Source organism: Tamandua tetradactyla, chromosome 2 (genome assembly GCF_023851605.1).
Source record: "Tamandua tetradactyla isolate mTamTet1 chromosome 2, mTamTet1.pri, whole genome shotgun sequence".
Classification (NCBI taxonomy): domain Eukaryota; kingdom Metazoa; phylum Chordata; class Mammalia; order Pilosa; family Myrmecophagidae; genus Tamandua; species Tamandua tetradactyla.
In genome coordinates, this window is record NC_135328.1 from 123365319 (window position 1) to 123509497 (window position 144179).

General features: G+C 39.3%; 2 protein-coding genes, 1 long non-coding RNA gene and 1 pseudogene across 7 annotated transcripts; 1 reads left to right on the top strand and 3 right to left on the bottom strand.

The window, feature by feature from the left end:
- Positions 1–8956: 8956 nt before the first annotated feature.
- Positions 8957–30936, top strand: LOC143673780 (uncharacterized). Its single transcript, XR_013170640.1, has 3 exons — positions 8957–9016; positions 14469–14601; positions 30851–30936. It is a non-coding gene; the product is annotated as an uncharacterized LOC143673780 (long non-coding RNA).
- Positions 22597–79995, bottom strand: SLC35D2 (solute carrier family 35 member D2). 4 transcript variants are annotated; one of them, XM_077148722.1, is made up of 12 exons: positions 79824–79995; positions 68352–68385; positions 65793–65879; positions 61175–61242; positions 54050–54121; positions 53073–53141; positions 47874–47976; positions 46497–46589; positions 40490–40557; positions 28521–28599; positions 27300–27382; positions 25418–25642 (listed from the first exon to the last, which is right to left on the bottom strand). In XM_077148722.1, exons 1-12 carry the CDS (start codon positions 79973–79975, stop codon positions 25540–25542), a joined length of 1011 nt encoding a protein of 336 aa, XP_077004837.1. In that variant the 5' UTR covers positions 79976–79995; the 3' UTR covers positions 25418–25539. The 4 variants fall into 4 exon arrangements, with proteins under 4 accessions (XP_077004836.1, XP_077004835.1, XP_077004838.1 ...); XM_077148721.1 differs by lacking the exon at positions 40490–40557 and having other exon boundaries at positions 22597–25642; positions 79830–79995; XM_077148720.1 differs by lacking the exon at positions 40490–40557 and having other exon boundaries at positions 22597–25642.
- Positions 28629–40477, bottom strand: LOC143673779 (DCN1-like protein 1; annotated as a pseudogene).
- A 5335-nt stretch (positions 79996–85330) lies between the features above and the next one.
- Positions 85331–105179, bottom strand: ZNF367 (zinc finger protein 367). 2 transcript variants are annotated; one of them, XM_077148725.1, is made up of 5 exons: positions 104317–105179; positions 96543–96696; positions 93714–93833; positions 92598–92736; positions 85331–87848 (listed from the first exon to the last, which is right to left on the bottom strand). In XM_077148725.1, the coding sequence occupies exons 1-5, from the start codon at positions 104710–104712 to the stop codon at positions 87623–87625; spliced, it is 1035 nt and encodes a 344-aa protein (XP_077004840.1). In that variant the 5' UTR covers positions 104713–105179; the 3' UTR covers positions 85331–87622. The 2 variants fall into 2 exon arrangements, with proteins under 2 accessions (XP_077004840.1, XP_077004841.1); XM_077148726.1 differs by having other exon boundaries at positions 96543–96693; positions 104317–105178.
- Between the last annotated feature and the right edge of the window lie 39000 nt (positions 105180–144179).

The following is a 144179-nucleotide window of genomic DNA, read 5'->3' on the forward strand; positions in this document are numbered from 1 at the left end:
CAGGAGCCAAATCCTCTTTGGGAAGAAGTTTGGACTTTAGGAGCAAAAGGAAGCCATTGAGAAGGTTTAGTCGATGGAGTAATGTAATTTAATTATGTTTTATAAAAGATGACTCTGGATGCTGAAAGAAGATACCATTTGAGGGTGAGTGGGCATGACAACCAAAACAGGGAGAGTTAAAATACTGTGACAGGGGAACATAGGTTGAAAGTGAAAGGCTGGGAAAAGATATTTCATGCAAACAACAATCAGAAAAGAGGAGTAGCTATACTAATATCTAACAAATTAGACTTCAATGTAAAACAATTGAAAGAGACAAAGAAGGACACCGCATATTAATAAAAGGAACAATCCAACAAGAAGACATAACAATCATAAATATTTATGCACCAAGCCAGAAGCTCCAAAATACATGAGGCAAACACTGAAACAGTGAGAAGAAAAATAACAGACACATCTACAATAATAGTTAAAGACTTCAATTCCCCACTCTCATCAATGGACAGAACATCTAGACAGAGGATCAATAAAGAAACAGAGAATTTGAATAATGCAATAAATGAGCTAGACTTTACAGACATTTATAGAACATTACACCCCACAACAGCAGGATACACCTTTTTCTCAAGTGCTCAAGGATAGACCATATGCTGGGTCACAAAGCAAGTCTCAACAAATTTAAAAAGATTGAAATCATACAAAACACTTTCTCAGATCATAAAGGAATGAAGTTGGAAATCAATAATAGGCAGAGGGCCAGAAAATTCACAAATATATGGAGACTCAACAACACACTCTTAAACAACAAGTGGGTCAAGGAAGAAATTACAAGAGAAATCAGTAAATATCTCAAGGCAAATGAAAATGAAAATACAACATATCAAAATTTATGGGATGCAGCAAAGGCAGTGCTAAGAGGGAAATTTATTGCCCTAAATGCCTATATCAAAAAAGAGAAAAGAACAGAAATGGAATAATTAACTGTCCACTTGGAACAACAAGAGAAAGAATAGCAAACTAACCCTAAAGCAAGCAAAAAGAAAGAAATAATGAAGATTAGAGCACAAATAAATGAAACTGAGAACATGAAAATCAACAAAACTAGAAGTTGGTTCTATGAGAAAATCAATAAGATTGATGGACTCTTAGCTAGGTTGACAAAGGAAGAAGAGAGAAGATGCAAATAAATAAAATCAGAAATGGAAAAGGAGACATAACCACTGACCCCACAAAAATAAAGGAAGTAAAGACAGAATATTATGAACAACTTTATGCTAATAAACTAGACAATTTAGATGAAATGGACAACTTCCTAGAAAGGCATGAGCAACCAACTTTGACTCAAGATGAAATAGATGACCTCAACAAACCAATCACAAGTAAAGAAATTGAATCAGTCATTAAAAAGCTTTCCAAAAAGAAAAGTCCAGGACCAGATGGCTTCACATGTGAATTCTACCAAACATTCCAGAAAGAATTAGTACCAATCCTGCTCAAAGTCTTCAAAAAAAGTGAAGAGGAGGTAAGGCTACCTAACTCATTCTATGATGCCAACATCACCCTCATACCAAAACCAGACAAAGATGTTACAAGAAAAGAAAACTACAGACCAATCTCTGTTATGAATATAGACACAAAAATTCTCAACAAAATTCTTGCAAATCGAATCCAGAAGCACATTAAAAGAATTATATACCATGGATAAGTAGGATTCATCCCAGATACGCAAGGATGGTTCAACATAAGAAAATAAATTAATGTAATGTACCAAATCAACAAATCAAAGCAGAAAAAACACACAATCATCTCGATTGATGCATAAAAGGAATCTAACAGAATTAAACATCCTTTCTTGCTGAAAACACTTCAAAGGATAGGAATAGAAGAGAACTTCTAAACTTCTAAATAGAAGGGAACATGATAAAAGGAGTATATGAAAAACCCACAGCTAGCATCATCCTCAATGGAAATAAACTGAAAATTTTCCCCCTAAGATCAAGAGCAAGACAAGGATGTCCACTATCACCACTGTTATTCAACATTGTGTTGGAAGGTCTAGCCAGAGCAATTAAACAAAAAAAAGAAACACAAGGTATCAAAATTGGAAAGGAAGAAGTAAAACTCTCACTGTTTGCAGATGATATGATAATATATTTGGAGAACCCTGAAAAATCCACAGTAAAACTACTAGACTTAATGAATGAGTACAGCAAAGTGGCAGGCTACAAGATCAACACTCAAAAATCTGTGGTGTTTCTATTCATTAGTAATGAACAATCTGAGGGTGAATCAAGAAAAAATCTATTTATAATTGTAGCCAAAAGAATAAAATATTTAGGAATAAATTTAACTAAGGATACAAAAGACCTGTACAAAGAAAACTACAAGAAAATGATTTAAAGAAAAATCACAGAAGACCTAAATAAATGGAAGGGCATGCCATGTTCATGATTGGAAGACTAAATATAGTTAAGATGTCAATTCTACCTAAATTGATTTACAAATTCAATGCAATACCAATTAAAATCCCAAAAACTTACTTTTCAGAAATAGAAAAACCAATAACCAAATTTATCTGGAAGGGTAGGGTGCCCTGAATAGCTAAAAAATATCCTGAGAAAGAAAAATGAAGTCAGAGTTTTCACACTACCTGAATTTAAGGCATATTATGAAGCTATGGTGGTCAAAACAGAATGAAACTGGCATAAAGATAGATATACTAACCAATGGAATCAAATAGATTGTTCAGATGTAGACCCTCTCATCTATGGACAATTGACCTTTGATAAGGCAGTCAAGTCAACTCATGTGGGACAGAACAGTCTCTTCAATAAATGGTGCTTAGAGAACCGGATATCCACATACAAAAGAATGAAAGAGGATCCATATCTCACACCCTATACAAATATTAACTCAAAATGATCAAAGACCTAAACATTAGATCTAAGACCATAAAAATTTTAGAAGAAAATGTAGGGAAATATCTTATCAATCTTATAATAGGAGGCAGTCTCCTAGATCTCACACCCAAAGCACGAGCATTGAAGAAAGAAAGAAAGAAATGAAACTCCTCAAAAATAAACACTTTTGTGCATGAAAGAACTTTGTCAAGAAAGTAAAAAGACAGCCTACACAATGGGAGACCATATATTTGAAAATAATATATCAGATAAAGGTCTAGTATCCACAATATAAAAAGAGATTTTTCAACTCAACAGCAACAACAACAAAAAACAACCCAATTACAAAATGGGCAAAAGGCATGAGCAGACACTTCTCAGAAGAGGAAATACAAATGGCCAAAAGGTACATGAAAAGATGCTCAACTTCCCTGGCTATTAGGGAAATGTAAATCAAAACCACAATGAGATATCATCTCACACCCACTAGAATGGCCATTATCAATAAAACAGAAAATGACAAGTGCTGGAGAGGATGTGGAGAAAGAGGCACACTTATCCACTGTTGGTGGGAATGTCAAATAGTACAACTGCTGTGGGAGGCAATTTGGTAGTTCCTCAGGAAGCTAAGTATAGAATTGCCATGTGATCCAGCAATCCCATTGCTAAGTATCTATTCAGAGGACATGAGGGCAAGGATACAAATGGACATTTGCACACCAGTGTTTATAACAGTATTATTTAAGATTACCAAGAGATGGAAACAACCCAAATGTTCATCAATGGATGAGTGGCTTAAAAAACTGTGGTATATACATATGATGGAATATTATGCAGCTGTAAGACAAAATATAGTCACGAAGCATGTAAAAATGTGGAACAACCTTGAGGACATTATGCTGAGTGAAATTAGCCAGAAACAAGAGGACAAATACTGTATGGTCTTAGTAATATGAACTAACATTAATAAATGAACTTGAGAATTGAAGTTTAGAGCACAGGTAAACATGAGATAGAAAATAGGATAGAGATTGGGCAACTGGTACTGAAGGAATAAAGATCATGCAACAGGACTGATAGTAAAAATTCAGAAATGGATAGCATCACACTATCTAATTGTAGCACAATAATATAAGTACACTGAATGAAGCTGAAGGTGAGTATGATAGAGGGAGAAGGCTTGGGGCACATATGAAACCAGAAGGAAAGTTAGAGGATAAAGACTGAGATGATATAATTTAAAAATGCTTAGAGTGGAAAATGATGGCTGTATTAGCTAGGGTTCTCTAGAGAAACAGAATCAGCAGAAGATACCTGTAAATATAAAATTTATTAAAGTTTCTCATGTAACCATGGGGATATAGAGTCCACAGTCTGTAAGGCAGATCACAAGCTGGCAGCTCCAATAAAGTTCCTCAGTAAACTCTCAGGAGAGGCTGGCTAACTGAATCAGAAAGAGTGATTGTCTCTTCTGAATCCTACTTAAAAGTCCTCCAGTGATTAGATAAAGCATCACTCATTGTGGAAGATATTCCCCTTAGCTGATGGCAAATGCAATCAGCTGTGGATCAGCGAACCTGGTCATGATTTACATTCCATGAAATGTCCTCACTGCAACAGACAGGTTGGCACTTGCCCACCAGACAACTGGGCACCACCTGGCCAAGTTGACACTTGAACCTGATCATAACAATGGTGATTAAACGTACAAATTAGAAAACATTTTTGTGTGAGGGAGAACAAAGGAATGTCAATATTGCAGGATGTTGAAAATAGATGTTATATGAGAAAAAGTACAATCAATGCAAGCTAGGACCTGTAGTAAACAGAAACGTTGTAATATTCTTCCACTGAATATCACAAAGGCATTATGCCAAAACTAAATGTCATTAGTTGGGGGTCATGGGAAAGGGGTATGGATTATTTGTGGAAGAAAAAGAAATGTCTTCAGATAGAGTATAATGATGAAGGCATATCTGTACACTTAGGTTGGATTGTATGATGCATGAATAAAATTGTTTAAAAATGAACAGAGAGAAACAAGTGCTAGAGAAAATGTGGAGAAACAGATATACCTATTCACAGACAGTATGGAAAATTTTCTCTTTGGAGGGCAGTGTGGTGGCTCCGCAGGAGATTAGGGGTGGGTTACCATATGATCCTGAAACCCCATTGCTCTGTATATACCTGGAGGAACTGAGTGTGGGGATATGAATGGACATTTACATACTGTTGTTTATGGCAGCAGTGTTCTGGATCCACAATGAGTGGAGATGGCCTAAGCATACTAAGGAATGGAAAGGGGAACTGTGGTGTATACATACAATGTGAGACATGCAACTAGGTGAATGAACCTTAAGGACTGTATGTTGACTCAAATGTCATGAACAAAAAGACAAATATTATCATGCCTCATATGCACCAATGGTGAACTAAAATTGAGGGCATGGATTATCAGCTTGGGGCCTATTGCAAAGGGTCCTAGATTGTTAGCTCTTACAGTGGTTGTAACCAGTACCCTGCAGGCTATGGTCCCAGCTGAGCCCTGATCCAGGTTTGATAGTCTGTAAAACAAAAGAATTTAGAGATAAGAGGGCCTCTCTAAGGTGTTAGAGAGGTTAATGTGGGCACGCCCAAGGGAGGGACATGAACTGAGTGGAGTGGGCCAGCTTGTTTTATAGGAAAGTTTTACTAATGGCAGGTTTCCATAGTAACCGTTGAATACTAGGTGTCTTCTTTGTTCTAGGAGAGACCTAGCCGAATTCACGGTTTGTTGTCACATACCTAAAATTTGTCTTTTTGGGCAAATGGTTAACAATCTTTATGAGCTATGCTTCCTATTATTAACTAAGAGCTTGCTTTGGGCCCAGAATTTTACAAGCTTTTGTGGTTTTGGGGAGGTTTCAATGGTTTGGAGAGGTTTGGGAGCTTTAGGGAAATTTTTGTCACAGGAAGTTTGAAGCTGAAGTTTGCAACTCTGTATTAGTTCCTCTGGAGCTAGATAAGAAAGAAGGGACTTGGAGTTGTCTGTTAACTCTTTCAGAGCTGAATAGGAAACCAGGGACTTACAGTTGCCTATTTTATCCTGATTCACAGTCACATATATTCAGTAGTTGTAACTGTTGTTAGGCATGGAGTCATTAAGGAATCCTTGCAGGGCAGTGAGTTCAAGTTTAACAGGTTTACTGAAGGGAAAGAAAGCAGGGAAAGAGCAGGCAGGCAGGAGCTGGAACAACCTGCTAATGAAAGGAAAGGAAAAATGGCTCCAGCTGTTTGTTCTGGGAACTGTGTTTTAAAGGGTAAGTGATGCCAGGAGAGGAGAGTGCCTTTCTGCTTCCTTCTTCACTGTGTCTGTTCTGACCTGTTTGCTCCTAATTTTTGCCTCGAGGAATGTTTGGCAAGGGGAGTCATGAGTTGCAGCAAGGAGGAAGAGGAGAGAAGGTCATGAGTTTGGGCCACTGCAGCAAGGGGTGGGGGGGGGGGCGATTCATGCATTTCATTCCTTGTGTCCTGTCATTCCTGCCTTTTGATTAATACATATATACTTGAGATGGTTAGGCTAGATTTAACAGAGGGAGACAGGGTGCTGTTTGTCCTTCTTGGCTACTTCCTGCTGGATGGGGGTGGTGTTAGGGGATTTTGGGGGTGGGAACGGGATTTCCAATGCAGCGGTGGTCAGGGGCCAAGTCATCCGGCTCTTGTCTTGCAAGTTTTGGGTAGCCTAGGGTGTTGTTTCTGACAGAGCTTAAGAGTAACATGTAATGAACCAAGGTAAGTGCACAGCATAGAAATTCATTTATGAGTTTGCAGAACTGACGTGCTAAGGTGAGAAGTGTTAACAAAATGATAAGAGGCCCTATAAGGGGAAGTAGGTAGAGGAGTCACGATGATATTTCAAGCCAGGGAGGGTTTGCAGCCAAGCAAATCTGAAAGCATTTGTGATGTGATGAGACTGCCAACTCTTTCCATACCCCTGTTACAGTGCCTAGAACGGCTAGAAGAAGTAGAAGGAAAACACTACATTTCAGTTCATGTTTAGGAGAATGGGAAAGGATTGGTTAATGGGGACTATTGAAATTTGGAGTGACAGGTAGGCCAGGATACAGATTCTGATCCAGTCAGTGGGTAGATGAGACTTTTATAACTTCTTATTAAAATAGACTAATACTCTAAGAAAATTTTGTTATTTTAACAGAAGGAAAACTAAATTTTAATTTTGTTTTAGTATAGTATTTGACACCAAATCTTTAAAGCTCTTTTAGATGGACCCATCAGATTTTCCCAAATTTGACCATAATTTTCTTTCCACAAACATTTTATGGCTTACTGTATCCATTCAGGTTTTGGTTTCTTTTTCCTCACTTTGTAACACTCATTTATTTCATCTCAAGACAAAACTATCCCTTTTTTCCCTTTTATCAAAATCACAACCTTTGTAGTTGAGTTTCTAAGCAAACATTTCTGTCACATACAATGACCATTAAACTCAAACCTGTCATAATAATGTCAAATATTTATAATGCATTAGTGAATCACTTTTGAAACAGTAATTTTGCCATTTTTTTATTAAGAATTTAAGATTGGGGTTGAGTGAAGATTGTGGCTGAGGGTAAGTAGCAGGACTGCAGGTGGCATGAGGCTTAGCTCTAAAAGTAAAGGAAGTGCGAGCACTGCATTTAGTTTAGCTAGAATGTCTCATCCTAAGAGGGGGACTGGGTATATAGGCACTACTAAGAATTAGTGGAAAAGGGAAGTGTTTTGAAGAGTGAAGACTATGGGGGAGGTTTATAGCGGGTGGGTGCTTGCTCCATTAAATCCAACTATAGACATGAGGGAAGATTTTAAGGGCTCCAAAAACTTAGGTAAGACTGAGAATGTGGCTCCTATGTCAACTACAAAAGAGATTGATTTCCCTGCCACAAGGATGGTTACCTGGGCTCAGTCATGGAGATGGGAAGAGTTTGGGCTGAGAAGCCAGGGCCCCATCAGTCTTCAGTGGCTAGGCTGAGGAGGTCTAAGACTTCAAATCCTGAGGAGTGGCTGCTTTTAAGGATGGCTGTCTATTCCCATGGTGTGAGGCAGAAGGACAGTCAGTTTTCCAGTGTCCTGTCTTATGGCAGAGAGGGCAAGACCCCAGAGGTGGCTTGGGATTAGGGCAAGCTTTTGCCCAATGTCCCTCCTGGCCACAGCAAAAACAGGGACCCAGGGGTGACTTAGCTCCTGGTTTTATTCCACCTCACCAGGCATGGGCAGATCCTCACAGGGCATTAGCCAATAATAAATAGCAAGCACTTTCATGCTCCTGTCTGAGTTGATTTTTTGGCTTCTCTGTACTCCTGTATATGGTTGAAAACCCAGATGAGATCATCCTGCCATGTTTGGGGTCCTTACTCTAGATTTTGGAGTTTTTTTACAAATGCCAGGGACTGACTATAAAATGAAGTGTGTGTGTGTAGAGAAAGGTGCCCTTCAGGTGAGGTTGGATTTAGATTAGTATATTTTTTATGGCTTTGAGTAGGGTCAGTAGAAAAAGATCCTAAACGCTGTTTGATCTGGGAAAGATCAGAGAGAGAAAAAGGAACACGAGCCCTGACAATGCCTTCACATCCTGCTACTTCTCTAAGGGGAAAAATACCAGCGGAGGGAGAAGCAGTTGAATGAGGAAGTTGGTGTTTCAGAATCCGAGGGAGGAGAGGGAGGCAGGGGCCAAGTATGTGAAGAAGCAGGGTTGGGGACTGGGCCCTGAGACCGAATACGGGGAGGGGAGAAGGGTGTGGAGGAGAGGGAAAGAGACTGGGGGTGGGGCAGAAGGTCAGGGATGGGGAAAGGGTTCTGGAGAGGGGGAGGGAGGTGGAGGCAGAGAGTTGGGGAGGCTATAAGGGGGAGGATGGTTAGCTGGGTCAAAGGAGTTGGTGGGAGGGGGAGAAGGGGAGAAGGAGTTGGAGGGTTTGATTTTTTTGAAGAGGGAGAAGGAGTGGGAGATTTTGGTTTCTTGTTGAGGAGATTTTGGCAAGCACTTAATGAAGAACAGAGTGAGGGCTTAGCACAGAGCATCCATGAGGCTTGGACATAGGGTACTTCATCCCATTTGCAGATCACCGCAGGATGTTAATAAGGTCAGTAAGAATTTTTAAATCAAAAGTACAGTTTCTGGCCTAAGGAAGGAGAGGCTGAGGAGGTAGGAAAGAGTGAGAATACTCTGTGGGAATATTCTTTGGGGTCACAGTTCAGGGGCGGAGACTGGCTCTCTGAGGGGCAGAGATGGGCTCCCCCACATCTGCATAGAGAGAGTGAGTCACCGAGTGGTTTCCAGGTGTCCCCAAAACCAGGGACTAGGAGTGGAGCAGCGATAGCTAATGAACCCTCCCAGCCACAGTGAAAACAGGGACTTGGCTCATCAGTTTCCAAGGGCTGGGCCGAGAAGGTATGAAATAGCTATGCTCAAAGAGAAGGTTCCTATCGAGTACTCAGATCTGAAAGAGAGAGCATGGGGCCTCTAGGGCTCAAAATAGAACCTCCATGTGTGCCTGAGTCCAAACCACCAGGGACCCCCCAGAAGTATCCCACCAAAGCACTCCCACGAAACCCACAAATATTCCTTATATCAAAGAGGACCAGTGTTGGGCAAATGGAGTGATGAAGTGAAAAGGGGCAGGGGAGGTGAGGGCTTGAGTTAGGGCCGAATTAGTTGTAGGTGTTTGAATGCCATAGATTTGAGCTGGTGTTGCATTGAGGTGGTCTGAGCCTGTAGCCTCAAGCTGTTAAGCACATGAAAACCTGATGCTGGTTCAGGGAACGGAGTGGTTGGGAGGTTTCTGTAGCCCCAAGGGGCTGGAAACTTAAGCCTCAGTCTAATCTCCATTCTCGGGTTTTGGTGCTATTGTATTAGGCATGGAGTCATTAAGGAATCCATTCAAGACAGTGAGTTAAAAGTTTAACAGGTTTATTGAAGGGAAAGAAAGCAGAGAGAAAGCAGGGAAAGAGCAGGCAGGTGGGAGCCAGCAAAACCTGCTAGCAAAAGTAAAGGAAAAATGGCTTCAGCTCTTTGTTTTGGGAGCGGTGCTTAAAAAGGTAAGTGATGCTGGGAGGGGAGGGTGCCTCTCTGCTTCCTTCTTTGCTGTGTCTGTTCTGACCTGTTTGCTCCTTATTTTTTGCCTCGAGGAATGTTTGGCAAGGGGAGTCATGAGTTGCAGCAAGGGGGAAGGGGAGGGAAGGTCACGAGTTTCGGCCATTGCAGCAAGGGGGGGTGTCACGAGTTTCATCCCTTGTGACCTTTCAACTGGTAATTCTAAATTCTAAGATCATGAGCTGTTTGTATATAACATGGTCGTTCCTAGAAACTTCAGGTATTCATATGACACCTGAGACTCAAAATTAGAGCTCTGAAGCTATGAAAGTCAGCAGCAACCCATACAGGAGCTGTTGAATAAGTGATCAGACTTTGAGTAAAGATATGAATGAAGCTAACCTGGATAAGACTAAGGTATATTAGAATAAAGTGTAAAGGATGATATCATCTACATTTCAAAACTTCAACTCTGTGTGAGACTAAAGGGAGTGATGTTTATTTGGTGCAAAATTTATATTTTGGGTAGTGCATTTCCTAATTTAATTTGTATGGTCAGTTTAGTTGAACACCATAAATGCATGGAATCTTGAATAGGTGTGAGATTTTTTTGGTTTGTCCTGGTTGGTTTGATGCCCTGATAAATCCCAGAATAATTTGGGCAGTGAATAAAGGGGTATTTGCAAAGTCCCCTTGATGGAATGGGGAGAAAGGGGGAAAAATCACCTTCCCCATTGGAGAATTCCTGATATTCTCACAAGCGGTGGGGACAACCAAATCAATAGGCTGAGCCCTTGATCTTGGGGTTCACCCCTATGAAACTTATTCTTGCAGAGGATAGGCTAAGCTTACTTAAACTTAGGTGTAAGCATCAACATGTATTGTTAAAATTACTGCACATCCCCCTTCGGATATCAAGTATACACTGTTCTTGTCCATGTGTGTGTGAGGAGGTATGTGTGTGTGTCCCAAATCTTGTTTTAAATTGTTTTTTCTGAATATGATCACGTTTTGGATGGCATCTGAGCAGGGTTGCCTTTTTTATTTATTACTATTATATATTATATTGTGTTGCATTGTATTGTATTACATTAATTATATATTTTTGCTTTCTTATAACTTTAGAGGAAAGCCAAATCTTGATATTATTAAAATTGTTCAAAAATGGAATTGATTATGCAGTTGAAAAATTACTGGCCTATCTTTAAAATAATATGGTTTTTCTTCCATTACTGTGCAATAACGTGCCAGCTGTCTATTCACCACAATGATTTTATATGTAGGATAGGGAAGCAGTGATGCTCTTAATGGAAAGATGTGCAGCATAGATTTATAAGGGGCCTCCGTGTATTTTATCTTCTTCAGCAATGGAACTGCAAGTTGGGGCCTTTGTGAATAAAATTTAGCTGTCTTGTATAATCCTTTGAAAAAGGCATACCTGATCTGTGAGAGAATTATGGTTTTCATTTTTTTAGAAGAAAAATTTGCAGAAGATCTTTCCAAAGATAATGTGCCACAGAACTTTTATTTGCTCTCTCTAATGAAGATTAATTGCTCTTTTTTAAAAAATGTAATGACTTGTTCATCTTCAAATTCTTTCCTTTTCACAAGAGGATTGACCTGTAAAAATAAATAAAAATTTAGAGGGGAAAAAAATTAGGCCTAAGAGTCACCCCCAGAGAACCTTTTTTGTTGCTCAGAGGTGGCCTCTCTCTCTCTAAGCCAACTCAGCAGGTGAACTCACTACCCTCCCCACCCCACCCCCCACATGGGATATGACTCCCAGGGTGTAAACATCTTGGAAACTTGGTATAGGAATCCCAGGAACTTGGTATAGCTGGGACCCAGCATCAAGGGATTGCGAAAGCCTTCCTGATCAAAAAAGGGAAGAGAAAAATGAGACAAAACAAAGATTCAGTGGCTGAGAGATTTCAGAGTCAGGAGGTTATCCTGGAGGTTATTCTTATGTGCGATATAGATATCCCTTTTAAGTTTATGGTATATTGTACTGTTGAGCTGTTTCTAGTAGCCTTGATTCTTGAAGACAATTGTATAAACATATAACGTTTGCAATGTGACTGTGTGACTGTGAAACCTTGTGTTTGATGCTCATTTTATCCAGGGTATGGACAGATGAGTAAAAAGAATATATGGATAAAATATAAATAAATAATAGGGGGGACAAGGTGTAAAATAAATTGGGCAGATGAAAATATGAGTCGTCAATGAGAGGAAGGGGTAAGGGGTATGGTATGTATGGGTTTTTTCTTTGTTCTGGAGTGATGCAAATGTTCAAAAATGATCATGGTGATGAATACACAACTATGTGATGATATTGCTAGCCATTGATTGTACACCATGTATGGGATGTATGTGTGTGAAGATTTCTCAAAAAAAAATTTTTTATTAAATGTGACAAGTCATCTAGGAAGAGTGCCCCAGTGTTCAGTCTTTGGTCCTCTTCTCTCTCCCATCTGCTCACATCTTTGGTAATATGATCCAATCTCTCAAATTTAAGGACTCTCTGCATGCTAATGATTCCAAAATGTATAACTTCAGCTGGTCGTTCAGATTTGTATATCCAACTTCCTACCTGACATCTCCATTTGAGTGCCTAATAGGCATCTTAAAATTAATATGGCCAAAAGTGGTTTCTGGTATTATCTCCAAAACGTGTTCCTCTTGCAAATCTTCTCTGTCTCAAGAAATGGAAACTCTTATCTTCTAATTGTTCAGGCTAAAAACTTTGGAGATACCATTGATTCCAATCTCCATGTCACATGTCACATCCAATTGGTCTCCTGTTGATGGACAATTGGATTTGTTTTCAGTTTCAGGTTAAACTGAACAATGCTGCTATGGATATTTTTTGTATGCACTTTGCCACATGTGTACAAGTCTATCAATCTATCTACCGATCTATCTGATTATTACTGCCTCATACATGTACAACTTTAATTTTACTGGTGTTTCAGTGAGGTGCACTCAGTAGATACAAACCATATAGTAATTTGAACAGGGAATATTCAAATATTCAATATAATGATTATTAACTATTTACAAATAATTAGCCACTAAGAGCATAAAGAAGACCTCAAAAGAATACCCAAAGACTGAGGGAAAGTACCCAACAAGTGAAATAACATGGAAGGGAGACCTCAGACCAAGGCTGGGGTTCAGAGCTCATTGGAGGAGTTATGTTTGCAGCTGACTAGATGGTGAAAAACTTCTCTGGGCTGCCCTGGGACAGAACTAGTTCTCAGCCAAGGGGTTGTGGCTGGTGAAAAGGGAACAACTGGCTGGGACTAGTAAGCAGAAAACTCTTACTGGGATGTTAGCAAAAGTGGCTGGGAAACTGCCTTTGGAGATATTGCTGCAAGTTGGTGGGGGCCCAGCCAAACACCATAGGAACAAGAAAGAAGAAAAGCACGCCAGAACCAGAAAGAGACCCTCTTCTTCTTGCAGTGTCCCTTCACTTCCCTCCAGCTGACAAAGGAGAAATGCTCATAGGGTCCATCTCCAGGATCATCAGCAGGGCAATGAAAGGTGGATTTGGGGTTGAGAGGTAATAGATTGATAACTGACACAACTAGATAATGCCAATGATGCTACAAAGTGGTTGAATTAACTCACAATTCCACAAGCATTATATGAGAATCTCTACTTTCCACATTTTCACAAACTCTTGGCATTGCCAAGCTGTGATGGCATGTGTCAACTTGGCCAGGTAGTGGTGCCCGGTTGTCTTGTCAGGCAAACACTGGCTGGTCTGTTACTGTGAGGACATTTCATGGACTTAAATCATGATCATGTTGGCTCCATCCACAGCTGATTGTATTTGCAATTTTAATCTAATCACTGGAAGGCCCTACAAGAAACGCTAAAAAGTGTTTTGCAGGTTGAAAGGAAAGGATACTAGACAATTGGCTGAAGCTACATGAAGATATAAAGTTATCCAGTGAGGGTACAACATGAGTAAAATAAATACCTGTACTACATATTTTGGTTTGTAATTCCAGTTTTTACTTCTTACAGGATCTAAAAGACAAATGCACAAAATGCACTGATACATCAGTGCTTTGGACTCATAATGTACAAACATGTAGTTTGTGACAAAAATTACACAAAGATGGGGAGATTGAGGAATATAGGGTCATGGTTAACTATCTATTGAAGCTAAGTTCATATCAAAGCAAACAAGATTGTTATCAATTTAGGATGTTAAATGTAGCCCAATGGTAACCTAAAAAGAAAATATCAGAGAATATGCAAACTCATAGAGATGGAAAGTAGAATACAGGTTACCATGACTGGAGGGTAGGGGAAGTGAGGAGTTCATGCAAAATGAGTGTAATTTCTGCTTGGAGTCAAGGGTAAATTCTAGTCATGGATATGGGAAGGATACTGCAACATTATGAATGTGGTTCCTTGCACTGAATAGTATGTTTGGGAAGGGTTGCGATGGGAAGATTTATGTTCTATATCTGTTTTCACAATTACAGATAAAAGGAAAAGGGAAAAACTAAAGAGACAATAACAGTTAAATGCAATACATGATAGAGTTGGATCTAAGAATGGAGGAGAAGAAGCTCAAAAGGACATTACTGAGATAAAAGGAAAAATGGAATATAGAATGTAAGCTTTATATCAACTTTAAATTTCTTGAACTTGACAATTGCACTTAAGCTGATTACATAAGTGAATATCCTTGTTCATAGGAAATGTACACGGAAGTCTTATGTGTTCAAGGGGTATAATGTGTGCAACCTGCTCTCAGGTCTTCAGATGATAGATGGATGGAGAGAGAGAGAGAATGAGAGCAATACAGCAAAGGTGGCTAGGTGTTGGAGTAGGTGGATCTATGTGTGTCTGGGGAGGTGAGCGTATGCTGGAGTTCTCTTAGTATCATCTCTGTCTGTCCCCACATGGGTGGGAAGATGTCAGAGATCATCCTAGCTATGGCGTGAAAAAGGATGGATATCAGCATCACAGTCTTTGGTTTACCTGTAGGTTCTTTCCTTTGGAAGAGTGAATATCCCAGAAACAATGGGGACTTGATACAATAGGTGAAAGAAGCAAACTGGTGAGTTGAAGGGAGACCAACCTGCCTTGACTGACAGATAATTGGACGGGAGGAACAAACATGTATTTCCTCTATATTCCATTCTCCTGTGGTCCTCCTGAGTAACTGTTTTTTTCATATTGTTTTTTCCAACTATCCTGTAAGCTTGAAATTATTTCAAATTTTTACATTTTAATAACGTGACCCATTAACCAAAAATGAAGAGGCATTTTTACAACCCTAAGTGTCATCCTTCCATTATGTCTGGCAGTGGAGGAAATGCTGTACAGGCTGAGCCCATCACCAGAAAGAGCCCCTCTGACTAGCAGTTACTCAGGAGGACCACAGGAGAATGGAATATAGAGGAAATACATGTTTGTTCCTCCCGTCCAATTATCTGTCAGTCAAGGCAGGTTGGTCTCCCTTCAACTCACCAGTTTGCTTCTTTCACCTATTGTATCAAGTCCCCATTGTTTCTGGGATATTCACTCTTCCAAAGGAAAGAACCTACAGGTAAACCAAAGACTGTGATGCTGATATCCATCCTTTTTCACGCCATAGCTAGGATGATCTCTGACATCTTCCCACCCATGCGGGGACAGACAGAGATGAGGGAGATGAGAACTTTCCTGAGTGATTCAAGCTTAGTTTCCCTCAAAGGAGAGACCATCATCCTCATGGATATTTCATGCAAGTGCCTTAAGAGAAATAGACTGTAGAAAGACAAATGAGGACATCGTACATCTTGCTCCTTAATTAGATGGTTCACATTCGTTCAACAAGTGCTTTTTGAGCACCTACCATGTACCAGGACTTCTGGCCAAGATAGATTTGTAGGGATGGCTTTATGGACATATGTTCCACTTTAGGAATCACAGGTTCTTTTTGTCCCAGGGTCAAGTTAGAAGCCAAATGGCAGCAAGCATTTTGTATTGCATGCCACTGCTGTTTCTCTTCCTCTTTCAGGCTAGCTCATTCTTATTCACTCTTATCTATGTAGAAAATGTTTATTAAGCTAAGGTTCATCACACAGAATACACTACGTACTTTGTTCCAGACAGGTAGCAGGAGGTAAAGAACTGTATCCTTTTAAAGCCGTTTTGGTGCCCCCAGAGCAGTGCTGTCCTGTGCAGTAGCCGCTAGCCATATAGTTATTTAAATTTAAGTGAATTAAGGGAGTGCAAGGGTAGTTCAGTGGTAGAATTCTCACCTGCCATTTAGGAGACCCAGGTTCCATTCCCGGCCCATACACTTCCCTAAAAAACAAACAAATGAAAAACCAAAACAAACAGAAACTCAACAAATGGTGCTGCAATAAAGGGACACTAACATGGAAAAAGAATGAAATGTGACGCCTGCCATACAGCATACAAAAAAAAATTTTTAAGTGAATTAAAATTAAACAAAATTAAAAACTGAGCTCCTCAATCCTGCTAGCCATATTTCAAATACTCCACAGCCATATGTGACTGGTGTTTGCCAAATTGGACCACACAGATATAATACATTTCCTTCAGTGAAGTTCTTTTTTAAAAAAAAAAAATTTTTTTTTGAGAAATCTTTACACAATACACTCCACCCATAGTGTACAATCAGTGGCTCACAGTATCATCACATAGTTGTGTATTCATCACCATGATCATTTTTAGAACATTTGCGTCACTCTAGAAAAATAAATAAAAAGAAAAAAACATACATTCCATACCCCTTACCCCTCCCTCTCATTGACCACTAGTATTTCCATTGACCCATTTTTTTACCCTTTATCCCTCCTATTATTTATTTATTTTTTATCCTTATTTCTTAACTCATCCGTCCATACCCTGGATAAAAGGAGCACCAGACACAAGGTTTAATGAAGTTCTTTTGAACAACACTGGCCCAGAGCATTGCAAGCCATTTTGTGTCCAAGAGTTTAGAGTTACCAGATCTTCTGAGACAAAATTCCTCATTATTAAAAGTGAAATACAAAATAGGAATATTAATATTTAGAGCATGGCTTCTAGGGCCTTATAGAGATCATTGAATTAATTAACAGGGTTTTCTCAGATACTGGAATGGAGAAGATGATGCAGAGTCTGGCTGTATATGCATTCATGCATGTGAACTCTCTTCCCCACTCTTCTGTATTAGTTCGTGATTGAAATATAGCAATGTTCCTAAGTATACATATGAAATCCTATAAGCTTAGCAGCATGCCTATAAAATGCTCCACTCCTTTTGATGGCCTTTCCTTTCAGTACTTTGACTATGTCATCCCCCTGCCTTTGGCCTTCAGAAGTTTGACAGCAGATGAGAAGTAAGCTGACAATCTTGATGGAGTCCCTTGCGTGTGATGAGGCATTTTTCTCTGGCTGCTGTCAAGATTTTCTCTTTTATTTGTCTTTCAGTCTATTTACTACTAAGTGACTGAGTATGGGTCTCTTTGCATTTATTCTACTTGGAATCAGATTAATGCTTTTCATCAAATTTGGGCAGTTTTCAACATTGTTTCTTTGACTATTTTTTCTGCTCTTATCGCTCTCTCCTCCCCTGGTACTCCTAGTATGTGTATGTTGGTATAGTTAAAGGTATCTCACATTTCTCTGAGGTTCTGCTAAAAATTTTTTCATTCTGTTTTTCCCTCTATTCTTCAGATTACATAATTTCTAATGATCTATCTTCAAGTTCATTGATTTTTTCTTTTGCCAATTCAAATCTACTGTTGAGTAACTCAAATAAATTTTTAATTTTAGTTATTGGACTTTTCAACTCCAGAATTTCCACTTGGTTATTTTTTATAATTCATTAATATTTTCTATATAATAAGACATTGTCTTCATACCTTCCTTTACTTCTTCACCGGTGATTCGCTTTAGTTCTTTGAACATATACATAATGGCTATTTTTAATTTGACATCTGGTTCCTCTCACAGTTTCTGTTGCCTGCTTTTTTCCCCTGTTAGTGGGCCAAATTTTTCTTTTTCTCTACATATCATAATTTTTTGTTGAAAACTGAACATTCTAGAGAATATATTGTAGCAATACTGAATATCCCCCTCCTGGGGCTGGTTTTTGTTGTTGGTTGCTTGCTTACTTCTTTTGCAGCTTTGGCTAGACTGTTGCAGTAACGTCTGTTCCCCCACAGCCTTGAATGTGTGTGTTGTCACCCTGTGATAGGAATTTTAGCAGAACTTTCTTTGACTGTCTCGTCCGTGATCTCTCTTTTGAAGTGTCTGCCTCATTTGATAGCAAACCCACCCTATTAGTCTCTACTAATTACTGACTGATTTCCTTATTGTTCCTGAAAATGCCCTGGGCATAAATTGCTCAGCAATCTGATTCAATTAAATTCTGGCAGGGGCGGTCATTGAAGCCAGTATTTAAGATTTGTTTTGATCACAAGAGAGTTTTTCTTAGCTGTCCCTATTTCTGGTTCTGTCTGGTGAACTAACTGGCTGGGCTTGTCACTCTTGTTTTCAGGAGAACTCTTATGCTTGAACTTTCCCATACTCTGTTTCAAATAGAGTCAATTATTTGGGGAAGTACTTTGGAGCTTTCTTTTCTTATGGACTGCCTCTTCTCCTAGCAAAATCTCTGAGCCACTACTGTCAGCATTGGGTGGTTCTCTAGTTTGCTAGCTGCCAGAATGCAATATACCAGAAACGGAATGGCTTTTAAAAGGGGGAATTTAATGAGTTGCTACTTTACAGTTCTAAGGCTGAGAAAATGTCCAATTAAAACAAGTCTATAGAAATGTCCAATCAAAGGTATCCAGGGAAAGATACCTTGGTTCAAGAAGGCTGATAATGTTCAGGGTTTCTCTATCATCTGGAAAGGTACATGGTGAACACAGTCACAGTTTCTCTCTTGGCTGGAAGGGCACATGGCGAGTGGGGCATCATCTGCTAAGTTTCTCTTCTGGCTTCTTTTTTCATGAAACTCCCCGGGAGGCGTTTTCCTTCTTCATCTCCAAAGGTCACTGGCTTGTGGGGTCTCTGCTTCTAACTTGTTATGTCGTTCTGCTCTGCTCTCTCTGAATCTCTCTCATTCTCCAAAATGTTTCCTCTTTTATAGGACTCCAGAAACTTATCAAGATCCACCCAAATGGGTGGAGACATGTCGTCACCTAATCCAGCCTAACAACCACTCTTGATTAAACTCATCTCCAGGGAGATGACCTAATTGCAGTTTCAAACATATAGTGCTGAATAGGGATTAGAAGAAGTGGCTGCCTTTACAAAATGGGATTAGGATTAAAACATGGCTTTTCTAGGGTACATACAGCATTTCAAACCAGCACAGGTGGTATGGCAGCTTCTGGTTTTCTTGGCTTGCCTGTCCATGAGGTGGAAGTTTTGCCCTATGGGTGCGCTGGGGGATGCGTGATCAGACACTCAGTGTCCCCAACCTGCCCCTCAGGGTAGAACTCTGTTTATGGGTGGAGCTGAATGCAGGAAGGGAGTCCCTGACCTCTCCACTACATTCAACAGGAATTTAATTTCTCTGTCTTGGAGGGGATGAGAAATGCTGACAGTCTCCTCCTCCTAGTGAGATACAGTAACCCTTGATTGGGAGCTGATGACAGGAGCCCCCTTTTCTTGGCCATAGCTACCTGGAATGGAGTTTCCATCAAGCTGATCAGGGGGTGGAGAGAGAGAGAAAGTGGGGCTGGCCCAAATGCAACAGAATCTCGTTGTTCTTACCAAGTATTCGTATATTTTCTTGAATAAATGTTTCTTCCTTTGCTATATGCCCTTAGGGAAATTCTCAGAGGCTTGAAATGGTTGAGTTCTTTAAAATAGTAGTTTTCACCATGAGCCATTGATTGTACACCATGTATGGCATGTATGTGTGTAAAGATTTCTCGATAAAAGTATTTTTTTTAAGTTAATTTTCACCAACTTTGCTCGTTTTGCTAGAGAGCAGGGCCACAGACCTTTTCAAACTTCCGTCATTCCTTTTCATGCACTCTTACCATTCCACTGCAGGTAAGCAGTCACAGAATTTGAAGAGCAATAAAACTCTGTAATGGGACACAATTGGGGGTTCATATCTCTCTTTTCCAGCTGCAGACAGCTGGTCTCCAGTGTGCAGAATAACTACCCTTGCTTCAGGAAGCAGATGCTTCTGGACACATCCACACCTACTCAGGCAGCAAACCTTCACTGGTACTAAGACCAAAAAAATGCGAATAAAAGAATCATTTCCTAGGAGAACATATGAATCTGGAATTTTCTCTCTCTCTAAGGCAGAGGTCCTTCTTTTGCAGGTGACGTGGACTCCTTTGGCATTCCAGGAATGGTTATGGCCTCCTTCTCAAAATAGCGCTTTAAATGTATAAAATAAAACACATGGACTTACAAAGGAAACTGATGACAAACACCTCACAATATTTTTAAGAACCATGACGTACTAAAGTTAGGCTAATTTGTGAACACACTAAATAACAAGACCTAGCCGTGGGCCTGGTAACTACCAGAATAATGAATAGGGTGTAAATGATTTTTCTTTAAAAACCATAATGTGATATGAAAATATCTGTTGGTAACAAATATTGGTTTTTTCCTCCTATTTCAATTTGAAATATTGATTTCTATTGGCATGCTGGTGTTCTAGTTTTCTAGCTGCCAAAACGCAATATAGCAGACACAGAATGGCTTTTAAAAAGGGGGGATTTAATAAGTTGCAAGTCTACAGTTCTAAGGCCATGAAAATGTCCCAACTAAAGCAAGACTATAGAAATGTCCAATCTAAGGCATTCAGGGAAAGATACCTTGGTTTGAGAAGGCCAATGACATGCAGGGTTTCTCTCTGAACTGGAAAGGCACATGGAGAGCATGGCGGCATCTGCTGGCTTTCTCTTTCTGCTTCTTGTTTCATGAAGCTGCCCTGGGGGCTTTTTCCTTCTTCATCTCCAAAGGTCTCTGGCTGTGGACTCTGACTCTAGTCATTCTCATTGTTTTGATGGATCTCCTCTCTCCAAAATGCTTCCTCTTTTAAAGGATTCCAGTAAACTAATCAGGACCCACGTGGAATGGGTGGAGTCACATCTCCCTCTATTCAAAAGTTAATATCCACAATTGGGCGAGTCACATATCCATGCAGATAAACTAATCAAGAGTCCAACCTACATTACTGAATACGGATTAAAAGAAAGGCTGCTACCACAAAACTGGATTAGGATTAAAACATTCCTTTTCCAGGGTACGTAAATCCTTACATACCGGCACAGCTGGTTTGAAGCTATACCTCAGAAAAGGACACAGTCTTTTAATCCATTCCCGTGGATGCAGACCTATTGTAGGTGTGACCTTTTGGTTAGGTTATTTCAATTGCAATGTGACCCAGCCCATTCAAGGTGGGTCTTAATCCTTTTACTGGAGTCCCTTAGGAGAGGCTAAAAGAGAAAAAGCCTAGAGATTTTAGAGAGAAAAGCCCCAGAGAAGCAAGCAAAGACCCACAGAACCTCACAGAGGAAGCCATTGGAACCAGAAGCTGAAAGCAACGAAACCCAGGAGAGAAGGACCAGAAGACACCAGCCACGTGCCTTCCCACGTGACAACGGTGTCCCAGATGCCAGCGGCCTGTCTTCAGAGTCCAAGTATCATCATGTTGCTGCCTTAATTGTGACATTTCCACAGCCTAAGAGCTGTACATTGTAAGTTAATAAAACCCCATTGTAAAAGCTAATTCATTTCTGGTATATTGCATTCTGACAGCTTTAGCAAACCAAAACAACTGGCAACAAAGTTACTACAGCAAATACAGTGATTTTGCCTACATTCAAAATAGAAGGAAATGCCACATTTAAGTTAGAGGTTGGAAAAAATAAGATGTATCCTTTTCCATCCAAGGTCCTAAGCTCTCTACATTCCATCGATGAACTCCAGGTTAAGGACACCTGCTACTCTAAGTGTGGTCTGGACCAATGGCACAGGGTGGTTAGTGCTTCTCAAATCACCTGGGGACCCCGAGGAACTGCAGCTTTTGATTCAAAGTGTGCCTCCTAAGATTCTGCATTTCTTACATGCCCCCGGTTAACGGTGATGCTGCTGGACTAGTGGCCACACTGCAGAGAAAGGCTCTGAGGCTTTCTCTGGGGGTTAGCAGAGGTAAGAGTCGGAAGGCACAGAGATGGCTTTTTCTGGCCCATGAAGTCTCCAAGAAGGGCTTGGGGTTTTCTGACTTTACACTGAAGGAGCATGATTTCTATTTCATCTAGTATCTGGTGAGAGAAAGGAAACGTGGGTGGAGATCCAAAAACTAAAATCCTAAAAGAAGCAGCAGTTACTAGGACAAGTTGCTGACTCTTGGGATGTCCCAGCACTCAAAATGTATGCCCAAATACACATACCCATTCACAGAAAATAAAGGTGACCCAGAAGCCCAAGCAATGAAGCTTTAAAAGTTGAAGTGACAATACACAGGGAAAAGAAGAAAAACTTTGAAACTATTGGCATGTACCTTCTCCATTTTACCCAAGGGCACAGAAAAACATTTTAAATAACTCTTCCATAAATCAGAATTTGTCAAGTCCTTCGACAAACTCAGCTGTCACAAAAACTCACTTGCCCTTCTGTTTGAGCTATATTTAATATAGAGAAAAAAAATATTGAAACAGCAGAAAAAAGTCAAGGTTAACAGTGTCACTTTTATTTGTAGTACATTAGATAGAAATCTGTAAAATATCACAGAAATTAAACTACTTTTCTTTGTCCCATCCATCGTGGTTTTTATGTTGTTTTACTAAGAAAAAAGAAGACTTGGGTCACCAGGCTTCATTTCTTCAGCTCCCTTGGGGCCCACAGATCCCTTTCACAACACTTCTCTGCATCCAGCACCCCCAAATAACTTTAATTCAGAAGTGGGATGGAAGCTCACTTGACCCCCACTCTGTGTTGGGGGGGCGGGGTTGTACCTGGTTAGCACCAGCTGGAAGGAGTTAGGGCAAGAACTGCAGCTTTCAAGGCAGGTACCAGGGCTGCTGGGCTGCTCTTAGGGTGCCCTCTGCTGGCCACATAAGGGTGCGGGCGAAAATGTCCTTCCCCGCTTAGCCACAGATGAAGAGTCATTTAAGAAAAAGATCAAGGAAGACATTTGTTGTGAATGCAAAAGAAAAAGAGTGCATAGGCACTCCAGCCCCTTGAAGCAGCCTGACTATGAAAACAAAAGTTTAACTAGATTAAGACTTCAGAAAAACAAAATCATCTTCCTTTAAGAAAAAATTAGGGTGGGCCACGGTGGCTCAGCAGGCAGAGTTCTAGCCCACGATGCCGGAGACCTAGGTTTGTTTCCCAGTGCCTGCCCACGCAAAAAAAAAAAAAAAGAGAGAGAGAGAATTACAAGACTAAAAAAAAACAATTGGAGGAAGAAAGTAAAAGCCTGTTTTTGTTTTGGGCTCAGTTTTGTCACTGAAAAAATGAGGACATTATGTTTACATTTTTCAAATCTTAACATTTTTGGTCTCTGGAATTTTAGAAAGGATACAACAGTTTAGAAGCTCCTTCTGCCCCAAAGTCAATTCTAGAATCCTTTTAAAGGTAAATTGAAAAAAAAAGTATCAATACAATCCGTTCAGTTGCCACCCGGCCCCACGTCTGACTCAGCTTCTAGAAACTTAGAAAGTTAGAAGTGGTAAGGATTTAAGGCTCTAGTCATATTTCAAGGTTAAAAATAATGGACACTGGGTGGGCCACGGTGGCTCAGTTCTCGCCTATCATGCCCGAGATTCCTGGTGCCTGCCCATGCAAAAAAAAAAATAATAATAATAATAATAATAATAATAATAAATGGACACCAAAACAACAAAATATCTGTCAACAGATGAATGAATAAACAATTCATTTTTTATAATACCACCACAGCATGAAATATCATCCAGCATTAAAAAAGAATGAAGTTCTGATATGTGTTGGAACATGGATGAGCCCGAAACATTAGGCTAAGTGAAAGCAGTCAGACACAGGAGAGCAAATGTCGTGTGATTCCACTTCTATGAAATGTCCAGGATAAATAAAATCCATAGGGACAGAAAAGTAGATTAGAAGCAAGCAGGAGGTGGGGGCAGGGAGAGGAGAGCAGGGAGCTACTGCCTGATGGATACTGAGTATCTGTTTGGGTCCATGAAAAAGTTTCAGAAAGAGACAGTGGATGATGGTGTACCACATTGCCAATGAAGTGAATGCTAGGGAACAGCACACTTAAAAATGGTTGAAATGCCAAGTTTTATGTTCTCAACATTTTACCACAATAAATTGTGTGTGTATGCACTGTATGGTGGGGGCCAAATTTCCATTCTTTTTCCATGTGACTATCCCATTATTGCAGCACCACTTGTGGAGTCTTATTTTGGGGGGTTGGAGGGGAGTGCACGGGCCGGGAATTGAACCCGGATTTTCTTCATGGCAGGCAAAAACACAAAGATTTTTTTTTTAATAAATAAATAAATAATGGAGGCCCAGGTGGCCAAAGGTCTCAGTAGTTGAATGCAGAGACAAAACCAGAAGGAAGGACCCCGCATACTTCACACCCCTCCCTGGGACAGCCCACAGTTTGACGGAAAAGGTGGCTCATCCCTCCAGGGACTCCCCTGAGCAGTCAGGCAAACTTTGCAAGAAAATGTAGCTCTGGTTAAAATCCATGTGATCTGAATGTTAAAACCCCCAAAACGGGCCAGTGGGGAGAAGGGGTGGACATTTAAGGAAAGAAATAGTTGCTGCTTGAATGTTGGCAAAGCAGATTCTGAGTTTTCTCCCCATTGAGTTATTCAGTAATATCTCTTCCAACATGAGTCACAAAAGAAGTATCCAATTGTCCCTTCAAGGTGAAACATTCTTCCACATGTTTAAATGATTGACTTCTTATTTTCTGTCTGTCTACAGTATCACAGTGTGAAACAAGATATTTATTTTTTCATTTTACTTTGACGGTTAGGAAAAGATATCAGCATAAAGGTTAAATCCAAGCTAACAACTTGACAGGCAGTTGACTTGCCCATTTTATTTAAATTAAGACATGCTTGCTTAACTAAAAAAAAAAAAAAAAACATAATTCTCTCGGGCACTTTGCTTTGGCTGGGATCTTTGAAATTAAGGCAAAGTTGCTGATAAGAAAATAATTACCATTACACCATCGACCTTTTTTTTTTTTAACCTGTTCTGAAAGCACAAAGCACCAGGAGATCCTGACAAAAAGGCATAGATAAGTGCTTCAGAAAGTGTGCTACATGTCTTAAGTGACAAAGAATACGCTGGGTCTAGAAATCTATGCAATTTCCTTTGGAAACAATCCCTGTAACCAACGGCTTCTTTTGAAAAGATTCACTCTCAGTTGATAAGGCTTTGCACAAATACAATTCTCAGGGTCCGTGATCGTTCACCATGAGGTGGCACTTGAGGTAGATTCTTTTAGCATTTGGCAGACATTCTTATCCAAGCTGGGTATATGTCCCATGTCCAAATGTCTGGTGTCACATTCCTGGGTTTGGAACGTGGCCCACCTCTCCCGTCTGCAAGTTACAGCCACAGATTCTAGTCCTTCAAATCTGCAGGGATGTTTTCTTCGTCCACGGGCTGCTGAGGCTTTAACTGGCTGCGCAGTGTTAAAAAGGAGTACCTCAAACCCCCTGCCATGCTAAAAGGAGAAAAACAAAGAATGCAGATAAATAATTCTGGTAATTCTGCAGGTGGCACCATGGGTGGTCCCTGACATCTTTATAAACACACTAACTTAGGAGGAAATTTACTCAGACCCCTGGATTTTGCCTTAAGTGGCGCGGTTGCTTGATGAAGACTTTCTTTACTTATTTATAAGTCTTGGGGGTAGCAAAAGGGTGAGTGCAATCTAATAGAGAAGTTGAAGAGAAAACAAGCACCTGGTTTTTAATGGATGGATGACACATCTTTAGCAAAAATAGTGTCCTACCTATGAAGCACCAAAATGCCTTTCCAAAGTCAGTCCCCCCCACCCCCAGCACAGGAGAGGACTCCTGGGAATGAGTCCAGCCCTGGCACCGTGGGATCAACAATATCCTCCTGACCGAAAGAGGGAAAGGAAGTGTAACTAATAACATATCAGTGGCAGAGAGAGTTCAAATTGAGTGGAGAGGCTACTCTGGAGGTTGCCCTTATGCAAGCTTCAGTTAGACCTTGCTACCTGTCATAACCTGCCAAACACAACCAGGACCATTCCAACCAATCCTAAAGAACACCTGGGGCAATTTATAAGCTTTCACAAGGGTTCCAAGGAACTAGGGTAACTTTCCAGAAACCCACAACCTCTAGATGGGTCCCTGGACCGATAAGTCCTGAAATGCAGAGGGGTCAGTCTCTCCAGTACATCAAGTAATTCCATTCTCTTATCCCATATTATTGACATCTCCTTCCAACATGAAAAAGTTAGAATGGGCATAGCCCAAATACCCCTAAAGAATGGGAAAAAGATCAAAGGTGATGGTGGAGTTATACAGAGAAGGCAGGGTTTAACAAATGAGTATGAGTGCTGAATCATTATATTGATATTTCTTTTAGTCTCCAGTATCTTGGAGCAGCTAGAAGTAAAAACCCCAAAATTGTGGAATTGCAACCCATACCAAACTCTAAAATCTGTTCTACAACTAATTGTTGCAATGCGCTTTGAAATTTATTGCTTTTTTGTGTATATGTTATTTTTCACAAAAAAAAGGGAAAAAAAAGGTTGCTTATGATGATAAACATTTATTCCTTCTAGCCTCCAATGTTCTGGAGCAGCTAAAAGGAAAAATCTAAGATGATGGTATGGTAGCCCATGACAAACTCTGGGATCTGCCCTGTCACTACTTGTCGAAGAGTGCTTTGAAAACTATTGCTTTTTTCTCTCTTTGCTTTGTATAGGTGCTATAATACGCAATTTAAAAAGTTAAAAAGAAAAAAAAAGTTAGTCTTCCCACCCCATCCCCTGCATCCTTGGCGTAGGGCACTTTGATGAGGCAGCAGTTTAATGAGACCCACTGCAGAAGAGGAAGCAGGTAACTTAGGTGACTTTTCTGAGGAAGACCCCTGAATTAAATTCAGATCTCAGCCCCCTGAATTTCATGAAACAACATCCCCATGACCCATACGAGGGAGTTTGTAGCAGAATTAGATGAACTGAGAGATTTAGGTGAAACTATTTTAAAAATCATAACGTCAAAACAGCCACTGGTTTAAAAATTTAACATTTCTCTTTGCTCCTTTTCCACTTGCCACATATCAAATAGCCTATTCAAAATTCTTATTTTACTAAAATGAGTTCATTTTAAAATCCCACTCACCAAATATTTAACCCTACAAAGTTCAACACAGAGAAAATGTAGTCTCCACCAATTAACATCCCAATGTAGGCAATGGATACATTCTGCAGAAAAAGACAGAGGATTAGTCATTTTCAAGGTAAAAGATTTAGGGGGAAAATATATAGATATGGTGAAATCCAAAACTAAACATTTTGGTTACTTAGCACAAAGAGCTTGTACATAGCAAGTGTAGAATTAAAAGAAACCACTATATATCGCTTCATAAGGAAACAAACTATGGTAAAATAACAAGAAAAAATGCATTATTCAATTTTTCCTCTTCCTGTTAATATACAGAAAAAAAGATGCAGTGTTGGTTTGCAGTGAGCTTGCCAGATCCCATTCCTTTACCATCACTATATAGTGAATTTTAATCAGTTGATCCTAAACTTGAACAGGTTAGAATGTCAAGTAAATTCCAAGCAGTACTCTATTCCAAGGTATTTCAGGAGACCTCTGGGCAAAAAAACACAGCAACTGTAGAATAGAATTGGAAACACCTTCATTCCCCTACTATTCCTAAATATATAGACACACACACACAAATATATGTGCAAGTTCAAATACGTATATATTCAAATATATTCATTCAAATACACACGCTCAGATGCACAACATACCCACATACCAGGGTATGTTTACAAGTTCCGTGCCTCATAATTGGGCATAAACCTAGATTGCAAACAGTTCTTCACACAGATTCCCTTTCTTAGTGGGCAGTTTCTTCCATGAAATCAAATTGCAGACCTTACAGTATCTTAGTGATCACAGAAATGTGGACTTTTTTAATCGTTTCACTTCATTTTCCCAGACCATCCTCTCCCACACCCCCAACGAAAAGCCACACTTTTGTCTCTCTTATTTTAGTCAGCAATTCCTCTTGTTTTCTCAATTAGGAGGTGTGAGAAGGGATCACCCAGGCCCAGTTGAAAATGTCACCAGCCTCCATTCTTAGTATACAACTGACAAGAACAACAATGAAAAGGAGAAAAAAAACGAGGTGGGGTGGACAGTGCAAGGGTAGCTCAGTGGTAGAATTCTCGCCTGCCCTGTGGGAGACCAGGGTTCGATTCCAGGAGCCTGCACATGCCAAAAAGAGAAAAGAAACAACGCAATAAAACTCAGCTTTTGCCACAAATACTGGGGTGCCAGTCAATGACCCCAACTGGGGTGTGCATTGCGAGGCTGCCACCCACTTACCTTGATGGCTCCAACAACTGCTGTTGTCAGGGCCGAATTGTAATAACTGCACAAGACTGTGGAGTACATCAGTAGGAACCTGCGCCAAGGAAACAAAAATGGCAATGGGAAACTTACAGAGCTTAACAATAACAGATTAACAGGGAAGACTTATTATCTATGACCTTTAAATTTTAAAAATAAAAGAAACACACATCATAAATGTTTTTTAACCCACATGTTGGAACATCTCCTTGTGAACTCTGATTTATTCCAGGATAATGGTCCAGTCGTGGAACAGCCACACCTTCGACCTTAGGTATCCTGATTATTTTGTCTCTGTATTTTTCATTTGCATTTCCATGAAGAGGGAATAAAGAGAATCAGTTTTGTTTTTTTTTTAGTGACCTAAAATCATTATAGTTTATTGGCTCTGTGGAACATTTGCCTTTAATCCACTCTATGCACCGGAATCAGCCAGTACACTTTTAAAACACACCGGCTGGGGCATATGTTCTCATCTAATCGGTCTGAAGGTTTTGGCCTCAAAAGCAGTTCAAAAACTCCACAGGGGATTCTAATGGGTAGCCAGAGTTGGGAGCCACTGGCATTAGAAAGGCAATCAGCAGAGTGACTGCTGACTTTGGGAAAATGAATCAAAATTAATGAGTTCCACATTTTAATAATACTCCAGGATCCTATTACTAAAGTTAATTCAGGCATTCATCGTTGACCAGGAAGTACTGACGTTTACCTGTCAATCAAATGACTATTGAATTGTGACCAAGAACCAGACAAGAAAAGATATACATGCGGGAAAGGGATGATAAAGCCAAGCAGAGTTCATTTTTTATCAAGTAGCAAAGAAAATGGGCTGCAACCAAGGTACGGCGCAAAATTCCATCTACCCAAATCAGGTGATGAAATGGCAAAAGAGATACAACCCAAACTGATCAATAATGAAACTTGAAAGTTAGCTAGAGAGCATAAAAGATGTTGGACTTTAAAGCTGCACTCCAGGATAACAAGCTTGGACTCTCTATCGACAAAGGGAGGCTGGCCCTAAGAAAGGGCTCGGTCTGCACAACTGGAATTGGCACCCAGTCTCAGGCTCTGGCTCAAGTCTCCGATGCTAAAAGAATCTGGGCCACAGACGCTCAACACAGCGACCTCTGTTGGCCTGAAATGGTAAACCTGCGGTACATAGTTGGGTATGTTTATTACTGGGAATGGTAAAAAAAAAAATCAGAGATAAAGGACATCAAGTTTTTCATTAAGTGAAGGAATAATTTTACAAGCTTAAATGTCATAATCTTCAGAATAATGTATGTCTTTGTTATTAGCTAATTAAAACAATTTGACAAGTTGGAGAACTCAGTATCTTAGCCTTTATTGTTTTAATTTGAAATAAACAGAGGGGACACAGCAAAGCTTCCCGCAGTCTTCCTAAACCTGAGTGCAGTCTTAAACCGAAGACAATCTTGGCCATTACTGATTTTTACTTTGCTTACTAATTCCAAGTCCAGGGTTCCGACCATGCACGTCTTCACCAGCCTACATTTTAGTGAAACCACTTCTGTCGGCAGTCAGAATTGGCAAATACAAAGCATCTGAGACCCCAGTATCCATCCACCAAAAGGACGGGCAACTAGGATACTCACCAGCGGAGCTGAGAAGAGAGGTCTCCGAGTAACATTCTAAAGATGCTGAACCAAGCAGAGAGGTGTCTAGACAGAAAGCCTGCACTTCTTAATATAACCACTAGATGTCCCCAGAGAGGGTGAACACAAAACCACTAGGCTCAGAGTATTTATTGTCCTAAAAGACATTTCATTTATTGACATTCAAAGACATTCAAAAGCCTGCATGATTCCGTGATAGAATGCTTGCTTTCCACGTGGGAGACCCGGGTTCAATTCCCAAACCAAGCACCAAAAAATAAAAAAAAATTTCAAGAACCAACCTAGAGGGCCCAGCCTCACCAGAGCATCAGATAGTTCCATCTCCCTACCCCATATTGACAGCCCCTTCCAACATGAAAAAGTTAGAATGGCCATAGCCCAAATACCCCTAAAGAATGAGAGAAAGATCTAAGGTGATGGTGGAGTTATACAGAGATGGTAGGGTTTAACAAATGAGTATGAATGCTGAATCATTAAATTAATATTTCTTTTAGTCTCCAGTACCTTAGAGCAGCTAGAAGTAAAAACCTGAAATTGTGGAACTGTAACCCATACCAAACTCTGAAATCTGTTCTACAACTAATTGTTGTGCTGTGCTATGAAATTTATTGCTTTTTTTGTATATATGCTGACTGTGATGATAAAAAAATATATTTTTATTCCTTCTAGCCTCCTATATTCTGGAGCAGCTATAAAGAAGAATCTAAAATGATGGAATAGTAGCCCATTACAAACTCCGGGATCTGTCCTGTAACTACTCATTGAAGAGTGCTCTGAAAAGTATTGTTTTTCTTTTTTTGCTTTGTATATATGTTATATTATACAATAAAAAAGTTTAAAATAAAAAAAATTTAAGAACCATAATCTATTTCCATATGCAAGTAAGTACCTATAGTGTGCTTGAGCTAAGATCAGGCTCCATTAACTAAATACAAAGATATCTGCACCTTTTTTAACATCAAAATGTCAACCTTCATGTGACAGTAGTTTCCATTTTACTATCCGTGGATTAATAAAAATGCAGGTACTTTAAAGCACTGTTGAATTCCTCATAGCTCTCCATTGCATATTTTATGAATTTTGTAAACAACATCTCTAACATTTGAAAAACAATAGCACATATATTTGGCACACATTTATCCAGACACCAGATGTCAGGTGTGTGTTTTGGCTTATAGGACCTGCAGGGATGAAGGTACCCAGGTGTAAATCCCTGAGCCCAGAGCCCCTGCTCAAAGGTCTCTCCCTGTTCCTAAAAAGGGCACCCCAAAAACGGTGCTAACTGATTTACCCAAATTGTATGACAGCCTCGTGAGGGAGAAACAGACATCAAATAGTTTGCAGTTTGTTGCTGATTATCATTCCATGCAGCTGCCTATATAGACATTTACCACAAATGTTCAAATAATAAAGGGCAACTTTTACACTCCTGCCACCAGCCACACTGGTACTCAAGTCATTATTCTCCTATAATAATTCCAGAGTTCAAAGAATATCAAGTCATCTCATCTTCCCCGTCTCTGGGAGGAGCGAACACCTCTCTCCAAGGACTCAGTGGTGTGCCATGGACTCACAAAAGTCACAACATAACTTTGGTACATCTTTCTGGAGCATCAATTTTCCCCTAATGTTTGGTGCGTCAGGAGATGATGGGAGTCCCCTGGCTAGCCAAGCAGTCAGCAGAATGCTTGCTCACTGCTGCATCTTTGGTATTATCAGCAATGGATTGAAGAATAAAGTATTTTTGAAAGCCGCAAGTAGGGAAACTTTGGTACTTCTGTATTTCTATTAAGGAAGATATGACTGTTCAGTGGATCAACGGACAGAAACAGATTAGGATAATCTCAGGGGTCTGAGGAGCTGGAGCCAGTCTGTCAGTATGACTGAAATGGAAGCCTGTAATTTTTCAGCAAGATTAAAAAGACCTGCAGAGCTAACTTTTAAAAAATCTAGTTTGTTGGGTGGTGCAACGGTGGCTCAGTGGCAGAGTTCTTGCCTGCCTTGCCGGAAACCCGGGTTTGATTCCCAGAGCCTGCCCATGCCAAAAAAAAAAAATTGAAAAATCCACTTTGCCAACTTAAATTCCAGTCTCCATTTTACTTTCTAAAAAAATTATTTTCCATGCTATTTTTTATTCAGTTTTCTTTCTCTCATTAAAACTTTTAAGAAGTCTAATGAAGGGCACACAACATCATATTATACAACCAATATTGTTCATTAAATAAAGCAGTTAAATAAAGTAAATGAGACTTGGCATGTCTTCCCCCCCCAAAAAAACTTGCCATTGCAATGCTCTTTCCATGAGTAATTTATTCTTCATTGACAAGTTTTCAGGTGTATTTTAGCCTTCAGAAAATACTACACACTGATATAATGTGAAAAGATTTCATCATGGCAATTTCACTGAAGCCTTTATTGCCTCTGTTGGTAATATGACAGGGATCGAAAGAAATGCACTTGAACCTACAGAAATATGGCAGCTGATAATCACTAAAAATCATCTTGATCTCAAGTATTTTTATATGCGGGCACTTCTAATTTAACACATTGTACTATTAAGGAAGGACTGCATTTTAAAATGTATACCTATTTTGACATTTGGCAAAAAAAGAAACTGCCTGTGGTTCGGTGTAAAAGAAAGAACTCGGCATGGGAAGTCAACCAGAGTGAAGACTGAAGCACTTATGAATTAAAGCAATTCAAGCTGTGTGCGTGCAAGAGGTTTTCAGTACAAAATTTCCCTTCAGAATAATCTCATCACATTAAATTAAACTCCTGTTTTCAGCCCTAGTAATGGTTCTAATTCTAAGACGCTATCTTAGAATGAACAACCATGCTTTTAAGCTATGTAATTATATTCAAAGCTTTATGTATTTCTGTTTATAATTACATAGTAATTATAGATGTCCAGTACCAACTGATGGCATTTTTTATTGAAAAGGACTGGCATTTAAAAGGAAAAATCTTTAAAACCCCAAGGCCACGAAACAATATCAGACTTTTATGAAAAACAATTAATATTGGAAAAAAACCCTAATGGGATGTCACTTCAACACACAGCACACTTGAGTTAACCAATCAGAAGACAATACTATAACTCAATATATATATACACACACACATACACAGAGACACACCTTTTTAAATTCTTCATAATTGAAGTTCTTTATATTTACAAAAATTAAATCAGGAAATACTGAAAGCAGCAAGATTCTTCTTTTTAGCTTTCTGTTCCATTTTTTTTTAAATAACCAAATTTCAGTAACTTGAATAGAGATGTTCAGATTTTTATTTTGTAGGCTGGTATTCTTTAATTAAAGGTATGATTAGAATATTAATATATCTATGGGGATAGCTTTCTACTCAATTTGAAAACATGTAAGTAAAAGGCAGTTCTAATGTCATTTTTTTCTTAAAATCATTTCCACATCTGCATAAAATGTACGGCTATTCTAAAGTATATTCCTTTGCTAATTGCAAAACTAGATATTACCATTCACCTGGATATACCAAGCAATATCTATTCCTCTTACAGACCATAATCATCCAACATCTGAAGTTCTACAATTTTTCTTCTTTTGTTTCTGTTTTTTTGTTTTAAGTTACACATTTTTTAACTTGACTTATGGAAAGGTTTATTTTAAGAAAGCAACAACCTTCTTCATATTGTTAGTGAAGTGAATAGAGAAATACGCATTTTCAGTATGAAAGTAATTCGTGTGTCTTGTAATGAAAAATTACACACAAGGTGACATTCCGCTTTGATGAGGAAACTGAGGTAATCGGAATGAAACAAAAACAGTAAAGAGCCTAAATAATTTAAGAAAATAGAAGCCAGATTGATATTTTGCACCAAGGATATGTTTGCTTAAAAACTTCTGCTCCTGAAGTAAATATTTGGCAACCACATTGATTAGCAGTTAAAGCAATTTCAACTAAATAGGAAGTCATCAAAAATGGACTATTTGTCTGAAAGAGTAATACCTATATTATAAAGATTGAATTTCATGGCTCATTTCAACTATTTTTAAAATTTAATTCCTATTACCTTCTTATAAATTAAGGAACTCCATTTGTGTTTCATAGGGCAGTAACAAAAAAAAAACTCAAAACAAAAAATGCCTAAATTTAGAATATTGTATTGGGTAGCAATCTAAAACATTCAAAACAAATTAAATAGTCTAACTTTTTGACAGGCAAATAAGCATTTCAAAAATCATAAATTAAATCCAATTATGAAATGCATAATGTAGAAAGGAATGGAGTCTACCATTATGCAGGTATTTTTAAAATAAAAGCTTCCTGTAGAAGTATTTATATAAACCTAGGTAAGATAAGCCCAGACTAGTTCTACAGAACCTTTTTGAAATCGAAGGTCTGACACAAAATAAACTTTTTAGGTAAGGACCAAATTGTCCTATAATTGTTTCATACCAGTTATGCTCATCAGATACTCATGTCAACAATACATGTGATTAGCCAGGAAAGAAGCATCCTCCAAAAACTAAAGCACATTTCACATCCAGTACACTTAAATATATCACTCTCATTGGAAGTGCTATCAGCTTACTCTTTGCAACCAGCCCAAAGGATGTATTTAAGAAGTTTTAATACATTGTTTTTGATGGTTTAATTCTCATGTCAAATTATATTCTATGAAGATAGTATTGTGCTTTATGCAAGAATAGAAATCTCAAAATAATCACCATAAAGCTTCTAAGTCTCATGGAAGAATAAACTATAATGGTTCACATACATAAAATGAACTCCACAATGTTGGAATTATAAATGTTTAGAGTTTCCAGTCTAGTGGCCCAGACAAGAAGACAAGCCTAAAACACCACTGGAAGAATGAAATATGACATCATCGAAGATGTATTCTTAAAGTTTTGTTTCAACCCTTAGCCTGAATTGTAAGACTGATCTCCAGTTGAGTCCAGCCAGCAGAAACTGACTGTAATTTTCATTGTGTATTTATCGTACAGTCTATGCACATTCTAGAAAGTTCCTTTAGTGCTATACTGTTGTACTTTTTGTCCCAGCAATTTAAGGGCATGCAAATTCCACAAAGTCATCAATAAAACAGGCCTTTTTCATTATAATTAGTCATGTCACCTGCCATCATAGTACTCGAGTCTAAAAGAAGATTCCAAGTATCTTTTGGTATTGATCATTTATGATGCTCCAACAAAAATTTATTCCACATGTCTAAGAATGGAAATCTTTCAGTAAGCTCTAAATTCCAGCAGACAATGGCCATTTCTATAGTGAATCATTTTTGTCTTGGATTCTTTGCAAAATTAAAAGTAAACTGGTTAAAAACTAATCCTTACCTGGCCTATGCACACTCCCCACCAAAAAAGAAAAAAACTGAACAAATTGTGCTGCAATAACGGATAGTCACATGGAAAAAGAAATGTGACCCCCGTCATACAGCATACAAAAAAAAAATCATTAAATCAACCTGTTTTTTTTCAACTCTTTTTCCATCTTGGGTACCTAGGCCTTTAATTTTTTTATGCTGTCACATCCTAATTCTGTCAGGCCATCCATGAACTCCTGTTTGGAGAACTCCTGTTTGCCATGCTGAAGTTCCACGCAATAGTCAATACTGATGTTTCCCACCTATTCCAACTTTATTTTCATCTTGACAGTCTTTGTGTTTTTTGTATAGTTGCTCTAACTTCTTTTTGTCCAGTGATCCTTTTACACTCTCATATATGTAAAGTTCAGATTTTGGGAAAAAAATTGTCTGTTGCAACATCTAACTTCCAGTCCTTTTGATACAGACAACGAGCTGCTGTTTTTTCACTAGATCGTATGAAGATCATAAACTGCCAGGAATTCAACTTGTTTACGTTCGTGTCCTCCAGGCTGCTCCCCAACCCCTCCGGTCCACAGCAAATAGCTCCGTCTTACTCTCGACTGCACTACACCATCTTGACTCCTACAATCCAATTTACCTTCCAGACACAAGTTTACTCCACCCAATGCTTTATTTACAAATTCCTGATTCATATAGTGCCATTTCTTGAAGCTGAGTCCCTCACCATAAAGCGAAAGAACTTGAAAGTCTGCCTTTTTGGCATCCCATTGGCGTTCTCCGCATAACTTTTAAAAGTGTTACGTCTTGCATTACATTTTCAACTTGGGATAGTGGTTTGGTAGTTGGAAAACAAGTTTAAAGTGCAAATCCGAAACCAGTGAAAACGTCTAAGATGCTGAAATCTCAGGCCCCTCTGAACCCAAAGGCTGGGCTGCTCACGTCTTGGCCCCGGGGCAGACCTTGGGCCCCTGAGAGAAGAAGAGGGTGAGCCCCAGCATCAGTCCTGAAAACCAAGGAAGTGCTGGTAGCGCACAAGGGCTTTTACTATGATGGAGATGCAAATGACCTGATCTCAGGGTCCTCTGAGTAAGAAACTGAAAGAAAGCGGGATCCTGAAAAATAGACCATGCAAAGTTTGATGTTCTTTCTACAGCAGTTTCAGAATGACAACTTCAGCCCTGAAGGTATAAAATGTACGTAATAGAAGAAAAACAATTAAAGCCATGGGCTAGAGATACAGCTGAATCTGTCTGGGGTTGAAAAAAGGACAGTCGAGCTGAACAGGCTAACCTTAGGAAATAGAAATTATTATTGTCATTAGCTAACACTTTTGAATATTTTCTATGTGTCTAGCCCTGTTCTAAGTATGCTTCACTATTCACCCAGCAGGTACTTTACTCATTCCCATTTTAATGATAAGGAATTGATGATAAGAAAGGTTAAATAACTTGTCCAAGAGCAGAGTTAATAAATGGCAAAACCCAGGCCATCTGATTCCAGAGACCAGACACTTACCCACTGGTGTGGCACCACCATTTTAGTGTCCTCAAAAGACCTACTTAGTAGAATGCAATACTAGCAGTCAAAGAGAGTGTGCTGGTTTGAAAGGATGCATGTCCCCTAGAAAATCCATGTTTTAATCTAAATCCTATTTCATGAAGGCAGAATAATCCCTATTCAATACTGTATGTTTAAAACTGTAATCAGATCATCTCCCTGGAGATGTGATTTAATTAAGAGTTAAGCAGGATTAGGTGAAGACATGTCTCCACCCATTTGGGTGGGTCTTGATAAGTTTCTGGAGTCTTATAAAAGAGGAAACATTTTGGAGAATGAAAGAGATTCAGAGAGAGCCAGAGAAGAATGACATAGCCATGAGAAGCAGAGTCTGCCAGCCAGCCACCTTTGGAGATGAAGAAGGAAAATGCCTCCCAGGGAGCTTCATGAAACAGGAAACCAGGAGACAAAGCTAGCAGATGATGCCTTGCTCTCCATGTGCCCTTCCAGCCAAGAGAGAAACTGTGACTGTGTTCACCATGTGCCTTATCACTTGACAGAGAAACCCTGAACCTCATGAGTCTTCTTGAACCAAGGTATCTTCCCTGGATGCCTTTGATTGGCCATTTCTATAGACTTGTTTAATTGGGAATTTTCTCGGCCTTAGAACTGTAAACTAGCAAACTAGAACAGAGAGGGAGGGGTAAGGTATGTGGGATGTACGGTTTTTCTTTTGTTATTTTTTTTAATTCCTTTTCTGGAGTGATGCCAATGTTCTAAAAATGATCATGATGATGAATACACAACTATGTGATGATATTGGGAGCCATTGACTGTATACTTTGGATGTGCTGTATGGTACATGAAGGTATTTCAATACAAATATTTTTTTTAAGTATTTAAAAAACTGAGATCTACTTGGTTTTCTTCCTTAAAGTTGGGTGAACTCCAGAATGTTAATGATTTTTTATCATCTCTACTGATTTATTTATAATCACTATGCCTTTAAACATTTATTCGCAATACTACTGACAAAATAATGTATTAAGAAGTTTTTAAAAGACAGAATGTTTTCAAAGAAGCACATTATAAGACGGAAAAGAAAATTTGCGGAGTTATATATAGAAGGAGTCAAATCTCTGAAGGACAAACATCGGGAGTGACAGCTGCCATCAGGCACAGCCCTGCACATCACTCGTGTAGGGCGGCTGGCTCGAGAGGGTTTACATCTTGATTACCTTCACTGAATGGTGTCAATAGTAAAGTGTAATTAAAAAACAACAAAATGACATCTCAGCAAATTTATAATGAAATGAGAAAAACCTTTGAAACTTTGCTGTACCATTCATCAGTGAATATGGGCCAGGGAAAGGCACTGGTCTGAGTTCATATGATATGGGTTGAATTAATACTATTATTTCAATCAAAGGGAAGAAAAAAAAGATATTTTGACAAAGGGTGGCTCACAAATATGACTTTTTTTTTTTGCAAAATCAAATGTTCTTAGTTGACAACGGGGCAAACTACAAATGTTTTCCTAAACTTAGGCTTCCAGCCATGGTTGACTGAGAAATAAATCTAATGGACCTCCCACTGCAGAACAACCAGTGTCTGGAGAAGACGCTTAGTATTTTAGATGTTGTTGGTCTTGAAAGAGCCATGGAAATTCCCCTGATATCCCTACTTTAATAATGGGGGAGGGGACTGGGTTCAAAGTAATCAGTTAAGTAGGGCCAGGCAAGAGTCAGAGCTGCAGGGCGTCTGAATAGCAGGGGGCTGCCTCAGGGTGGAAGTCATGGCAGAATAGCAAAATCTGGACACAAAGCTCTGAGTCCAACTCCAGGTGAGGAAGGACACTGTGGGAAACTCAGCCCAGAAGCTCAAAAGGACCTGAAGGGGTCCAAGTCTATGGCAACCACTGGCTACCAGTGAAAGCAAAGTAGTCCTCTCACAGGAAAGTTTCTCGTATTCTCAATTCCAGCCCATAGGACTGATTCAGATAAAGCAATGCACTCACACTCACAGGTCACCAAATACATAAGAAAGCAAACACTATGACAGCCAGCCAAAACAACCAACTACACAGTTAGGTTCTCAAGAACTGCAGATATTTTGGAATCATCAGATATAGATTATAGAATAGCTAACTATAACATTTAAAGAAATAAAAGATAGAGTTCCAAAGATCACCTATGAGAGAATTTAGGAATGAACAGAAAAGTCTGAGAGGGGAAAAAAACTATGAAAATAAAAACAGAGAAAAAAGGGCCGTGCAATGGTGGCTCGGTGGCAGAATTCTCACCTGCCATGCCGGAGACCCAGATTCAATTCCCAGAGCCTGCCCATGCCAAAAAAAAAAAAAACTGTGGAACTTTTACAAATAAAATATGAAATTGTTAAAATAAAAACTCCCATCAACAGGTTAAAGTCTTCTAAATCAGATGCAGCTAAAGAGATAACTGGTGAACTGGAAGATGTACATAAATGCTTACACTCTATGCGATACCTATCACTGCAATTAAAATCAAGTTTGAAAATTGAATAGTGGTGACCAAAGAGATCATAAGTTGTCTTAGTTCATTTACACATAGTGAGAATTGTAGTGATGAGTGATAAAAAGTAAGGTGGGAAATCATCTTTCACCACAGGAAAAATCCTTTGAGGAATAATTCCCTGAGACAGTAATTCAGAGACTGCTTCAGTGTGGCATAAGATACAGATGACCATGCATATACAGAGCCTGGCTCACAAACAGTACTTGAGAAACTTCAAATGGTGTTTGCCTCTGGACAGAAAAAAATGCAGTGCTGGAGGTGGGGGCAGGGGGCGGTGATGATAAAAGTATGTTTATGTTCCCTGTGTATTGGTTTACACCTTCTGAATTATTTACTAGCTGCAGGTATTACCTATTCGTGAAAATGAATTCCAAATTTTTAGAAAACAAAAGCTGAAACAAATAATATGACCCCTCAAAAGGAAGACACACCTAAAGAACTTTCTAAGAACAAAAGCCTAAAATTGTTGGACAATATTGCAACCTGGGCATCGCTCTTTGGCAATTTTCCCGAATACAGACGATATGGTGCTATAGGTAACAGGTGTCACTGATATCCACATATTCATGTGATGTGGGAATCTTGGAAAAATTGGGACACTGACAGAGACAAAAACACAATACTGAACTTGACATGTCAGTTAACTTCATCTCAGACTAACTTTTAGAACTCAAAAGGCAACATTATATTACAGAGTAGAGTGTCATATTAGTGTGATTTTCAAAAGCAAAACAGAGTTTTGTGCTCTCTCTCGGTCTTTCAGGCTGGGTCCCCAGGTGCCCCAGTGTCCAATCAACTTCTCTGCTGCAGGGGTACTTTCCAGAGAAAGTCAGAAAAACACAGACAAAGAAATATTTACATATATTTTCTGATTTGACTTGGCAAGAGATACCAGAGACCAAGGCTTCTATTTTTCTATGGTTTTCTTACCCCAAAAAACAGGAAAGAAGAAACTGTATGATAAATAGAACATTCTTCCACTGGTTGAATTCAGTAGCCTATTATTAAAAAGAAAGAAAATTAGTGATTAGATTAATAATGTTGCCATTGAAATCTATAGGTTTTGTCCAATTGTACCTTTTAATACAGGAACCACCTTCCCAAACAGAAAATACAATTCTGAAAAATGTCAGTTCTGTGATCACTAGGCAAATAACTTTTCCTCCCTGAATCTCAGTTTCATTTTACAATATGGGGATTATAAAAAGACTGCCCTCAAAAGGGTGATGGAAGGATTCAGCAAAACTATTTAGATCCTTGCAAGGGAAAGTATAAAATGTTGTACGAGTGTTCACTTACAAAATATTGTATTATTGCTGTGGCTATTATTGAATTTTTAACTAAATTTTAGTCATAAAACTAGGGTTGGGTTTACTTTTTATAAGTAATCTTAGAAGAAAGGTTTTTTAAAACCAATGTAATATTCACAAGATTTGCAGAAAATTTTAAGTTCATAAATTGTTTTCAGGAACTTGCAAATACTTAGGAAGGATGGTAAATAAAACAGTTATTATTTGCTAGGTACAAAGCAATCAAGTAATTGAGCTGGACGTGCTGGTAGATAAAAAAGTATAAGGCTCTCTATCTGCTCTCTGGGAAATTAATCCCTAGCTGAGAAAATAATTAATCCTCTTGAAATGACAGGTAACTATAAAAAGGAGTATCTTATTCCTGATTTGTTCCTTGCCTGCATCCAAAAAATTATTTAAAGATGACTCAATCTTACCATCTGGGAATGCCCTGATACTGTGTCAAACTTTGGGAACACCCAAATCAATAGGCCATGCCCTCAATCCTGAGGCTTACTCTTGTGAAGCTTATGTAGGTAGCAGAGAAGTTTGGACTATCTATAGGTATGCCTAAGAGTTACTTCTGGAGGACCTCTGTTGTTGCTCAGATGTGGCCTCACTCTCTCTAAGCCCAACTCTGCAGGTGAGATCATTGTCCTCCCCACTAAGTGGGACATGACATGCAGGGGTGAAAGTTTTCCTGGTGACGTGGGAGATGGCTCCTAGGGATGAATCTGGCCTTGGCACCATGGGATCAACAATTCCATCCTGACCAAAAGGGGGAAAAGAAATGTAACTAATAAAGTATCAGTGGCAGAAAGAGTTCAAATAGAGTCAAGAGGCAACTCTGGAGGTTGCTCTATGCAGGCTTCAGTTAGACCTTACTACCTATCGTAACTTGCCAACCCTCAGGCAGGACCATTCCAGCCAATCCTAAAGAACACCGAGGGCAATACATAAGATACCACAAGGGATCCATGCACTAGAGTAACTTTCCAGAAACCTACAACCTCCAGATGGGTCCCTGGTCCAGATGAGTCCTGAAACCTAGGGGGCAGCCTCTCCATAACATCAGCTAGTTTCACCTCCCTAACCTATAGTAGTGACAGACCCTCCCATGATGAAAAACTTAGAATAGCCATATCCCAAACACCCCCAAAGGGAGTGATGGAAGGATCAAAGGTGATGGCGGAGTTATACAGTGAAGATAGGATTTAACAAATGAATATGATTGCTGGATCATTAAATTGATATCGCTTTTCGTCTCCAGTATCTTAGAGCAGCTAGAACCAAAAACCTAACATTGTGGGATTGCAACCCATGTCAAACTCTGAAATATGTCCTACAACTAATTGTGGGGCTGCACTTTGAAATTTTTTGCTTTTTTGATTACATGTTATTTTTCACTAAAAAAAGAAGGAAAAAAAGTCGATTATGATGATAAAAAAATATTTAAGCCTTCTAGCCTCCTATAATCTGGAGCAGCTAGAAGGAAAAATCTGAGAGGATGGTATGGTAGCCCATGACAAACTCTGGGATCTGTCCTGTAACTACTTGTGGAAGAGTGCTTTGAAAACTATTGCTGTTTTCTTTCTTTGCTTTGTACATATATTATACAATAAAAAAAGTTAAAAAAAAAAAAAAGGATGGCTCAAGACTGTACGTAAGTGAGTGTGGAATAGTGTGATCAAATATAAATTCCACTCATTTTCTATTAAGTAATACCTTGTTAGCCAAGTTTCAGTAACTCTTATATTTAAAACAACCTAAATCTTTTTAAGTTTATAATTCAGAATTCAAAAAATAATAAAAATGGAATTCTCATCTCCAATTAGTACAACTTGGTCACATTTTACTGCCTTTGTTTTATTAGTCATACTTTATCCACATCTCTTGGCTATGTAGGGATTCGTTATGCTATTTTCTTCCTGTCTATGTTTGAAAGTTTCCATCATAAAACTTTTTTTAATGCTTATTTATAAAAGAAAAATATATCCATATAAATCTGCCCTATTGGCAAGCTCTAAGCCAATCAAGTAGACAGAAAATATCCAAGAGAATAAACGTCAAAAAATGCATGCAAAGATAATCAGTGACCAAAATAAAACAAGTCAAAAACTTGTTTTTGGGAAACACGCAGAGTCAGAAAATTAAAATAAAATTGGGGGTAGGTCAAAAACATAAATTGCAACTTCAAACCCGGAGTAGAAAAAACAGCTGGAAATATTTGCACAGTCATCCAAAAACAACACACTGCTGAAAGCCAGAAACCATTGAGGGCTATTTAGAACTTTGCATAAAAATATTTTAATTCTTCACCTATTTAAATGTTGGTAGATTTTAGTTTTTAATACTGTTTCTTCCATAATAATGAGTCTGTACTATTGGTATTTTTTTTAATGTTGCAGTATATTTATTTTAAATTTAAAAAATAACCAATGATGAGTAACCATGAACTACCTTTTCCTTTAGACTTGCTATTCCAGTAAAATTATGTTGGAGTATGAATCTTTTTCACATTGGGAATAAACAATGTATTTATGGGGTTTCTTTAATGAGAAAAAAAGTTCATTGACTGTAATACACTAAATGCACTATGAACCTACTGTGGTGACTCAAATGAGTAACAAGAGTTCGCCCACTGAGTATATTCCTAGAGCCTGATTTGTGAGCAAGAGAAGCTGTCATTCATGACTCTTGCTCAGAGATGGAATCTAGGTACTGTCAGTGCCTCTACTGACTGGATGGGGTCCAAGGCCCAAGGGTGAATTCCCATTACAACGAGTCACACAGCTCACCACCATCAGCTCACCACCATCTCTGATCCTCTCCAGCTCCCATCCCAGCCAACCAGGAAAAATGACTCATCAAATTACTCCTTACATCCACAAGAGGAGTTAATCTTTTGCTTTAATTCATCAACCAGCTTTCTGTACAGTCAAGCCAAATTCGGCAAATACAAGGCAATTTTATAGTGCCATCTAACACACCTAATCACATAAGGTCACTTCTTGACTGTATTTGGTTCGCCATCTGAAAAGGACTTGGCCGTGGTTAAAGGGGGCTGATGGGAAGAAGTGTGTCCTCATTCACGGAACATGGGGCCGACCAAGGTTAGTGAAGATTTCACTATTTTTTCTATAGCATTGAGCCTGCAGACTTTCAAAGTTATCCACACCCCTAAAAGGGAATGATTTTTCAACCAGTGTGCCCCAGCACAGCCATGCTCTTGTGAAATACTGAAATACTTTCATGTCTGCCGGTAAATGACTCCTGCACGGAACCCCCGTGAACAGCCCCCACTCACCCCACGCCCACATCCCTGGGGTCCAGTAACTATAGGGTTACTGCCAGTCTGGTCTAGGGCTGGTTCTCTGGGTGGTGGCCCCGTGGGACCAGGGTTTTGTCCATCACGCCTAGTTTCACCTATAAACCCAAACATCTCCCTAAGATAGAGACAGTTTATCTTAGAAGTGATCTTGCTGGCAACTTTTGGAAGAATACAGACTTGGCAGGGAACTGGCACAGTTCAAGGTGGCTGCTAAGGATGTTAAGGGCAGAATATTCAGGCTTCCTGTGAGACTAGGTCTCCCCTGCCCCCACTGGCCCTAACCACCCCCCACTCCACCCCATTGAACCTAGTCTTTCATTACTAGGTGACCATGGTATTTGACCCTTACCCAGGGTGCAACTGATAAGGCAAACACCAGGAAAAAAAAAAACACTTAAAATTCAAATGTAGATCCTGGAGTATTTAAAAGGAAAATGGCATGATGTCTGGAATTTGCTGTAAAATACTTCAGAAAAAAAGAAAAAGAAAAAAGAGGAGGTGGATGGGGACAGATGAAGCAAGAGCAGCAAAAGGCGGGTAAGTCATAATACCCCAATACATTACAAAGCATTATGGGCAGAATATCAAAAAAGTATTTGAAAAGTCCCCTTGAGGGACTGGGAAAAAAATGTATAACTATTAAATGTACCTACCTAGGAAATTCTTGATATTCTCTCAAGCATTAGGCACTCCAAATTTAATATGCCGAGCCCCTCGATTCTGAGATTTGCCCTTAAGAAATTTATTTTTGCAATGGCGAAGCTAAGTTTACTTCTAATTATGCCTAAGATTCACCCCCAGGGGACCTCTTTTGTTGCTCAGATGTGGCCTCTCTCAAAGCCAACTCTGCAAATAAACTCACTACCTTCCCCCATACATGGGACATGACTCCCAGGGGTGTAAATCTCCTTGGAAACGTGGGACATGAATCCAGGCGATGAGCCTGGCCCTGGCATCATGGGGTTGACAATGCCTTCTTGACCAAAAGGAAAAAAAAAGAAACAAAATGAACTCTCAGTGGCTAAGAGATTTCAACTTTCATTCTGGAAGTTGCTCTTATACAAGCTTCAGCCAGATACTGCAAATTGCCACACTACAAGCCCCATCCAACAGTATTTCTGAAAACCCTAAAGAATACCCTGGGATCTATCTAAGACATTTTTCTTAGTAAATTTATTTTTTTTTTCAGAAACTTAAGGCCTCCAGATTATTCCTAAGCCAGATAAGCCCTGAGACCCAAAGGTACCAGTCTCTCCAAGAACATCAACCAGTTTCATGCCTCTACCCCATAAAGTCAACACCCCTTTCCAGCACAAAGAAGCTAAGATGGTCACTGCCCAGATATCCCTAAAGACAGAGAGAAAGATCAAATGAGAGGGAGGAGGTGGAACTGAGCAATTAGGATGTAACAAATGACTATGACTATATAGATATTTCTTTTTAATGTCTACAGTTTCAGAATAGCCAGAAATACCTGAAGTTGCTGAACTGTAATCCAGTAGCCTTGATCTCTGATAATGATTGTATAACAACATAGCTTTTATCATGCGACTGTGTGATTATAAAACCTTGTGACTTACATTCCCTTTACTCAGTGTGTGGGTAAATGAGGAATAAAATAAAGACAAAAATAATAATAATGGGGGAAGTGGATAAAGAGTATGGGATGTTTTGGGTTTTCTTGTTTAGGAGTAATGAAAATGTTCTAAAATCAACTGCGGTGATGAATGCACCACCATATGTTGATAGGCTGAGCCACTGATTGTATACTTTGGATGGATTATACAGTGTGTGAATATATCTAAAAAAAATGGCATTTAAACAAATTAATGGAAAAAAAAGGCAGGTTAGTGTTGAAGGCAGGCAGCAGGTACATGGGCGTTCCCTGCTTTATTGTCTCCACTTTACATATGTTTCAAAATGTCCAAAACACAAATAAAGAAGTAAAGAAAGAAAGAATCCATCTTAAAACTAGCAAAATCCCCTTCTAGGTTAAGGAGCTTTTTCAGGGTTACCACACCAGCAGAGGAAGCTACAAGGGACCCAAACTCAGATTTTTATTGTTCTTTCCCCCCACATTTCAAGCCCAGGGTTCTTGTCCTATCTTCTTCCTGCCCCTTCCCATGTGTCCGAGGGCATGGGCCAGTGAAGAGAGAATCTCAACGGTATTTTAGGGGCTATCAAGCATTCTGCTTTCATGTACCCTCCTGGTAACCCTAATTACCTTCATAATTTTTATTTCAGTGAGTTCCAAAGGTCACACACTAAGATTGAAAAAAACCACGGAGTAGGAGTGTAATTCTGGTCATTGGCTCACCTGCTGCAGGTCTCCCGTGGCGAAACTAAAGGCGAGCGCTGGGATGATCATGAAACAGGCATTGTAGAAAAGTACTCCGTATTTCCCTAGCTCCTGTGGAGACAAAACAAACCCCCTCAAGTTTAGACACAGAAAACATCAGAGTTCCCGAAGCCATTTATCCAGCTATGTGTTCATACAGTTAGAATATGCATTCCAGCCACCGAGACACCGCCTTGTTGGAATAATCTCAGCAAAATTCTGATGTAAAATGCTCCACTGCAAGCACACGATGATTTCAGAATCAGCACTGGGTTTGCCCTGGAACTGCAGATCACATAGATGGAGACGGGTGGCCTCCAAGGTTCTGCTCATACCTAACAGTCTGATTGTGCTTTTCAAAACTCATGTTATTCAACATGGACTATCTGGAACAAAATAAAAAGCATCAAAAATGTTAGTATAAACAGAACTTCTGAAAAAAGAAGGGCAGGGTAGAAAACACCAGCGATCTCATTTTCCAATCTTGCATATACTTGCTTTCTGTCACTGTGGCTGTACCGCAACTCCACCATTTTTCAATAAAGGGTGACATATTGTGGTTCTCAAAAGGCAACCAAACCTGTTTTTGTACAACTTCCACCATTAAAAAAAAAACAAACGGCCACGCAGACCAAAGCAGGGCAAACAAAAACAGTTCATGGAAACAGCCTTGTCTGTCAGACTGGACTGGGCAACAAAGAAACATATGGCTGGCTCATCCTCACGGGTTTCCAGCAACAGCTGGGGTGGGGGCGAGGGGTGGAGACTGGGAGATAAAAGGCAGAGCCTGGAAGAAAAGCTCATCTGCCCACCCAGCCCCTTGTAATTTAAAAAGGCAGCAATTTCAGGCAAAGAAAGGCTTTTGCCAGGCATAACCTTATAAGTCATCCATTCCAATGATCTCATTCCAAAGACCAGGCTCAGAGAAGTTAAGGTCCAAAGTTACAAAGGCCGGTCCGAGTGACAAAACTTGAGTCTGTGACCACAGTCTCCAGATTCTCAAACTAGTGTCATTCTCAGAATAATACCACACCTTGGTCACCCATAACAATGGCAAAAAGAAAATAATGGCTTTTAATTTTAATTTATTTTTCAAAATAATGCCCTATATACATATTCTCACTTTGCATCTAAAATAGTGGCATCTTTTCCTTCGCTATTTAATTTTCACCCCAAACTCTCCAAGACAAGGCGTCGCAAGAACACGTACGGACAAAAAGAATTGAAAAAAACTTAGCAACGCACGGATCATAGTATGCAAAGCACATGCCAACCTGACAGACTTGTTTTCTTTTTTCATGTAATTTCTGGAGCCAGATTATAAATCTTAAAAGCCACAGAGTGAGGGTTTGGTACCTTTGGGTCCATTTTCTGTTTGGTGTAAACTCCATTCGCGGCTGTGAAGATATCGTTCAAGAATACAAAAATATAGCCTTCCAAGTTAAAAGCCAGGTCAGAACTGGTAAAGAGAACGAAAAAAGGAGGGATGATTATTCGGAGACACAACTCAGCTGCAAAACTTTCCCTAATCAAATCTATCTGCAGTGCCAGTAATGACATTTTCTACGGTTTATTTTCCTGCCCTGGGATGGGGAGTGGTTAATTTCTCTGCTGTGCTTCCAGAGAAAAACAAAACCAAACGGATCAGGTGGCTTCAACTTCATCACAAACGGCCTAAAACCAGAGGGACATTTCCCTGCAAAACCCTTGCTTTTGCTTTTGGTGAGTACAGACTTCTCTAGGCGGAGGCATTTTGTCCAGCCCACCCAGTGGCTTGGCTTATTGCAGTAAACGGAGCCATCCCCTGGGTCCGGCTGACAGGGGACAGCTGTGAGAGTGGGCGGCTGGGCAGCAGCTGGGGGAGGAGGGGCTGATGAGGAAGTGACACCTCCCTCTGGTACCCAGTCACTCTGCAGACCCCCACCCCACTGCGCTATCCAACCCAACCGCAAGGCAGGTGTCCGTTCCTTCTCCTACGCAATGCCTCTAAAGGCTCCCTTCCTTCCTTTCTTTTGAGACATCTTCTCTTCAATTTCCACTTTAAATTTTAAAAACTGCTTGGCATAAACGTACGGCACAGAAGGAAAGAAAGCAGTGGCTGGGACCAGAGGGGATTTGATCCTTGTCATCAGAACCAGGCCCATATCATAATTTGTAAAAAATAAATTCAAACAAGATTATTTCTAATCCAAGAGAGAGAGCGAGACAGACGGACAAAAATGACATCAAAGTCTCCATGCAAATTAAATCCGATTTGCATGACGCAGCCACTGGTATTGCGACCTACGAATACATTTGTGAGAAAGTAAATTAATTTTAGACTCGACACATGTCAGATTTCTCTGGCTCAATCACAAAAAATTGATCTTCTCAAAGTGTCTTTCAAATCTCTCACCCACCCACATTTGATTCAGTGTCCAAAAGACTTTGCCATTCCCTGAAAAGGTAGAGTTGAACGAGCACAAAAGCCAGATGTGGAGATGAGCAGGAAGAAGGAGCTGTCCATTTTCCTAGAGACCCAGAGGGGAAGTTTCCAGAATCCCCAAGTCTCTCCCTCCGGGGGCAGGGGGCCGCAACGGTGGTGTTCCTACTTCCTAAAGTCCGGCCCAGCTGTTGGATGGTTTTAGCCGTCACTCGTTTAGGACAGTAGTGAATGCGCACACACATCTGAGAAGACTGCATTCGTCTCGTAAATCAGAGAAAATTCATGGTCACAACTAGCTGTCATCAAAGCTATTCACAACCTTCCATTTCAACTCTGTCTGGCCACACACAGCAGACTTCACTTTCCACCCCCGTTGGGCATTAGGCACAGCCATACACCCTGCTTTGGCAAACAACATGTAAGAGCAAGTGGCATATGTCACATCTGGGCAAAAGCTTTAGGAGCCTGTGCAAAGTTCCTCATTCCCTTTGCCTGCCTGGATGGCTGAGGAGATGATATGCATTCATATCATATGATATCATTGGGTGCTGGGGGAAGGGGAGAGCTGAGAATTGCTATCTCAGGCTGGCTCTTCAGAAAATGTTAGATGGTTTTGGAGACACAATTTACCTGTTCAGCTCATTAGAGTATTATTGCAAAGCTAATTATCAGCTGAATTTCTACTGGCCAGTTTTGCACACGAAGAGTGTAGGGACATTCCTCGCTAGAGACTTTAAAAAGCCTTTATGAACTATTTTTTTGGTAAAAGTTTTCAACTGAATGTAGGTTACCAGGGGCCAGGGTGGGGGGTAGGGAATGGGGAGTTGAGGCTTAAATGTAGTTTCTATTTGGGGTGATGGAAAAGCTTTGGTAATGGAGGGTGGTGGTGCTGGGTTAACGTGGTGAATACAGTCAACAGCACCGAATTTTATATTTGAATGTGGCTCAAAAGTGAAATTTTAGGTTGTATACATATCACTAGAATAAAAATTTTTTTAAAAAACCCACAGGACTGTACAACCCAAACAGGGAACCACAAGGTGAACCATGGACTATAGTTTATAAAATTATTATAAAATCATAACAAATGTACCACACCAATGCAAGGTGTTAGTAATAGGGTGGTACATTTATTACACCTGTACAAAAATCATGCATAAAATACCATACTTTATACATGATTTTTCTATAAACCTACAACTTCTCTAATAAAAACAAAAAGAATATCCTGACCAAAAGGGGGAAGGGAAGTGTAATAAATAAGGTATCAGTGGCAGAGAGAGTTCAAATAGAGTCAAGAGGTTACTCCGGAGGTCACTATTACACAAGATTCAGTTAGACTTTGCTACCTATCATAGCTTGCCAAACCCCAACCCACACCACTCCTGCCAATCTTAAAGAACACCCAAGGCAATATATAAGATTCTACAAAGGTTCCATGCACTAGGGTAACTTTCCAGAAACCTACAACCTCCAGATAGGTCCCTGGACCAGATAAGTCCTGACACCTAGAGGGCCCAGCCTCTCCAAAACATCAGCTAGTTTCATCTCCCTACCCCTTATTATTGGCAGCCCCTTACAACATGAAAAATTTAGAATGGCCATAGCCCAAATACCCCTAAAGAGTGGGAGAAAGATCAAAGGTGATGGTGGAGTTATACAGAGAAGGTAGGGTTTAACAAACGAGTACAGGGCCACGGTGGTTCAGTGGCAAGAACGCTTGCCTGCCATGCCAGAGGACCTGGGTTTGATTCCCGGTGCCCGCCCATGTTTTAAAAAAAAAAAAAGAGTACAACTGCTGAATCACTATTTCGATATTTCTTTCAGCCTCCAGAAGCTTAGAGCAGCTAGAAGTAAAAACCTAAAACTGTGGCACTGTAACCCATATCAAACTCTAAAATCTGTTCTACAACTAATTGTTGTGCTGTGCTTTGAAATTTAATGCTCTTATATGATATTTAAGGAAGGAGGAGTCTAACAGATAAGACAGTAGATTAAACAAATGAATATGACTGTTGAATCATTATATTGATATTTCTTTTGGTCTCCAGTGTCTTGGAGCAGCCAGAAGAAAAAAATGAAAAATCGTGGAACTGTTACCCATACCAAACTTTAAAATCTGTTCTAGAACTACTTGTTAAAATGTACTCAGAAATTTATTGCTTTTTTGTATATATGTTATGTTTCGCAATTGAAAAAAAAGTCTTCAACTGTCTTCTTGGTTTTCAAGTTGTGCTTCACAGAGCCTAGAGGATAGTTTGTTCTGCAGTGTGGGGAAGGAGGACATTGTCTACAGGTCACCCTCCTTTTTAAGCTGCTTTCCATGCAGGAGGTCACTTGAACAAAATTCTCCATTCATAAACTTGCTCTGAGCACTGCTGCTCAACGTCTACACCAGCATGCTGTTCAGAGTATAGACAGAGCATGGGAACGAGAGAGGTCACTTCCAAGCGGGCTGAACTCAGTCCTCAAGAGAGGACTAGGGAGCGGCAAGAAAAAAAAAGTGAATCCTGGCCTAGGAAAGGGACTGGACACATTCATACTGATTATTATTACAACTGCTAAACTTTATCACCATCTTATATGCTATGTTTTTTAACCTATTTATTTTGCTCCCTGATTGCTGATGGACTATAAATCCATGAAGGCAACGGTTCCTGTTGATGTTAACTGCTGGAGTCCCAGTACCTAAATCAATGCCTGGAAGGTGATAAAACAGCCAAGACATTTCACTGAGCCCTTCTGTAAATCCTGTGCATGCAGCTGTATGATGGTACTGTGGACACTGTGGATGATTACATGGCATGTGAATATATAATATAGATCAATTAAAAATAACTTTAAAAAAAGATCAAAAGTGATGGTGGAGTTATAAAAGAGAAGATAGGATTGAACAAATGAGTATGACTCCTAAATCATTATATTGATATTTCTTTTAGTCTCTAGTGCCTTGGAGCAGCTAGAGAGAAAAACCTAAAATTGTGAAACGATAACCCATACCAAACTCTAAAATCTGTTCCATAACTAATTGTTGTGGTGTGTTTTATAAATGTCTTGCTTTTTTGTATATATGTTATTTTTCACAATACAAATTTTTTTCTCATCAAAGGGTAAAAATAATCCTGTTCGTGCATCACCATTTAATTCTCAAGCCAAGCCCATGAGGTGGATGCTATTTTCGTCTCCAACTTAGAGTTGAAAAATCTGAGGCAGAGGGAAGTTTCATAGCTTGTACCTGGTTAGACACCAAATGAGTGAGGAGATCAGCATAAGATTCCAGGCATCCTGATTTGGGAGCCAATAACCTCATTTAGTTTGCAATTAATGATCCATGTCACTTGGGTTGAAACAAGTCCTTGACATCTAGTTTTACTGAAATTCCTTCAACCTTCTCTTACTTCCCCCTATTCAAGTAGGCTTCATTTTCAATCATCACCTTCACTTTACAGAGGAGGAAAATGAAACACAGAATGCCTGAGTAACTTGCCCAGAGTCACACAGCTGATAGGGGGCACGACTAAGTTTCGAACCCAAGGAATCTGCCTCCACAAATGCCACTAACCACCAGGCTACGAACAACAGGAAAACAAAAAGACAAGAATCTGAGTACCTGATTTCAAACACAAACGTGGACTTCTTGTACCCGAACTTCGTATTATTAATGAATAGGTCAGTCTTGGTTCATAACACAAGCATACAAATGTATTTATTGACTAATATGCTACCACTGGTGATACTGAGTGCTGAAGTATTACAGAATGTCAAAACAAATCAGCATGCAAGGTTTTGTAAACCTGTTAATAATTTTAAAGAACTTTTTCCGGTAATATTTTTATATCAATGACCAACATTCAGCAATAAAAATAAGCCATTCTCTCCCTTTTATACGGAGAAGCTGTCCTAACGTCTGGTAACATTCTCCTTCTATCCCCTCCCAAACGTTCTGGACAGCTGGGAACCCAGTTTGACTTTCACAGGAACACATGGGGATTCCACTAACGTCAACAGATTTGTCTCTTGGCTGCTCAATTCAGCGGCAGCCAGATGGAAAATGAAAGACTGAGGATGGGGCTGGACCTATTGTCAGAGGCACAAAGAAGTTATTGAGAAGAAACGGTCCGAGGTCTTACCCAGCTGCTACGAGAGCCCCGAGAACGATGGCGAAGACGCTGACAATGATGCTCAATGAATACTGTTTCCTGTTTAAAAAAAAAGACAAATACATGAAAAAAAAAAAAAAAAGGAAGGGGGGAAGGAGAATAAAATTTTAAACATGGACTGTATTCAAAAAACAACCTGCAAACAGACATTAACAGTTTTATAGCAAAAATCTAACAGACAATACTTAACAGAAGGCACTAAAAGTGTTTATAAGTGGATTAGTTAGTCACACCAAATTTGCTTGATTTCTTAAGGGGTTTTCTGAGTCTAATTATAAACCGATTTCTCTGTTCTCCTACAGACATGGGGGGACAAAATGCAGAAGAGTTCCTGCGGTAGGTCTAATTGATCTGAACTTATCTTAAGCATCCAAAGATTAAGATGAAATTCAATAGTAGGGCTGATAACACTGAACCATCATTAAAATCTCATTGCTGCTGAATTATTCTCACAGCAAAATCAAGAATAACCTTTCTTGATGCCAGGCTGAGCTAACTTACGGCAAAATTATAAAAATTAATTTATTTTGATCTTACATTATAAGCAATGCATCACAATCCCTGATTTCCCAAACTCTTACACGTATATTTGGATAATTTCTCCCTCTGTATTCCAAAGTCGGGATATACTCCTTTGGCTCAGGAAACAGAGTCACATTTGTTTTTTATTTATTTCTGTAATTTTTCTATCACAAACATGCATGATTTGTCTAATGAAAAATAACAATTAAAAAATTACTCAAATTCTCAGGCAATCAAAAAAAAATTTTCAGGCAATCCCTGAAACAAGTGACTTTTTAAGTAAATAAATTACTTTGTCCTAAAGTTATTGTAAGTAGCAATTCAATTCAACTATTTGGAAAGCTGACTAATTGGCTAGGAGCAAAAATACTGATGATGGGGGTGGGGGGGGCACTGGAGGAATGGAAGAAAAACACAAAAATCACCCAAGTACGATGGTTTCCAGAAGTAAAGTAAGTGGGATGGTAAATTTCCTGAGCACGGTAAACATCGGCAAGCTGTTGGGAGAATAAGAAAATAATCAAGTATAACATGAGAAAATCAAGTCTGTTTATTTGCTGTTTGCCTGTTTTACATTTTTAATTAAGCCCAACCATTTTCTAATTTAAACATAAGGATGTACCCTTCTCATATATTAACAAACCACCTTAATAAAAGAAATGGAGATTAAATAATTTCATGCACTTTCACTTACTAACAATTTAAAACCTCAAACTAACTAAATGCTAGAAAGATGCACTTTCACTTACTAACAATTTAAAACCTCAAACTAACTAAATGCTAGAAAGATGTTTCTAGAAGTAGTACTCATGGGCACAGCTGGTGGCAATTTAAATCGATACAACCTTCTGGCAAATCAAGTTGGGACTATGTTACCAACAGCCATTAAATGGCCAGAACTTTGAACCTTATTATCCCTTGTTGGGAAATTTATCCTAAGATAATAATCCAAAAGAAAGTAAAACCCACGTGCACAAGAGCATTCACTGCAGTACTGTCTTTGAGAAAAACATCAGAAACAAGCTCACTGTCAGATTACAAGGCAATGATGAAGTGCGTTATGATATAGCCGTGTGAGGGAAGTATAAATAGAAGTCAACAATATAAGGCCTTACCACTCTTAGAAAATAAACGTTCAATAAAACAAGGAAGATATAAAACCATGCAGTATCTATGACTCTAACAAGACATGTTCTGTACATGAGGAAAGACTGAAAATGAGTAATTTAAACGGTGTACAAGAATACAGAATTATGGGTGGTTTTTTTCCCCAGACTTTTTTGAAATGAGGCTACCATGCTTCTTTGAAAATTAAGACACTTAAAGGGGAAATTTTAGGTTGGATATATATTGTTAGAATGAAAATTAAAAACCACAAACAAACACAGGATTGTACAACACAGCGGACCCTACCGTAGACAATGGACTACGGCTAACAGCACAATTATAAAAATGTTCTTTCATGAATTGTAACAAAAGGACCACACTTATCCAAGCTGTTAATAAAAGGGTGGTATATGAGAACTCAAGGGTGGTATTTTATGTGTGATTTTTCTGTAAACCTACAACTTCTCTAATTCAAAAAAAAAGCAATATCCCAAGAATGACAAAGCAGAAGAAAAAAAAAATTGAAGCACTTAAGAAGCTTTCATCCACTCTCAAAACCCAGAAATTCCAGGACCCAGCTCCATGGACAGTCAATGGGCTGCCAGAGCTGGAATGGCCCAATTCCATCCAGATGTGACCATGGAAAGACAGTAGACTAGGGAAGGGAAAACCAGATCAACAGTCCAAGAGAGGGAACGGCCAGCCCTTCCAGACCAGACTGGAGCAGAAGGTTTTACACCATCAATGGCACCACAACCAGAGGGCACATACAGAAAGAATCTTCAGGAACTTTATATCCACACTTAAACACGTCTTAGGAAACTGGTTTGAATTTCCTTTTCAAAGCAAGCAAAAAAAAAAGAATCTACTTTCAATTAAGTTCAAAAAGTATTTTTAGATGGCATCTTTTAAAAACAAACAAGGTATACTTAATGGTGAGAAATGAGTGCTTTCCCCTTAAGATCAGGGACAAGTCAAGGATGTCCACTCTTACTACATCTATTTAACATTATGTTGGTTATTCTTGCCAAGGCAATAGGCAAGGAAAAAAAAGCATTCAGTTTGGAAAGGAAGCAATAAAACTATCTTTATTTGCAGATGACATTGCATATAACTAAAATCCTAAGTAATCAACTAAAAATTATTAGTTCAAATAAATGAGTCAAGTGGGGTTGTATAATTATAAAATAAATATACAAAAATTAATTATATGTTTATGTAGTAGCAATGAACAATCTGAAAATGGAATTAATAAACAGCCAATAGCAGCAAAAAGAATAACATACTTGGGAATAATTTTAACCAAAGAAGTGTAGACTTATACACTGATAACTACAAAATACTGTTAAGAGAAATTAAAGATCTAAATAAATGGGGAGACATCTCATGTTCATTAACCAGAAGATTTAATAACGCTAGGATAAAAATATTCCCCAAAGTAAGATAAAGATTCAACAAAGTCCCTATCAAAATTTAAACTGCTTCTTTTTTTTTCACAGAATTGACAAGCTGATTCTAAATTCATAAGGAAAAGTAAGGGACTCAGAAAGCCAAAACAAACTTGAAAGAGAACACGGTTGGAGGAGTCATGTTTTCCAATTTCAAAGTGTACTAAAAAGCTACAATAATCAAGACAATCTACCACTGGCATATGGATAGACATATAATCAATGGAATTGTGGTAGTTTGAAGATGTTATGCAACCCCAAAAAAGGTCATTTTTTTAATCCATTCCTGTGAGTGCAGACCTATTATAGGTGGGAACTTTTTTTTTTTAACTTTTTTTATTGTAGAGTATAACACATATACTAAGCAAGGAAATACAAAAACAGTAGTTTTCAAAGCACTCTTTAACAAGTAGTTACAGGATAGATCTCAGAGTTTGTCAAGAGCTACCATACCATCCTTTCAGATTTTTCCTTCCAGCTGCTTCAGAATATAGGAGATAAAGTGCGTAAATATTTTATCATCACAATCAACTTTTTTTTCCTTCTTTTTTGGTGAAAAAATATATATATACAAAAAAGCTATAATTTTCAAAGCACAGCACCACAATTAATTGTAGAGCAGATTTCAGAGTTTGGTGTGGGTTACAATTTCACAATTTTAGTTTTTTACTTCTAGCTGCTCTAAAATACTGGAGAATAAAAAAGATATCAATTTAATGATTCAGCATTCGTATTCATTTGTTAATTCCTATCTTCTCTGTATAACTCCACCATCACCTTTGATCTTTCTAGATGGGAACTTTTAATTAGGTTATTTCAATTGGATGTCACCCACCCCATTTAAGATGGGTCTTAACCGCCTGACTGGAGTCCTTTATAAGAGGATAAAGGACACACAGAAAAGGCCCAGAGAGCTCAGAGAAGCCCCAGAGAAGTTAAGAGACAAGGATAAACTCACGAAAGCTGAGAGAGGAAGCCACCGAAGCCAGAAGCTGGAAGCAGCAAAACCCAGGAAAGAAGGATCAGCAGACATTGCTACGTGCCTTCCCAGGTGACAGAGAAGCCTCAAATACCAGCAGCCTATCTTCAGAGTCCAGCTATCGTCCTTTTGATGCTTTGAGGTGGACATTTTCACAGCCTAAGAACTGTAAATTTTAAGTTAATAAATCCCCATTGTTAAAAGTCAACTCTCCCCCCCCCCCAAAAAAAAAAGCCAACCCATTTCTGGCATATTGCATTTTGGCAGCTTTAGCAAACCAAAACAGGAATAGAAATGAGAGTGTAGAAATAAACACTTACAATTATGGGCAACTGATTTTCAACAAGGGGGCTAAGACAAGCCAATGGAGAAAGAATAGTTTTTTCAACAAATGGTATTGGGAAAAACTGGATATTCATAAGCAAAAGATTGAATTTGGAACCTTTCTCATACCATATGCAAAAAAAATCAACTCAAAATGGATCAAGATCTAAATGTAAGAGGTTAAACAATAAAACTCTCAGAAGAAAGAACAGGAGTAAATCTTCATGACCTTGGGTTCAGCAAAGCCTTCTCAGATCCATCACCAAAAGGACAGGCAACAAAGGAAAAAAACAGATAAATAAAATCTGCTCAAAATTAAATCTTTTGCACATCAAAGGATACCATGAAGTAAGTGAAAAGATAACCTATAGAATGTTGAGAAAAATTTTACAGATCATATATCTACAAAGGGATCTGTATCCAGAATATATAAAGAACACTTACAACTCAATAAGAAAAAGACAAAATAACAAACTCAATAATAAAAAGACAAAATAACCCTGATTAAAAATAGGCAAAGGGGTGGGCTACGGTGGCTCAGCAGGCAGAGTTCTCGACTGCCATGCCCAAAACCCAAGTTCGATTCCCGGTGCCTGCCCAAGCGAAAAAAAAAGTAGGCAAAGAACTTGAACAAATATTTCTCCAAAGAAGATAAACAAATGGTCAATAAGCACATCATTAGACACTAGGGAAATGCAGATCAAAACCACTATGAGCTGCCACATCATGCACACTAGGATGGTTATAATCAAAAAGACAGACAATAAGTGTTGATGATGAGGTGGAGAAATTGTTGGTGGAATGTAAAATGGTACAGTCACTTTGGAAAACAGTTTGGCAGTTTCACGAAATGTCACCATATGACCTAGCAATTTTACTCCCAGGTATCTACCCAAGAGAAATAGATACATATGCCCACACAAAAACTTGGACGTAAATGTTAATAGCAGCGTTATTCATAATAACCCCAAAGAGGAAACTATTCAAAGTTCATTAAATGATGGATGGATAGATAAACAAATATGGTATATCCATTGAGAGGAATATTATTCAGCAACAAGAAGGAATGAAGTCTTGGGAGATGCTACAATATGGATGCACTCATGCTAAGTGAAAGAAGCTGGACAGATAAAGCTACATATTGCATTATGGTATGCATAATTTCATTTATATGAAATGCCCACAAAAAGCAAATCAGAAATTTGATTAGTGGGTTCCTAGAGCTTGGGATGGGGGAAGGAGGAAAGAACAGGGATTGCCTGCTAATGGGTAAGGTGCTTTGGGGGATAGACGAAGATGCTCTATAATTAGATTTTGGTGATGGCTGCATACACTGTGAATGTCTTAAAAATCTTTGACTTGTACACTGTAAGTGGGTGAATTATATGGTATCTAAATTATATCTTAATTAAGCTGTTAAAAATGAGGAGGTAACTTGCTAATTCTTGAACACAATGAACGTCTTTATAATATGGGCCTATTCCATGATCCTGAAAACCCCTAAAGAATGGGATCAAAAGATCAAAGGTGATAGTGGATTATACAGAGAAGGCAGGGTTTAACAAACAAGTACAACTGCTGAATCACTATATTGATATTTCTTTCAGCCTCCAGAAGCTTAGAGCAGTTAGAAGTAAAAACCTAAAATTGTGGAACTGCAACCCAGACCAAACTCTAAAATCTGTTCTACAACTAATTGTTATGCTGTGCTTTGAAATTTATTGCTTTTTCTTAATATATGTTATTTTTCAGAAAAAAAAGAAAAAAGTCAATTGCAATGATAAAAAAATATTTATTCCTTCTAGCCTCCTATATTCTGGAGCAGCTAGAAGGAAAAATCTGAGAGCATGGTTTGGTAGCCCATGACAAACTCTGGGATCTGTCCTGTAACTACTCGTTGAAGAGTGCTTTGAAAACTATTGCTTTTTTCTTTCTTCACGTTGTATGTATGTTTTATCATACAATTTAAAAAGTAAAAAAAAAAATACGGGCCTACTTACACAGTGTCATTCCACGAGGTTACTAAACATTTCCTGTAGTGACATTCCAATGCCATCAGATGGATATGACCTTTCTGGCTTTGGGCTGTGACCTCCTTCCCACCTTCATCTCTCCCTTCCCCTCCTCCCCCTCCTTCCCCAAGGCCAATGACGCATTCCCAGTTTGTTGCGCAGTCCCCTGCTGCTCACATACCTGGGTAGCTTACTTGGCTCACTCTGCCTGGAAAACCCTCACAAAGTCAACCTCCTCCTCCACACTCATCTCTTTTAAGATTCATTTCAATTCAGCCATCCCTGATAAAGCCTTTCCTGATGACTTCCAAGTCCACTGCTGACCTCTGCCTCCCTAAACTGACTTCCCCCTGCCTCCTTCAGGCCCTCACACAATCTGATTCTGAATTCCCTGGTGGCCCAGACAACCTGTATTTATCCACGAGTAAGTCATCAAGGGCATCACAACCACAGACTTCAGGTGGGCTTTGATGCTGCCCAGCCTTCATCTCCCCAATTCCTCTCCTCCCATTCTCTCTTAAACTTGCTCCCGTCTTTTACCCATACCACTCCATTGAAACCGCAAGTGTCAAGGTCACCAGTGACCTCCATGTTGCTAAATCCAATGATCAGGTCCCCATCCCCATATTACTTGACCCATCATTAAGCACGGGAAATGATCACTCGCATTTCCTTGGCTCTCGGACATCATACTCACTTGGGTTTTCTTCTTCCTGTCCGCTCCTCATTCTCAGTTGTTGGTCCCTCTTCTTCTCCCTCTAAAACCAGAGTGGCCTGAGGCTCCATCCTTGTCTCTCTCTTCTTTTCTCTCGACTGTACTCTAGTCTCATGGCTTTAAATGCCATCCCTAAGCTACGGGCTCCCAAATGTATATCTCTAGCCAGCACCTCTCCTGAACTCTGGGCTAGAATATCTAACCATTTAGTCAACACTCAATTTGGATGTTCAATAAGCCCCTCAAATGTAACAGGTCCAAAATCAAACCCCTGACCTTCACTCCCAAACTGCTTTACCCACATTCTTCCCTCTCTCGACAAATGGCAATGCCAGTCTTTCTCTTCATCAGGCCAAAAACCACAATGTCATCTCTGATACCTTTCTTTTTTTTCACACTCCAAATCTTACTCATCTAGATATTGGGTTGATCCTTCCTTCAAAATATAGCCAGAACCCAGATTGTGGTTTCTAAATAACATTTAACATTAAAAATAGCCAGGGGATCCTTGGGGGAATGACACTGAAATTCCAGATGAGCCTGGGACATTTTGTATCAGAAACCAAGGAACTGATCAAAGGCTGGGGGCTATAGGGCATAAGAGCCACTGGCCTTGAAATGGGACACTTTGAGCATCAAAAGAATTATTTCTACAGTAAAATGAAACATATCACGTAAACACAAATCCATGAGTCCATAATGAGAGTAACAAAGAAAAATGATCCTTCATAGTCACCCATCAAAAAAGATAGGATACTAACTTATTACTCTGAGCATTTATACATAAAGCATTGATCCTGCCTTTCCTGTGTGAAATGGTGAAAGTCCGTCTCTATTTTTATTATTATATTATTGCCTTCTATAAGTATTCCAGACATCGTCTTGAAAAATCAAACTTGGTCTTTGTGCCATTAGAAGGAAATGAGTGTAGACCCTCCCTCCCATCCACCACTCTTGCACTCTACCTTAATTTACTCGTGCTGGATAATCCACTTATATGGTTTCCAACATAGAGGAGAGGCAGAGGAAACAGCTGCAAGAAAAAAAAAGAAAGATAATTTGGTGTGAACTCCCATGACATATTTTCCTTCACCAATAAAATGATACATTCTCACACACATGCACACATACACACATCTAATGATTTGTGTTCCTTTGCCTGCATTGACTGTGAATTTTCCAGGATCCAAAACACATTCATGGGTTTCTACATGTGATCAAGATATTTAGGTGCACAGCGATATCTGTAATCATGGAAAGAAAAAAAAACTGATTAAAGCAGAAGTCTTGACCTTGTCCACATTAGTAAAGTTTTTCCCTAAAGGAAGTATATGGACAAGGATCTCTCCGAAGCAGAAACCCCTGGTTTGGGTTAATTAGTTGAAGATGGGTGTGCACAGCCTAAACATGAGCTTCAAAGGCCTGTGAAATGGTGCACAAACTTCTGCTATCTGTGTATATATGCACTGTTCGGGATAAAAGCAAAAGTTCACATCTTCCATTGGAATGTCACAAAGTTGGCGAGCCTTTCAAAAAAGTTGTGCAAACCAGCCACATTACTTTGGAGTTATCTTACTTGTTTTAAAGGCTTAGAATGATTAAACATCTAACAAATAATATGCATGCAGAAAAGTCCAAAAGAAACTAAAAACAAACTATGATTCATAGTCCACAATTTTGCTGAATACAAAAGCAATATAAATTATACTTGTAATTTCCCAAATAATATATTTTAAAAAGAAATGTAAATAGCAAAAAAAAAGTCACTATGAACTGTATCACAATGAATCTTATAGAAATGTTAGAACTCCACAGATACACTAGATATACTTATAAAACATTACCGAGGCTAATTAATGAAGGAGTATACCCTGTTCATAGACTCAACAAAGATATCAGTCCTTCCCAAATGTATTTATAGCTTCAGTGCAATCCCAATCAAAATACCAAAAGGTTACTTTTGTGAAACTTGACAAACTGCTTCCAAAATTCATATGGAAATGCAAAGGATAAAGAAGAAGGAGGATATATTTGCTTTACCAGATATCAAGACTTTTTACAAAGCTTTTAAAAAGCCAAAGCAATTAAGAAAATGTAGAAGTGGTGCAGAAAAAACACAAATAAATAATGGAAAAGCATGTAAAACTCAGAAATAGACCTATATACATATATTTGGACAACGGTACCATGATATAAGTGGCACCACTGTCACTTATATGACAGAGAGAAAGGACAGACCATTGAGTCTGAGACAACTGAGCATCCATATGGGAAAAAACTGAAATTGGTCCCCACTTCACACTGTACACAGAGATCAACTCCAGATGGATGAAAACCCCAACTCTGAAAAAAGGTTTTTAATTATCTAGAAAAATATTTTCATAGTCTTAGAGAGGGATAGAATTTCCCCTATTAGAAAAATAATGATTAACAATAAAAGGCTGATAAAATTTAACTACTTTACAAGTGAGTATTCCACTGTATGGTCTCACTGATATGAACTGACATTAATGAGTAAACTTGGAGAACTTCAGTTACTAACAAAGGTTATCAGGAGATAGAAATAGGGTACAGATTGGGTAATTGGAGCTGAAGGAATACAGATTGTATGCAATAGGACATTGTACAAATCCAGAAATGGATAGCATATTACTACCTGATTGTAGTATCATAATGTACGTACACTGAATGAAGCTGAATGTGAGAAGGATAGAGGGAGGAGGAGGGCTGGGGGCGCATAAGAAACCAGAAGTAAAGATATATGATAAAAGACTGAGATGGTATAATCTAGGAATGCCTAGAGTGTATAATGATAGTGACTAAATTTACAAAATTCAAAAATGTTTTTGCATGAGGAAGAACAAAGGAATGTCAATATTGCAGGGTGTTGAAAATAGATGGTCATTCATATTTTAAAACTTCAACTTCTGTGTGAGACTAAAGCAAGAAATGTTTATTCGGTACAAAATGTATATTTTGACTAGTGCATTTCTTAATTTAACTTATCTGGACAGTTTAATTGAACACCATAAACACATGGAACCTTCAATAAGGCATGAAATTTTGTAGGTTTGTCCAGGTTAGTGTGATGCCCCAATAAATCCCTGAGTGATTTGAACAGTGAATAAGGAAGTATTTGCAAAGTCCCTTTGGGGGAATGGTGAGAAAGGGGGAAAAATTCAACCTCCCCATTTGGAGAATTCCTGATATTCTTGCAAGCAATGGGGACAACTAAATCAATAGTCTGAGCCCTTAATCTTGGCGTCTGTCCTTATGAAACTTATCCCCCCAAAGGACAGGCTAAGCCTACTTAAAATTAGGCCTAAGAGTCACCTCCGGAGAACCTCTTTTATTGCTCAGATGTGGCCTCTCTCTCTCTCAGCCAACATGGCAAGCGAACTCACCGCCCTCTCCCTCTTTACGTGGGACATGACTCCCAGGGGTGTGGACCTTCCTAGCAATATGGGGCAGAAATCCTAGAATGAGCTGGGACAAGAAAACCTTCTAGACCAAAAGGGGGAAGAGAGAAATAAGCCAAAATAATATGTCAGTGGCTAAGAATTTCCAAACAGAGTCGAGAGGTTATCCTGGAGGTTATTCTTATGTATTGAATAGATATCACCTTGTTAGTCAAGATGTAATGGAGAGGCTGGAGGGAACTGCCTGAAAATGTAGAGCTGTGTTCCAGTAGCCATGTTTCTTGAAGATGATTGTATAATGATACAGCTTTCGCAGTATGACCGTGTGATTGTGAAAACCTTGTGTCTGATGTTCCTTTTTATCTATAGTATGGACAAATGAGCAAAAAATATGGATAAAAAATAAACAAATAATAGGGAGAACAAAGGTTAAAATAAATTAAGCAGATTGAAACACTAATGGCCAATGAAAGGGAGTGGTAAGGGTATGGAATACATGAGTTTTTTCTTTTTTCTTTTCTCTTTCTTTTGCTGGAGAGATGCAAATGTTCAAAAAAATGAGAACGATGATGTATATACAACTGTGATGATATTGCAAACCAGTGATTGTAAGCAGGTCAAAAGTATTTGTATGTAAAGAATGTTTGTATGTTTGTTCGTTGCTTACATTAAAAATATTTTTTTTAAAAAGTGAGTATTCCTTTCCATTGGAATACATGATAAAGAAACTGAGAAGATAAAACAGTGAGGGAAAATATAGCTATAGCATTGTATCTAACTAACAAAACACTGATTATGAATTTATTTTTTAAAACTCCTATACAAATCAGTAAGAAAAAGATATCAACCCAACAGAAAATTGGGCAAAAGTCTTGAAGAGGTGTTTCACAAAAGAGGGTAATCAAATGGACACTAAAAAAGAACCTGAAAAGTTGTTCAGCTTCATCAGTCATCAGCGAAATGCAAATCAAAGCAAAGAAGATGTCATTAGGCATCTACCAGATTAGCAAAATTTAACATTTAAAATCACTGGCAAAAATGTCCAGCGACAAGGATTTTCATGCACTTTTGTCAGGAGTGTAAACTGGTCTAACCAGTCTGGAGAACAGTTGGACATTATCTTCTAAAGCTGATGATCTTCCTACGCCAGCAGGCATAGCCTTAAGATACACCCCAGAGTATACCAGGATCAAACTCAACTCAAAGTATGTTCAGAGCAAGACTTTGTACTTTCCCAGACCAATACTGGAAAGAGTCCAAGTTATCATGGATAAGTGGATTAAAAAAAAACAACTGGTAAATTCATACCATGAAAATGAAAGAACTCCAGCTACATAAAACAATATGGATGAATCTTCTATCAAACATTTGGTGAAAGAAGCAAGATACAAAAGAATATCTATAATTTGATTCCCTTTATATAAAGTTCAAAAACTATGGATTTTAAGGATGCATACAAATTTAGAAAAATTACAAAGAAAGCAAGAAAACTCTTATTACAAAGTTAGAATAATGTGGTAAGGAGGATTTTGTGAACCTTTTCATCACCTAGGTAATGGAACAAGGATAATTATTCATTCAACTATACATTCACGCTTGATGGCTTTTTATCTCTGTATAGGTTATATTTCACAATTCAAAAATGTTTAACATGTTTCAAAACAATTAAAATTATACTAAATTTTTGGAGTAATGTCATCAGCATGGTGACGTTAAGCAGCCCTTGAAAAAACCTGCTCAGAGATTTAATGAATAAAAGGACAAATTCTGGGCGATGCAATGGTGGCTCAATGGCAGAATTCTCACTTGCCATTCCAGAGACTCGGGTTCGATACCCGGAGCCTGCCCATGCAAAAAAAAAAAAACGACAAATTCCACTTGCTTGTGACTCCAGAGGACAGGAGAGACTAGAGAATGCCTCCACAAATGCTGAATCGGAGAAAGAGAAAAATCTCAGGTAGGAGAAGTCCATACCCAACCCTGGTCACTTCCTATTTCCCTTTCTCCTCGCCCGGTCCCGCGTGGCTGGGGAGCCACAGAGGCAGTGTGGCGCCGGGTCCTTCTCCCTGTGCACAGAGACTACAGACTGAATCACAGCAGCGATTTAGAACTCCAGGCATACATACCCAGGCATTGCTTCCATCATATATTTCTTATCACATACCTTTACAGGAATTTTCTTGTCAAAATCAGGAAAGTGAATTATTTTATTTAGCTTGGACACATACAGTATCATTATGGTGGCTGCCATCTAAAGAAAAGGGGAGAGAGACACTTCAGCAAAATAAGTGGCAATATTGCTTGAGGTACAAAGATATTATCAGAAGTAAACAGCTGTATGAAAAACAAAAAGGGCAAAACAAAACAAAAAAATCCATGTTTCAGGTTCCAGAAAAAAATAACTATTTCTCAGAGTATTGAAACTGTTTCTTTTGTCATTGTATGGATTCCATCAGGCAAAAGCATAATATTCAATAGACTCACACATACACATTAGTTCAAAAGGTTCGGGGAATGGTGACAGAGGGAGAAAGCAAAAGGGGGTCCCTAAAAATGACCCCGGTGGGTGAGACAAGTGATCGATCCTGGATTGTATTTCTTATGTGCTGAGCATATAGCCCCACTTCTCGTCAGGAAACTTCCCCATAAAGATTGAGGACAAACAATTAAAAAAAAGAAAAGAAAAAACTCCACACATAAATGCCATTTTTTAAAAGTTCAATATTCCCATAATTGGATACAAAATAAGAAAAAATATAAATGTAGAGAACAACATAAAGAGGGATTTCGGTCTCTTTTCAATCTATTTAGCACTGCAAGAATGTCTCATTTAAATCCTATTGCTGTGGAGTAAACTGGATTAAATTGGCCTCTTCCTCCCCAAGAACTATAACTCAGAAAGGCTTTACTTTAATTGAGTATAAACCAATGGCGTTTGAAGAACAGTGAATTTCTTTGTCTTGGTGATTACAAAAGGCACAGATCACATATTCACGGATCTTTTAAAAATTCTTTCTCTGAACGCTTTTGCATTGAAATATAAAGCCGATCTTAAGGAAATATATTGACTCTTTACTATAATTTTCTTCTCCCTAAAACGATGTTACCAAGAGTTATTTGCTGCTGAGCAAACATTTAACCAGAAAAACATTTTATTTTTAAGGAAGTTGAAAATCCTTCTCCCAGGCAACTACGTTCTTCACGCTGATCCCGAGTTCTGTTTTCATGACCAATTAGCAAAACTAAAAAGAAAGAAGTATGAACTGCATTATTCTCTGCGCGAATAACCTGCTAGTCTCGTGGCTGGATTTTAACAATCAAAGACTATAGATAAACCAGCTTGATCCAAAGGGCTAAATTTAATACAACAGTGGGAAAATCTTACTGTGGCAAAATAAAAAATAAATAAATAAAAGTATTCTTGTACTTACAGATTCCCTTTATAAAAACCTTCTAGAAAAATGCGAGAGGATCATACGGTAGCCCATGACAAACTCTGGGATCTATCCTGTAACCACTTTTTGAAGAGTGCTTTGAAAACTACTGCTTTTTTATTTCTTTGCTTTCTATATATGTTATGCTATACAATAAAAAAAGTTAAAAAAAAAACTTTCTAGAAACCTTCAGAGTATGTTAATTTTCACATTGAATCAAATTTAAAAATTTTCACCTAGATGACTACATTTTACTATTTTTATATGATCCCCGAATACAACATTATTGAAAAGGTCAAGCCATATGGCAGTCTTTCTTACAATGAGAATGCAAAATCATAGTCTTAAAATGTCACATAAATTCCCTCTAGTGATATATTCAATGTATTCTGTAATAAGATTTTTTCCCTTCTTATTATCCCCCTGCAACCAACATTCTCAACCATGCACCTTGCAGCTAAAAGTCATATAAATACAGCCTTTTCCAAATTCACAATTAAAACTTAAGTTAACAGATACACTTTTCTTAACTTAAAGCTTTTCCTCCTGTAAATTAAAGCAACACCAAAATAAAAAAAAAAAAATCTTTGGTACCTGTTAACCGCTTGACTGCTGGAAAGTCCCAGAACACAACCAAAAGAACAAACAAGTCACAAATGAACAGAAATGGGAAATTTCAAAAACTGCCAAATGGCTTTAGTTTGAAAGCTTATCCAAGCTTACGCTTGTACTTAAGAGGGAAAATCACAAACCTCCAGGAGGCAAACCACAAACATGTTTTGTTTGGCCGGCAGAGTTTTGTAAAAATTTGAATTGGTTGCCAACGTTTACAAATTGGGAGACTTGAAAAAAAATCAGGAGTCCTGATAACAGAGGCCCCACCTCATCTCTCCACTCCTTTTCCTATCAGGTAACAATGGTTTAAATGAAATGTCAAGTGCGTACTTCACAGGACAAGTATTTCCCCCTTCCCCACCTCCAGGTCCCCTCATTAATTACTTAGCTGTCTTGGAGGCTTTAGGTCTGTGGCCCCTTGCCTCAGAGCAATTAAATTCAATTAAAGACCTTAACCTTAAAATAAGTAGTTGTTTTTTTTCCCACACATACAATTGTTCCTAAATTACAGAATGAAATAAAATGTGTCAAGATTTTATGTTGTTGCACTAAGAGTTCCATGAGCCTCTGCCATCTGAATAAATTTGCAAGCCACAGTTTTAAATAAAAGCACTTAAAATTTCATCATCTGCATTGACCATTATTAAGAGGTTACTTTTTTCTGTTTTACTTACCTGTCCAATTCCAAGAACAATTGGTGATGGGAAACTACAAAAAAAAAAAAAAAATTGAACAACAAGTAGTTTTAGAAACTGATAAAATCTGAAGACAACATGTATAATGAAATGAGATATTAAAATCTTGAACTTTTTTCCAGTCTTAGACCTCAAATTTTTTCCTTTTTCATTTACTTCCTTTTTTTAATTTTTCAAATTGATAGCTAAATTTAGCAATTTTCTATTGACCATTGAAACAGACTGCAGATTGGCTACCTAAAAGCCACTCCCCACCCCCTTCTCTCTTGCTGTCTCCCTCTATAGAGGCTGAGAAGCCAAATATTTTCCTTCCCAGATGCCCTGCAGCTAAGGGGTGGTCATGTGATCCAATTCAAGCCCAGTGAAGCAAAAGGAAGTGTCTGCTAGGGGGGCATTTAGGATGTGTATCCAGCTTCCAGACGAAGGGAGAAAGTATGAAAACTGAATTTTCCTCTCTCTCATGATTTGAGCAGCCATGATGCCGGAGTTGCCAGCTGAAACCATTTTGTACCGATGAGACCAGCACAAGGAAGAGAGGTGATCAAGAGAGCAAACTTCCCTTCCATTGTCACTGAGCGGTTAAGCCACTTCTGCAGACTTTCTGTAATATAGTAAAAACAAACTCCATGTGTTTTAGTCAAGGTAGATCCTAATTCTTATAACCTGAAGCTGAAGATATTTCCAAAACACATTTTTTCACTAAATTGCCACACTAGAAAAATTTGGAATAAAATCACCTTCAAAAATGACTGTGGATTCTGGAACGGTCAACCATAATGTCAGCGTGCTTCAAAATGATAAAACTGGGTATCTGACCCCTTCCTTACACCATACTCAAAAATTAACTCAAAATGGATCATAGATCTAAACTATAAAACCCTTAGGAAAAAAATAGGAATAAATGTTCTAACACTGAGTTAAGCAAAGCTTTCGTAGATACACCAAAAGCACAAATGACCAAAGAAAAAACAAATAGGACTTCATCAAAATTAAAAACTTTTGTTCTTCAAAGGACACCATTAAGAAAACAAAAAGACAGCCCACAGAAGGGGGAACATTTTTTTGCAAGTTACATTTGTGCTAAAGGACTTAGATCCGGAACATACAAAGAACATTTATATCCAAGAAAAAGACAAATAACCCTATTTTAAAATGGGCAAAGGACCTGAAGAGACATTTCTCAAAGAAGATATACAAATAGTCAATAATAAGTACATGAAAATATGCCCAACATCATTAGCTACTAGGAAAATGCAAATCAAAACTACAATGAGATATCATTTCACACCCTCTAGAATGTCTACAATTAGAAAACAAACAAACAAAAAAAAAACAGAACAAAGCAAGTATTGGAGAGTACGTGGGGAAATAGGAAAATTTGTTCATTGTAGGTATGTAAAACTTTCCCACTGTGGGAAAGTTCTTCAAAAAGTTAAACATAAGAGTTACCATTTGACCCAGTAATTCCGCTCCTGGGTATATTCCCATAAGAACTAACAACAGGGACTCAAACACACACAAAAAAGTACACTAGTACTCACAAAGCATTATTGTCGATTGCCAAAAGGTGGAAGCAACCCAAACGTCCATCACAGATGAATGGATAAACAAAATATAACATATTCATAAAATGGAATATTATTCAGCCATAAAAAGAAAGAAGTGTTCAAGATATATGCTGCAAGAGAAACTAGTAAACAATTATCCTAAGTGAAATAATTCAGAAACAAAAATGACAAATATTGTATGATTCCACTTAGATGAAATATCTAGAATAAGCAAATTCATAGAGACAGAAAGTAGATTACAGGTTACTAGGGGCAGAGGGGAGGGGAAACAAAGAGTTACTGTTTAATAGGTACAGTTTCTATTTTAGGAGATGGAAAAGTTTTGGTAATGGATGGTGAGGATGGTAGCACAACATTGTAATTAATGCCCCTGATTATACACTTACAAATGGTTAAAACAGCAAACTTTATGATTTATTTTATTATTATATATTTTTATTTATATATATATAACCACAAGAACATTTTTTAAAGAAATTAAGCTGATAAACAGTAAAATGAGATAAAAGGGGAGCATACATATCTAAGGAAACTAATAGAGGACCAAAACCAGCTAACTGCCATAGGAATAAACACATTTAAAAACATTAAGGAACTGTAGAGACACCACTGAAAACTGAATTACCAACACTTTAAATAATCATAGTGAATGCAGAAGAAAAAGACAAACTAACCAATTAGACTCTAAAAAATAAATATGAAAGGCAGACCAACAATACTGTATAAAGCTAATTAGGCCTGATATGAAGAACTCAATAAAGAGAACAGGAGATGAATTTAGAGGTAAAATATAACTCGATCTCCCTCTCATGGGGGGGGGGGTAAATAAAACAAATCTTCAGATCTAAAAGTATACGATATTACAGGAAAATCTATAATGCTCAACAAGATTAATACAGCAGCTACGAACTCATCATTTAAAAAAAAAAAGACTAGCTGACAATGAATGGAATCTCACCAACTAGGGGTTGAATCAAAACAATGAACTCAAGAACGGAGAATTCATGGTAAAAGAGCTGTTGCTAGTTTCCTTCAGGGAATGATGAGAAAGGGGGAAAATTCAACTTCCCCAAGTTGAATTCTTGATATTGTCACAATCAGTGCGGACAATCAAAGCTATAGGCTGAGCCCCCAATCTTGGGGTTTATTCATATGAAACTTAACCCCACAAAGGATAGGTCAAGTCTACTTAAAATTTAGGCCTAAGAGTCACCCCAAAGAGAACCTCTTTTGTTACTCAGATGTGGCCTCTCTCTCCAGCCAACACAACAAGCAAACTCACCACCCTCCCCCTGTCTACGTGGGACATGACTCCCAGGGGTGTGGACCTTCCTGGCAATGTGGGACAGAAATTTTGGAATGAGCTGAGACTCAGCATCAAGGGATTGAGAAAAAACCCAGAATGAGCTGAGACCCAGCATCAGGGGATTGAGAAAACCTTCTCGACCAAAAGGGGGAAGAGTGAAATGAGACAAAATAAAGTGTCAACGGCTGAAAGATTCCAAACAGAGTAGAGAGGTTATCCTGGAGGTTACTCTTATGCATTAAACAGATATCACCTTGTTAGTCAAGATGTAGTGGAGAGGCTGGAAGGAACTGCCTGAAAATGTAGAGCTGTGTTCCAGTAGCCATGTTTCTTGAAGATGATATAGCATTCACAATGTGACTGTGTGATTGTGAAAACCTTGTGTCTGATGCTTCTTTTATTACCTTATCAACAGATGAGTAAAACATATGGAATAAAGATGAATAATAGGGGGAACAAATGTTATAATAAATTTAGAATGAAATGCTGGTGACCAGTGAGAAGGAGGGGTGGGGGGGTTGGTAAAAAAAAAAAAAAAAAAAGAGCTGCTGCTGATTAATACATCCACTTAAATATAGGATGGATGCAAACAACTATGGGGTTATCGTTACACAGTATGTTATAGTACGAGACAAGATGTGGTGGGAGAGGAGATGGGAAGAAGTACATGAGTGTCCTCTTTCATAGCAGGGAAGCCACACATACTACCGAAATTGGAAATGACAGGTTTAAAAAACGAACATAATGACTTCCACATCTTAATGTTTTTTATAATCTCTTAAATTTTAGAGAGACTGTGTAAGAAATATTAACTCTTATAATGAACAAATACATATATTTGAAAGTCAAGAATTCTTTCATTTGAACTTCAATTTCTCTTCATTTAATTCAGTTAAAATTAAGTTTCATACATACATGCAACCCTATTGTGACGGTTTGGAGCTGTAAGTACCCCCAGAAGAGATCACGCACATTCAGAAGAGATCAGCTAATCCATCCCTGTGGGTGTAAACCTATTGGTGGGTGCGGACCCATTGTAAGTAGGAGCTTTTGGTGAGTAGGATCTTAAGTTAAGATATGACCCACTTCATTCAGAGTGGGTATTAATGCTTCTACTGGAGTCCTTTGGAAGAAGATAAAAGGCAGAGAGAAGACACAGTAAAAAAAAAAAAAAAAAGCCCCAGAGAAGCTGAGGGAGAGGAACACATAAAATCTTAGCGAGGAAGCCACTGAAGCTGGGAGCAACAAAACCCAGGAGAGAAGGGAGAGACCAGCAGACACGGCCATGTGCCTTGCCAGGTGACAGAGTTGCTGCGGATGGCCAGAGGCCAGACGGGAAGTGAGTGTCACCTGTCAATGCCCTGGTTTGGCCATTTTCATGACCTGAGAACTGTAAGGTTGTAAATTAACAAATCCCCATTGTAAGAGCCAACCCATTTCTGATATATTGCATTATGTCAGCTTTAGCAAACTAAAACACCCACCTTAACTAAGTCTTCAAACATGTGACTGAGGGTGGAACAACCCCTGATATGATGCAACATGACATTCACGAGGTCAGCTATGATGTCATCTTGCCAAAAATATTTAACCTGAACATCATCAAGCTTTTAGATTTAACTTCCAGATAAAGGATAGCGGACAATAAGTTAAATAAGACTACAAAGAATAACTCAAACAAATTGAAAATATGGGACATTTTACAAAACAACTGCCCAGAACAGATTAAAATAAACTAAAAAGATGTAACTACATGCACTGGATGGACAGTGACTGCATCTTGATTCAGAAAGTTAAAAATAACAATAAAAACTTCTTGGAGAAAAGGGGGTAATTATGGATACAGTATTAGATTAAGTTTCTTAAGAGTGAAATGGTACTGCGTAGGAGAATGTATGGAAAGAGACATCTTGAAACATTTCAGAATACAGTATCATGATGCTTGTTTGCAGTTTATTTTCAGTGGCTCAGAAAAAGAAAAACAAATGTAGCAAAGTGTTAACAATGATTGCATCTCAGTGGTGTGTGAATGGGTGCTTACTGCACTATTCTCATTTTTTGGCATGGTTGAATCTTTTCACAATAAAAATATGGGTGGGAGACCCTAAGGGGATCCTCAAAAATTTTTAAATAGTTAAATTAAAAAAACCCTTCTTCCAACTCTTTTTTGGATTAAAAGAAAACAATCTATAAATAAGTGAATAAATAAACAGCCTCTATAATATGGATCCATTTTATAAAAGGGAATTCAATCTATGTATCTATGCTCTCATCTTTCTAAGTATCTATGTATCCATTCATCCATCTATATGAAAAGGTATCTGGAATCCTTATCTAATGTTAATTATAGTAATTTCAAAAATTTCATTCAAACACTCTTTAATTGTTTGAGTACATTAAACTGTCACAGTAGAATGATTTTTCTAGTAAAAAAAAGACAAAACAGATACTTCAAGATATTGGTTCTAGTTAGTGGAAATATGATAATTATCTTTTTTCTTTGTACATTTCTATATTTTTAAAAAAACTCTTTTTTTTTTTTTTTTTTTTACTGAATTGTTACGGGAGGAAATGTAGGGAAGTGAAGGCAAACCATTCTTTCAAGGGCCTGACTCTAAAAGGAGCAAAGAAATGGGGATATATGTAGAATCAAGAGAGGGCTTTGTTATTTTTTGGGTGGGCATTTCTCTCTTTATTCTTTTATCTTTAACTATTTTAATTGTATAATATAACATATATACAAAGCAAAGAAGGAAAAAAGCAATTGTTCTCAAAGCACTCTTCAAAAAGTAGTTACAGGACAGATCCCAGACTTTGTCATGGGCTACCATATCATCCTCTCAGATTTTTCCTTCTAGCTGCTCCAGAACATTGGAGTCTAGAAGGAATATATATACTTTTTTTATCATCACAAACAACTTTTTTTCTTTCTGTGAAAAATAACATATATACAAAAAAGCAATACATTTCAAAGCACAGAGCAACAATTAGTTGTAGAACACAGAGTTTACTATGGGTTACAATTTCACAATTTTAGGTTTTTACTTCTAGCTGCTCTAAGATACTGGAGACTAAAAGAAATATCAATTTAATGATTCAGCAATCCTACTCATTTGTTAAGCCCTACCTTCTCTGTATAATTCCACCATCACCTTTGATCTTTCTCCCACTTTTTAGGGGTATTTGGGCTATGGCCATTCTAAAGTTTTCATGTTGGAAGGAGCTGTCAATAATATGGGGTAGGGAGATGGAACTAGCTGATGTTCTGGAGAGGCTGAGCCCTCTAGGTTTCAGGTCTTATCTCATCCAGGGACCTATCTGGAGGTTACAGGTTTCTGAAAAGTTACCCTACTGTGAACCTCTGTACAATCTTTTATATTGCCCTAAGTGTCTTTTAGGATTGGCTGGAATGCTTTTGTTTGGGGTTTGGTAAGTTATGATAGGTCACAATATCTAACTGAAGCTTGCATAAGAGTGACCTCCAGCGTAGCTTCTCAACTCTATTTGACCTCTCTCAGCCACTGAAACCTTATTTGTTACACTTCTTTTCCCCCTTTTGGTCAGGATGGAATTGTTGATCGCCTGGTGCCAGGGCCAGACTCATCCCTTGGAGTCATCTCTCATATAGCCAACGAGATTTTCACCCCTGGATATCATGTCCCATGTAAGGGAGAGGGCAATGATTTCACTTGCAGAATTGGGCTTAGAGAGAGAGAGGCCACATCTGAGCAACAAAAGAGGTCCTCCAGAAGTAACTCTTAGGCATACTTATAGATAGGCTAAGCTTCTCTACTACATACATAAGCGTCAAAAGAGCAAGTCTCAAGATCAAGGGCATGGCCTATGGTTTTGGGTGTCCCTAATGCTTGACACAGTATCAGGGGATTTCCTGGTGGTAAAGGTTAATATTTTCATATTTTTTCTCCCATCCCTTAAGGGATTTTGCCAGTACTTTTTGATTATCTGCTTAATATATTCTGGGATTTATCCAGGCATTACATTAGGCTACACAGGATTAAAGGCCCTCATTCTTCTTCTGGGCTCCCTGCATTTCAATAGTTTAAATGAGCTCTCCAGACATACTGAGTTAAATAAAGTGCTACAAAAAATTTAGGTTCTGGACCAAGTAAACGTTTCTTCCTTTGGTCTCAAAGAGTAGGTGCAGTTCTAAATTATAGACAATGCAAGAGAGGGTTTTTGTTTGAGAAATGGGAGCAGGTTTTTAAGCAGACAGGTACGATCCAATAGAAAGAGAAGGTGCAGATGCAGAGTAAAGGAGGATGGAAGGAGCTGGGAGGTGAGCTCCAAGAACACCAGTGGAGAACCTGATCTTCCACAGAAGGAAACATTCCCTTCATTTTAGCAGGAAAGAGATGGAGGGGGGCCTAATTTGATGGTCTCTATTTCCTCAATAAAAAATCAGAAGGATGTGTGAGAGGGTTCAGGATGAAGGAAAATGTGAGCTTGTCCCATCTCTGAGACAAGGAGAGCAACACCCAGAAGAAAATACCCTGCAGGATAGAGTGCCTATTGAGATTTACGACTGTAATTTTTAAGTCAAGCCAGCCTGCCCACATGTGATGTCTCTCCCATTCAGAGCTGCTCAGGTGCTACAGGAAGGAAGCAGATGGTAGTAGGGCTGACCATGGGCTAAAGTTGTGCCAGATAAACACAAGTCAGTGTGAGAGAGCAAAAGGAACAGTGTGCACTTCCAAGAGCATCTCTTGGCTGGACTATAAGGAAGTCATGCCCGGAGAAGGGAATGGTGCAAGAAGCAAGATAAGAGGAGAGCAAGTGGTGGCCAGAGAGTAGACACTCTGCAGTGGAGATTCTAGAGGGGCGCTGTTGCTTGTGAGGACGGGGTCCTGGGAGTAACGACAGGAACTGGGGTGGAGGAGAGTTCATTGCAGATGCGATCAGGCTTTAGAGAGGTGGGTGTGCATGGTTCAGCTACGTGGAACCTGAAGTCACCTGGAAAGACTGACTGAGTCAGGGAACAGAGACTCTAATATATGAAAAACCAGGAGCTCAGGAGCCAGTAACAGCGAGGACAGAAAGAGAGTGGTAAATTCAGACTTTCAACAGAGCACAAGCAGTGGGGAGCCGTGGGGACCCACCCCACCTCCTGATCCAGTCTCATGGTATGAGAGAGGATCCAGTTCCAAAGGGACTGCAGGGAACAGTGTCCTCAGGAGAAAAACAGAGAAAAGTAGGAGCTGTTTTTGTTTTTTACTGTTGACTCCCAAATTCCCACCACTGGACATTCTGATTCAGTTGTTTTTAGAAAAATTTCTCTAAGTGATTCAGAATACCAGACAGGTTTGGAAACCACCGTCTGAAATAATCCCAAAGCCCTGAGATCCACAATGAAGGAAGCACATAAAGCATGTACTGAGCAAATACCTGTTGATCTGAATACAGCTAAGTTTGTTATTTTTCTTGTTTTATTAGTAAATTCTTGTATGTCATAGAGTATAATTATTGAGGTGCTGGGGAGGGAGGAGAAGACTCTAGATCACCCGCACAAACTTCATGACTCTGACTCCAAAGAACCACAAGCATAACCAACTGGTCACAAATTCTTCGATGAGCCTGTTTTCCCTCTGGCCCCAACAACTCATATCCTTCAAAGACCTCTCTGTCCAAACAGATACATCCAGCATTTCAATGAGCTAAAACTAACAAAAAACTAAGACCACCCACCAATTTTGTACCCCAAGCAGAAGCAATCCACTCAAACTGGAAGAGTAAAAATATTCCCATGACCCTGTGAATTAAGCAATTATCGAAAGATCCTTCTATCTTACAACACAACAGTCTATTCTCAAACAGCTAATGCTCGGATCAGATTTCTGTGGTTTATTGTTGTAACCAAATCACCCCCATCCCGCCTTTCCTCAAAAACGTGCTTCAAAAAAAAAGAGAATGAGCTATGTTACCTGAACAGGGTCCTCCAGTTGTATAATATATTACATTACGGAAATGTGAAACATTCACTTAGAAATGGGTTACGATTGCTTCTTTCAATCGTGAGACTCAAAATTTTAAACATGGAAAGGTAGTTAATCAGTGCTTACTGGTCCCTGCTTCCAACCAGAAGACACATGTTTTGGACCCTTAAACTAGCGTGGCCAGCCAGCAGCGCTTGAATGCAGAAGGTAGCTGGGACACAACTACTGGCTACCCCCAAAGAAGCCCATTCATAGGATTCTTTTGGGTTGTTGTTGTTTTTAACAGAGATTTATGTTTTATTTTTCTTTTGTTAGCTTGCATTGTATGTGTGTAATGATCCAGGTTTAGACATATGCTCATTCTGGTTTCTTTCTGTTTCCTGTGGACACCAACAAGCACGCAGTAACTTGGATCATGCTTGTAACGCATACCAACAGCTGCAGGATCACCAGACAATATCCCAACTGCATCCCCTTCCCTCCACATCCACTACTACTTCCACTCCTACCCAAGCCACAATCCTCACATACCTAGAATACTGTCACAGCCTCCTAGATCCTCTGCCTGCTTCCAGTACAATCAGTTCTCCACCCACCAAGCAGACCAAGAAATCATTTTAATCGCACTAAGAACGGTAATGTCAGTTTCCATGCTAAAAACCTTCCAAGGTTGTTAAACCTTCCTTTAGACTAAAGCTAGAACTAATTACTAATCAAGATCTCCCTGTTTCCACTCTGGTCCCCCAACATCTACTCTCAACACAGCAGGTAGATCACATCACGCCCTGGCTTGAAAGCTGCCTGTGGCCCCAAGCTCATTCAGGGCTGGTCCTTTCAGGGGCCTCCAGGATCTTAAACAATGTAACAATTAGTGACTCTTTGACCCCATCAGGTGCTATCCCCACCCATACACTTCACTCTTTCATGCCTGGAATGTTCTTTGCCCAGCTCCCTGTACCATTCACTCACTCACCTCAGTCAAGTCTTGCCTCAGATGTCGCATCCTCTATGAGGCTTGACTGATACATGCTAACTAAGATGGCAGACTCTTTCCCTCTCCTGCAATCTCTAACACACTTTCCTCCCTTTTGTTTTTTTCTCCAGAACTCTTAGCTGCTTCTAGCGTAATAGACATGTTACTAACTTATTTATTGGTCCACTAGGATATCAGCGCCGTGAGGTTAGGTATTTTGATCTGTTTTGTTCCGTTCTATATTCCTAGCACCCAGCACAGTGCCTGGCATATAATAAATATTGCTATGTGAGTGCAAGATCTTACCCCTGCTACCACATCTCCTCCAGCCTCCATGTGGCTGGAATTAATCACCCTTAATTCCAGCCATATGGACCTTCTCTCCGTTCCTCCAATAGGCCCAGCTCATGCCCACTTCCTGTCTGCACATGCTGCTCCCCTCTGCCCAGAATGCTCTAGCACACAATCTAAAGCAGCCTCCACTCCACTCCCAGGCACTGGGGTGTCATATCTGAAATGGCCTCGTTTACTCAAAAACCTACTTGCCAACTGTCTGTTTCCACCACTGAGATCTCCAGAGCAGAGGTTTTGTCTGCCTTGTTTCCAGCTGCTTCCCTGGTGTCTGGAATGAGTTTGGTACATAGTAAGGTGCTCAGCGAATATCTGTTGGAGGTGTAACCAACAAAATTCTCTTGGGCCTCAGTTTTCTCAAGTTTAAAATAAGAAGACTGAAAATGCCCTCTGAGGTCTCTTTGGACTCAAAAATTCTGATTTTACATTCAGGCAGCACAGTACAGTTTATAAAGAGCCTTCACTAGTGACAGCTCACTGACTGACATTAAAAACCAAGGGGAGGTAATTAACCCTGTTTTTATTATTCAGCTTTTGCATCTGAGAAAACTGCTGACTATGAGATTGGCCCGGGTCGACACAGTATTAAATGATGGTCGGGGTCTAAATCCCCAGGTATTTCAAAGCTGCCACAAGGTCAGCCACATTAAACCGGATTTTCTAGTTCGTACAAATAGGTTCAAGATCACAGATTTGCTGGTTTACTTCACACTAATCCAAAAAGTGCATCATATTAACTTCTAATTGTTTTCCCTAATTTCCCACGAAGACTCTGATAATTTCAGAATGAATCGTTAATGATGCAAATAAACTGATTTACTTCAAACTAATCTGCTGAAAACCTAGATGAGTATAAAGAATTATTCACCTTTAAAACACACATTTCGTATTTCAAAGTATTTGGATGTAGCTGTACACGCACAGCAATGCAGAGCACCCTGCAGGGGTAAGCAGTAGGTAGTAAGGTGTGCCCGCGTGCACTAAGAGTTGAATTACTTTGTCGAGTTGTGATTTTGGTTTTCGGGGAAAACTGCTAAGGTTCCGGTCCCTCTAAAACTTGGAAAACGTGCCAAGCTTCCCAGCCAGGCACGTTGGCACCTAAGGGAGCAGTTGAACCCTCCTGTTCTCTGTCCTCACCCGCCCGCTGCCCTGGACACCGAGGGCAGGGGGCAGCCCCGCCGCTGCACCGCTCCGGGGGCGCCACCACCAGCTCGGGATAGCCCTGGCCGGAGGACCCCAAGGCCCCAGACAGGTAACGACCGTGCAGACCCCCTCCCGTGCAGACCCCTCGCCCCGCCTCACCCGTACGTGGTCAGCAGCGCCTTGTTGACTAGCACGATGAGAAAGGAGCAGGTCCCGTAGAAGAGCGCGGACACCAGCTTGGCCACCCGCGAGGGCTGCCGCGCTGAGGCGGGGTCCGCTCCCACGCCCTCGGCCTGGCCCCCCGCGGTCATGTTCCGGCGGCCGAACCGGGAGCGGCCAGCCGCTGGCTCCGCCGCAGTCTGGCCGGGCCCGCGGGCGGGGACCCCAGTTCCGTCCCCGCCCCCGGGCCGGCCCGGGAAGAGGGCGCGGCAGAAACAGGAAGAGCGGCAGCGCGAACCCCAGATCCCGCCCGCGCCCTGCGAGCGCCCGGCTGCCTGTGCCCAGAAGCCGTCCGCCCCAGGGGCTGGCAGGGCTGCCCATCCTGGCTGCCTGGAGTTTTATCCTCAAGAACACCGTGCATCTAAGCACATCTTTCTGAGTCTAGGGAGAAATGGAACGGGTTCGGAAAAATTAAAAAGCCATGCCTTCTTCCAGACTGCTCTCTTGGGGAGAAACGACACAGTAAGATGTAGGTTTGTTTGCTTCCCCCTCCCCCCCTCCCCCAGAAGAATCGTGCTTAAAATACAGGATACCCATATGCCACCATGTCATTAACACCTTTCCCTGATGTGATACATTTGTTACAATTCATGAAAGAACATTTTTATAGTTGTACTATTGACTATAGTCCATGGTTTAACTTAGTTCACTGTATTGTGCAAGACCATGGATTTTAATTTTTATTCTAGTACCATATAAACAGGCTAATATTTCCCCCTTTTACCACATACAGGTATAGTTCAGTGTTGTTCATTTCTTTCACAATGTTGTGCCATCATCACCACCGCCTAAAACTAAATTTTAAGCTTTAGCTCCCCAAATCCTATCCCCACCCCACTCCTACAATACTTTTAAATTTATATATAAAACAATGTAGATTTTATGTGTCTACAGTTCGACGAGTCTTGACAAATGCATGCACTCATGTAACCACTTCAATCAAAATACAGAACATTAAAAAAAAAACAAAAAACACCAGAACATTTCCCCACCTGACAAAGTTTCCTCTGGGCAACGGTGAAGTTAAACTCCCCTATCTCATTCTAATTTCTGTCTTTTCTAGAATTTCATAAAAATGGGAAACTTTTCTGGGATTTCATACAAACATCATATAAATGAGTATATGTACTCCTTTAAAGATCCTTTCACAGAGTGTACTGTTTTTGAGATTAATTCGTGACTGTTGTGGGACCCAGTAGTTTATTCCTTTTATCCATCAGTACTCTCACAATTTGTTTATCCATTCCCCAATTAATGGACATGTTGGTTGTTTCCAGTTTGGGGACCTTATGAACAAATTCTACTACAAACACTCATGATCAAGTTTCTGTTGTGAACATGTTCTCATTTCTCCTAGGTAAAAAGCATAGTGGAATGGCTGGGTGGTAAAGTGGGTGCAAAGTCTCAGGGTTTCTCCTAGGTGAAAAGCATAGTAGAATGGCTGGGTGGTAAAGTGGGTGCAAAGTCTCAGGGTTTCTCTTGCCTCCAGGTGCTTTATTGGAAGTTTCTCCCCTCATTTGATGACCCTTTTTTTTTTCTTGCTCCTGCTTGGATAGATAGCAATTAACATCAATCTTTGTCATTTACTTTAAAGTGAAGCCTCCCAGAACTGTTTACTCTGGCTAGTACTACCTGCTTTTTTTTTTTTCTCAAATAATAGTCCCATACTTTCATTCTAATTAACTTTAATGCCTGCAACCTTGTTAGCTAGAAAAATTAAAGATTTCAAGTAAATATGTTTGACTTAACTTGTGCAAAAACAGCTAGCATGAAAAGACAAAGGAAAAGCCCAAATTACCCAAAACAAGAAAGAAAACACATAAGATACTATTTTAAAATAGAAAATGAATTCATATTAAAGTTGACCCCCAAAAATCTAAACTTGATTCATTTTGGCTAATTTCCTTGGAAAGATGAATAAAGTTCTCAGTGAGTATCCTGATAAGTTTGTATAGCAAAACAGTATTTTAAAGTCGCTTTCAATGATGACCTTAGCATTTGCATTTTAGTTCCCTTCTATATATACTGCCCAAACCTTAAGTGGCTGACAAAATCCCATCCTTACCCTGCTGAAATCACAACTAGCAATAGTTAAAGAGTTGCTTGTGAAATGTTTTTGCACAAAAACTGGACAAGGCTATGTTCTAGTTTGCTAGCTGCTGGAATGCAATATACCAGAAACGGAATGGCTTTTAACAAGGGGAATTTAATAAGTTGCAAGTTTACAGTTCTAAGGCCGAGAAAATGTCCCAATTAAAACAAGTCTATAGAAATGCCCAATCAAAGGCATCCAGGGAAAGATACCTTGGTTCAAGAAGGCCGATGAAGTTCAGGGTTTCTCTCTCATCTGGAAAGGCACACGGTGAACACGGTCAGGGCTCCTCTCTCAGCTGGAAGGGCACATGGCAAATACAGCATCATCTGCTAGCTTTCTCTCCCGGCTTCCTATTTCATGAAGCTCCCCGGGAGGCACTTTCCTTCTTCATCTCCAAAGGTTGCTGGCTCGTGGACTCTGTTTCATGGTGCTGCAGCATTCTCTGCTCTCTCTGAATCTCTCTGAATCTCTCATTCTCCTTTTATAGGACTTCAGAAACTAATCAAGACCCACTCAAATGGGTGGAGACATGTCATCCCCTAATCCAGTTTAACAACCATTCTTAACTAAATCACATCAACCAGGGAGATGATCTCATTACAGTTTTAAATATACAGTATTGAATAGGGATTATTCTACCTTTATGAAATGGGATCTAAATTAAAACATGGCTTTTCTTAGGGGGCATACTTCCTTTCAAACCAGCACATTCCACCCTCTGGCCCCTAAAAAAAGACATGTTTTTCCCATATGCAAAATACATTAACTTCATAACAATATCAGAAACCTTAAACCTTTCAGTAGCAATACAATGAAGTACAAAATTAGAGACAATATAAAATCTCATCAAGTCAGTTACAGATATGGTCTGTCCTAAGGCAAAATTCTCTCCATTTGCTCTGGACCTTTGAAAACTCACAACAAGTTATTTGCTGCCAACATACAAAGGAGGAACATTCATAGGATACATATACACATTTCCTTAGGGAGAAAAGCATACAGGAGTCACTTGACCCATACAGTTTCGAAAACCTGCAGGGCAAAGTCCATTAGATTTCAAAGTCTGAGAGTCATTTATCCTCAGGGCTTTAGAAAGTGCAAGTCCCACCCTATCCAAATGCCTACGACTGCCTCTCTCTGAACGCAACCTTGGGGGATATTGGGGAGACAACCTTTCTCTCGGCTCCACCCTCTCCAAGCATTGGGGCTGCACCTGGGCTCTCTGCCATCTCCAGGGCACACGCTCAACCCCTCCATGTGGCGGCAGCCAGGCTCTCCCACAACCCCAAGAAACGTGCTTCACCTTCTCCAAGGCCTGAGGCGGCATGACTCTTCCACTGCAACGAGGTGGAAGGCCCATTCTCTGCCTTCGGGGCACACTCACCCTCTCCACGGGCTTGGGTGGGTTCGCTCTCCTGGCCCGAGGCTTCTTGACTTCAGACCTCAGCCTCCATGGTTTTGCCTCTGAAGTTATTTTTCCTCCAATGTGTCCCTTCTCTGAACCCCTCAGTCCAGACTGGCAGCGGCTCTGCTTATACAGGTCCCACAGCACTCTCGTTGGCTTTCTATGCAGTAGCCTTGGATCATGCCCATCAGACATAAGGAGTTTCCACAAATCTTTCCTGGATAACTCCATGTCCGATCCTGACTTTCTCTGAAATGGCTGGCTGGTTCCACATTTGGTTAAATCCACACTCAGGGCACTATACTCTGGAGTCTCCCTTTCTGTAGGCCCAGAATTTTCCAGGACCTCAATTTCTAGTTTCTTTTTACTCAAGAGTTCAGTTCTCAGCTTATCTCTTTCCTTTCGCATTTCACTATAAGCTGTGAGGAGAAACCAGGCTGCACTTTCAACACTTAATTTGGAGATCTCTTCTGCTAAATATACAAGTTCATGGCTTTTACAATCTGCCTTCCAGCCAAAGCCACGAGTCAATTTTGCCAGATTATCTGCCATTTTAAAACAAGGCTCACTTTCCTTCCAGTCTACAATAACACGTGCTTCATTTCTGTCTAGGGCCTCATCAGAGGTATCTTTAGAGTCCACATTTCTCCCAACAGTCTCTCCAAAGCATTCTAGGCCTTCTCTATCAAGCTTCTCACAACTCCTCCAGAATCTTCCCCTTATCCAATTAAAAAGCCGTTCCAACATGTTTGGTATTTGCAAACTGCAGCAGCAGCACCCCACTCCTGGTACCAAAATCTGTTCTAGTTTGCTAGCTGCTGGAATGCAATATACCAGAAACGGAATGGCTTTTAACAAGGGGAATTTAATAAGTTGCAAGTTTACAGTTCTAAGGCCGAGAAAATGTCCCAATTAAAACAAGTCTATAGAAATGCCCAATCAAAGGCATCCAGGGAAAGATACCTTGGTTCAAGAAGGCCGATGAAGTTCAGGGTTTCTCTCTCATCTGGAAAGGCACACGGTGAACACGGTCAGGGCTCCTCTCTCAGCTGGAAGGGCACATGGCAAATACAGCATCATCTGCTAGCTTTCTCTCCCGGCTTCCTATTTCATGAAGCTCCCCGGGAGGCACTTTCCTTCTTCATCTCCAAAGGTTGCTGGCTCGTGGACTCTGTTTCATGGTGCTGCAGCATTCTCTGCTCTCTCTGAATCTCTCTGAATCTCTCATTCTCCTTTTATAGGACTTCAGAAACTAATCAAGACCCACTCAAATGGGTGGAGACATGTCATCCCCTAATCCAGTTTAACAACCATTCTTAACTAAATCACATCAACCAGGGAGATGATCTCATTACAGTTTTAAATATACAGTATTGAATAGGGATTATTCTACCTTTATGAAATGGGATCTAAATTAAAACATGGCTTTTCTTAGGGGGCATACTTCCTTTCAAACCAGCACAGGCTACAAAAGATCTACCAAGAATAACTGAAGAAAAAAGAAAAACATTTTGTTTGCCTCTTATAAAAGTAAAGAGGGAGAAGGCTCGGAGCAGACACTTGGAAGGTAACCCCAAGGTAGAACACATCCTGAATATAAGTGAAATGAAATCCCAGATCCTTGTTACTTTAAGGCCTGGAATCAGGCTGTCAATAGTTAAATTACTTATCTACACAAGTGTATTTTTGACACTGTAATAATGAGCCAGTAGGGACATAACTTTAAAGTTAGAAAAAAGCAATTCACACTATAGTTTTAACAATGCAAAAGTCATGCTGGGATAAGACTGGAGGAACTATAAAACACACCAAAATAAAAATGTTAGAATGTAGGGCTGCATGTGCCTTTTCTTTCTATTTTTAATTTTATTTGTATCATGCTTATTAAAAAGGGTTCAAGAATGACCATGTACTTTAAATTAAAATAAATTTTTATTAAAAGCATCTCTTAAAATTACAGCACGTTTGTTCTTATGCTGTTAACTCTGCCATGACTCATAAAACACTTCAAAAATTTGAATGTAAACCACATTTTTAAAACAAAAAGCAGTCTTAACACACCTCAAATTTTAGATGCCGATGTACTTTGTCCAAGTATATAGCTTATATCAAAAAAGAACATTAAAAATGTTTCTATAGTAAATATTGTAAGATTTTCTTAAACTGTTCCAATTATACAAATAAAATATGTTTGCAAATATAACTATTACTGAAAAAGCTGACTGGAGAAACAAACAAACAAACAAAAACCCTTACTTTTGAAGGCCTTAAACTGTATTATGTGTGAACTGGCAAGCATTTGTATTTTTTTAACTCTTACTGCCCTTTCTTCTTCAGGTAAGTTTATCAAATTTTAAATTTCCCAAGACTGATGAGTGTTGCTTTTTAGTTCATTTAAATCATATTTCAAAGGAAAAATTATAGAGGAAATGTTGAAACCTAAACCAAGAAATTCAGAAGCTATAGTCTCTCTTACCATCCTTATAAGTGCTCCAAGTTAAAATTCTATATACCAGATTACGAACAAAATTCTTAGACCATTACAAATATAAATTCTCTCATCACCAAAAAAAAAAAAATCCCTCAAGATTTGTAATTTACTGTACAGAGGAATTACATTTTTAAAGTATGTCCTCATCATACACATTATTTGTTACTACCATACCTTCTTTCACACTTTTGCTACTTTTCTTTTCAAGACATTTACATACCTCCCCTTCCCCATGGCTACATATTTTAAACCATTTGTGTACTGCAACACATTGGGATTTTTGGATAAAGAAGCCTACATCCTAGATAATGTATAAACTACATCAGTAAGATACCACTTTAACTCAAAAAAGAAAATAAAAGGCACACTGAAGAGCCCATATTCCCTCTATTATTCTGAGGTTTACTTCAATTAAGCAATCTATAAAATACCATGCTATGCATGTTATCTAGTTTCTGCTTAAAACAAAAGCTAAAATGATCACGTTTACGCCTACATGAAGGAGGTGGACTGCTCAGCTCTTGGTTTTTCTGTTCATGCTTCAGTACATAAAGTGGTATTTAATAACTTCATCTACTTGGGAAAATGGTTTAAAACCAACACGAGTTAATACACTTGCAGTTAAAACTATTCCAGAAGCCTACTTATTTGAATAGCTAATATTTTCTGCAGTGTTTAACTGATAGCTAAATTTAGTGAACACAAAATAGCTTGGCATGTTATTCTGAAATAAAGCAAGAAGGTGGCTTTATGCACTGAAAATATAAATATGGAGGCTTCCATTTGCTAAAATTCTAAACAAGCAGTACAATTAAAATTTAGTGTTTGCTAACAAAAGATCTAAAACAGTACACTACAAAACAACCCTGTAGATGTCCCTTTTATTAAAAAAATCCAAGTGCCAATCTCATTACAGGGCCCATAATATATATTTAAAAAAATCACCAGTTACCATATTACCTAGACTTTGCAAGATTAATCACTCAATTTCAGCAAATGAGAAATATGGAATGTGCAAAAGTCCCCAAGTTAACATGCTAGGGATGACAAGTGCTTTTCAAACCTAATCATCACAGTGAGTCATAAAATCCCAAAAAGATAGAATAAGACTGATTTTACTTCAATTTTGAAAATTGTGAACTATTATGCATCTTACCAAGATCCTTAAATGCCTATTTTCTTTGAATCCATAAATTAGATCACCTCCCAAAATAGTCAGTTTCCCATTTCTCTTGCTTTACTGGGCACACTATTTTGCAATTTAAAAGTATCTATCTTACACACATATTTTATACTTTCTTGCTTGCGTCAGTTTACAGTATTGTTAAACATACTAATATACATTGTTAAAAATGATCTTATAAATAATCTATCTCAACCTTCTTTGGCCATGTGTACCATTCTGCTTGTTCAACCAAGTGTCTTATTCAGAAAGTGCTTCCTGTGAGAACTGCTGTCAATGAATGCATTAAACTTGCAAAATCTAGCTTCCCACAATATGTAGTTTTCTACCCTGTACTGTGCAGTCCCATATTTACAAATATTTTAAATTTTACATCAAATCCATTTCCATATAAAAAAAGTGCAATTCTCTCTCACCCCATAATTTGGGGTGATAACATTCTTCATAAATTTCTACAGAATAGCAGCCTAGGATAAGCAAATAAGGTGCTTAGCTTATGCCCAAGGATTTACTTTGTAAGGAGGCTGGGCAGTACTTTTGTACAGTGGAAGAGTCCATGTCTGGGCTACTGTCGGAGCGGCGCTCCTGTCAGATTGGCGAGCTCTATGAGGGCGAGGGCCCCATGTAGGCGCTCCCGCTGCTCCTGCAGCCTGCGCTGGGCAATGCTTTTCTCCTCCTCCTCCTCCTCATCGGACTGAAGGTATTCCAGAGGATCCTGCTGCTCCAGGTCAGCCTTCTGCACAAGCTTTCCTTTCACGGTGGGGGTACGCTGCTCTCTCGTTTCCCAATACCTTTATAAAATAAATATGTATTAGTTACATGGTATACTTTAAATTCTCAGATGTTGGCTTTTCTTAAAAAAAAAAAAAAAAAAAAGTCCTTCACCACAGTATTACTTTATGTGTTTCTGTTTATAAAGCTATCAAGTGATTTCACATTTAGCACATTCATTTTCAGAGGAAAAAATATGTTGTGGGACTTGCTCAGGTTCCCATAATCAAAAACAGGCAGTTCTGCGGGGAAAAATTCAACTTCCCCAAGTTGAATTCTTGATATTCTCACAAGCAGTGTGGACAACCAAAGCTATAGGCTAAGCACCCAGTCTTGGGGTTTGTTCATACGAAACTTAACCCCACAAAGGATAGGTCAAGTCTACTTAAAATTTAGGCTTAAGAGTCACCCCCAAGAGAACCTCTTTTGTTGCTCAGATGCAACCTCTCTCTCCAGCCAACACAATAAGCAAGCTCACCAACCTCCCCCTGTCTATGTGGGACATGACTCCCAGGGGTGTGGACCTCCCTGGCAAGGTGGGACAGAAATTCTGGAATAAGCTGAGACTCAGCATCAAGGGATTGAGAAAACCTTCTCGACCAAAAGGGGGGAAGAGTGAAATGAGACAAAGTGTCAATGGCTGAGAGATTCCAAACAGAGTGGAGAGGTTATCCTGGAGGTTATTCTTATGCATTGAGTAGATGTCACCTTGTTATTCAATTATGTAATGGAGAGGCTGAAGGGAACTGCCTGAAAATGTAGAGCTATGTTACAGTAGCCATGTTTCTTGACGATGATTGTCTAATGATATAGCATTCACAATGTGACTGTGATTGTGAAAAGCTTGTGTCTGATGCTCCTTTCATCTACCTTGTCAAGAGACGAGTAGAACATATGGAATAAAAATAAATAGGGGGAACAAATGTTAAAATAAATTTAATTTGAAATGCTAGTGATCAATGAAGGCGAGGGGTAAGGGGTATGGTATGTATAATCTTTTTTTTTTCTGTTTTTGTTTTATTTCTTTTTCTGAATTGATGCAAATGTTCTAAGAAATGATGAATATGCAACTAAGTGACGATATTGTGAATTACTGATTATATATGTAGAACGGAATGATCATATTGATGTTTTAGTTCGTTTGTTAAATTTTTTTAATAAATAAATAAATTTTTTAAAAATGTAAAAAAAAATTAAAAAAACAGGCAGTTCTGGATCTCACACTGAATTCTCGAATCAGGTACATTTTGCCATTTAACTATAGCTGCATTACAGATCACATATGAAGTTGACCAAAGTAAAAATTAGAAACTGTAGAAAAAAGTAGTCACTAGAAATTTACCCTAACCAGAGAGAAATGGTAACTTTCTAAGGACTAAAAGCATTATAAGGAACTATAAAGGAAAAGAATGACAGTTAACTACGTAAAAATGTAAACCAACAAAATAGGACAAAGGAATTAATGTCTGTAACATTTAATTTTTTTTTCTTTCTTTCTTTCTTTTTTTTTTGCATGGACAGGCACCAGGAATCAAACCCGGGTCTCTGGCATGGCAGGCGAAAATTCTGCCACTGCGCCACCATCGGTTGCCCTGTAACATTATTTTGAACACCTTCTTCAAAAATTTAACACCATTATAATTCTATAACAGAATTTATGATAATTCACAAAAGAATGTGCAGATGTTCAACCCTGTTGGTAACTAAAGAAATCCAAATTTAAATGACAGTATATATTACATACAAAAATGTATTTCATTCATGTACCGACTTGTACATGAATGTTCACAGTGGCTTTATTTGTAACAGCCAAAAACAACCCAAATGTCCAAAAACAAGTAAATGAATAGCAAGTTGAGGTATATCCATGCAGTTGACTACTACTCAGCAATAAAAGAGTATGCTAAATCTCAAAATAATTATATTGAATAAAAGAAGCCAAACAAATAGAAGTACATACTGTATGACTCCATCTGTTAAACTCTATTTACAGTATTTCAATTATACCTCAAAAAGCTATTAAAAATTACATACAAGAAATAATAAATAGTACAACTACCAGAATTCTCAAACTAGAAAAGTTTAGCAATGCCTATAGAGGCATTAAAATTTTTAGAAATGCAATAATCCCATATGCCTTGAAGGCTGACTAGAAAAGGAAAAGGGCAAAAGTTTAGTGAGGTCAATAGGGACCAGGTTGAGAAGGGCTTTGAATGCCACAACATAGGATTTAGACTTTCTGGTGAGGATCATGTCAGCATTTTCGAAGGATCCTCTGACAGCAACATGGAGAACGGTCTGAGAGGGGTTAGGTGGCTGAACTTGAGAACTGTTACAGAGGTAGAGTCCATGTAACCCTGTCATTGAGTAGATGGGGGAATGGGAGGATGAAGACCAGTAAGTTTCTAGCTTGGGCAAAAATGGAGTCGACAGAGCAGTGGAAGCCAGCCAGGAGGAAGGGGGAGGGAACTTAGGGAGATGTTTTGTTTAAGCTTCCCATGGGACCTCTCACCCAAGCTGAAAATATCTGTGGAAACATCTTCCCACAAACCTTCCCTCACTTGAGTAATCAAATAGTATTCTGAGGTTCTGTTATCTGATTTTTATGTATTTTTTTCCAAATAAAATATGGAGTTTATCCGTACAAATGTTCATCAAGGCCCATAAACAATGCCAGTAAATAAGACAAACACAATCCCTGTCCTCATGGAGCTTACAGTCCAGCAGGAAAGACAGACACTGAGCAAATAAATATGTCTATGATGGATTTTTTTTCAAGTTAATGGAAACAAGTCTTCATTAATTAACTTTCAATATCAGAAAAATAAAACTCATAATTATTTTACAGCAAATATATGACTTCAGTGCTTTGGTCATCTTAAAGGCCCTTTATTCGTAAAACATATGGTTTTTAAATTTAACTCAAATTGAATTTATAATCCCTATGACTTTACTACATATACTTAACAAAAGACTAGTAAAATTAGCAAATACTAAACTATACTGATAACTTATCATTCTTAGTTTGTGGTTTATAGAAACAGTATACACATCTTATATATGTCAATTCCTTGGCTTACAGTTGTAGTGTACAACGCAATAAAATACAGAATACTTGCTTAATAAACATTTATTCATATCTACAAGATGGCAGCTAAAGATTAAATTTCAATACTTACATTTAACTGTTCTACAAGCAATTAGCATTACATATTATGCCATCAAGGCAACCTTTTTATACTGAAAAAATCAAAATAACCATTATTTGTAAACTTTTTATAAAATGTAACTCTTCAGATAGAAATAAAAAATAAAATTATTTACAATTCAATAATACACATAAGATTTCAATTTTTGTTATACTGAGGGAAAAAGCTCAAAAGTTGGGAAAATAATGCTTCAGAAAATATTAGTAGAAAAATCCACCAGTATGTTTTGTCCTTTCAACACCAGCACAGATTTGGGAACATACTGAGGATGAAGTCATAGACATCCTTGGTGAAATGCAAAGTTTTTTTTTAAAGAACACTCTCCTTATCATTGGAAAAAATTTTGAAATGAAGTAAAAGACTAGAGGCTGTCACAGCTGCTTTTGTGAATTATGCAAAGGGCAATGTAATCCCTCTCTCCCTCGCCCTTCCCTAAATTACTAAAAAAATATATATATTTATAACATTCAAGACAAATATGATTGAACATAAATGTTTTCACATTTTGATCTGTAGTCTAAAAATTAATTAACAACTTGATCAGATTAATGAATGGAATGCTCACATCCTCAATTAGCCAATAAAGGTGCAAAGCCCTTCCTCCAAAGGGAAATCCCAGGGGACCCTTTCTGCAGTCAGGAAATGGGTAGGAAGTCACACTGGAGACAACCGTGTGATGGATGTTTTGAAAGAGAAAATAGTGTTATAAAAGCATCTACTAAGCGGGTCTAACCTTGTGTAGAGGGATGGCGAACAGGAAAGGGGAGGCCTTCCCGGAGAAGTTTAACCTGAGAAAGAATGAAGGGTGAGCAAAGACTATCTAAATGAAGAAGGAAGCAGGCACTCCAGGCACGAGGATCAGAATGCACAAAGGCCCTGAAGCAACAGGACAGTGGAATTGAGAATCGAGAAGCCTGGGGGTAGGGAGAGCTCTTATAGCACAATTAACAATTTCAGGTTTATTCTAAGAGCAAGGAAGCCAGTGATGGTGGGGAGTGGCATGACCAGATGCTGTTAGCTTTTATACAATAGATGAACCCTTAAATCAGAGTATCTTTAGAGGAGATTTTTTTCACTACTGGCCTCCTCCTGGCTGCCATTTAAAAAAAAAAAATTCACTGGGTACTTTTTGGATCTTCACATCAAAAACTTCAACCTCTATCCTTGTTATAATCAGTACATATCTAAGTCTTAAGATAAAGAAAATGAAAATTTGCACTAATGACAAATGAAAACCAATATACTTTAAACATTCTTGAAAAGCAATGTTATTTAAAAGGTACCTATTGATCAAAGGGGAAAACTTTTTCTTTTAAAGTAAATTGTGGTTTGAGACACTCCAGTTAGTTAATATCAAATTGTAGTCTTCTATCACACATAGATCCTAATCCCATCATAGCAAGTATGTTGTCTAAAGAAATAAAATGCCACAAATTCAAATTATTTTATAAAATGTGCATCAGAGCAACTTATGTAAATGAGAGAATGATGAAAGTGCCTAACATAAAGCCAAGCTCCCAACAGAGATTTTTACAGTGGGCCAAATGGAAAGCGCCTTACTTTGCCAACCACTCAGCGGCAGCTTTGTTGTCCACAGCCTGGTGCTTATTGAGGGTGTCTGTGGGCTCCTCTCTCTTCAGCCTGGCATAAGGGTGTTTCGGACAGTGGCGGTTTGCATGGGTGAATCTGCTTAGGCAGCCTTCAAAACACAGAGGGAAACACTTATCAGATGAATCTGTCCATTCAGCAGACACGGAAAACAGTTTCACTGCTTTACAAAAAAAAGTAACTTAAGACAGTGAGGTTTAGCATTGTATAACTGGGAGGAGAAAAGAAAATTAAGCCTGGTATTATCAATGCTAATGAGGAGGATGTAAGACAGTTCTTTCATATCTCAGTCATAAATTGCAATGCAAACGTGTCAGCACCACTAGGAAGTGATTTAGTCCAAGTCATAAAAATTTTCAAAACCTCGGACACAAAAATTTCTTTCTGGGAATCTATTATAAGGAAATATCCCAAAAGATGAACAAAGTTTTAAGTATGAATACATTCCCTTCAGCTTTATTTTTAACAAGCAAATTTAAGAAACAAATATCCAATATCTATTCTTGAGGCAATCACTGAGTACAGATTACACAAATTCACTAGATGAAATACTCTTAGTAAACATTTGTAACAGGAATCAAGAAAATTATAGAGCAACAGGACAAAACTGTACTAAACTTCAAATGTAATTACATAAAAATGTGCATAAGAAAGCATCGTATAAGATATTACTTGCAGTGGTATTAAGATGGTAAAAATTTCCCCCTTTACTAAAAATTCAATTATGTGCTTACTTCAGGTTAATAGTTAAAAAGTTCAAAACCAAAGTAAACAGATACTCTAAAGACAGTATATACTCTTACAGACTTTTCTACTGCCCATAACTGGGTATTATTTTTATTTTCCCTTTAATATTTCCATCTAAAAAGAATACTATTTTTAAAAATCAATCATTTCAAAGAAATTCAGCATGGCTCATAATTAGCAAGGAAGAAAGCTTATGATGTTTTATAAAATTTTAAGATAAAATTTATCAAAAATCTCTCCCCCAAAAAAATTCAAGTGAAAGATATTTTAAGTTTTAACTCACAACTAGTTATTCTATCAATCTAACATCTAACACCTTACCATTTTCTGAACAAACGAAAGGTTTCTCTCCGGTGTGAAGACGCTGATGCGTCTTGAGCTGCCCACTTTGAACAAAGGCTTTCCCACAGTCTGGATAGTCACACAGATAAGGTCTCTCACCTGTGTAGACAGATGGTATATATTATTTTTGAGAGAATAAGGTGAGAAGGCAAAGGGAAGGGGTCAAGAAAAAAATCAATCTTTATATGGGTCAGACCACAAACAACAATAAAGCACATCACAACCTCTACAGAACTAGAAATGGAAATGTCAACAAGGGCACTTAGAAGAGATCAGTGAGTTGTCCACTTGGAAACATAGTATTTTCTTTAGGCCTTGAGCTTTTAGGTAGCAAAGTACAAATTCTTAAAGTTATTATCTTTGACTTATACCATTTTCTTATCCCCAATAACCCAAATCACGAGCTCTTGCTGATTCTTTAAAATGTCTCCCATTCCTATTTTTCCACTGCAACTTCCCCTGATGAGACTAACAGCCCCCTCCCACCTCACATGAACCCTCCAACAGTCTTCCAGCTGGCTTCCAGTTTCCCCCTGGCATTCCCAGTAGCTGGCATAGAACCCTGCTTTTGTCATACCAATGACCCTCTAAACCACCCCCAACTCAATTTTACTCTTTAGACAACTGAAAAATTATCTGCTGACAAACAGATAACAGAAGACTCCTAATATCTATACTGCATACAATCCCACCAACTTTATTAACTACTGGGTTGGGGGGCAAAGGAAAGAAAGAATCTTTACTTCCCTCCTGGAGATTCATTCCAGCCATGTGATGATTCCTCCCAGCTTATTCTACTCCTTGAACATCTTCTCTGCCCATTGAAATCTTCCCAATGCTCTGGGTTCTCAGCGGAATTCCTCCAGCCTCCTCTACCTTCACATAACTGAGTTATCCCTTCGCTAACTTAGGACCCGGAGCTGTTTATATATCACAGTAGTTTCTTAATGCAGAGATTCATTATACCTTACCCGCTACTTAAATTTCCTACACAGTACAGTGTGAGGCTCTGAGAAAGTACTCAGTAAATGTGGTTCAACCATAAAGAAACTTATTTCTCAAAAAAACATACTTTAACCAACAATTATACACCGGTTCACCCACTTGACTCAGAAAACAGATAAGTGACAAGTCCTCCCTAAATTTCTAATTATTTAGAGATATACTAAAGGATTATAATAGTTGGATATGAGTTAATCAAACACTGGATATAGGGGGATTATTTAAAATTGTAAGAGAAAAGCTTTGTCAAAGCACATACTGTTAGCGCTAGCTACACCTTAGGGATCTTGGGTCAGTTCCATGATATGTGGCGCAGTAGGCACATGCCTAGGGGGTCTCAGGTGACGTGCTGCTTAAGGGCCTCAGTGGTAGGCCCAGGACTGGGGCACAGGGCTCTTTTTATTACACCACATCGTCTTGAGTCTTCACTACACTGGCAACAAGCGCTCTGTGGTCAACAAACCAGTTTTGGGTGGCACCTTAAGGTAGTTAGATTGGAAAAAAAAACACAAAAATTCTCAAAGTCAGATATTTCATTAAATAAAAATTTTACTGAATAGTACCTAAAGCCAAAACCTCTAGCCACCTTAGTTTATAGATTCAAAATTAAAATTTTACCCTTTTTCAGAGCTGTAGCTAAGAAAACTATATTCACCATAGTATTAAAGCGCATCTTTCAAAAAACCAAAAGAAAGAAAAAAGAAAGTTGAAGACCATAATCATAGTAGAAAAAATAAGAGGAGTAAGGGTTAAAGGCCCATGTTCTAGATCAGTACCATCCAACAGAAATATTATTATAGAATGAGAGCCATATAGAGAATGCATATTTTAAAAAGTAAAAAGAAAATTAACTTTAATAATATATTTTATTTAACCTACTATATCTAAAATATCATTTCAACATATAATCAATATTAAAAAATTATTGAGATTTTTTACTTCTTTTTTTTATACTAAGTGTATTTTACACTTACATACTAATTTGGACTAGCCAAATTTCAGCTCATCAAATAGACTAACCACATTTCAAATGTTCAATTGCCACATATGCTAGTGGCTACTGTATTGGCCAGTGGAGCTCTAGACCTAAGGGTATGAGAGGTTGTAAGCCAATAGTAATTGGTATTTTGGGGCCTCAGGTTCCAGATCTGTAAATGATGAGATGAACCATAAGGGTCCTTCTTCTGGGGCCAACTTCCCCATGGAGAGAACAAGGGCCCTCAAAAAGTTATTTTTTGGCTCTATATATGGTACTTAAAATGCAAGTATAATTCCCAGATACTAACGAAGATAAATGATAACCTTGGGACAGCTGCCTACAATACATTTAATTATGAAAAATCAGTACACCGTGAACTTGACAGCTAGATCAAACACTAATGGCACACTGTGGGTTCTAGAAATTCTATTAAAAACTTGGTAATTATAGGTTTTAGTGTTTGTCCATGAATGAGTTTTAACAATCATACAGTTAACATAAGAGCCTATCAAGTAAAATTCAGGAAGGCAGAGGGATAGAAAATTAAAAGGAGCAATAACATGCCTGTGACATCTAGATTACTTACCCTGACACTTTAGAAGTCACATGTTCAGAAAACTACCACTAGTCACCCCCAAAAGAGAAACTACTACACAGTGCTCTGTTTTTGAAAACTTCAAAGACAACAGTAATTTTATAGGGGACTTTAAGACAACTAAAAAATTAATCTATAGTCCCAAACTCAACATTACTCTACAGTCCCAAACTCAAGTCAGCTTCCAATGAAGTATTACTTCTGGCATTCTCTAAAATTTGTTTTGACTTACCTGTATGAGTCCTTTTGTGAGCCTGGAGCGATTTCTCCCGCGGAAACACCCTATTACAGATGTTACAACGGATTCTGCTGGACGAATGCTCTCCTTCATTTATTAAATCCCGGACAGTATCTGCTCTGGGTCTACCACGTCGGATTCCATCCTGCTAACAATTTTGATCAACATTAATATTATCTCTGGACTCCACTCATTAAAGCAAAATATCATAAAAAGTCATTTAAAAAATCTTTTCTGAGTGACCTCAGCAGATATGGTACAGTAAGTGGTTTCAAGGATCTATACCTCCAGAGAGACACTGAAAATTTGAGCAAAACTGTCAGTATCAACTTTGGTTTACAGCACCAAGTTAACACTGAATCAAGGAAAAGGCAACTTAAAAAGAAGTAGATAAGCTTTCGGGCATTTTTACTTACTTTTTGCCCATCTCCCTCCCTGACTTGGTAATGTGGGACCCTATCCCTGGTTCCAAGAGAGCAAAATAGATCTTTTTCTCAACGAATTGTTTCTTTTTTTTTTTAATTGCGGTAATATATATATATAAATACTATTTCCTATTTTAATCATTTTAAGTGTACCATTCAGCGGTATTAATTACATTCACAATGTTGTGCTACCTTCACGCCATCCATTACCAACTCTCACAACATCCCAAACCCATTAAAAGCAGTGACTCCCCATTCCCTTTCCCTCCAGCCCCTGGTAACCTCTAGGAATTTGCTTATTCTAGATATTTCATATAAAATGGAATCACATAATATGTGTCCTTTTATATCTGGCTTACTTCAATTAGCAGGTTTTTGAGGTTCATCCATTTTGTAGTACATGTTAAAACAACATTCCTTTTTACAGCTGAATATTCCATTGTATGGACATATCACATTTTGTTTTTCCGTTCATCTGCTAATGAACACTTGGGTTGTTTCTACCTTTTGGCTATTATGAATAATGCTATTATGAACACTGGTATATAAGTATCTGAGTCCTGTTTTCAATTCTTCTGGGTATACAACTAGTAGCAGAACTCCGGGATATATGGTAATTGTTTAGTTTTTCTGAGGAACTGTGTTAATTAGATTCAGTTGTCAACTTGGGCAGGTGAGCATACCTAGTCTTGTTGCTGCGGGCACAAGCCAATGGTACATGAACCTCATCTGTTCCCAATTACATCTGCAGTCAGCTAGGGGGCGTGTCTGCTGCAATGAGTCATGTTTGACTTAATTGGCTGGTGCTTAAATGAGAGATCGTAATGTAGCACAGCTAAGCAGCTCGGCATTCCTCATCTCAGCACTTGCAGCTCAGCCCAGGCCTTTGGAAATGCAGAAAGAAGTCACCCCGGGGAAAGTTGTTGGCACCCAGGGGCCTGGAAAGAAGACCAGCAGACACCATCCTGTGCCTTCCACGTAAGAAAGAACCTCAGTGGAAAGTTAGCTGCGTTTCCTCTGAAGAACCAACAAAATAAATCCCCTTTTATTAAAGCCAATCCATCTCTGGTGTGTTGCATTCCGGCAGCTAGCAAACTAGAACAGGAACCACCTGGCTGTTTTCCATAGCAGATGCACCATTTTAAATTCCAAACAATGTATAAGAATTCCAACTTCTCTGCATCCTCTCCAACACTTATTTTCCATCTTTTTAACAATAGCCATTCTAGTAGGTATGAAGTGGCATCTCATTGTGGGTTTTTTCTCCCATTCTATTTATTTATTTATCTATTTGTTTATTTTTAGGTTTCATTTAAAGTTTGCTTGGGTACAGAAAACACACACATTTAACAGGTTTTAAAATATACAATTAAAATTCACTGCAACTTTTGTTAGGATTTAATTTGTGCTATAAGACATACTGCATAGGAAACTATTTGAAGCCCCTGAGGAAAAACATCTATGGTTTACAGTGCAACTGGTTTTGTTTCTTCTTTGGAGAAAGGGTGAGAGATGATCTCTTGAATTTGAAGAAAGGCTGCTTGCTTCTGGAATATGTGCCAGCTGGGAAGGCAAATGGCTGGCATCTGCTGGTCCTTACTCCTGTTGCTTTCAGCTTCTGATTCCAGTGACTTCCTCCTTAAGTGTCTGCAGGTCCTCACTTACCTTCTCCAGAGAAAACTCTGGATTTCATCTCTTAGCTTATTTCCAAGCATCTGTGTCTGCGTTTCATTTCTATCGCCCTCACTGTGGTTGTGATTTGCATTTACCTTATGACTAATGATATTGAGAAGCTTTTCATGTGTTTATTTGGCCATTTGTATATCTTCTCTGGAGAAATGTCTAATCAAGTCATTTGCACATTTTTTAATTGATCTTTTTGTTGTTGAGCTATAGCTATTCTTTAAATATTTTGGATATTAAACCTTCATTAGATATATTATTTGCAACTATTTTCTCCAATTCCGTAGGCTGTCTTCTCATTTTCTTAAAGAAATCCTTTGATGCCAAAAAGTTTTTAATTTTGATGAAGTCTAATGATCTATTTTGCTGTTGTTATTGTTACTTGTATTTTTGGTATTATAGCTAAGAATCCATTGCCAAATCTAAGGTCATGAAGATCTACCCCCTTTTCTTCTAACAGTTTTAAGCAATAACATATTTAGGTAATTGATCCATGTTATGTTAATTTTTGAATACGCTGTGTGATAGGTGCCTACTTTCATTCTTTTAATGTAGATATCCAGTTTTCCCAACATCATTTGTTGAAGAAACTATTCTTTCCCCACTTAATGGACCTCACACCTTTGGTGAAAAATCAATTGGCCACTGGGTTCATTCCTGGACTTTCATTCCTGTTCCATTGGGATTTGTCTATTTTGACCTGTCTTGGAGATACCTAAAGAAATAACAGAAGATCTCTGTTTTTGTTTCTCCTAACTCAAACTCTCTCATGGCAGAAAAGGAGATATGCAGAGTGTATTCCTTGAAAACCTTATAAGGCAGGTAACAACCTGCTGCTACCTGGGGCAAAAAAATTTCAGTTGAGGAAAACATTAGACACACTGAGAGCTGGAGAGTTTAAGAAATTAGGACACTGAAAAGTGCCACTCTCTCTTTGTGTCAATTAGGCTGACTTGGCCACAGGACTTGCTTAGGTCAGTAAAATGTGCATGGAAGTGACGTGATTTTTGAGCAAAAGCTCAAAGAGCCATCACATAAACCCTTGATTCTTTAAGAAGACTATAACCATGTAATTTTTACAATGTGTCTGTGTGATTATGAAAACCTTGCATCTGAGGCTCCTTTTCTCCAGGGTATGGACAGATAAGTGAAAAAAAAAATAGGATAAAAATAAATAATGGGGACGATAAAGGATAAAAATGTGGTAGATTGTAATACTGAAGGTCAATGAGAGGGAGGAGTAAGGGATGTGGGATATAGAAGTTCTTTTTCTATTTTTACTTCTTTTTCTGGGGTGATGCAAATGCACTAAAAATGATCAGGATGAAGAATACACAACTATGTGATGATATTGTGAGCCAATGATTGTATAATATGGTTGGTGTATGGATACGTCTCAATAAAAATATATTTTTAGGGCCACGGTGGCTCAGCAGGCAGAGTTCTCACCTGCCATGCTGGAGAACCGAGTTCATTTCCCAGCGCCTGCCCATGTGAAAAAAAAAAAAAAAAAATATATATATATATATATATACACACACACACACATTTTTTAAAAGTATATAGCTAAAATACAATAAGAAATAAGTAAAAGAAGTATTTACCCATGAAATGTGTTCAAGATTGTATTATATTCTGCCAAGATCTTTCTGAAATGAGTTTCAGTGCTTTGGAAAGACAACTTCCAGTTTGTTTTCTGAGGCCTCTCACATGACTTTCAATTCAGGCGGACTAGGTGGTAATCACTTTGCTGTCCCCTTATGTGGGAGAGGGCTCTCTGATCCTCATCTCAGCTGTTATAAGAGGGCTCTGGGCGTCATGTGTGTGTGTCTTCACCCGGAATGGCCTACCCAGGCTTTTCTCAGAACTCCTGAGCAAGCCTGTCCCAGAAAATAGACACAAGGTCCAGAGACAACCACATCTCTGGGTAGGGGAAAACTAACAAAACCATTGAATAAAGCTTTTAATATAAACTAAAATAAAAAAAGAAAGAAAGAGAGACATCACATGAACTCTCTCTCTTTTCTATGTGCCTTGAGACCTGCATGTCCTAGGTATAGGATGCTCTTTCAGCCTGGGTCCTAGAATGACGAGGATGAGGCATGTACAGAATATTCATTTATCAGCAACAAGTGTACCTGTACCTTAAGGAATAAATCTTGCCAAGACTGCTTTGATCTGCCAGAAAAAGCAGCATTAGTAAGAAATCCTAAAACATCCTATTGCTATTTTGTGGCAACAGCTACAAAATAAGCTACTAGAAAGAAGTAAAATGACAATTTGCCAAGAAGTTTTTCATATATGAAAAACATTAACTTTTAAAACCAAATCTACCTCCAGAATGTAAACTGGTGATTTTTAAAGTGTTTTAAGTTTCCAATATCAATAACTAAAAAAAATTCTTTAATAAAATGTGGGTTACTTCTCAAGCCATTTAGAATAATGTATGCATTTACTTAGACTTTAAAAAGTTATGTTCAAACTTTATATTTATATGATGACTAAAATACCTAAAAGACCTTGACACACTTTTATACGAGTAAAATTCAAATAAAATGCACAAAAACAACCAGGAAGAAAAAGGAAAATAAGTCTCAGAGGGAGGTGTGTGTACCTTGACAAGAAAATGAGACAATGTAATTGATCATATTTCCCTTTCAGTATCCACTCAAATTCCACCCCCATCTTGACCTATCTTCACAACTTTCCAAGTCTTAATTTGAATTTATCTATTGTATTGTGTATACCTTTATAAACATCTCAATTGAGATATGAGTAGACTAAAAATAGTGTATATTATGCCAGTCTTCTTATATCAGCTTAAGTTAAAAAATAAAAATGAATCCCTAAATTCAATTCAAACATGATATACATAGGAGCAATATGGCAACAGGATTAAGAGCAGGGGCCCTGGAAGATTCCAGTCATTTCCATCAGTTTTGCGACTTACCATATGATCTTAACTAATTTGGGGCCTCTTTTCTCTTATTCCCCCTTCATCAGGTAAGCAAAGATTAAATGAATTAAAAAATTCAAAGCAATCAATACAGAGCATGGCTCTTTACTGTTAACATTACTAAGTGCTTACTCTGTGCCAGGTAATATAGTGGCTACTATATTAATACAATATTAACATGGTGGTGATCAAAATTTATTATGTTTAATCAGCTATTTGTAAGGACACTATGTGTAGTTCAATGTTTGAAATGTGCAGCAAGAAAGGCAGCTGGCAGGGCCCAAAGGGTCAATAGTGTCTGAGGCTATGCAGAGAGAAACCAAACCACATAGGCCCCATGGTGGAGAAATAACCTCATGGATGCAGTCTGAGTAGAAGCACAAGAGGTACAAGGTGGGGAGACTTGGGATATTCTACAGCATAGGGAAATTAGACCTGCTTCCTTTCCTCCCTTAAGAATTCCTCAACCTAGAAGACAGCTTTAATATTTAATTATATCAAATTAGTGCAAAGCAATCCTGTGATAAAAATTCAAAATAAGTTAGTAGATGATGGCTGTTCTTTCCACAGGCAGGGGATAGTGTCGGGCAGGAACAAATAAGAAAGCAAGAGAAAGCGAACACTGGGTATGCAGGATCTCTCTGAGAGCAGTGGCCTGAAAGAGTAAATGCCTACAAACACTGTTCTCAAACCCACAGCAGTTAGTACCTCTAACTGGCCATTGGAGGAAACAGTGAGGTGGGAGAAGGGTCACTAGGACTGGCAATAATACAAACTTGTCTCCTATCCATACTTCCAAAAATGACCAGACTCAGCATGATTCATTTGTAATACCTGTGGAGATAAAGAACTACAAGTACTTTATTAAGCAAAACAAAGTCAAAAGGGCTGGAATGTTATCATTAGTCCAGTATACCGACCACAAATCCAACTGGGCAATTTCCTTAAATAAAGGTACATTCTAGACAATTCCCCCTCAAGGTAAGGAAGTTAAATGAATGATTTTTGGAAACTGTTATTTGAATTGCTTCCTCAAAAAAAAAGGACATATTATAATTAATGCATGAAATAATTTATAAAAGAGCTACAATATGAAAGACTGAGAGAAGAGAAATATAAAACAGCTTCTTGACTTTTACATATTCTTTATAACTTCTGTATATTTTACATCTGAAAAGAGGTTGGAAAAGGGGAAATAAAATCTATACCCATGCATCATGTTAGCAACATTAGTAAAAGCTTTATGTGAAGATAAGTCTGTTTTAGGGCAAAAAGACCCTAACTATAAATTTCACTTTACATGTGCTTACATTAATATTCTTGGACAATCCAAAATTAGTATAAGCTACAAGTAAGAATAAAATCATAAATGCAAAATCTTCCACAAGTATATGGAAGACTTTCTTCAATCAGCACTAGTATTTCTATTGCTTGCTCTTTCAAATATTTACTGTGCTATATTTTCAACTTGAAGTATGTCTGAGTGAACAGTCTTAGAACTTCATAGCACTTAAGTAAGAATGCTATTAGTAAAATTAACTGTATCAATTTCCTCAAAGCTCAAATGCAGTTTAAACAATTTTGCTACTTACATGCAAAATGACCTATACTTGTTTCAATTTATAAATATAGTATCTGCCAATATAAATACACTATCCCCTAGGTGATTCATATGTTGTCTTTAGTGATTTATATGCTTGTTTTATCTGTCCACTTAACAAATGGAATCTAGGCACTTTTTATTAGCACCATTCATTCATTCCACAAATATTTATTCAGTGAGCACCTTTGCACTTACAGAGTGTAAGGTATTAAAGTCAAAGAGTCTATCAGATAGGAATGTTTCCGACACTCTGGAGTTTACGGTCCATAGAGCTAAGTCAGGAGAAAGTCACCCCGAATACATTAAGCCGTCAGGTCACACACACCAAACCTCAGCCGTGGTCGCAGTTCTCCCTAGTTATGGCTCTCGGAGAGAGCTCCTCACCAATCCCTCTAAGCGTCAGTTGCCTGATTTGTAAGATATACGTTCTAACACTTCCTTTTCAGCTCTAACAATGTAAAACCGCGAGGAATTCGAGGTTAGCGACTACAGCATCCCGTTCCATTTACTCTCAACACCCAGCAAGTGGTGAGCCGGCTGAATCCGAGGCAGCGAGGGCTGAACTTCCCCTGAGGAACGTGCCCCGGAGTCCCTTCTTGCTCTCCAGCGGTCTCCGCATAAGCATCTTGTGGCAGGGGCCTGCGAATCCGCTGTGATGGAGAAGAAACCGCGTACCACCCTCCCCTTTTCACACTCAGGGAAACGCTTCGAAGTCCGCAAGGCCCATCCCTCCCTCTCTAGTCAGAAAGGGCTCAAGGAACAGCCGAGTATCTCGCGGTGGCGGTTGACCCGGCCTCCTCTAGATCCCAGGCTGCGCTCCAGCCCGGCTGCACCTGCTAGCGGGACGCCTCGGGTCTCTCCCGCCACCCCTCGGCTGGGGTCACGTGACAGCGCCCCCCCCCACAGGGACCGATTTTTGGCGCGCGGCAGTGACGTCAGTGTCCTGTCAGCCGCGGGCCCCCGCCCCCGCGGGCTGCCCAAGCAACCTCGCGTTTTAAACTCGGCCCCGCCCCACCCGCCCAGTCTGCGGGCGCCGCTGGCTGCCGGGCCGCGCCGTTAACGGGCCCTCGGCTGCCCCGCGCACCGCCCCGCGCCGCTCACCTTGAGGTGGCCGCTGTCGGGGCTGCTAGCTTCCTCCTCGTCCTCGCCTCCCGAGGCGGCGGGCGGGGGCACGCCCCGGCCTCGAAGCCCCGAGTGCTCCGCGGTGGCCGCCGGCGAGGTGACCGAGGCAGCGCCCCCCGCAGCCCCGGGGCTGAGAGTCACGTTGTGCGCGTTCTCGCCCCAGCGCCACGGGTACACCATGAAGTCACTGAAGCCGGGGCTGGTGGGGATGAGCGGCGGCGGCGGCTCCGGCTCCCCCCCACCGCCGCACGTGGGTTTGATCGGGGTCGTCCTGATGACCGACACTAGCACCCGCTTCGGGGAGTCGTGGCAGAAGATGACAGGCTGCGGCTGCGGAGGGTTGTCCGCCATCGCCGCCTCCACAGCCCGGATCATCACCCAGCCGCGATCCGCTGCGCCGGCCGTCGCGGAGCCGCACTCCTGGAGTCCGGATCTGCCCCTCGCTCCGCTTGCCCGCGCTGCTCGGACTCTCCGGCTCTCAGTCCCTCCGGCTCATGGCAGGCGGACGTTTCCCGGAATCCTCCTGCGCAGCGGCCACCAAAGGAGTTCAGCGGAGCGGGTCGGCCGGCACCCGGCGGGCAGCGCCGGACCCCAAGCCTCGGCCAAGCCCGCCCTCTGCTCTTTGTACTCCCCAAGACCGGCTGCAGCGGCGGGAATTAGCAGGCGGCCTGGCCTTTGGAGTGACAGGAAAGCAGGACGCGACGCGGCGACTCCCCGAAAATAACAACCTGCCGCCGCGCTCCCTGCTCCCGCTTTTCCCGCGTTACATTTCGCGCCTGGGCGGAACCAATCACCGCGAGGCCCCTGCCCGCTGGCCGCAGCGGCGAGTGACAGGTCGCGCGAGCCAATGGCCGGGCCTGGACTTCTTTCTAGCCTAGCGGGGCGGGGCCGGGCCTGCGCGCGGGTCCTTCCTGCCACGCTATTGGCCGCCGCTCTTATTTTTTTTTCTGCCTCGAGGACCAACTGAGTTCGAAACTTGGGGGCAGCGCGCGATGTAGGCACTGGCCGAGACACACCCGCCGGAGCTCCGCCCCGCCCCGCCTGTCCTCTGCGCGGTTTGTTAAGAGTCTGAGACGCCCCGAGAAGGGGAGGATGGGGGAAGGTGTTAAAAGCGTTGCTGATTGGCGAATCTTGGAGGGAGGGGCGGGCGTTGGGCAGCGGCGCCGCGCGCCCTACTGGGCCCCGCCCGCGGGCGGCTGTTGAGCCGCGGTTCCCGCGCGCCCAGAATTTAAAGGGCTGAGGCGGAGACCGCCGCCCCGCCCCCGGCTCCCGCCACCCGCACCGCGGCCCCAAAGCGTTCTGCGGCTCAGGTTCCTGGTTGACGCCCAGAGATGCCTAGCTTCTGAAGGGAGCCCCGTCTGCCCGGCTGTTGGACTCGCTGGGACTCAGCCGAGTCAGCGCGCTCCGAGTCCCCTCACGCTGAGGACGGCCCAGTTCCCGGGGCCTCGGGCCCCCACTTGAGTCGTTAGGGAAGGTGGTCTCCCAGGACCCCGAGTGCAGCTCGCTGGGCGCCTTGACTCTCACAACTGGGCTGGTCCCCGAAGTCGCCGCTAGGAACCGCCCACCGCAGTCCCCACCCCCGGCGTCGCGGGCGCGTCCTCGCCTGGGTGACCCCACAGCCTACAGTGACTCGAACGTGAAAAAAGGGACTGTGTCTCTTTTGATCCTTTCTCCGTTCCTAAGGCCTAACCCTGACTCTCGGTAGGCGCTCAAATATTTGTTGAATGAATTCGTAAATATCCAGCAGTTAAGGTTTAGAATTGGTCATTAGAACGCACCTGCATATTAGAGCTTTAGCTGCGTGCTCCACAGCTATACCAATCAATATTTTAGCCACGGTTGTTTAAATCAAAGGAAACTCTCTGGGTACTGATATGGAGCGATCGTCAAGATAAAATTTTGAATGAAAAAAAGCAAAACGTTATACTGTGATTCCATTCGTGTAAAAAAAAAAAGTAGTGGAAAACATTGTTAAACATACGGTTTTGGTTTTAAATATACAAAATATCGCTGGGAAGATACAAACGAAAATGATACATCAGTTGACTTCTAGAAGGGAATTATGAAACTGGGGAACCCAAGTGAAAAGATTTTAAGATACAAGCATGGAACTCTGTATCTTTAGAACCTTGGATCAAGTGAAGGTATCTTTTAAAGAAATACATATACGTAAAATAATACAGTATATTGCTACCGTATCTGGGGACCTACTATAATAGTACTTATCTGTTGATACACATATAATAAGCCAGCTGGATGCTTCATTTACATTCTGCTCCACTCAACGATTCTTTTTTTTTTCTTTCTTGAATGAGCAGACACCGGAAATTGAACCCGGGTCTCCTGCATGGCAGGCGATAATTCTGCCACTGAGCCATCGTGGCCCACCCTGAACAATTCTTTAAGGGAGATATTACTCCCATTTTACAAATGAGGAAACTTGAGGCTTGTACAAGGGTATATAGCTCAAGAAATAACCTTTGCAACAATGGCCCTAAAAACTACCTGTTTATTATACATACCTCTTAGTAAAAGGAGGAACAGACTAAAAAATGGGTGTCCACGTTTCAGTGCTTTTTCCCATATTCCAAAAGGTTCAGGTTTGGGGAGCAACTCCAACTTGATATTTTAATAAACAGTTTTAATTTAATAAAGAACCTTGCTGGTCTTTGTCCTCCCTGAATTCTTCCTGTGGTTTATAAGAGATACTCTCTAAATTTTTGGAATTCCAATGTTAGAAGTGTCTCTTTTTCATGGTGAGCCCTCCAAACCACACCTGATAGTTTATTCTAAGAGATGACAGGGACTGGCCATGTTAAAAAGACAACCCTGTGATTAGAGGGTTATTAGAGGGTTGAGGTTTTGAGTCAGATCCTACCAGCCTGACCTCTCTGGAGCTAGGACGGTGGCAGGGAACTGGGGCTGGAAAGTGAGTTCAGCCACACAGCATTGATTCAATGAATTATACCTACCTGTAGAAGCCCCAAGAAAAACTCTGGACACTGAAGCTCCAGTAAGTTTCGCTGATTGGTAACATGTGTGTCAGGAAGATGGCACATCCCAAATCCACTGGGAGAGAACAGAGAGCTTTGTGTCCTAGATCTTAGCTTATGCATGTTTTCTTTTGGCTAGTCCTAATTTGTATACTTTTTGTTATAGTAAAACTGTAATGGTAAATATAGTACTTCCCTAAGTTCTGTGAGACATTCTAGTGAATTATTGAAGCTGAGGAAGTGGTGGGAACTCCAAAATTTATATCCAGTTAGTCAGAAACGTGAATGGCCTGGGAACCCCGAAACGTGCAGATGCAATCTGAAGGGAGGATAGTCCTTGTGGGACTATTCCCTTAACCTATGAACTTGGTCTAACTTGCGAAGTTAGAGTCAGAATTGCATTGTTGTTAGAGTCACAAGTTACTATAATGGTTCATCTAGATGGCTTAAACTTTAGCTCTCATTTCACTTAGTAAACACCCCTTTTGTTTTTATAATTTTAATTATAAATTAAATGGTGCAATAAATGGTACAATTTAAATTAATACCAAAGATTGTACCATATACTTCTTAATCAGTTAAATTAATCCATCTATTTTGTACTTGAATGATGGCGAAAAGAAAAAGGTGATATATCCATCATGGACATCCAAATTAGAGGTTCAGCAAGATCTAGCAGATTAAGCACCGGAGATTAGATAACTGTTTAACATTCGTAACATGCCCCAGGGTGCAAGATGAATCACCTAGAGCTCCGGACACTGACTCCCTGCTTCTAAAAATTAGTCTTCATCAGCAGTAACCTGGCAACGCCACTTGCTCTCTGCCACAAGAGAATGAAAGGCATGCCAGGAATGTGTGAAATGGGCTTGCAGTGGTTCCAGGAGCAGAACTGAGGTCCTGCAAGATCTTTCCCTGTTTGGCTCTATTTTAATGCAACTGGGAAGCTGTCTGAGGTATGTGGGTCATATTCCTGATCTCTCTGTTTTATCCCAGACACAGCAAATGGTCTGTAGTGTATACTAACTGTGAAGAGTGCTAAAACCTGTGGCATGATACTTATTATATTATTAAGTAGTCTTTCTAACTTTTAAAAATATATGCCTCTTCTGATAAAGAGGTATATCTCAAATCCTCTTTTAAAAATGTCTTTTAATGTTTTGAGACAAAGTGAAATCTGAATAAGACAGAGGATCATTTATTAAAATTGGAGTCAAAGCAGCAGGATAATTTTTTTTTTTTTACTTTGAACACATAATATCAATAAGAGCATTTGAAGCTGCTTGATTGCTATAAAACTTTCTATCCTAGTTATTGTGGGAGACTGGGCACAACCTAAATCTTTTCAAATGGTTTGTCCTCACAACCAAAAGGGCAGATAAGCAGCTTTACTAATTGATGTTGATGACAATGGGATAAAATCACTTGTTTGGGGATTAACAGGAAGATATTTTACTACAAAATTTCTTCCAAATAATGTTCTCATGGCAACAGAATCAAACTTGAGTTCCAAAGAATAGTTTTACAAGAAAGATGGTTTCCCATAATCTTCTAGTGGGATTTTTAGCTCTAACATCAGGGAAATATCTACACAAACCAGACATTTTTTTTAGGGAGGGTACATGGGCCAGGAATTGAACCTGGGTTTCCCACATGGCAGGCAATCATTCTACCACTGAACCACCCATGCACCCTTATAACAGATGCATTTTAAATCCAAGAGAGACTTCCCCAAAATATTTTCCATGAATTTTGTCCAAGAGAATAAGGGAGAGCATCACTTTGCCATATCTACTGCCACAAATGCTCAAACAGGTTATAATGAGCAAGGATGATTTATTTTTCTTGAAATATCTCTTTTGGTTTCAAATAGAAGATATAATGGGTTGCAAGCAAGAATAAGCCTGTTAGAGCAGCTAAGAGAACACAACTCATTTAAAGAAGACCGAGACGGCTATTGGACCCCAACATCAGGGTTAGAAAACTTGAAACTGATCATCAGGAACATTCTGCGGACACATGGTTTCTGGCCTCAGCTCCTCTTTATAGAGACGTGCTTCATTCTTTTCTCTCTGTAGACACAGTGCTTTACTTCTCTATGTACATGGCTAAAGCTGTACACTACTGTAGACTCAGATTCTACGGTGTTGTATTCAGGTCACCAATGGAAACAGACTGGCATATCCAAATTTCAATTTCAAATGACTAAGAAACAGAATTTGATCCAGTGTGCGTCAGGTTTCCAATCAGCAGACACAATCCAGTAGTACAAAAGGTGAACGAAGGCCTTGTGATCTGAAAGATGGTTATCAGAGAAGGGGGAGATGGCTTGCAGACAGCACTAAAAATGCAAAAAGTACATCCTGTTTAGGATGATGCATGTGGGTTTTTTTTTTTTTAGAAAACTTGTAGGTTTACAGAAGAATCATGCATAAAATCAGGATTCCTATGTATCACCCTGTTACTAATACCTTGCATTGGAACATCTGTCACAATTGATAATAGCACATTTTTTTTTTTTTTTTTTTTTTTTTTTAAAGGAAAGACAGAGAGAAGGAAGGAAGGATAGAAGGAAGGAAGGAAGGAAGAAAGGGAAACATCTTTAAACACTTTCTTGTTTTATTGTATTTTTGTTTCTCCGTTTTTGTTACATGGGCTGGGGCCGGGAATCGAACCGAGGTCCTCCGGCATAGCAGGCAAGCACTTTGCCCGCTGAGCCACCGCGGCCCACCCAATAGCACATTTTTATAATTAACTATTGTCCCTGGTTTAACTTAGGGTTCACTATGTTCCGTGTTTTTTTTAATTTTTATTGTTACTACGTATACAATCTAACATTTACCCTTTAATCACATTCAGATATTTCATTGCTGTTAATTATGTTCACAGTGTTGTGCTACCATCACCACCATCCCTTACCAAAACATTTCCATCACTCCAAATATGAATCCTGTATGTTTAAAGCCTAATTTCCCATTCCTTATCCCCACCCCATCCCTCGTAACCTTTATTCTAGATACTGACTCTATGAATTTGTTTATGATAATCATTTCAAATCAGTGAGGTCACATAATATTTGTCCTTTTGTGTCTGGCTTATTTCACTCAACATAATGTCTTCATCTATATTGTGGCATGTATCAGAACTTAATTCCTTTCTATGGTGAATAACATTCCATTGTATGCATATACCACATTTTATTTATCCATTTGTCAGTTGATGGGCACTGAGGTTGCTTCCATCTTTTGGCAATGGTAAATAATGTCACTGAGAACATCAGTGTGCAACTATGTTTAAGTCCCTGCTTTCAATTCTTTGGAGTATATACTTAGTAGTGGGACTGCTGGGTCACTTGTTAGTTTTTACGGAAACTAACATATGCTGGGCTATATGATAGATTCTAAGGATCCACCAGACTGTCTTCCACAGCAGCTACACCAATTTACATTGCCACCAGCAATGAATGAGTGTTCTTATTTATCCACATCCTCTCCAACACTTATGATTTTTTTCCTTTTGTTTTTAAATAGCAGCCATTCTAGTGGGTGAGAAATTGTATCTCATGGGCTTGATTTGCACTTTCCTGATGGGTAATGATGTTGACCATCTTTTCATATACTTTTAGCCATTTGTATATCTTCTCTGGAGAGATGTCTATTCAAGTTTTTTGTCCATTTTTAATTGGGTTGGTTGTCTTTTTATTAAGTTGAAAGATTCCTTTATGTATTTTGAATATTAGACCTTTATTGGATTTGTGGTTTCCAAATATTTTCTCCCAATGTTTAGGTTGTCATTTTTCTTTCATGATAGATTCCTTTGAGGCCAAAAGTTTTTTAATTTTAATGAGGTCTCATTTATCTATTTTTTTCTTTTGTTACTCATGCTTTGGATGTAAATTTTAAGAAACTATTGCTACACAATAGCTTCCCTATGTTTTCTTGTAGGTGTTTGATAGTTTCATTTCTTATATTTAGTTCTTTCATCCATTTTGAGATGATTTTTGTACAAAGTGTGAGGAAGGGGTTATCCTTTTTTTTTTTACAACTAGAGATTCAGTTTTCCTAGCACCATTAGTTGTAGACACTATTCTTTCCCAACTGAGTGGTCTTTGACCCCTTGTTAAATATCAGTTGGCCATAAATGTGAGAGTTGATTTCTAAGCTTTCAATTCTATTCCTTTGGTCTGTACATCTGACCTTGTGCCAGTACCAGACTGATTTGATTACTGTGGCTTTATAATAATTTTTAAGATCAAGAACCATGAATCCTCCAACTTCATTCTTCTTTTTCAAGATAGCTTTAGATATTTGGGGCCCCTTGCCCTTTCACATAAATTTGGTGATTGGCTTTTCCATTTCTGCAGATAAAATTGTTGGAATTTTTATGGGATTGCTTGGAATCTATAAGTTGCTTCAGGTAGGATTGATATCTTAATGATATTTAGTTTTCCAGCCTTGGTAAATCTATCTTTGATAAGATGGAAGGAAGTTCAGAGGTCAACAGAGTCAGTAGATTTAGGAGAAGTAGTTAGTAAGACTTAAGTGTGATAATGTATGCCAGCTTTTATTTTCTGTTTTTAGCAGTACAAAAAAGAGTTGGTCTCTCCAAGAACATCAACCAGTTCCAAGTTTTATTCTTCTACTCCATAAAGTCAATGTCCCCTTCCAGCATGAAGAAGTTAAAATGGTCATTGCCCAGATATCTCTGAAGATTGACAGAAAGATCAAATGAGAGGGAGGAAGTATAATTGAGAAATTCGGATTTAACCAATGATTATAGCTACTGACTCATTACACAGATATTTCTTTTTAGGGTCTAGCATGTTATAATAGTCAGAAGGAAACACCTGAAATTGTTGAACTATAATCCAGTAGCCTTGATCTTTGATAGTGATTGTGTAAGTATATATCTTTTATCTTGTGACTGTGTGATTGTAAAAACCTGGTGACTAACACTCCCTTTATCCAGTATATGGGTAGATGAGTAATGAAATAAAGACACGCATGAAAAAAAATGATAATAATAGGTCAGGAATATGTCCGTAAACTATAGACTGTAGTTATAGTACTACTTTAATAATCTTTCATCAATTGTAACAAATATAACTACTGTTAAAAAATAGAATTACAAAAAAAGTGTCATCATCAATTGTAACAAATTTTCCACACCAATGCAATTGTTGGTTGTGGGGTGGTGTATGGGAATCCTGTTTTTTATGCATGATTGTTCTGTAAACCCACAACTTCTCTAATAAAAATATATACATATTTAAAAAAAGAGATAGACTTCAGGAAAGAACTCCCCAGCTTGCAAGCAGAAATAAAGTGCAATAGAGAAAATCCTAACATTTAAAGTCTTGACAGTTGCAAAAACTGACTGTTTTTAGGCCCCAAACAGTTAAAAAAATGTATGACTGAAAAGAGGTTTGGGGCATCAAAAAATCATCCCTTAAGTAGAAATCAAATTAAGAATGCAGCATTCTCACCTATTGTTTCAGATTACTTCAGTCTGGTCCCAGTTGAGTTAAGAGCGCAATATGGGAACAGAGAAACAAAGAAATATATCAGGCCTCAGAATTCTGCCTTAGCAAGAACTTTGGGTATGGTTATAGGCACACACAACTACCTAGAAGCAAAGAGATCAGAAGCTTACTAAGCATTACAAAGGATTCATATCCACAAGGGGTCACCAGACATGGGCAAAAGGAGTTCCTTCCAGAGGGTAAAATTAGATGCCCCTCATGGAAGATCTATACCCCTCCTCCTTTTCAATGCTTGCCCTGCTGGATTTGTCATTACTATAGGCCAGTAACTGCTGCCCGTTTCTATTTTTTCTATCTGACCGGCTATTTTATTGTGTCTCTGTTCTACCATTGTATATTGGGGAGCAGATAACTTTTTGGTTTATTGGTCACTAAACTATAAAGAGCCATACTGGTACTTTGTAAAGAGGACTGGTACCACCTGGGTGTGGTAAATTGGATGGTGCGTTGGAAGAATTGAGAATGTACTATATGTGCAAAGAAGGGTGCTCTTCCGTGGATGGAGGGGTAGACTTGGGGCAGGTGGATATATGTCCACTAAAAGTTCATTTTCCACAAAAGTTCATTTTCTGACTGAGGAATACACATCCTAGCACTCTGTATATCTAGGTGTGGCTATATGAGAAGTATTGTCAATGAGATATGATCAGATGTGATGTGTGTCACTTTCAGGCCAATGAGATTCACCAGTCTCTCCAAGAACATCAACTATCTGCATCCCCCTACTCCATAAAGTCGACACCCCTTTCAACATGAAGTTAGAATGGTCATGGCCTAAATATCCCTGAAGATTGGGAGTAGGATCGAATGAGAGGGAAGAATTGTAACAGAGAAGATAGGATTTTTTGTGACTACTGAATCATTATACTGATATTTGTTGTTAGTCTCTAGTGTATTTGAAGAGCTAGAAGGAAATAGCTGAAATTGAAGAACTGTGACCCATACCATACTCTGAAATTTGCCTATAATTACTTGTTAAACTGTACTTTGAATTTTATCACTTTTATGCGTGTATGTTATATTTCACAATAAAAAGTACTTAAAAATATATAGTAGATGACCTATCAACTCCCTCACTTCCCCATCTTCCAACCAGAGATGAGGACCGAACAGAAGCAGCCTGTACCATACATCTTGGTTCTCAAAGTGTGTAATGCATTAACAACTAGGAATCTGATAGGAATACAGGTTATCATACCTCACCCCTGACCTGCAGGATCAGAAACCCTGGGAGTGGAACCAAGCAATCTGTGTTTTAGCAAGTCCTCCAAGTGATTCTGATATAGGCTTAAATTTGAGGGCCACTGCCTTAAGAGATGGTGGAACTCTGTCTGTGTAGAACCTGAGTCCTTCCCAACAGAGAAGAAAATCATCCATTAATCAAAAGCACTTCTTTTGGACTTAACATGAGTGGAAAATAAACTTCATGTTTGAGCCCTCATACATTTGAGTGTTTATCTGTTACAGTAGCTAGAGTTACTTTAACTCATTCAACTAGAGATATTGGAAAGGGGCTAAGATCCCAAACCATCTATACCCACACTAATTCTGGATACTGAGAACAGAAACTCCTTTACCCTCTAATACCTTATTCCCTACCATAACATGATTTTCTCTTTCACTGTTGCCATTAGCATGATTTTACCTTTTCAGGAGTTCCTTTCCCAGGTGACAGCTTGGTTATTTTTTACAGGAACTTCCCCAACGACCTGTTAATTCTTCAAAGGAAGGCATCAGATAGTTTGTACCCTGAGAGTCTCTGAAGCCCTTGTCTCAATAGCCTCCCTTCATTGTTTCCACCAATGCTGAATTTGTTGTATCTGACACTCTAATCAAAGTGCCTGCATTGAAACACCTACCTTAAACCAAACTTTGAATTCTCAATAAATTCTCACCTTACTTTCCTCCGTTTGAGACAATACCAAAACTCTGAGGTGTGGTTCTCCCTTACCATGGTAAACAATATACTCAACTTTAGCTAATCAACAGGTTGTGTTGTTGGTATTTGGGAGCCGTCATTCAACAGGACTGTATTAGGGTTCTCTAGAGAAACAGAATCAACAGGGAACACTCGCAAATATAAAATTTATAAAAGTGTCTCACATGACTGCAGGAATGCAGAGTCCAAAATCCGCACAGTAGGCTGTGAAGCCGACAATTCCGATGGAGGGTCTGGATGAACTCCACAGGAGAGGCTCGCCAGTTGAAGCAGGAAGAGAGCCTATCTCTTCTGAATCCTCCTTAGAAGGCTTTCAGTGATTAGATTAAGCATCACTCATTGCAGAAAACATGCCCCTTTAGCTGATTACAAATGGAATCAGCTGTGGATGCAGCTGACATGATCATGATTTAATTCTATGAAATGTCCTCGTCACAATAGACAGGCCAGCACTTGCCCAACCACCACTTGGCCAAGTTGACACATGAACCTGACCATGACAAGGACTAATAAATATACCACTGTATCTCTGAGTTCCTTAGTAAATAGGACAAAAAGAAAGATAGCAGATTGAGAACATATAGCAATTTATGTACTTACAAGTAGAAAAATGAAATCACCACCTCCCATACCCCTAGACAGAATATGACCTTGGCCTGGAATTTAATTAATCAAGAAGTGATAAGCACTGATTTTACAACCTCAGCCAGGTCCAGTGTCATTAAAGGGAACAGCCAGATAAAGGTACAGTTTATGGACTAGCAATAGGATTGCTTTGTTTTCCTTGAAGAACTGAGAGGTCATAATTTGAAAGCAGAGAGTGCGTAATAAGTGATGAGAGAAAGGAACCAATATTGCTCATATTATAATATACAGTAAATAATGTACTGGACAGATGCCAGGGATTGAGAAGAGGCTTGTAATTATTAGTCAGCAGGAAAATGATTCTCTTCCTCCTCATGACTTCACTGCTCTGCTTCTGAGAATTAATGTTTGTTTGTGGAAGAACATGTGATGAACATCATTGTGAGTTTGTATGTTTTATTCAGTAGTTAGCTGCTGGGCAATCCAGAGGATAAAAGAGATATTCAACTCCTGCTGCTGGAGCAATATCAGGAGGACAAAATTTGGAGTACCTGGAGCTAGTCTAAACACTTTCTTGAGTCTTAGAATACCAAAGTTGACCCTCACCCCCACCCCCAACTCTTCTGTGGCACCTGGAGAGCCACCACCAACACTTGTTCCATAAGGACCCCTCCTTGGGGTATTGTTCCAATCTAAAATTATTACAATTTAGGATATAAATTGCCTAGGGGAAGCAGATTTTGAGTAAGATTAATCCTCATGATTAGTGACCAGGGATTCATGAAAGGTGGGTGGGGGCACCCCTACAATAGGATTTAGGAGGAACTCTCAGGAAACCATGACTTTGATGACAGGGAACCAAGGGGCAAGGGCAGGAATGAGGAATACCTGTGGAGGGCTTAACTTCTTTTGAATACTTATACCAAGTACTTCAGAAAAAGTCATATTCAGTGTATACTTGTGAATTTTCATCCACTGCGTTGTAATTCTGACCATTCATCCTTAGAAGCATGTGGTGGCATCCTGGGGATAATAAGGGGCAAGATAGACAGGGAAATGTGGCAGTGTTGCATAAATGTAAACTAAACTTAGCACTTGAAAGCAGGCCTGACGTGACTACAGTTCGAATGCTCAATGTAATTTATTTGCATACTCAATCATAAGCTACCAATACGACCGATGTTCAATAGCCAGGTCAGGGCATGCAACACATTTAAAGGTGGAAGACCTCAGAGTCTGAAGAGCTGCTGGACTGTAGGCAGATACCTTTAATGAGCCGGGCTCAGGAACCAAGTCCCAGAGGCATTTGGTAGAGGATCCAAAGCCAACAACGGGAGGCTCTAGTCACAGTGCTGCAGTGAAAATGGTGGTGAGTCTCTTCACAGCACAGGACAGGCATTGAAGCTGGAAGTCAGGAGTGACCGGGTACCATTCTGCCTCAATCTCATGCTCATTGAAGCAGTGTCTGCGCTAGGTTTTTGTAAGAAGTGCCCATGTGGCTGGCATTAAATAATTTGTCCATCATTTCTTTGCACAAATGTCTGGTCATCATTTATTACAAAAACATGTTTTCTCAATTTCTTTACATTCTAGTTGCCATTGACATGTTTACAAGTTCTGGCATTCAGGATTATTATTATTATAATATCAATACACAGCAGGCTGATCACTCATTCACATCATCCTGAGGCCAGAAGTTCCAGGTAGAAATCAATTTCTAGGGGTTGGAGTGCAGGCGTAAGGTAATGGAGTAGGAAGTCTTACAAATGACTCCCTCTACTAGAAAAATGAAAGAAAAAGAGACTGGAATTAACTAGTGGCAACCGTGGAATCAGGAGGGACATGTAGAACAACTACTGGAGTGACAGAAGAAGTGAGAGCCTACCAAGAGTTCAGCTTTTGTAAGTAAAAGTGTGAACCAGGGTCCATCCCTGGGGAAATGACTATGACTGTGACAATGCATCTGCCTCGGGCCAGGGATGGCAAAAGAAATCTCCTCCTCCTTAAAATTCAGCGTTGGCGTGGGGAAGCCCTGAGTGACCAACATGGAAGCTGGCCTCAGTTTTTGACTTCTGGGCAGCAGCATTTCCAACCTCTCGATAGTATCCACCTGGACATGAAAAGCTAATGCAACTTCTTTGGCTGTTTTTTTTTTTTTTACCCCTTCTATGTGTGGGCATTTCCTGAACTGGCAAATCCCTGCAAATCCTTGAGGGCCCAGGACACAAGGTGGCCTTGGTTACAGCCCTCTCTGCAGCAGCAACTTCAGGCCTCCCCACCACATCTACCAAGGCATAAAAACCCAATGTACTTTTTGGCAGCTGGGTTTCTTCTTTCTCTTTCCTGTCGTGCTTAGTCTGGTGGATCCTTGAGGGCCTGGCTCCCATATCCCAAACAAAAACCCTCTCTTGCATTGCCTATATTTTAGAACTGCACCTGCTCTTTGAGACCAAAGGAAGAAACATTTATTTGGTCCAGAACCTAAGTTTTCTGTAGCACATAATCTAACTCAACCTGTCTAGATAGTTCATTTAAACAACTGAAACCGCAGGGAGCCCAGAATAAGAATGAGGACCTTTAATCCTTCTATTTTAATGTAATGCCTGGATACATCCTAGAATATATTAAGCAGATAATTAAAAAGTATTGGCAAATTCCTTTGAGGGTTGGGAGAAAAAATATGGGACTATTAAACTTTACCACTGTGGAAACCTCTGATACTGTACCAAATCAATAGGCCAAGCCCTTACCCTTGAGGTTTGCGCTTGTGAAGCTTATGTGTGTAGCGGAGAAGCTTAACCTACCTATAGGTATGCCTAAGAGTTACTTCTAGAGGACCTCTTTTGTAGCTCAGATGTGGCTTCACTCTCTCTCTATGCTCAACTTTGCAAGTGAAATCATTGCCCTCCCCCTACATTGGACATGCTACCCAGGGATGAAAGTCTCCCTGGCAGTGTGGGAGATGACCCAGGGATGAATCCAGCCCTAGTACCATGGAATCAACAATTCCATCCTTACCAAAAGGGAGAAAAGAAGTGAAACTAATAAAGTATCAATGGCTGAGAGAGTTCAAATAGAATCGAGAGGCTACTCTGGAGGTCACTCTTATGTAAGCTTCAGTTAGACATTGCTACCTATCATAACTTGCCAAACCCCAACCAAAACCATTCCAACCAATCCTAAAGAACATCTAGGGCAATATATAAGATTCTACAAAGGTAGCATGCACTAGGGTAATGTGCTGGTTTGAGAGGGTGCATGCCTCCCAGAAAAGCCACGTTTTAATCAAAATCCCATTTCATAAAGGTAGAATAATCCCTATTCAATAGTGTATGTTTGAAACTGTAATCAGATCATCTTCCTGGATGATGTGATTTAGTCAAGAGTGGTTGTTAAATTGGATTAGGTGACGACATGTCTCCACCCATTTGGGTGGGTCTTGATTGGTTTATTAGAGTCCTGTAAAAGAGGAAACATTTTGGAGAATGAAGGAGATTCAGAGAGAGCAGAGCAGAAAGACATAGCCACGAGAAGCAGAGTCCACCAGCCAGCGGTGGACTACCATCTCTTCTTTGGAGATGAAGAAGGGAAATGTTTCCCGGGGAGCTTCATGAAACAGGAAGCCAGGAGAAGAAACTAGAAGATGACGCTGTGTTCGCCATGCGCCCTTCCAGATGAGACAGAAACTCTGACTGTGTTCGTCGTGTCCCTTCTCACTTGAGAGAGAAACCCTGAACTTCATTGGTCTTCTTGAACCAAGGTATCCTCCCTGGATGCCTTTGATTGGACATTTCTATAGACTTCTTTTAATTGGGACATTTTCTTGGCCTTAGAACTGTAAACTAGCAACTTATTAAATTCCACTTTTTAAAAGCCATTCTGTTTCTGGTATATTGCATTTCAGCAGCTAGCAAACTAGAACAGGTAACTTTCAAGAAACCTGCAACCTCCAGATAGGCCCCTGGACCAGATAAGTACTGAAACCTAGAGGGCCCAGCCTCTCCAGAACTTCAACTAATTCCCTCTCCCTACTTCATATTATTGACAGCCCCTTCCAACATGCAAACGTTGGCCATAGCCCAAATACCCCTAAAGAGTGGAATAGAAAGATTAAAGGTGATGGTGGAGTTATACAGAGAAGCAGGGTCTAACAAACAAATATGATTGCTGAATCATTAAATTTATATTTCTTTTAGTTTCCAGTATCTTAGAGCAGCTAGAAGTAAAAACCTAAAACTGTGGACATGTAACCCATACCAAGCTTTGAAATCTGTTCTACAACTAATTGTTGTTCTGTGCGTTTAAATTTATTCTTTTTTTTGTATATATGTTATTTTTCACAAAAAAAAGAAAAGAAAGTCAACTGTGATTATTAAAAAAAAAAAAAAATTCCTTCTAGCTTCCAATGTTCTGGAGCAGCTAGAAGGAAAAATCTGAGATGATAATATGGTAGCCCATGACAAACTCTGGGATCTATCCTGTAACTGCTTGTTGAAGAGTGCTTGGAAAACTATTGTTTTTTTCCTTCTTTACTTTGTATATATATTATATTATACAATAAAAAAGTTTAGAAAAACAGTGGCAAATCAAACCCAATAGCATATTTGTTAGAGTATACACAATGTCCAATTGGGTTTCATCCCAGGAATAATGCAAGTGTGGTCCAACATATAGAAAACCAATCAATGTAATGCACTACCTAGGTAGAATGAAGGGGAAAAATACATTATTATCTTAATAGATGCAGAAAAGATATTTTTAAAAATCCAGGGCACCATTTCTTGATTCAAAAAAAACTCCAAGTAGAAATAGAAGTGAACCTTCTCAACATGATAAAGGCCTGTGGTAGTTAGGTTCAGGTGTCAACTTGGCCAGGTGAAGGTGCTTGGTTCTATTGCAGTGGACATGAGCCAATGGCATGTGAATCTTATCTGTTGCTGATTACATCTGCAGTAGGTTAGGAGGCATGCCTGCTGCAATGAATGATGTTTGATTTAACTGGCTGGAAGCTTAAATGAGAGAGTTCAACATAGCACAGCCAAAGCAGCTCAGCACACCTCATCTCAGCACTCGCAGCTCAGCCCAGGCCTTTGCAGATGCAAAAAGGAATCACCCTGGGGAAAGTTGTTGGAACCCAGAGGCCTGGAGAGAAGGCCAGCAGAGACCACCCTGTGCCTTCACGTGTAAGAAAGAACCTCAGTTAAAATTTAGCTGCCTTTCCTCTGAAGAACTATGCATTTTTAACAAAATAAACCCCCTTTTATTAAGAGCCAATCCATGTCTGGTGTGTTGCATTCTGGCAGTTAGCAAACTAGAACAAGGCCATTTATGAAAAACCCACAGCTAATATCATAATCAATGGTGAGAGGTTGAAAGCGTTCCCTAAGATCAGGGACAAGATAAAGATACCTGTTTTCAGCACTCTATACAATATTGTATTAGAAGTTCTCCCCAGAGCAATTAGGCAAGAAATAGAAATACAAGGAATCCAAATTGGAAAGGAAGATGTAAAACTGTATCTATTTTCAGACAACATCATCTTCTATATAGAAAATCTAAAGGGATCCAGAAGAAAACTATTAAAGCTAATACGTGAATTCAGTTAAGTAGCAGAGTACAAGATCAACATACAAAATAACAATTGTGTTCCTATACACTAGCAATGAACAATCCAAAGAGGAAAATAAGGAAACAATTCCATTTACAATAGTATCTAAAAGAATAAAATATTGAGGATCAAATTGAACTGAGGATACAAAAAGACTTGTGTGCTGAAAACTATCATACTGCTGAAAGAAATTAGAGAAGACCTAAACAAACAGCAAAACATTCCTTGTTCATGGATCAGAAAAGTTAACATTGTAAAAAGGTCAATATTACCCAAAGTAATATACAAATTCAAAACAATCCTGGTTAAAATTCCAGCAGCATTTTTTGCAGGAATGGAAAAACCAATCCTCAAATCCATATGGAATTGCAAGGAGCCCCCAAAAGCCAAAACAATCTTGAAAAAGAAGAACAGGTTGGAGGACTCACACTTGCCAATTTCAAATTGTGTCACAAAATGGCAGTAATCAAAACTGTGTGCTACTGGCACAAAGATAAACAAATGGATAGAAATAGACCCACACATCTATGGCCAATTTATTTATTTTATTCTTAATGCAATTTTTTTGAGACAAATTCACATAGTATATAATCCATCCAAAAGCATACAACCAATGGCTCAAAATATCATCGCATAGTTGTGCATTCATCACCACAATCAACTTTAGAACATTTTCATACTCAAAAAAGACCTCTGATATCTGTCCTGTAACTATTTGTTGAAGAGTGCTTTGAAAACTACTGAATTTTTTCTTTTTTTTTTTGCTTTGCATATATGTTATGCTATACAATAAAAATTTTTTTTTTAAAAAAAGAAAACCCAAAACATCCCATACCCCCACACCCCCTATTATTTTGGTTTTTATTTTATTACTCATCTACCCATACACTGAGTGTTAGTCACAAGGTTTTATAATCACACAGTCATATGATAAAAGCTATGTAGTTGTACAAGCATTATCAAAGATCAAGGCTACTGGATTACAGTTCAACAATTTCAGATATTTCCTTTTAGCTATCTAATACTCCAGAAACTTAAAGGAAAGATCTATATAATGAGTCAGTAGCCATAATCATTTGTTAAATCTGAATTTCTCAGTTACACCTTCTCCCTCTCATTTGATCATTCTTTCAATCTTTAGGGATCTCTGAGCAATGACCATTTTGGCTTCTTTGTGCTGGGAAGGAGTGTTGTCCTTATGGGGTAAAGGAGTGAAACTGGTAGATGTTCTTGGAGAGACTGGTACCTCTGGGTTTTAGGGCTTATCTGGCATAGGAACAATCTGGAGGCCTTAAGTTTCTGAAAAAATAAACTTACTAAGAAAAACTTTTATAAAGTCTTAGGTAGAGCTTTAGGGTTTTCAGAAATACTATTGGTTAGGGCTTGGCATACTGTGGCAATTTGCAATATCTGGCTGAAGCTTACATAAAAGTAACCTCCAGAATGACCTTTCAACTCTATTTGAAATCTCTTAGTCACTGATATTTTGTTTCCTTTCTCTTCCCCTTTTGGTCAAGAAGGCATTCTCAATCCCATGATTCCAGGGCCAGGCTCATCCCTGGGAGTCATGCCCCATGATGCCAGGGAGACTTATATCCCTGGGAATCATGTCCCATGTTGGGGGGAGAAGGTAGTGAATTTATTTGCAGAGTTGTCTCAAAGAAAGTTGGTCCAATAATTTTTGTCAAAGATGCTAAGTACATGCAGTGGAGAAAGACTAGCCTCTTCAACAAATGGTGTTGGGAAAATTGGATATCCACATGCAGACAAATCCTGGTAAATCACTATCTCACATCATATGCAAAAATCAACTCAAAATGGATCAAGGAACATGACTTCAAAGAAGATGGCTGACTAGAGTAGCTCGAGATTAGCCCTGCTCCACAGAAAAGTTAGAGAAGGGACAGGAGGGTGACTGAGACAGCAATTCGGGAGTGCAGCTGACATAGGAGAGCCTTCTGCACCACATACGGCAGCCCTGGTTGCAGAAGTTGAGGAACTGAGAGGCAGAAAATTGGAACCTGGCACAAAGGTACAGAGCTGCCGAGTCTGCGGGAGTGCACGGATGGGAACACAGGACTAGGAAGTAAGCCAGGCCGCATTCTTTGGGTGTGCTACCCTCACCAGTGCAGGCCCATGACCAGCAACTCACCCCACACACCACACACCTGAACCCCATCACCTGCTCCCATCCCCCATGCTCCAGGCACCCCCACCCCACCAGCCCCCAATGCACGTACCTGCCCACCCACCCCCACCCCAAGGGCAGCCCAACCCACCCTCCCGAGCTCTACATCCCCCTCCCTGTTTCCTGCAAGCTGTTGCCAGCACATAAAGGTTGCGGGCACTAACCTCCATACCTAGGCTACCCCACCCCCTGCCCATAGTGTCACACAACATCACCCTGCCCTCCCCTTAGCTCAGCACATCCATTTACAGCACTCCCAGGCCCCCAATCACATCATTCAGCTCTGGGAACCACACTTTACAGCAGTCCTAGAACTGCACATGTGCACAGCCCTCAGCCTCACTTCCCAGCTCTGAGAAAGTGCCACCCTGCGCGGCCAGGTCACATCTGCCCCCAATCCACAAAGGCATAATGCCAACCTATTGCCACAGCTCTACGCATGTACACAAAGGGTCCTGTGCCTTAGACCAGCACACACCAGGGTTACGCCCCCCAGACCAGTGTACCCACACAGCTACATCTTCCCTGGATGCTGGGCACCCACATTCACAAGCATCAGCATAGCATCCCCCACCTGTGCCGATGCCTGCCTTGAAACAAATCACCATACTGAGTGCTCCACCCTGTGCCCTGCTCCCTGCTGTACAACCATCCCACAAGCACAAAGCCTGAGACTACTGAAAGAAATCAACTCCGAAAGCAAATCAATCAAGGTATTTACATGCCACGAAGGCAGCAGCAGATCACTAAGCATATCACAATGCAGAAGATACAGCCCTGCCTAATGACCAAATTAAAACACCAGAGGAGACACAGACATTGGAACAACTAATCAAAGATGTTCATACAACTCTACTTAATAAAATAAGTGCAATAGCAAATGACATAAAGGAGATTAAGAAGACAGTAGAAGAGCACAAACAGGAATTTGAAAGAATAAATAGAAAAACAGTGGAATGAGGCACACAACACCAGATTTGTAGAGACAGAAGCAAGAATAAATGATATAGAGGACAGGATAATTGACTTCAAAGACTCAAAACAGCAAATGACAAAAAAGACGGAAAAAACTGAGTAGGAACTCAGGGAAATGATAGACAAAACTAAGCGCACAGATATAAGAATCATGGTATCCCAGAAGGAGAAGAGAGGAGTAAAGGGCTAGGAAGAGTAGTTGAGGATTTAATGGGGGAAAATTTCCCAACCCTCATAAAGGACATAAATATATAAGTCAAAGAAGCCCCAAAGAACTCCAAACAGAATAAATCCAAATAGGACTTCCCCCAGGCACATTCTAATCAGTCTGTCAAATGTTGAAGCAGAAAATCCTGAAAGCAGCAAAAGAAAAACAATCTACTACATACAAGGGAAATCAAATAAAACTGAGTTCAGACTACTCAACTAGCACCCTGGAGGCGAGAAGGCAGTTATATGATATATTCAAGGTCCAGAAAGAGAAAGAATTCCAAGCCAAGAATTCTGTACCCAGCCAAATTGTCCTTCAAAATTGAGGGAGAGATTAAAGTTTTCATAGACAAAGAAGTCCTGAAAGAATTTCTCAACAAGAGACCGGCCCTACAAGAAATACTAAAAGGAGTTCTGCTGGCTGGAAAAAAAACAGTAGAGGTAGGTCTGGAGGAGGATACAGAATTGAAGAGTACCACTAAGGGTAATTTAAAGAATACAAAAAGAAAGAGGGAAAGGGATATATAGATCTGACAAATAAAAAAGATAAGATGGTGGAATAAAGACATGCCTTTTCAGTAATAACTTTGAGTGTTAACGGACTAAACTGATCAATTAAAAGATACAGATTGGCAGAATGGATTAAGAAACATAATCCAGCTATATACTGCTTACAAGAGACTCATTTTAGACACAAGGATACAAATAGATTGAAAGTGAAAGGATGGAAAAAGATTTTCCATGCAAGTTGTAACCAAAAGAAAGCAGGAGAAGCTATACTAATATCGGACAAAATAGACTTTAAATGTAAAGACATCATAAGAGACCAAGAAAGACGCTGCAGTAGTTAGTCAGTTGTCAACTTGGCCAGGTGAAGGCACCTAGTTTTGTTGCTGCGGACATGAGCCAATGGTTCTTTGTTAGCCAAGAACTAACAAAATAAATCCCCTTTTATTAAAAGCCAATCCAATTTTCAATAAAATCCCCTTTTATTGAAAGCCCAGGATCAGATGGCTTCACAGGGGAATTTTATCAAACATTCCAGGAAGAACTAACACCAATCCTGCTCAAACTTTTCAAAGAAATTTAAGAAACAGGAACTCTACCTAACTCATCTGTTGTAGTTTGCTAGCTACTGGAATGCAACATACCAGAGATGGATTGGCTTTCAATAAAAGGGGATTTATTTAGTCAACAGAGAGTTCTTCAGAGGAAAGGCAGCTAACTTTCCACTGAGGTTCTTACGTGGGAAGGCACAGGGTGATCTCTGCTGGCCTCTTCTCCAGGCCCCTGGGTTCCAACAACTTTCCCCAGGGTGATTTCTTTCTGCACCTCCAAAGGCCTGGGCTGAGCTGCGAGTGCTGAGATGAGGTATGCTGAGCTGCTTTGGCTGTGCCATGTTGAGTCTCTCATTTAAGCACCAGCCAATTAAATCAAACATCATTCATTGCAGCAGGCACACCTCCTAGCCGACTGCAGATGTAATCAGCAACAGAGAAAGTTCACATGCCATTGGCTCATATTCACAGCAATAGAACCAGTCACCTTCACTTAGCCAAACTGACACCTGAACCTAACTACCACATCATCTTATGAAGCTAATATTTTTTAATACCAAAACCAGGTAAAGATAGTATAAGAAAGAAAAACTACAGGCCAATATCCCTAATGAACATAGAAGCAAAAATTCTCAATAAAATATTAGCAAGTCAAATCCAACAGTACGTTAAAAGAATTATACACCATGACCACATGGGGTTTATACCAGGAATGCAAGGATGATTCAACACAAGAAAATCAATTAATGTAATATAGCACATTAACAAATCAAAAGGGAAAAATCACATCATCTCAATTGATGCTGAAAAAACATTTGACAAAATTCAGCATCCTTTTCAGATAAAACCACTCCAAAAGATAGGAATCAAAGACAACTACTTCAATATGATAAAGGGAATATATGAAAAACTGATAGCCAGCATCGTACTCAATGGAAAGAGACTGAAAGCCTTCCCCCTAAGATCAGGTATAAGACAAAGATGCCCACTGTCACCACTGTTATTCAACATTGTGCTAGAAGTTCTAGCCAGAGCAATCAGGCAGGACAAAGAAATAAAAGGCATCCAAACTGGGAGGGAAGAAGTAATTTATTATTTTCAGATGATAATAATATCATACTTGGAAGATCCTGAGAAATCTACAGCAAAGTTACTTGAGCTAATAAACAAATTCAGCAAGGTGGTGGAATATAAAATTAATATGCAAAAATCAGTAATATTTCTATAACACAAGTGATGACCTGGCTTAGGAGTCAGTTTAAGGAAAACATTCCACTCAAAATAGCAAGTAAGGGCGGGCAATGGTGGCTCAGTGGCAGAGTTCTTGCCTGCCAAGTTGAAGACTCGGGTTCAATTCCTAGTTGCCTGCCCATGTTAAAAAAAAAAAACATAAAAAAAATAGCAACTACAAGAATCAAATACTTAGGAATGAACTTAACTAGGGACGTAAAGGACTTGTACACAGAAAACTTCATAACATTACTAAAAGAAATCAAAGGAGATCTAAATAGGTGGAAAAACATTCCTTGCTCATGGATAGGAATGCTAAATATAGTTAAGATATCAATTCTCCCCAAGTGGATCTAAGCATTCAACACAGTACCAATCAAAATTCCAACAACCTACTTTGAAGATTTGGAAAAGCTAACTACCAAATTCATCTGGAAGGAAAAGAGACCCTAAATAGCTAAAAGCATCCTAAAAAAAAAAAGAACAAAGTGGGACTGACTTTGAAACCTATTATAAAGCCACAGTGGTTAAAATAACATGGTACTGTCACAAAGATAGAAGCATTGACCAATGGAATCGAATCAAGAGTGCAGAAATAGACCACCAAATCTATGGTCAACTGATTTTTAACAAGGCCCCAAATCCTCTGAGCTGGGGACAAAATGGTCTTTTCAATAATTGGGCATGGAAGAACTGGATATCAATAGCCAGGAGAATGAAAGAGGACCCCTATCTTACACCCTACATGAAAATTAACTCAAAGTAGATCAAACACCTAAATATAAGAACCCGCACCGTAAAGCTTCTAGAAGAAAATGTAGGGCTACATCTTCAAGACCTAGTAATAGAAGGTAGCTTCCTAAACTTTACACCCAAAGCACAAGCAAAAAAAGAAAAATAGATAAATGGGAACTCCTCAAAATCAAATGCTTCTGCACCTCCAAAGACTTTGTCAAAAAGGTGAAGAGGCAGCCAACTCAATGGGAGAAAATATTTGGAAATCACATTCAGACAAAGGTTTGATTTCCTGTATATACAAAGAAATCATACAACTCAATAACAAAAGAACAAAGAATCCAATTATCAAATGTGCTAAAGACATGAATAGGCATTTTTCTGAAGAGCAAATACAGACAGCTCAAAGCACAGGAAGAGATGCTCATTCTCACTGGCTATAAGGGAAATGCAGATCAAGACCACAATGAGATACCACCTCACACCTATAAGAATGGCTGCTATTAAACAAACAGGAAACTGTAAGTGTTGGAGAGGGTGTGGAGAAACTGGGACACTTATGCACTGCTGGTGGGAATGTATAATGGTGCAGCCACTATGGAAGACTGTTTGGTGGTTCCTTAGGAAACTAAATATCAAGTTGCCCTATGACCCAGCTATAGCACTACTTGGTATATACCCAAAAGAGCTGAAACCAACAACACAAACAGACATTTGCACACCGATGTTCATAGCAGCATTGTTCACAATCAGCAAAAGATGGAAACAAACCAAATGCCCATCAACAGAAAAGTGGATCAACGAAATGTGGTATATACATATGATGGAATATTATGCAGCAGTAAGACAAAATGATGTCCTGAAGCACATGACAAGATGGATGACCCTTGAGGACATAATGCTGAGTGAAATTAGCCGGACTCAAAAGGACAGATACTGTATGATTCCACTTTTATCACCAGCATAAAGGTATAATCAGAGGCTTATAATACAGAAGATAGGGAACTTAGAATACATAGAAGTTAGAGATGGGTGAACCCTTAGCTAATGAGGTTGAACTCCAATGTAAGGGTATAGATAGGAGTGAAGGTGATTCTCTAGTGAGTCTAGAAGTAATATTACCATATTGAGGATGAACAAGATTGAAAGGGGTTGTATAGACCTACGTGTGCCACTGACTCACACTAGAAATATGAATGAGTTCTCATAAGAATTACTTCAAAGATCTGATTCTTGAATAAACAGTGTTTAAGTCCAGGGTACAGGGGGAAACTTGCTATTGCATGCTATGAGCTATGTTCAAAAGGAAACCATCAGCACTATCACAGCAACAGCAAAGCTAAATAATGGGGGGAGGGACAAAAGTTAAGAGGAGGTTTAGATTTCCTATTTGGTAAGGGTGTGTTTATTGGTTTTCTGTCTCTTGGGAACAATGAAATTATCTAAAATTGAGAATGTCGATAGACTGTGAACTTTGGGCCCCCTACATGATGCCTGATGAATGCAGGTGGCTGAAGGATGCACTGATGGAGTAGATTGGTGAATGATGGCGTATACTTAGGAATGAAGGTTGTGCTGCTACCAAAAGGGATAATGTTGTGAGGCATGTAACGATGTGAATGAACATGTGGGAAATTTGGTGAGACAAAATAAGCCAGAAACAAAAAAACAATAGTATGGTCACCTTTAGAAAATGCTTATGAGAAAAGTCTGAGGATGGGTTTCGGTGATTCTATTGTACAACCATGGTTTAAAATTACTGCTTTAAGAATCCATCCTTTATTCACCCATCATTCATGTACCATACATCTACCCTTCCATCTCAAGCTTCTGCCATGTTTTAGATACCATTGTAAGTTCTAGTACAGGGTTTCTCAATCTTGGTACTATCAACATTTGGGCTAGATATCCTTTGTGGAAAGGGTCTGTCCTGGGTCCTGTAGGATGTTTTAAGCACCCATAGCCTCTATGCACTAGATGCCAATAGCACTCTCTTCCCCAGAGGTGACAACCAAAATGCTTCCAGACATCAACAAATATCCACTAGGGAGCAAAATTTTCCCCAGTTGAGGGACATTCTTCTAGGATATAAGAGGATTAAGACAATCACTACTCTCAAGTATAAAAAGGAGGAGGAGAGGGGAAAAGTTCTAAGTAATGGCTGGCAAGAAAATGGCTAGAACTGATGGGTGCAGGAAGGAAAGCCAATGAGGAAGTTTTGAAAAATAGGATTCCCACCTGTAAATATATGCTTATATCCATTTGCTCATGCATGTATAATTGGAAAAACAGGTTGGTGAATGAATTGCTTTTTTTTCTTTTTTGAAGATCAAATAAAATCTTTTTTTCTCAAAAAAGGAAAATCTTTTCCTGCAGAGTTATTCTTGCTTCCATATGAAATTGGATATTACTTGTACACGAATATATTGTCAGCCCCCCACAAAGACTATTTAAAAATTCTGTAAAATTGCTCTTTTTACAAATTTAAAGTGACAGAAAATAATTAATTTTGCCTGGGACTAGAATTGGAAATGGGGATTAATTACAAAGGGCAGAGAGTTCTTCTGGGGGGTGAAAGAAAAGCTCCAAAACTAGATCGTAGTGATGGGTACATAACTTGGTAAAATTACTAAAAATCATTGAATTGTACACTTAAACAAATGAATTTTATGGTGTGTAAATTATACCTCAATAAAGCTCTTTTTAAAAAATCTCCCAAGTTCCCCTTTTTAATAAAAAATAACACTTATTTAAAGTCCTCATATTTTTGAAGCAGCTCTCAAGAAAACATGCATCCTGACTTCCAGGCCAAGATGGCGGCTTAGCAATGTGCGCGTTTTAGTTCGTCCTCCAGAACAACTAGTAAATAACCAGAAACAATACAGAACAGCTCCTGGGGCCACACCAGTGACCGGACACACAGCATACCCCAGTCTGGACCAGCTGGACCGGCTGCAGCTCCCCCCAGAACCGTGAGTTCCCCAAGCCATGGCAGCCCGCACCCTTCCCCCACAGGCTGTCTCTCAGAGGGGAGAAGAAAGAGACTTTACCAGCAGCAGGGGCTGAGCCCAACCAAACACCAACTGTGGAATTAATTCACAAATTCTGACTACTAAAAATAGGCCCCAAGCTCAGGTGAACCTGGTCAAGGCAGAGGTCGCTCATTTTTGCCCCAGCACCAGGGGGGCAGGGCTGACAACAAAAGGAAAAAAAGAGAAGGAAACAGAGGTTTTTGTGGCTGTGTTTCTACAAAGGCTTGACTGCCTTTGGACACAGTGGCAGGGCTCCTCAGGCTGCAACTGCCCCAGGCATAGGCAGAAACAAACTCATTTTGAGGGCTTGCCTGGAACCTGTGCCTTCCCCAGGGGAGGGGTGAAGCCCGACTCAGGTGGAATCCCTCTCTCAAGGAATTCAGACACCAGGGCTTGGTAATTTGAAGCCATTAAAACCAGCCTAGAACCTCTCCTCTGTCTCCACCACGCCCCCAGCCAAAGTTAAAGGTATCTTATCATCTTATGCTGGTGGGACCTGCAGGCAGACAAGCACCACATACTGGGCAGGATAAGAAAAACAGAGCCCAGAGACTTCATAGGAAAGTCTGTCAACCTGCTGGGTCTCACCCTCGGGGAAAACTGACGCAGGTGAATCTTTCCTCACCATAGGAGGCCAGTTTGGTCTGGGAAAATCCAGCTGGGGTCTGTAATACCTAGGTAGACCCTCCTAAGTGTGTGGGGGAAAAAGGCACCATACAAGCAGGGCAAGAAACAAGAAAACAAGAACTGAAAAAATCTCCTCTGTTAAACAAAACCTAAGCTAGAGATCCAGAAAAAGCTGAATATCAAAGAACAAATAGACAACAAATTCATCCAGCAAAAAATAACAAATCACACTAGGAAAACTGAAGATATGGCCCAGTCAAAGGAACAAACCAACATTCAAATAACATTCAGGAGCTGAAACAATTAATTCAGAATATACGAACAGACATGGAAAACCTCATAGAAAATCAAATCAATGAATTGAGGGAGGATATAAAGAAGGCAAGGAATGAACAAAAAGAAGAAATTGAAAGTCTGAAAAAACAAATCACAGAACTTACGGGAATGAAAGGCACGGTAGAAGAGATGAAAAAACAATGGAAACCTACAATGGTAGATTTCAAGAGACAGAACATAGGATTTCTGAACTGGAGGATGAAATATCTGAAATCCGGCAAGAAAAGAAAATATAGGGAAAAAATGGAAAAATATGAGCAGGGACTCAGGGAATTGAAGGACAATATGAAGCACACAAATATATGTGTTGTGGGTGTCCCAGAAGGAGAAGAGAAGGGAAAAGGAGGAGAAAAACTAATGGAGGAAATAATCACTGAAAATTTCCCAACTCTTATGAAGGACTTAAAATTTCAGATCCAAGAAGTACAGCATACCCCAAAGAGAATAGATCCAAATAGATGTACTCCAAGACATTTACTAATCAGAATGTTAGAGGTCAAAGAGAAAGAGAGAATCTTGAAAGCAGCAAGAGAAAAGCAATTAATCACACACAAGAGAAGCCCAATAAGACTATGTGTAGATTTCTCAACAGAAACCATAGGCAAGAAGACAGTGTGTCATGGTTAGGGACAGGTGTCAACTTGGCCAAGTTGTGGTACCTGTTCATCCGATTGGGCAAGCGCTGGCCTGTCTGTTGCAATGAGGACATTTCATAGGATTAGGTCATGATCACGTCAGCTACATCCACAGCTGATTCAATTTGTAATCAGCCAAAGGGGAGTGTCTTCTGCAATTAGTGATGCTAAATCCAATCATGGGAAGCCTTTTAAGGAGGACTCAGAGGAGACAGGTTGCATTCCTGCTTTGGCTGGTGAGCCTCTCCTGTGGAGTTCGTCCAGGCCATCCATTGGAGTCATCGGCTTCGCAGCCTGCCCTGTGGATTTTGGACTCTGCGTTCCTACGGTCACGTGAGACACTTTCATAAATTTTATATTTGCAAGTGTTCCCTGTTGGTTCTGTTTCTCTAGAGAACCCTAACTAATACACAGTGGGATAATATATTTAAATTATAAAAAGAGAAAAACTGCCAACCAAGAATTCTATATCCAGCAAAACTGTCCTTCAAAAATGAGGGAGAAATTAAAACATTTTCAGACAAAAAAATCACTGAAAGAATTTGTGACCAAGAGACTAGCTCTGCAAGAAATACTAAAGGGAGCACTAGAGACAGATACGAAGACAGAAGAGAGAGGTATGGTGAAGAGTGTAGAAAGGAAGACCACAAGTAAAGGTAAAAAGAAGGAAAATTAGAAGGACATATAAAAGCCAAAAGGCAAAAAGCCCGGGCAGTAAGAACACTGATGTTGATGGATTAAGCTTCTCAATTGGGGGACATGGACTGGCAGAATGGATTAGGGAATGGGACCCATCTATATGCTGTCTCTACTCAAAGGACATGAGGGCAAGGACACAAATGGACATTTGCACACCAATGTTTATAGCAGCATTATTTACAATTACCAAGAGATGGAAACAGCCAAAATGTCCATCAACAGACACGTGGCTAAACAAACTGTGGCATATACATAGGATGGAAATTATGCAGCTGTAAGACAGAATAAAGTTATGAAGTATGTAACAACATGGATGGACCTTAAGGACATTATGCTGAGTGAGATTAGTCAGAAACAAAAGGACAAATACTGTATGGCCTCACTGATATTAACTGACATTAGTGAATAAACTTGGAGAATTTCGTTGGTAACAGAGATCATCAGGAGATAGAAGTAGGGTAAGATATTGGGTAATTGGAGCTGAAGGGATACAGATTGTGCAACAGGACTGAATGTAAAAACTCAGAAATGGACAGCACAATGCTACCTAACTGTAATACAATTATGTTAAAACACTGAATGAAGCTGAATGTGAGAATGATAGAGGAAGGAGGGCTGGGGGCACAAATGAAATCAGAAAGAAAGATAGACAACAAAGATTGAGATGGTATAATCTAGGATTGCCTAGAGTGTATAATGACAGTGACTAAATGTACAAATTAAAAAAAAATGTTTTTGCATGAGGAAGAACAAAGGAACGTCATTACTTCAGGGTGCTGAAAATAGATGGTAATTAATATTTTAAAATTTCAACTATGTGTTAGACTAAAGTAAAAAATGTTTATTTGGTACAAGATTTATATTTTGACTAGTGCATTTCCTAATATAACTTATGTAGATAGCTTGGTTGAACAACATACGTACATGGAACCTTGGGTAAGACAGGAGATTTTGTTGGTTTGTCCAGAGTGATGCCCCAATGAATCCCAGAGTGATTTGATTAGTGAGCGGAAAAGTATTTGCAAGGTCCACTTTGGGGAATGGTGAGAACGGGGGAAAATTCAACCTCCCCAAGTTGAATTCTTGATATTCTCACAAGCAGTGTGGACAACCAAAGCTACAGGCTGAGACCCCAGTCTTGGAGTTTGTTCATATGAAACTTAACCCCACAAGGGATAGGTGAAACCTACTTAAAATTAGGCCTAAGAGTCACCCCCAAGAGAACCTCTTTTGTTGCTCAGATGTGGCCTCTCTCTCCAGCCAGCACAGCAAGCAAACTCACCACCCTCCCCCTGTCTACGTGGGACATGACTCCCAGGGGTGTGGACCTTCCTGGCAATGTGGGACAGAAATCCGAGAATGAACTCAGACTCAGCATCAAGGGATTGAGAAAAACCCTAGAATGAGCTGAGACCCAGCATCAAGGGATTGAGAAAATCCTCTCGACCAAAAGGGGAAGAGTGAAATGAGACAAAGTGTCAGTGGCTTCCAATGGATTCCAAACAGAGTCGAGAGGTTATCCTGGAGGTTATTCTTATGCATTAAGTAAATATCACCTTATTATCTAAGAGGAAATGGAGAGGCTGGAGGGAAATGCCTGAAAATGTAGAGCTGTGTTCCAGTAGCCATGTTTCTTGATGATGATTGTATAATGGTGTAGCTTTCACAGTGTGACTGTGTGATTGTGAAAACCTGTGTCGTATGCTCCTTTTATCTATCTTGTCAACAGAGGAGTAGAACATATGGAATAAAAATAAATAATAGGGGGAACAAATGTTAAAATAAATTTAGTTTGAAATGCTGGTGATCAATGAAAGGGAGGAGTAAGGGGTATGGTGTGTATGGTTTTTTTTTTCTGTTTTCATTTTATTTTTTCTGTTGTCTTTTTGTTTCTTTTACTGAATTGATGCAAATGTTCCAAGAAATGATCAAGATAATATATCTGCAGCTATGTGATGATATTGCGAATTACTGATTTATATGTAGAATGGAATGATCACATATTGGGAATGTTTGTGTTTCTTTCTGTAATTTTTTTTTAATTAATAAAAATTTTTTTTTAAATGCATCCTAAATTCTTCCTGAACTTTGCTCAAAGAAAAATTGAGAAAAAGTAATTCCAGAGCATTTCGTTTGAAGTGCAAAATTGATGGCTTAAAATAAACTTAGTAATCAATCAATAAACAAAATTACTTGCACATTTGCTATTGGATGTGATAAATCTACTAAAAAGAAAATTGTCAACTATCTATGTGTAATATGTTGTTAAAGCTCTTCCATTATAAGCTGTTATTGCCATCATGATTTTCTCACGCATTGGCTCATGCAATTGTGGTGGCTGGCAAGTCCAAGATGTACAGGCAAGCTAGGCAACTGGAACTTCAGGCAGGAATTGATGTTGTATAGTCTTGAGGCAGAATTTCTTCTGTCCTGGGGAAAGCTTTGCTCATAAGAACTTCAACTAATTGGAAGAGGCCCAGCCACATTATCAAGAGTAATCAATTTTTCTCAAAGTCAACTGATTGTAGATGTGACGTTATCTACAATAACATCACAGTAGCATCTAGACTCGTGTTTGACCAAAGGTGCCATAGCCTAGTCAAGTTGGTACATTAAATCATGACCTCAGTTGGTTTTTGGTTATATTGCCTGTCTCTTCTCCCCTAGCCATAGCTTGCTACGTCATGAGCAGAAGGTGGAATTGGGTCTGTGGGAGCATGTCTCTCTGTGGGTGGCTAGAATGCTGACGTGCACACTGAAGAGCTGTGGGCAGCCGTGATCTACCGGGTGGGTGGAGAAGTGAAGAAAGATAACCTAGAGAGAGAAGACAAGACGAACCCACACAGCCCAGCAGAGAAGACATCTGGGAAGGAGTACTTCCTGGCCTCTCAGTGACTCTCCAGGCCCAAGAGGCCTCATGCCCTTTTTGAGTCTCAGTTGCATTTTTGTCCATGGTTTCCAGAATGCACTGGGTTTTCTATTTTCTCTAACTTGCAACCAAAACAAAGTCTTAGTTAAGACTTTTAGTTGAAGCAGAAATGTGAGTATATATGTAGAAATACCCATGGTGGACATTCATCAAGATAGCAATGCTGGTTCAATCTGGGTAGTGGAAACGCAGATGATATTTATTTTTTGTGTGTGTGCTTGTATAATTTTCTATACTTAAAACTTATTATTTTTAAATAAGGTTACATTAACTTTTATTTTTACTTTTTTATTGTGAAATATAACATATACACACAAAAAGCAATACATTTCCAAGTATACATTAACTTTTTAAAGTCTAACATGCTCAAAACAATTGATGACTCCTTGAAGATTTGTTGCTCCCTTGCTAACCTGCTCACAAATGCCTCAACTTCAAAAGAACCTCTGTTGAAATGGCTGATTTCTTTTAACAATCTCTTCAGCACTGAACTTCCAAATTCTCTAATTAGAAGGTGGTGTAGTTTGCTAGCTGCCGGAATGCAATATACCAGAAACAGAATGGCTTTTAAAAAGCGAAATTTAATGAGTTGCTAGTTAATAATGTTCCAATTACAACAAGTCTATAGAAATGTCCAATCAAAGGTATCCAGGGAAAGATACCTGGGTTCAAGAAGGCTGATGAAGTTCAGGGTCTCTCTCACATCTGAGAAGGCACATGGTGAATACAGTCACGGTTTCTTTCTTGGCTGGAAGGGCACCTGGCAAGCGAGGCATCATCTGCTAGCTTTCTCTCCTGGCTTCCTGTTTCATGAAGCTCCCCAGGAGATGTTTTCCTTCTTCATCTCCAAAGGTCGCTGGCTTGTGGACACTCTGCTTCTCATGGCTATGTCGTTCTTCTCTGCTCTCTCTGAATCTCCTATTCTCCAAAATGTTTCCTCTTTTATAGGACGCCAATAAACAATCAAGACCCACCCAGATGGGTGGAGATGTGTTGTCACCTAATCCAGCTTAACAACCACTCTTGACTAAATCACATCATCCAGGAAGATGATCTGATTACAGTTTCAAACATACAGTATTGAATAGGGATTATTCTACCTTTATGAAATGGGATTCTGATTAAAACATGGCTTTTCTGGGGGACATACATCCTTTCAAACCAGCAGAGAAGGCATCAGGTATGTGAATGTTACAGATAAGTTCGTTTAACTGGGGATATTTTCAGACGTACACATGCCAAAGTAAGAAAAATGATTTTCAAAATATACTTTCCCTGCCTCTGGCAGATGCCGCCACCCACTGCCTCAGTTCCCCTCCTGCAGCCCTGGTCAACCCCACCGTGGTCTAGGACTTCGCCCATGAGGGCCAGCCCTGGGGCTACATGCCCTTTGAGCTATTTGCAGGCAAACTTCCAAAGATGACAGAAAAATTTCATGCTATGAGCAGTGGAGAGAAAGGGATTGGTTATAAGGGTTCCTGCTTTCACAGAATTATTCCTGGGTCTATGTACCAGGGTGGTGACTTCACATGCCATAACGGCACTGGTGGCAAATCCATCTACGGGGAGAAATTTGATGATGAGAACTTCATCCTGGAGCATACAGGTCCTGGTATGTGGTCCATGGCCAATGCCAGAACCAACACAGACGGTTTCCAGTTTCTCATCTGCACCGCTAAGACTGAGTGGTTGGGTGGTGTGGTAGTTAGATTCAGTTGTCACCTTGGCTAGGTGAAGGCTCCTAGTTCTGTTGCTGTGGACAGGAGCCAATGGTACGTGAACCTCATCTGTTGCTGATTACATCTGCAGTGAGCTAGGAGGCATACGATGTAATGAATGATGTTTGATTTAATTGGCTGGTGCTTAAATGAGAGACTCAACGTAGCACAGCCCAGGCAGCTCAGCATACCTCATCTTGGCACTCGCAGCTCAGCCCAGGTCTTTGGAAATGCAGAAGGAAATCACCCTGGGGAAAGCTGTTGGAGCCCAGAGTTCTGGAGAGAAGACCAGCAGAGATCACCCTGTGCCTTCCCACCTAAGAAAGAGACTCAGTTGAAAGCGGCCTTTCCTCTGAAGAACTAATGAAATAAATCCCCTTTTATTGAAAGCCAATCCATCTCTGGTGTGTTGCATTCTGGCAGCTAGAAAACTAGAAGAGGTGGCAAGCACGTGGTCTTTGGCAAGGTGAAAGAGGGCATGGATACTGTGAAAGCCATGCAGGTTTTGGGCCCAGGAATGGCCAGACCAGAAAGAAGATCACATTGCCAACTGTTCTAGTCATTTATTGCAGCAAGCACGCCTCCTAGCTGACTGCAGATGTAAATCAGCAACAGATGAGGTTCACATACCATTGGCTCATGTCCACAGCAACAGAACTAGGAGCCTTCACCTGGTCAAGTTGACAACTGAATCTAACTACCACGCCAACTGTGGACAAATGTAATAAATTTGATTACTGTTTTGTCTTCACCACCAGACCACTCCTTCTGTAGCTCAGGAGAGCATCCCACCTCCCATGGTCTGCTTCAGTAAGCCTATCATTGTGCTCTCGCTGCAGTTCTTTGGGTGCTACGTTACCCTCCCCTTACAAGTCTGGCTGGATTGCAGAGCTAAGTATATGATTATGAAATAAAAACCTAAGCAGCATATATACATCATTTTCCTACCTCTTTTTTGTATGGCCTTTGTCTGTATTAGCAATACCTGTGTGACTTTCACGGAGTAGAAGCTTGTTGCTTAATAGGACTTACACTATTATCTCTTGTTTGTCTCTGGACTTAAGAACTGTATATCAAAATTTTTACTATAATGTAGAGGTTCTAAGAATTTGTTGTTGTTCAGGTTTAGAAGATTAATTGGAAAAAATATGTAGGGCAAAATACGAACTTCAGTGGGAAAAAGAAAATTTTCAGTCTTTACAATAAGAAAAGGCAAAAAAAGAAAACCACTTACTTGAAGAAAGCTGTAAAATAAAAATAAACCAAGAATTTTAAAAAAAAGATACATCAATGATTAAGACTTATTATATGACTCCAAGTTTTCTACTTGAAAAAGGAATTTGTACATGTGAATAGATACCCCCCTGATTTAACTTTGGAATAGCCTCTTCATGCTACAGACTCTAAGAACAAACAAATAAATAGAGAATTAGATAATTGGTTATATAAGCATGTAGTAGACAATTACTGATTTTTTAAAAAATTTCAGTAGCTATGCATTTTGATTTATAATAAGAAGTCAGAAAAAGCTAATTTATTTCAAGCAATCCAGCTATAGTCAAAAATACTTAAAATGGAATTAGGACCTATCTCAGGATTGTTTTAGAGGAGAAAATGAGATAAAATGTGTGAAATTTGGCAATTAATAGCTTTAAGTGTGAAATTAGCCCTCTTTGTCATTTCCCCACATTCTGCACAGGCTGAGAGATACTCTTCAATCAGTGAATATTTGTGAGTTAAATGCATAAAGCATGTCAGAAAATGAAGTGATATGCAACATGTTAAATAACTTCATTTCTTTACGATGTTAATACATTCCATATTAAGAATAACTCCAGAATATTTAAAAAAAAATAACAGTTTTTCTAAAATGCTTGTTCTTTCTTCTTCTTCTTTTTAACCTGAGACCATTTAAGTTGGTGGTAGCAGTGCATGGGTGGTTAGAGGTAGCATGCTGGCCTGCCATGCAAAAGACCCAGGTTCAATGCTTGGCTCATGCACCAAAATAATAATAATAAACAACTCAGTGCTAGGAAAGAAAGAGGAAAAGAAAACATCACTGATGTCTTCACCTGGGACTCCTCTTTCCCCAGTACCCAAGTCCTGTAGACTCTATATCCAACATGGCTCCTAAAGTTGTCCCCTCCTTTCTACCTCTGCTGCCCCTGCCTTAGATCAAGCCCTGTTTGTTTCTTCTCACACAGTCATAAAGCCTTGCTCCCTGGTCTCACCTCAGTCTCTCTACTTTAGTCCTTTCTGCATCTCACGTGCAGGTTATCTTTCCTCATCATGCTGGATATGATGCTAAGAGCTAAGGGTATATATTTTTTTGTGTCCCTATCAATTGGCATTGTGTCCAATACATAAGAGGTTCTAAACAATGTTTATTAAATGGAATGTTTATTAAATGGAATGAGTAAATAAACTGTCTATGAGGAAACGTTAGTCTAGTTGGGATGACTACTATCAATAACTTAAATTCAGTGTGATTATCCAAAATTAATGTGTAGTGCAAACTGCACTGGGATATAAAAGGGATTGATGAATTCCACTTACAAAGATGGAGGTTAAGAAAGCCTCAAAAAAGAAAGGATTTTTCAGCTGGGACTAGAAGGATACATAGACTACACTTGTATAGTTAAGATTATTCTCAACTCCATCCCCATTAGATTCCAAACTTTTAAAGGATTTTACTCAATTAATTAAATAATACAATCGTAATTAATTATAACTGTAAATCATAAAGTCTGGGGGGTATTTTGTTTACTATCTATCTTCCTTTCTGCATGGCAAACTCCATAAGCATGGGGAACATGTCTTGTATGCTACTGTTTCCAGCGACTGACACATAGTAAGTGATTATGTTAATATTTAGTAAGTAATTAGTTAATATGTATTGAAATGATGGATGAATTTTGCTAGCCCTACAGGGACTGGCCAGTGCCTTCTGTAACCTCATCTTCAGCTGAAAGCCATCTTACTCCTCGGGAAGTATTTAAATTGCTTTGAACCCTCATATTCCACAGCTTGTAGGAGTTCAAAATCTTCCCTGAGAGCCTGAGATTGACTGACCTTCTCTTGGCCTTCTTGACCTTTTGCTTTCTGGCTTCCCATGTTCCACACCACACTGACTCTGGCCTGACCCCACCTCTGCTCCTCCTTCAGTTGCCACCATCCCAAATCACTTAGATAAAGCATATACGACTTTAGAAGGCTACTGATGATTTATGGGGCTTTGGGGCAGGGGTCCCCCTCTCCACCTTGCTATCCCACCAGTCTCTGTCCCCCGCTTTCCACCTCCTGGATTGCACTGGGAGCTCCCGGTCCTGCTCCTCTCCTGCAGAGCAACTGACCCCCTCTCAGGGGCCCAGCATGTCTGCTGACATCGGGGTCTCACCTTATACCCCAAACACTTAAAGAACTTGTCCCAACAATTAAAGAATAAATAGTTAATTAAAGAGAGAAAATTAAATTTAAAAATTTAATTAAAAGAATCCAATAAAAATTTTGAAATTAAAGAAAGAAAGAGCCTGCCATGTGGGAGACCTGGGTTTGATTCCCAACTCATGCACTTCCTAAAAAAAAAAAAAAAAAAAAAAAACTCAACAAATGGTGCTGCAATAACAGGATAGTCACATAGAAAAAGAATGAAATGTGACCCTCACCATACAGCATACAAAAAAAATAAAAGAAGGAAGAATTTGTCCCTCCCTGGAAGGGGTTGGGGAGCCAGCTGCTAAAGTAATAATTTTCTTCACTTTGTTACATTGCATGCAATATTTTGAATTTAGAAACTCTTCAACTAGAGAGAAAGGTTCCCAAAGATTTAACAGCAGTGCTTGCCCTTCCCCCACGATTCCTTGGCTTCCAATCCCCTGAGGATGTGCCTGGAAAATTTGGAGAGTATTTGAGCTGTCTTTGTGCCACATGGGTGGCCTAGAGCCACAGGGTGGAAAATGATCCAGCCTCTCAATGGCAAAAAAGAAGAAAAGAAAAAAGACATGGCTTAGAAAGGGCAATGCTGATTGGTTATAAATGACATACCCTAAATTGTGGAACTGCAATCCATACCAAACTCTGAAATCTGTTCTACAACTAATTGTTGCGATGTGCTTTGAAATTTATTATTTTTTTTGTATAAATGTTATTTTTCATGAAAAAGGAAAAAAGTTGATTAGGATGATGAATGCACAGCTATATGATGATATTGTATGCTTTGGATGATTGCATGGTATGTGAATATATAACATACATCAATAAAAAAATTTTAATTACATACCCTAGATACTCTCTTCTATACGTATATTTCAATGAAGCATCACACATTTTGCAGTTAGCACCTTCTCAACATTGAGCGTCTTTCTTCCTGTAAGCAAGGCTATTATCAGCAATAGATTGCAGAAGCAATGTCATCAGAATAATGTACTATGAAATATTGCCTGCAAGTTCATGTAATATTAATGCTGTAATAAAATTTTAAACTAACAGTATTATCATGTTACCCTTGCTAAAAATCGTTTTGACAAGGTATTGCTCTATAAGAGCTGTGGAAAACTCAGGTGTCTTTCCTGAAAAGACATTCGCAATTTTGACCAACCATTTAATAAAGGATTAATCTGTATCCACAATGACCCCTTGAATGGAAATAAATCAGATAGATATAGACCTAAATATAAGTATATATACATATACATGCATACACACGCACATATATGTAAATTGGCAGTATATGTTATCAGCGCATCACCCATTCTCCCTCACCCTTACCATTTCAGTGCATGTTACTGGACATCTATCTACTATAAGCTGAATCTCCCTGCCTGAGAACTTATTCTTATCCCTGGACCACCACTGCATACAGTAGGCCAAAAGTGCTCAGGAGAAAAAGCAAGGACCCCCCCCCCCCCAAAAAAAAAGTGCTCAGGAGTCAGCAAAGTACCTCTCACGCAATAAAGACAGGAGTTGGTTTATACATACTCAGCGCCTTCGTAGTACAGGTGAGATAACTCAGGTGCATGATTTACCCTGGCTCCCAGAGCTTCCTCAGTGAGATTCAGCCCCATGTGCCCACAAAGGTCGCTTGCACAATAAGGCACACTTCACTAGCTGTTTCCCTTTCTTGTCTCACCATCCCCCACTCTCTTGCCAATGGTTTCCTCTCTTCCTAAATAAATTTCTTGTACTCAAATATTTTTCTCAGGATCTGCTTCTGGAGATCAGAAAGTAGGATGATCTGTTGTGATGTAATTTATTTAGATGTAGATGTATGCATAAAAGAATAATGTAATAATTATTAGGAAATAATTTTAATTTTTTTCTTTTCGCTAATCCCTATTTTCTGATTGTCCTATAGTGATCATTTTAATCATTAAAAAAATTTTTGAGATAAAATTCACATAATGTAAAATTCATTTAATGGTTTTTAGTGCACAATTTCAATGGCTTTAGTATATCCACAATGGTGTGTAACAATCACTACTATTTCCAGAACATTTCTACCGTCACATAAATAAACCTCCGATCTCCCAATTCCCTGCCCTCTCCATTCCACAGTAATCACTAGTCTACTTTCTCTTTCTATAGATTTGCCCATTCTGGGTATTTATCATAAATATAATCATACACTGTATGATCTTTTGTGTTTGGCTTCTTTTGCTTATCATAATATTTTCAAGATTCACCCATCTGTTGTTCCATGCATCAGTAGTTCGTTCCTTTTTCAGCGCTGAATAATATTCGATGACCTAGATATACCATCTTTTCTTTATCCACTAGTCAGTTGATGGACACTTAGGCTGCTTTCACTTTTGTCTATCAGGAATAGCTATGAATATTAATATACAAGTTTTTCATGAACATATGTTTTCAATTCTCTAGAGTATATACCTAGGAGTGGAATTAATGGGATATGGTACTTCTATGTTTAAATTTTTCTATTTTTTCCTTGGTGGTTGCACCATTTTATATACTCATTGACAATGCAAAGGGTTCCAATTTCTTTGTATCTTTGTCAACATTTGTTATTTTCTGTTACTGTTGTTTTAATAATAGAATAGCCCCCGGGGTATGATGTGGTATCGTATTGTCATTTGGATTTCCATTTCTCTAATAACTAATGATATTGAGCATCTTTTCATGAGCTTATTGGTCATTTGCGTATCTTTGTTGGAAAAATGTCTATTCAAGCCCTCTGCCCATGTTGTAATTCGTTTGTCTATTTTTTTATTGTTGAGCTATAAGAGTTCTCTATGGATTCTGGATTCTAGACGCTTATCAGATATATGATTTGCAACTATTTTGTCTCATTCTTTCCACTTTCTTGATGGTGGTTTCCTTTGAAGCACAGAAGTTATAAATTTTGAAGAAGCCCAATTTATCTGTTTTTTCTTTTGTTACTTGTGTTTTTGGTGTCATATTTAAGAAGCCGCTGCTTAGTCCAAGTACTTATATCATTAAAAATATATATTTCTCATACCTTGTCCCTAGGTTTTGGTTTCTAATATCAATCTCTAGCAATAGGAACCAGGCCTCCTCGGAAATGGCTACTTCTATTAGAGGCAAGAAATATATAAGATGAGCCCTGGAGCATCTCATAGTGCCAGGAAATAAGGAAGTATACACACACCGCACACAAACCTATACTGATGTGATATGTCAAAAAGGATACAGGATTCAATTGAAAGAGCTCCTCATGGCCAAAAGCTGTTTGTTGAAAAGGAACAATTTGAGTAACAAAACAACATTGGACTGTAACCCCAAATATAAAAGAAATACCGTTAAGTCCATACTGATAAAAACAAATG

Coding starts and splice junctions, on each gene's coding strand:
- SLC35D2 (XM_077148720.1), bottom strand. CDS start 79,975: ATGACCGCGGGGGGCCAGGCCGAGGGCGTGGGAGCGGACCCCGCCTCA. Junction 53,142..54,049: donor CTGGAAACCATCGTACTTGG/GTGATTTTTGTG, acceptor TTTTTTAAACAG/GAAACAGTATTCATTGAGCA. Junction 27,383..28,520: donor CAGTTGTTGGAGCCATCAAG/GTAAGTGGGTGG, acceptor CTTTTTCTGCAG/AATGTATCCATTGCCTACAT.
- ZNF367 (XM_077148725.1), bottom strand. CDS start 104,712: ATGATCCGGGCTGTGGAGGCGGCGATGGCGGACAACCCTCCGCAGCCG. Junction 93,834..96,542: donor TCACAAAAGGACTCATACAG/GTAAGTCAAAAC, acceptor CTGTCTACACAG/GTGAGAGACCTTATCTGTGT. Junction 92,737..93,713: donor TTTCGTTTGTTCAGAAAATG/GTAAGGTGTTAG, acceptor TGTGTTTTGAAG/GCTGCCTAAGCAGATTCACC.